General features: G+C 38.5%; 7 protein-coding genes and 7 non-coding genes across 14 annotated transcripts; 3 read left to right on the plus strand and 11 right to left on the minus strand.

Annotated features, from left to right (window-relative positions):
- Window positions 1-15,497: 15,497 nt before the first annotated feature.
- On the minus strand, window positions 15,498-18,457 carry LOC133978190 (fibronectin type III domain-containing protein 11-like). The gene is made up of 2 exons (XM_062416556.1): window positions 18,317-18,457; window positions 15,498-16,256 (listed from the first exon to the last, which is right to left on the minus strand). Exons 1-2 carry the CDS (start codon window positions 18,455-18,457, stop codon window positions 15,498-15,500), a joined length of 900 nt encoding a protein of 299 aa, XP_062272540.1.
- A 14,229-nt stretch (window positions 18,458-32,686) lies between these two features.
- Window positions 32,687-47,467, plus strand: si:ch73-267c23.10 (serine incorporator 1). Its single transcript, XM_062415670.1, has 10 exons — window positions 32,687-32,922; window positions 37,150-37,311; window positions 39,683-39,876; window positions 41,481-41,560; window positions 41,679-41,816; window positions 42,123-42,292; window positions 43,530-43,620; window positions 44,131-44,332; window positions 45,184-45,411; window positions 46,994-47,467. The coding sequence occupies exons 1-10, from the start codon at window positions 32,884-32,886 to the stop codon at window positions 47,127-47,129; spliced, it is 1,440 nt and encodes a 479-aa protein (XP_062271654.1). The 5' UTR covers window positions 32,687-32,883; the 3' UTR covers window positions 47,130-47,467.
- Window positions 47,468-60,578: 13,111 nt separating this feature from the next.
- tp53rk (TP53 regulating kinase) lies at window positions 60,579-63,404 on the minus strand. Its single transcript, XM_062442298.1, has 2 exons — window positions 63,189-63,404; window positions 60,579-61,168 (listed from the first exon to the last, which is right to left on the minus strand). The coding sequence occupies exons 1-2, from the start codon at window positions 63,391-63,393 to the stop codon at window positions 60,681-60,683; spliced, it is 693 nt and encodes a 230-aa protein (XP_062298282.1). The 5' UTR covers window positions 63,394-63,404; the 3' UTR covers window positions 60,579-60,680.
- A 6,557-nt stretch (window positions 63,405-69,961) lies between these two features.
- On the plus strand, window positions 69,962-73,854 carry LOC134003190 (cocaine esterase-like). The gene is made up of 13 exons (XM_062442319.1): window positions 69,962-70,073; window positions 70,757-70,949; window positions 71,038-71,179; window positions 71,478-71,611; window positions 71,769-71,922; window positions 72,020-72,124; window positions 72,246-72,344; window positions 72,447-72,590; window positions 72,697-72,774; window positions 72,864-73,011; window positions 73,106-73,255; window positions 73,360-73,432; window positions 73,514-73,854. The coding sequence occupies exons 1-13, from the start codon at window positions 69,989-69,991 to the stop codon at window positions 73,698-73,700; spliced, it is 1,692 nt and encodes a 563-aa protein (XP_062298303.1). The 5' UTR covers window positions 69,962-69,988; the 3' UTR covers window positions 73,701-73,854.
- Window positions 73,855-76,101: 2,247 nt separating this feature from the next.
- On the plus strand, window positions 76,102-82,752 carry slc2a10 (solute carrier family 2 member 10). Its single transcript, XM_062416184.1, has 6 exons — window positions 76,102-76,170; window positions 78,662-78,737; window positions 79,858-81,138; window positions 81,264-81,386; window positions 82,310-82,445; window positions 82,540-82,752. The coding sequence occupies exons 2-6, from the start codon at window positions 78,734-78,736 to the stop codon at window positions 82,634-82,636; spliced, it is 1,641 nt and encodes a 546-aa protein (XP_062272168.1). The 5' UTR covers window positions 76,102-76,170; window positions 78,662-78,733; the 3' UTR covers window positions 82,637-82,752.
- A 1,863-nt stretch (window positions 82,753-84,615) lies between these two features.
- On the minus strand, window positions 84,616-105,626 carry csnk2a4 (casein kinase 2, alpha 4 polypeptide). Its single transcript, XM_062442279.1, has 13 exons — window positions 105,489-105,626; window positions 100,071-100,384; window positions 99,861-99,972; window positions 99,671-99,772; window positions 97,844-97,894; window positions 97,511-97,570; window positions 96,143-96,226; window positions 95,457-95,567; window positions 94,445-94,546; window positions 94,097-94,197; window positions 91,717-91,865; window positions 87,856-87,945; window positions 84,616-86,371 (listed from the first exon to the last, which is right to left on the minus strand). Exons 2-13 carry the CDS (start codon window positions 100,169-100,171, stop codon window positions 86,253-86,255), a joined length of 1,182 nt encoding a protein of 393 aa, XP_062298263.1. The 5' UTR covers window positions 100,172-100,384; window positions 105,489-105,626; the 3' UTR covers window positions 84,616-86,252.
- On the minus strand, window positions 86,945-87,080 carry LOC133978255 (small nucleolar RNA SNORA57). The gene has a single exon (XR_009925015.1). It is a non-coding gene; the product is annotated as a small nucleolar RNA SNORA57 (small nucleolar RNA).
- LOC133978241 (small nucleolar RNA SNORA57) lies at window positions 90,137-90,273 on the minus strand. The gene has a single exon (XR_009925001.1). It is a non-coding gene; the product is annotated as a small nucleolar RNA SNORA57 (small nucleolar RNA).
- On the minus strand, window positions 92,820-92,956 carry LOC133978242 (small nucleolar RNA SNORA57). The gene has a single exon (XR_009925002.1). It is a non-coding gene; the product is annotated as a small nucleolar RNA SNORA57 (small nucleolar RNA).
- LOC133978239 (small nucleolar RNA SNORA57) lies at window positions 95,904-96,039 on the minus strand. Its single transcript, XR_009924999.1, has one exon. It is a non-coding gene; the product is annotated as a small nucleolar RNA SNORA57 (small nucleolar RNA).
- LOC133978240 (small nucleolar RNA SNORA57) lies at window positions 97,643-97,778 on the minus strand. Its single transcript, XR_009925000.1, has one exon. It is a non-coding gene; the product is annotated as a small nucleolar RNA SNORA57 (small nucleolar RNA).
- On the minus strand, window positions 98,211-98,346 carry LOC133978254 (small nucleolar RNA SNORA57). The gene has a single exon (XR_009925014.1). It is a non-coding gene; the product is annotated as a small nucleolar RNA SNORA57 (small nucleolar RNA).
- On the minus strand, window positions 101,442-101,577 carry LOC133978238 (small nucleolar RNA SNORA57). Its single transcript, XR_009924998.1, has one exon. It is a non-coding gene; the product is annotated as a small nucleolar RNA SNORA57 (small nucleolar RNA).
- Window positions 105,627-115,063: 9,437 nt separating the features above from the next.
- LOC133977936 (transcription factor 15-like) lies at window positions 115,064-116,700 on the minus strand. The gene is made up of 2 exons (XM_062416235.1): window positions 116,172-116,700; window positions 115,064-115,129 (listed from the first exon to the last, which is right to left on the minus strand). Exons 1-2 carry the CDS (start codon window positions 116,649-116,651, stop codon window positions 115,064-115,066), a joined length of 546 nt encoding a protein of 181 aa, XP_062272219.1. The 5' UTR covers window positions 116,652-116,700.
- Window positions 116,701-121,896: the final 5,196 nt, after the last annotated feature.

The following is a 121,896-nucleotide window of genomic DNA, read 5'->3' on the forward strand; positions in this document are numbered from 1 at the left end:
AAGACTGACATGACTTCAGATCTATCATCTCATTTGCTGCACTGATTTATGGCTTCAAGTATTCAGTATTACCAAGATGCTGTTAATGTTTTGCACTGTCTGTGTGTTCACATATGCTTCAAAGCTGATGCTTAAGCAATGCCATGGATTATGATATGTGATATATTGCACTACCTTTGCACTGTTACAGGTGAAGTATTTGACGTATACTTGGCGCCGGTTTGTATTTTCCATGTAGTGTGTAGGCCTAAGTGAGACTTAATCCTCCAAATACTTGGAACAGAAGCACTTATATTACTCATCTGTCAGTGTCATCTTTGTAAACTCTGGGATCTGCAGTCTGAAGCAGTGTTGAAAGAAGAATTCAAAACCACACTGATAAAATACTTCAAGTAAAAGACCTTGATCAAAACTTTGACTTTAAAAAAAGAGAGAAAAAAATGTACTTAAGTATAACAACTCAATGTATTCATTATGCAGAGTACCTCCATTCAGTGTGTACATTGTATTTTCACGACGTCAAACGTTGCATCATAACCCTTACTGTCCTATGCAGGCCTCAGCTACTTGCATTTATGTGACTCAAAGTCTGTTATCAGCTTCAAATGTGTAATTGCACTTTTTTTTTTTTTTAAACAGGGCTTTTTAGAAATGAAGGCCCATTTGATGTGAATAATGCATTCAAGCTTTATGAATATATATATATGTGTGTGTGTGTGTGTGTGTGAGTGTGTGTGCGCGTGTGTGTATTTTTTTTACGTGACTGTCATTGCCAGCAACTGTGGGTTTGCAACAAGCTCATAACCAATAAATAACACACAAAAAATGCAACAACTATCACTTATAGTCACTTTTTTTTTACTGAAGTCAAACCATAACACTTACCTTTATGACTTTGAAGGGGTCAAAAGGTCAAAACCTAGTCTGTTAATAGCTCACAAAGGTGTCATAACACAGACGAGTGTTCAGTAAACTCTTTACAGCCTCTTAAACCTTTAAGGAGAATGACACAGAAGCACACTGTAACAACACATGAGGAAGGGTTACAACCAAGTATGGTAGCTCATTTTTGCTCGTAAGCACCAGAATTATTGGTATGTTGGCAGCAAGTGAGAAACATCAACAAGTTCATGAGAAAAATCTCTCTTAAACACTGAAAATGTTCTGTGTGTTAAGTCTTAATGTGCAAAGTACTTCCAAAAAGGACATTTTCAGATGTATCATCTGTAATTCTCTACTTGACTGGATCTGGTGTGGGTGTAAAAGAAAAAGTGACAAAACATTATATAATTCCCCATGCTGCTGTTTTACACTGTGTGGTTTTCCTGTGGGCTTAGAACAGTGTGGCAGTGTACTGACTGATGTGTCATTAATACTATGTTTATATCTATTATTATGACTCTGTCTGTGTGTCAGTGGAAAATCCCCCATAAGTAAATTATCTGGTAAGTGAAAAACACAGCTGCACCTATTGTCTAGTGGTTTTTTAGTTTTGCTTTCAAAATATGACCAGACACCTGACCAGATAGTTTGACTAAATATACAGATGAGGATGTACAGAGAGGTAATAGTGATGAATGCCGATTGCTCAGCTATGCAGGAGTTATGTATCTGCTCTGTGCTAACTTCACAGATCACTGCAAGAATTTCAGGCAGCTGAAACTCTCTGTGCCCATCTTCATGAACAATCTCTGCACTTCTGGTTTCACTCTAAAACTAAAATTTGTGATTCTATTTTCAAAAATGCTAAGACATTCCACCATTGTTTCAAATTGAGGACTATCTGAAGATTTGGGGAAGTTTACAAAGAAATTCAGACACAGATATGTCATATGCATGGTTTCAGGAAAGGTGTTTACCACTGACATGCTGACGTAGCTCAGGGATTAAACCATGTTAATAGACCAGTACTTTCTGAATGGAATTATAAAACCACAACCAAAAACTTTCAACTTGTTAGGAAATGAATCTGCTATGACTAAATGCACAAAAAAAAACCCAGGCCTTGATATGGAGGCAGTCCTGTATCCCACTGTGAGTTAAAGTTCAAATGATTACTGATGAACTGTTTTGATATACTGTGTCATTACTGGAAATTACACGAGCTGTCATCAGCTGTCGGAGATTCTTTGGAACTGTGAAATTAAAGCAAAATATCCTGTCCTGTTGTAATTAGGCATCACAATCATGGAGGAAGTCAGAGGCATTTCCCTAAAGTCTGATACCCTGGGAGCATTTCACCAAATCATTTATTAGATCCTTGACCTGCTCTGCCCCTGGCAGCAAGTCTGTTCGATCTGTGGACTTACTAGGAATAATACATAATATCATCTGTAGCCCGGCTTCCTCTGGACTGCAAACCAGATAATGATCGAGCTATAAACAGGAAGGTAATACAATAAGGATACACTTTTTGAGTCCAACATTCCCTTGGCTCATTGAAATGTAAAACAAAAGCTCCAAGTGTTTTCTGGTTGGACTGACAGCAGAGGGATGATAAATTATGAGCTGCATCTTGATTTCACATAGAGAAACGGTACATGCGTAGCCCTGTTGTCACAAAGCAAACTGCTGCGTGAACGGTATCAGTCTGTAGTGTGTGTTTGGGTTTGCGTAATGTAATGATGCAAGATATACAGCAACCCATACAGGAACTAGAAGTTCTCCTAATTAGACTGAGTCAGAAAAACTGAGCGTTGCAATCTTGTTGAGCAGGAGCTGGTTGCAGCACGTGTTTGTAAGTTCAATTCTTTGTCTAGTTATAACCTGTCTACTTATTTGCTTCTGTAAAAGCAGAGTAAAGGTTTCTGGCAACAACTTCAGCTACTTCCAAGGTTCACAGAGACAAGGACAAAAAAAACATCAACAAAGGTCAAAGCTCCAGCAGCATTTGTAGTAATATACAGAACAATATTATCATCGCCATTCTGATGAAGGCCGAAAACCGAAACGTGTTGGCGTTTGCAGAAAAAAACCTTCCGCTTGGCCAGTAGAAACTTAGTCAGGCAGGGTTCAAACTCCTTATATACCTGTCGGAGCTCAGTTTTCTCTTGTCCCTCCTTTCTGTCACATTCTTGGGGTTTTTACAGTGATTCCCTGACCCTTGTCTGTCAGTCCTGCTACTTCCCATTAGACTCCTAATTAAGACTCCATTATATCCAAAAACTTCTCTCAAATTACCATTACAGTGTATTGACTAAGCTTTAATAACTGATCAATTTAATTTATCATTATTTCTGGTAATGAGCTAGATTTAAAAATAAAAAAACATGGCTCGAGGCCTTTATTAACTTTGATTCACAGTACAGTTGATATTTTCTTAACATGTATTTCTAACAGGTGTCCTTCTCTCCATTATAGATTCATTCTTTCTTGCATGTCAGTTTGTCAGAATAATTGCCATCGTGGTTACACTCATATAATGCTGTATTATAATATATCATATTTGATCATGTTTTACCAAACTGATATAAGAAATCAAACACAATTACAACACTAGTCTAACAATAAAGTTGTTCTGTATACTACACGTGTTGCTGGAGCTTTGACCTTTTTTATTCACTTGCTTCCCAAAATCATTACACATCACTGTTATGTTATGATTTATGGTGTCACAAGGGTGTGGTTAAAGTTTAGGTCAAGTTTAGGCACGAAATCCACTTAGTTAGGTTTCACTAGATTGAACTGGCTTGTAGTTATTAAGAAATCAGAAAGCACTTACCCACAAACCTACTGATGGATTTACAATGAGCTGGTGTGGTCATGGTCTTGAAGGCTGTAAGACGTAAGAGAGGTCACTCCATCTGTGTCCTGTCTGCCTTTGTGGTGTCTCAGCAGGATCCCAACACAAACCAAAGGTTATTTCTACAGATAAATATTAACATTTAGCCTGAATTTCTCTCCCACTCGTTCTCCGATCCTGTAAACACAGTCTGGTAAGAAAAACAAGAGTGGCTTGAAGAATGAGCACAAGCACTTAGGAAGGAAACACCAGCACTGGACTGTACTTGATATGTGTCAGTTGCGTCCTACACTGGTTGCACCATGTTTACGTTGGGTATTACTTAACTAGTTTGCATTTAAAGCCATAACTAAGGCAAGTGGCCAATCAGCGATCAAAGGTAGGGTTCTGCTCTCATGATTGCCGCTTTCTGGCTTGCATAAGCCACTTGGCATCATAGCACATTGTAGTAAGATTTAAATATTTTATCAATAAATTCCATATCTACTGGATCACTGTGTTGTAAGATGAATGTACCTAATGACGAATGATGCTGTGTGATAGAAAAATGGCTGTTTTATTATTAGGGAGTATCATTCTGTGTCATTTTACGATGAACACTTACCCCAGGGATATGTAATACTTAGAGTTATGTTGTAACTTATCTCTGTGGTGCAACTGCTTTTATTTTAGGAATACATCAATCACAACTTAATAATAATTTATATTATGACCAGGCTTAGTTTGAACTTGCACATCTGGAGCAGCAGGCTACAGGATCAGCAGCAGACATGCAGTAATCCCAGTCTGTCAAGCAAAAGAAAAGATTGGAGAAATGCACTTTGAACGCTGAACATTGCTGCAGCACCTTTTCTATGCTGTCTTTTTGAAGTTGAAATTATCAGAACTTCCTTGCCACAACAACATTTAAGGATTAAGGATGTAGGTGTAGAACGGCAAGGCTAAACTGCCCCTAAATTTGAAGAAAGTCATGTATCCATCCCACCTGAGTCATGGCCGGGCCTGCAGGTATCAGCAAGCTCTGACAAACCTATATAAATAAAATCTAATACGCATGTAAACCAACTTTTAATCTCACCACCAACATTCAGAACACTTTTTTAGAAGTCACTAACTAACTAATCAAACATGTAGAGTTACAGCAGGCAACCACAAACTGATGGTATGAAATATGCTATTTTATTTTACATCTATTTTTGACAAATGCTAATTTTCCATCAAGTTTTTGAATGGATGTATTTCAAACATATATGGTCAAAAGAAAAAATACAAACGTACCCTTTTAAAACAACAAGTTAACACACAGTGGATACCACCAAAGCTGCACAATGCTTAATTAACAATTTTATTAAATGTTTCAAATGTCAGTCTGCATCTGACTTTAACTTCAAACACACAGGAAGACAATCATGAGAACGTTTTTTATTTAGTAACCATGACTAAATAGTGAGAACGCTTAAAAAATACCCCATCACTAAATCATTGGCACATAAAACATAAGACATAAACAAATGAGCCAGTCTGAAACTGAAAATGTGACATCTTGGTAAATATTGGTAAAAATTATTATTTGTAATGATGTCATACTGACAACTCATAGTCATAGCCACTCCTAACTTTTCTGGTTTTTACACTACAATCTTGTGTTAATTCAGCAAGACTGTGCAGGTTACAGGCTGAATGCCTCATGTTTGGTTATCTGCTGTCAGGATCTGCTGTCTTGTACAGTCTTTAGTGAGGTGGAGAAGTCCTCCCTCTGAGACTCCATCAGGGCTGATTCATATGCTGGAGATCAAAATATTTAGATCTCATTTAGTGGTATATTATTTAAAACATGCACTGACTCAAGTGTCTAAACTGACTGAAATTGCTAACTGTATGATGGGTTCTACTTGATGGTGCAGACTACTTGGGAACCATCATGTCTATATATTAACTTATCATATGATACGTATGATCATTTTTTTGACCTCAGTATTACCACACTTCACATTAGCAGCTAAGAGGCTATTCATGTCACATTGGTTAAGCAAGTAGTGTCCTCCATTCCTCACTGTGTACGTCCTGAGTGGAGACTGTAGAAGAATTAAAGGTAAATAACTCTGTTCACAACCATAATGACATAACCACCATAAAGTGTAGCACACACTCTACAATCCCAACCCCACCCCTCTTGCATTATTATACTACTATATTATCATTATATCAGTGGTATAAAATGATCTTCAAATGACAATAATTTTGTTTATCACGATTATTTCTGAGACAATATATCGTCCAACAAAAGTAGTTATTGTTACAGAAGTATCTCTAACCGACCTAATTTTTCTTTTTGACATGCTTTGGTTGGTAGTTTGTCTTCATACATGTAGACTATCCCTTGAAAGAGCCATCTCCTAGTAATTGGGATATAAGCTTACACCAGAGTCACACTAGGTCCAAATTATATTCAGTCTAATCAAGTAGGGCTGGGTCCCATTTTATTGCTGCTGCTTTTCAGTCTCTGATTAAACACATCTGATATCTGAGTGAACTCTGTCAGCTCTGATTGGGTGCTTTATCACACGCCTAACCTCACCTTTACTGGTGCTGGTTACCTCTCTGCTGGGTTATCCCACTGCTTTTCTTGGCAAGATCAACCCAACTCTGCCTCTGATTGTCTAATGCGGTGTTCACACCAAAAGCGTCTAACGCGAAAAAATCGCTTGTGTCACGTAGCTTGATCATAAATATTAATTATTGGATCATCGCTTCATTCGCGCTTGTGACGTCGGGAGAAACTCGCCGCTGATTGGATGTCGCGGCACAATGTCGCCTGAAAAGTTCAATTTTTCCAAATTTATTCACGCCGCTTCAATTGCGCCGCCTGATATGAAATCGTGTGTTATCGCGCCATTTACATTGATTTTCTATGTAGACTTGCTGCTCAATTCGCATCAGACGCTTTTGGTCTGAAAGCCCCTTGACTTTGTTGCTTGGTTCAGTTAGGTTTAGTACGGTGGCCGACCGGGGACAACCGCTTCATTTGGGGGAGAACAGCTGCAAGTACAGAAACGATGCAAACTCAAAAACACAAACAAAAGTCAAAACAAATGCAACTACAAAATCGCGCTGCAAATAAAAAACACGCTGCAAGAAAGAAAAACAAATGCATAAACGTCAAACGTGATGCAAATTAGGAAATGATGCAAAGCCAGAAATGATGCAAATCAAGAAAACACCTGCATTAAGAGAAACGCTGAGAGAAAAAGCGCTGCATAAACTATACACTATAACAGAAGTGCCCCAAACCTACAGGGGGCGCTCTAGGTAGTTACTTTTGACAGAGACTTTTTTTTTCAGAACTTTATTGAACATTGAAAAAAATACAGACTCTCAAGAGGATATTAATAGCAGATCAAAGTTAAATACAATATAAAAATAGAAATAAAAATTGGGGGATTCATGTAAGGAAAAACAAAACTAAAAAACTAAAACAAATAAAGTGCACATAAATGTCCATGTAAATTAGGCAATAGGCATTTAAATCAATATATCGTACCGTGCCCAAGCACGTCTGCCCCCTAAAATCCGGATTATTTGGCTAGTGTGAGTGCAAGTGTACCGTGCTTGAGTACGGTACACTTCCCTGGCACGGTACGCTTGGAAGAGGTGTGCTTAGGCACGGTACACTTGGTAACGCATGCACACTAGGGATTAATATTTTTCCCGAAAATAAGACATTTTAAATGCCGGGAAAAGAAGCCAATTTTCCAGGGAATCCTGGGAAATTGACGTTTTTTAAAAGGCAACATTAGCTGAGCCCTGTTCATTTCACAAGCAACACTAAATGCAACGAGGAGACATTATGTATGTATGGGTTCCCAATCCGACCATTTTTTGTTTATTATTGTATCATTATTAAGGCAAAAGAACTCAATTTATGTCCATCGACATTATAATGAAAAGGCTATAGGCTTAATATTAGTTTGCATCCAGCGTGCTGCGTGGACTTCATTACATCTGCTGCACCGCTGCTACCACAATTATGAAAGTTTATTGTCTGTGACTGTGACCTTCATAAAAGTCATATTTTACAAATCTGCATTATATAAACTAACAAAATTCGTTAAAGTCATTTGGCGACTTCTAAGTCATTAAACTAAGTCTTACTTTTACTGGAGTAAAAAGTTGAATCAGGACGTCTGCTTTTACTAGAGTCTTTTTTACACAAGTATCTGTAGTACTGCATACTACACAGGTATGACTCAGAAGAACAAGCTTGCACTTTTTAATCATAGTGTGTTGTGTTAATTGATCGGCTGTGTTGTGTTTTACCGGCACACAGCACGCCAACACACACCTGTGCATGTTTTATGAGAGTAAACTGTCTATATGTTTTTGCGCAACATGTCGGAGGTAACTGTGCTTGAGTACAATTGGGTTTGAATAATGTGAGTGCAGGCCAACGGGGGATGGGGGACATCCGTGCTTCAGCACGGTACGGAACAACTGGCCCTAGTGTGAGTGCGCCCTAAGTGACAGACAAGATTTTAACCAGTTCACTCTAAAGGTGCTGACTTTAGATTCAAATTGTGGAGCTTTAATACCACCTGTGTCATACTCCTTAACAAGCTGAGACCTTTTAATGTAATGAGTTTTGTTCCTCCACAACTTTTGACAGAGACGCTTTCATTCAAAGCAGCATGGGCATGGTACTGACCCTCAGTCGTTTCACTCTCTTCCTTATACCTGCCTCCCGTTGAGTCGAGACAACCTAGAGCGCCCCCTGTAGGTTTGGGGCACTTCCGTTGTAGTGAGTGGTTATGCAGCGTTTCTCTTAATGCAGGTGTTTTCTTGATTTGCGTTGTTTATGGCTTTGCATCATTTCCATATTTGCAGCGTTGTTTTTGTTTCTTGCAGCGTGTTTTGTAGTTGTATTTGTTTTAACTTGTGTTTGTGTTTTTGGAGTTTGCATCGTTTCTGTACTTGCAGCTGTTCTCCCCCAAATGAAGCGGTTGGCCCCGGTCGGCCAACACTGTAGGGTTTGTGTGAAAGTAAAACGCCTTCATTTGCCATAACATGTTGTAACCCACACAGGTCCTCATCATAGTCAGTGTAAGAACTAGTTCAAACATTAGTCACACACTTACGTTGCGTGACACTATGATGTGAGTGGGAGTATTGCTCCCTATAGGTCAGAAACAGGGAAGTGGGGCATTTCCAGTAGTAAAGAGAGACAAGTGGGGAATTGAAACCTCAAGAATATAACCGGCAACTTTAGATTCTTATCTCTTTATTATTATGTCCCAGGTGTCATTATTACCCACCTACTATACATCCTGAAACAGCAGAAAACAAAACCAAAACTACATAGGTTAAGATTGAAAGCCCACATTTTTACGTACTCATTGATGGGAGTGCCTCCCCCCACATGATTTAAAATTGACTTTTTTAATCACTATTCTTTTCCATTTTTGAATAATAATATATTTCTTTTTCCAGTAGCAGTAGTATTGTGGGATATGTGAGTGTACGCTTCTTGAAGACCATTAATGAAAAAAATAATGATCCAGCCCCATGTAAACCTCACTATATCCTGTAGTACACATTATGAAATACACATTTTTGTCTAGTTTTGGTTCCCCTGTCTTGTCTTGATTTGCCTTGTTGTAAGGATTGTGGGGTTCTGGTTGGTTGATGAGATAGGTGTAGATTGCATATATTTGGGAAATTTAAATCAAATCTTTAAAAAAGAACCTAAAAACTGAATGCACTTCAGAGCATACTCATCAGTAAGTGCATGCAACACCTTTCATTCTCCTGTGATGTTTATCTCTGATTCTGTATTCAGCTCAGTACATTCAGTATGCTACAGTACATGTTCCCATTTAGTTGAATCAGACACTTTGATACAAGCTATTTTTACTAGATTAAATAAACTTTTCCAACATTTATGTTAAGCTTCACACCAACGCTGAGGAGACAAGACTAAGCAGTTCCCACCTCACACAGAAGGCAGACAAGTGCCATGTCATCAGTATAATATCCTCATTTCTACATGAATAATAGCTCACTGAGCTAATCTGCATCATTAGATCTATGTGAGACATGGTTTTTGTAAGATTTGATTGACAGTGACATCATACGCAATCAACCCACATTTTATCAAACAAATATATTAAATTACATATAAATCTCTCATTTGAAACAACCAATATTATGCTAATGTTGGTTATGATAACAATAAATTACTGGAATAATGTTAAATATAAATAAAGATTCTTACCCTGAAATGCCATTTAGTAGCTGTTCTGGAGTTTACCATCATGTCACATGATCTTCATCAGTGTCATGGACCTGTAGATGTTCCAATTTCCTGAGAATTTTAAGGACTAAAAAAATATCTTTCAAGGTTTAATCTTTACCTTAGAACGAGCAGAATATAAGTAGAAGAATAGTGTATTTTCAAAGCTCATCAGTTAGTAAGAAGCTGAGTATTGAGAGTACAGTAGGTACCCACTTTTTTGTTTTTGTTACAAACTGGGCTTCTCTGGAAATGTATCCAGAGGTGAACATAAAGTTACAAAGACAACGTTTTTGACTTTTTCTATTGTCATGCATTTCAATGTCGCTGAACCAATATGTGTTTATTATGTCAGACAAGCTTTGTGCTGTAGATCAAATCATTATTTGTTCGTAGATATGTTAGCAATATAAAGTTAAGAAGGTAAATGATATGTACTGTATGCTTGAGTGTAGTACTGCTAAATGTACTTTTTTTTTTGGCTTTTTGGTTACATATTCATTTTACTTGTAAAGGAACCGCAGAGTCCATTACAAAGTATAATATATTATGAAGTTTAGTCAAAGTTCAGTGAGAAAGACTTTCTTTTTGCATGCTCATTCTCATCATTTACTTGCTGTCATTTCCTGGGGCATGACAAGACCGGGTCACATCTAACCAAAAGTACAGTGACACACCTTCATTGTCAGCATATCATATATTGCATCTGTGATTCTGGTTTCTCCCTCTTCTTCTTTAGTGCGTACTTGATGTTGTTTTGCACATGTGCTGCATTTCTATTGGTCACATGCTTGCTTGCTGCTGCTGCTGCTCATTGAAATTGAAGTAGCATTTCAAAGCATATCAGGGTAGTTTGCGATCGGCTTCAAATTATTGGCTTTTGAATATGTCAGGTATGATGTTTTGTCACTGAGCTAAGCTTGCTGTTGTGCTCATGTGAATGTTCCAGAAATCAGTCAAGCACTGGTTCTCAGTGGAAATGTGGAAACGTGCGTGCAAATATTAAGTAATGTGTGCTCTGGTGCTTGAATTTAATATCCGGATATTTTAGGCTGTGTTGCTGTCTGTCATCAACTTTTACTTCCTCCCTCTTCGAGCAGCAATTGTTTGAGCTGGCACAAACTACATGTACATACAACTAAACTCACACAAAAAGAAAAGGGTAAAGTCACCACAGCAGATTACATCAGCAGTTGCTAATTAACATTAATTCCATGAGTGAGATGCAGACAGTGAAATTAGTGTGCCTGCTTCAAGTTGTGCTGGGTGAGCTGCAGTCTGTGTCCGGCCAAAGATCATCTGTGAGAGAAGATGCTTCTTCATTCCGTAAATTAATAAGTCAATGTATCATTATTATATCAAAGGCCTTACAGTACACACATGTAGTAGCCATCTCTTCACGGTTTGATGTATTTCCCTCCATATGCTGCGCTCCAGACATTTGATTTTGTGGTGTGGTGTTTGGCATCCAATAGCCCACTTCTTTTTTTTTTGGTTTAATCATTTAAGTTTTGGGTCAGCCTTTACTAGTCAGGAAGTAGGAAGAAGCTCACATACGCCTCAAGAATGCACAAGTTCATCAGCTGCATCCTGTTGTGTGCTTAGGAAACAGTGCTCATAAATCAGAAACTGTAGTAGTCCTTACTAGCCCAGCTCTAGTGTTTATTTGGATTTCTATCCATCCATCCATCCATCTTCTACCACTTATCCGGGGTCGGGTCGCGGGATCAGCAGCCTAAGCAGGGAAGCCCACACTTCCCTCTCCCCAGCCACTTTGTCCAGCTCTTCCAGCCGAGAGACATAGTCTCTCCAGCGTGTCCTGGGTCTTCCCCTGGGTCTCCTACCGGTGGGACGTGCCCTGAACACCTCACCCGGGAGGCGTCCGGGAGGCATCCTAACTAGATGCCCGAGCCACCTCAACTGGCTCTTCTCAACGCGGAGGAGCTGCGGGTCTACTCCGAGCTCCTCCCGGATGACCGAGCTTCTCACCCTATCTCTAAGGGAGAGCCCAGCCACCCTACGGAGGAAGCTCATTTCGGCCGCTTGCACCCGCGATCTCGTTCTTTCGGTCACTACCCAAAGCTCATGACCATGGTCATGGTTATTTGGATTTGAGCCTTTAATTATATTTTAAAAGTTTTGGTAGAGAGCTGACCATGCTTGCACTGTTGATACTTCTGTATAGCAAACATAACAGTTCATTTTTCTGTACTTTGTCCTTGAGTTGACTCTGTTTCTTAATATTCAGAGCATGTCAGCAACATCCTGACTCATGTCTTGAAAATGGATTGGCAAGCTTTGTAATTGTGGTCCTTTCATCTCTAGGAGGATAGAAACACATGAAAATTGAATATATGTCATAACTTTCATCAGTAAATGATTGTGTCACTCACCATCAAAAATGGCGTTCATTGACAGGAAATGCATCGACATCCATACGCTCATTCTGTCTTCAGTGGCGTGTTTGTTAAGTGCATGCCTCAATGAGCTTTTCCATGCAGTCATTATCAAAGCATTAAAAAAAAGACACGCTCATAAGGCAATTTCTTATCAGATTTTCAGTTTTCATATCAATATTGGGTATGTTTACTATTGTACGTTCACAATCTTTAACCTTGTTTTAACAATGAAACAACGTACTGCTGACAAAGTCACTCAGTCCCTAGTGAGGGGAGCTCCTGCTACAAGCTACTGATATATTAACTGTCTATGGTGTTGGTTTAGTCTTTCAGTCTTTCATTTTGCAGACTTGTCCTATTGATTTATAATTATGTTGAGACAGCATGTATTTCTGATGTCAATTACACTGATCATGTGTTGGAATGTCCTGTGTTCACTGCAAATTATTTCAATCTTACCAAGATAAAAAAAAAAACTTAGATTTAGAAGTGTTAGATAATTTATCTTGTTTTAAGAGTGAATTTCTTATTTTAAGTGTTCAACTTTACACTATAATCTTAAATCAAGCACAACCTTATCTTTTTTGTCTCAAATAGGCATGAAATCTTAAAATGAGGTAAATAACTGTTAAAATAAGATCTTTTACATCTCTCCCCCAAATTCTCATCAAAATAAAGCTTGTTTTAAGATTCAGTAACAAACTGAAGTTGCTTGATTCAAGAGTCACACAAAAAGCATCTGAAAGAAACAGTTTATTATTGCTCTGACTTCAAGTATGTTCAGACAATGTCAGGATAAATAATACAGCCTTCAGCACAACTCACCATACAGTCCATGGAATTGTTTAATGACCAATGTTTGTTAACAAAACAGGCACAGGAAACACAAAACAGGAAACAGGCAGACTTGATCACCCAATACATCAATGCATCCCTTATCATTCCTCCATTTTAATGTCTACTTGCTGATGTTAAATAAATGTTGTCTTATAAGCCATTCTGGTGGTTGTTGTTTCTGCACCATTATTCTAAAAATAAGGACAGGCTTTCGATTTTAAGGTTTAAAGATGCAGTAAGCCTTGTTGAAAGGTTAACCAGCTTGCATAAAGACAGCGCTTAGTCATTCTTCACTAATACCGAGTATTTTTTTCTAAATTTAATATATTTATTTTACTAATCTTAAGCTTAATTTGCTAAAAGTAAGAAAACAAAATATGTATTTGCTTATATTTAGTATATTTCACTTATTCTGAGGCTGTAAAAAGTTTGATTTTAAGTAATCTAGACTTAAAACCAGCATTCTATGCTTATATTTAGTATAATTCACTTATTTTGAGGCTGTAAAAAGTTTAAATTTAGGTAATCTCATCTTACAACCAGCATTTTCAGCTTATGTTAAGCCTTCCAAATACCTCTTTAGACATGCTTATTTCTAGATTTAATTATCTTAATTCAAGAAATCTTATCAAGTGAAATTATCTTGCTGCATGGACAGATAATTTCACTTGTTTTGAGTACATTTTACCTCAAATTTAGTGTTTTTATCTTGTTTTCAGACACCCCTTTTTTGCAGTGTTGAAGCTTTTATTTATTTGTTGTTGCTGTTAATATGATGATAATGGCAATATGATGTTTGCTGGGGTGATGTGATCTATGGTTTGCCCTTTAATTAAGGACAGGTGAACAGGTGTTCAACAGGGGCAGAATGGCAAATCATTTTCAACCACACAATGCAAATTGTTAAGAAGCCCTTTTTTCTTTTATGAAGATGACTTTATTCATTTATATTCTGTTGAACGGTCTAATGATGATATAAAGAGGAGAGTGCATGTGATCTTCTGACTGCTCTTTTAACTGACTGCACTGTTTAAGATTCTTTCAGGTTATTTGTTAGAATACATACATGATGCAACCTCAGCAGCCATGCAAGGTCTCTCAAGCCTAACAGATGTGGTAAGCAATTGCATATATTTGTTGGTCGGTGGTTTCATGTTATGTGTCACCATTTTATATTGAGTCTCTAATCACTCATTTCTGGTCACTGCTAAGCTCCTTTGCTCCAATCATTGCTGAATTCTATTCATCAATGTCTGTTACTACCTAGTGTAATAACTACAAGTCACTCCTGTTCACTAGCATTGCCAGCTAAGACCCATTCTTTAAAAGCAGGTCATGCTGGCTAAGTTCAGATTGTTAGCTGATCAAGTCATTGTGTCCATTAGCATTGCTGGTAGTAATGGAAATGTATTTTTATGATATTCTGCTCTCTGTTTACATACTGTTCTACTGGTTAACAGGTAGTATTTTTGGGCCACGATCAAATCACTATTTTAACTTTGTATCCCTGTTACTTGTTCAGAGAAAATAAAAGATATGGATATGCATAACTAAAAAATGAGTCTGGATGTACAGTATGGGTGGTCAGAGAGAGCAGGAGCAGACAGATCATGTTCTGTTGTTTGCTGATCAAAATAAGACAAAGCAGTTACCATGCTCTGTTTGGAGGTAACAGTGTGGGCTGAGGTCAGAGGACCTTTTCATTATTAACAAATAGTTAGCCATGACTTCCTTCGGTAGCTTTGTTCGACTTGACTTATGGAAGCCTGAATGCATTAGGTCACATGTCATATTTTTTATTCAATCTAATCTAATTAATGGTGTCTCTGATTAGAATTGATTAAGTGGTGATTTGGAAGAAGGAATTTTAACTTCTCCCTAGTAACAAAACAATGAGACACAAGGTGATGATCAGGAACAAAATCATCCGAAGAATCAAAATGTCATTCCAAAAAGTTTCTCTGTTGGCCGCCTAGATTGAAATCACAGTATCTGATAGATATTGGACCTTAACACTATTCCCACATGTATTTTTGTGGATGAGTTCTGCCTTTAAGTTTCATAAAAGGTGACTGTGCAGTGTGCAAACAATTCCTCATTTCTCAACTTCATTGTCCACTATGCTTTTTTCCCAAAAGTTCCTTTATTAGCAATAAAGCAGAATAAATATATTTATCTTAGTAAATATGGGAGGCTGGGAATTCTCTTCATTCTTGTCATATTCAAAAAATTCTCATTTGGGAACATTGGTTGTCTTCAGGATGATAGTGTCGGTCCACAGTTCATAGACCAAGTTTAAAACATCAACTCTTTTGACAGAGAACTGATAGTAGCTGTCAGGGGTCAGGTTGCTGAATTGTATACAGTATGACTGACATGTGGTTTTAATGAACTCGCCCTGGTCAGCAGTTGGATGAAGGCTCTTTATGAGGATCTCAAATTCTTGGCCGAGCTCCTCCGACTGCTGAGTGGCGACTTCCCAAAACAAGTGCGCAGTGTAGGACGTCACATGTGACTTACACCGGTCAAATACCACTGGCATTTTGATGGCCAGAGACGCGCTGAGCTTCGCCATCGGGTGTTGACCTGTGTTCATGATGAGCTGGTTCGGCAGGTCCAGTGGGCCAAGATTCCGAGTCATACGGTTCTCAAAGTCGTCCAGGTACTGGTGGGTTTGCCGGAGCTTCTCCTGCATGGAAACTGCCATGTCACTGTCCAGTAAACCCTGGTTGCACTTAATGATGAAAACTTCAAGCTCCCGACAGCTGCGGATTATCTCCTCGTAGAGCATTCCCAGCAGAGAGAGTAGGAGCTTCACCTGGGTGTTAGCCAGGGTCAAGGCACCCTCCAGCCTCCAATGGTCAATGAGAGACAACACTGTGCTGTCAGACAAATTTAAAGTCTGCTGCTGTTCTTCAGTTGGAGGCAAATCATGCTGGACTTCCAAGTAGTAAGAGCTTCTTTGCATGAGTCGCAGCTTTTCCTGTAGCACCTTGGAAAGACATCAAATGAACTTATGAATCTATAGGCGCTGCCCTCATAACACATCCATAAAACACAGTGGAAGAATGTAACTAAGTACATTTACTCAATGACTGTATCGAGCATTTCCATTTTATGCTACATGATGCTTCCACTCCACTACATTTCAGATTGCCTTCATCCACTCCACCAAGTCAAGTTCTGTCTGATATCAGGCAACACCTCAGAAGGAAATATTTTCCTACTGCACTACATTTATTTGACAGGTTTAGTAACTAGTTCCTTTTCAGATTAGGATCTTACATAAAAACACATATGGCAAGCGTTTAAAAAATATTGTGTTGTAAAAATGTAAACTAATGGTTCCCAACCTATTTTGTGTATCAAAGTGTTGCTTTTTTCTTTCATAAAAGGTGACTGTGCAGTGTGCAAACAATTCCTCATTTCTCTACTTCATTGTCCACTATGCTTTTTTCCCAAAAGCTCCTTTATTAGCAATAAAGCAGAATAAATATATTTATCTTAGTAAATATGGGATGATTCTACCCAAATCATCTCACGACCCTTTCGAGGGGTTCAACCACTAGGTCAGGAACCCCTGGACTAAAATAGCTATAAAGTAGTTCAAGTTTGATCCACCTCCCTGAGGATAAAGACTAACATGACAAACAACAACAACTTAAATTTAGAAAAACAGATCTCATTATGTGAAACATTGTTTAGCCTTAACCATATTCTTAATTTTTTTTTCTCTTGACCCTTTCCTTCTCCTTATCTATCCCACATAAGTATTACAACAGTCAAGTGGTTTAGGGTTAGGGTAAAATAGCTGATAACACTTTGATTTAATTTCTTCCTTTCTTTAGCAACACTAATGTCAGTGCCTTCAGACTGATATTAACACTGCATGAAAAAAGGAATACCCCTCATCTATTTCAATGAGACACTGAGGCAGTGGGGTTGATGATTGAGGACTCCAGCAGAAATGCAGAACCTGACTCAACTTCTGCTAACACACTGCATTGGCCAATAAGCTTCACATGCAAGCAGTGGTAGAAAGTAACTACATTTACTCAAGTACTTTACCAAGTAGGTGCTTGTACTTTATGCTACTTTATACTTCCACTCCACTACATTTGCACAGAGGGAAATATTGTACTTTCTACTTCTACATTTATTTGACAGCTGAAACAATGGATAATATAACAAGCTTTTAAAATACAACACATTGTTAAAGATGAAACCAGTGGTTTTCAACCTGTTTGTCTTTTGACATCTTACAAAAAGCAGTGTGTAGTTGGCTCGTTGGCTTGAGTATGTGGTTTAATTGACTATATGAAAAGTGCCTTGAGATAACTTTTGTTGGGATTTGGCGCTATATAAGTAAAATCAAATTGAATTGCATTGAATTGCATTGCACTGAATTGCATTGAATAGTTAAGCAACTGTTTTGATAATCAATTAATGTTTTGAGGAAAATGCCAGACATTAGCTAGGTCCAGTTTCTTAAATGTGGGAATTTGCCTCTTTTTTTTTGGACAAAATAAGCAATTTGAAGATATTGAAGGCTCTGATCATCTGATCAAATTCGTCATGAAAGTAATCATTAGTCACAGCCTTTTACCTCAAATTTTATTTATTTTTTTGCAGTGTTTTGGTGTGTAATAACCTTATCTCAGTTTATTGATCATACTGGACTTTCTAGATCTTATGTGGCAGTGGTTCCAACCTATAGCTCATTGCATTTTTGAAAACGGTGCCATTTTCAATCTGAACGCCCCAGTTGGTGTACAGCACCACCTCTGTCCACTTCGCCAACATTTTAGTTGTGGCCTTGAATGTACACATTCTGTATTCTAATAACATGGACAATTGAGCATAAACGGCACTGTAGAACAATGACAGACTGCTTCATGTTTTTCAAAAAGTAGCTTCCATGCCCCTGTTCATTCCTCTTTGCTCACTCAAATGTAATTATAATATTAAACAGGCCTACTGACATATGATAACGTATAAATTGTATTGCAGTAGCACATAGCATTATATAGCTCTTCATTATGGTATACTGACCGTGATGGAGTTCGCATTAAGTCTGGTGCAGAACAGATGTGTAATCTGGTTGCGGAGGTCCAGCAGGGCGTCATTTTGGCTGCTGACCTCCTGGGTACCACACTCATGTAAGCTCGCACAGGTCAGCTTGACATCATCCATGGTAACTGTAACATACATTCACAGCTGTAAGCATGGACATTTTATAAGCCACATACAGACTATTTTGCTTCTCTTTTGACTGTGCATTTCATCTACAAATGTAGTCTGTGGACATTTTTGAAGCAAACTGTGAATGACAACTAATTGATTAGGGGCATGTAATCAGGCCTCTATACCAATACTATAATGAGAATAAATAACTTTTGTAAAATCGGTACAGAACCAAGGTTGTTTGCTCATAGAAACATAACATTTACTCATATTTTGGTCTCTTTACAAGTCAGGAAACACAATTCTGCAGGTGCTTAAGTCTGAAAAGATTTAGGCGAGTCGTGCTGGAACTGTGTAGTGGAAAAGCGCCATTAGTAAATCAGGCCCTTAATGTTTTCAACTATGTGCAAGCAACCAACATGTTTCACTGGCTTTCAAATCTCAACTATCTAACGTATTTCAGAAATGTCTGCAGTCCCCGCAGGCCCTGTGCTTCATGAAGTGAAACTGAAACCAAGGAAAAGGGGCACACTAAAGGCCTGATTTACTAAATGTTTGCGTGTGTAGAAACGTGTGCAAACTTGACATCACCCGCAAAAACAGTGTTGCCAACTTGGCGACTTTCTCGCTAAATCTAGGGACTTTCCAAACCCTCTTAGCGACTTTTTTCCTCAAAAGCGACTAGCGACAAATCAGCGACTTTTTCTGGTGTTATTGGAGACTTTTCTGGTGTTTTTGAGACTGAAGTGAAAGGACGTATCGCTCTGCAGTTACTGTCCTCAACGAGCTGCGGGTGCTGCCGTGAGCTCCTCCCCCGTCCCAAAGCACTCACAGGCAGTCAGGTTCACAGTAGCCTCGCGCAGCAGACCCAGCTGCAGTCAGAACAGAGAGGAGACCCACACCACTCCGCGTCCAGACTGCAAATTCCACTCCGCATAACAGTCTTTTGATTAAATGTAATATTCTGACATTTAACAATACAGAACAAAATTGATTTAAATTTAAAAAAAACAAACCAATAATCAACATAAGAATATTAATTTGTAGATCTAAACATATTTAGTTTTTTTTTTATGTTATTCCTCTCTCCTACAGCGTCCATTATAATTACACGCAAATCGAAAATTATGCAAATTATGTGATGACGTCATTTAGCGACTTCTAGCGACTTTTAGGACAGCCAATAGCTACTTTCCTTACTGAGGAGTTGGCAACACTGCGCAAAAAATGTGCAAGCTGATCTACTAACGCAGCGCACTGAGGTTTGCGTCTTTCAACTGTGCAAGATAGTACGCGCTGTCCATTTAGTAGTTTACCATAATGAATATGTAATATGAGGCGTTTCAACCCCAGTGTGCAAAATACAGGGAGGAGAACATGCAAATATGTTATTTAGCACACGCATTGTGATTTACCAAACCTGAAGGTATTATTTCTGACGCTAACTGCGTCTATAAATAATACCTTTGAAGGACAGGTATTAACCAGCTGTTATTGTGGAGAGGAGGAGACGGAGGCACAATGACAGAATACACACAGGATGGAGTTTTTCCACCTGTGTTAATATTTTTGGTTTTACTAACAGCATTGACTTTGTCACTAATACTCTCTCATATGTGGGTTTTTCTGGTAATATTAGTTTTTGTTATAACTCAATATATTAGTTAACTTCTTCCACTAGAACCTGATCACATTTCATTTTGCGCTTGCAGCTTTCTGCTCGTCCAAACTCTCCATAAAGACACAAAACCCTCATTTAAATACTGCTGTCTCCACCCTGTTGCACCTGTTTTCATTTACACAGTTATTCTTAGTAGATCACCCGCAAAACGCACGCAAACGGCACGCGCAATCTATTGCACTGTGCACGCAATTTAGTACACACTATTTGGGATCTTAGTAAATCAGGCCCTATCTCTGCACTTTTTATGCTTTTATGCTTATATGTGTATACATATGTGTCTGCCTTTGTGAAGCACTTAGGTGCAAAGTCTGCTTCCTTATTAAAGTGCTGTATAAATAAAATAAACTTGAAACATTGCACTATTGTCACAGTATGACGTAGTATTATAAATGTTATAATTGTATTTCACATTATACAAATAAATGAACAAAGAAGACAATGTATGATTGATTTTCTTGAATTGCACAATAGATATCAAAACCTTGCTTCTTCCCCATTCATTCATTTGAATGGTATAAGATGAATGTTGACCAGCAGTGACAAATAAAAATTCCAACCAATAAAATCATCATTGTGTGTCTAGAGTCAAGCTGCTATCCTGACCATAACCACTCCAAAGTCCAAAGTCATTCCTGAACCTAGTCATCTGTGACCACGCCTGCCCTCATCTTTGAATTACAGTATGATCTCTCCAGCTCTGAACAGCTCCTCACAGGAAATACATCAAGCTCAACCTGACTGAACTGTCTGCAATTTTAGGTTGCTGACAGTGATATTTAAATCCCGCTCTGTTGTCAGGATTTGATGAACATCATACACATCTTAAGTTTTGCTCCTCTGTAAGAGCTCAAAGGTATTTGCGGGCAACTATACACATTTAAAGCTCTTTTGCTCTGTACGAGCTTTTATGAATTACATTATTATTATGTTTTGGTTGTTTCAGACCATTTAATTCATTTCATGTAACCACACTTAACTTACACTGTTCCCTTTTATTTACATGTTTGAAGATGGGGAGGAAATGATTTGACCAGTTGTTGGATTCTATAATTTATTATTACTATTTCAGTTTTTTTTGGTGTGACTTTATGGTATATTTGAAACTTGGTTGGTCATGGTTAGCACATAAAAATCACAGCAGAAAAAAAAGGTCTACTAAAATAATATTAGCTTTTAACTTTGCAAGCTAGCTCGCTCGCTAACATTTAAATGGGCCTTCAATGAGTACATGGAAGTAATAGAATTATGACTAATAAAATACTTAATTGACCTAACATACATTGTTCTGTATGTTATGAGTCAAAGGTTATTTATTACATGAATTCCTGAAGTGAAGACCAAAGGGTAGGTTTGTTATAGCTAATGTTAGCGAGCTAGCACTGGATGTTAGCCATAAAACTCCTATTAAATAAACACAAACCAGAAATCATAGCAGGAACAAGCAGAATACTCAGCATTGAACTTAGACACTTATCAAACCTACCTATCTTCCTTTTGTTACTAGTTCTTCCTGTTGTGTAGGTTTATGTTGACTGCTGTTTATAGCTCAATGTGTTCATCTGTATGGTTACAGTTTAACTTCCATGGTTACAGAATGACAGTGATGACAGTGAGAATGTCTAAGCAATGCTCCAACTGTTCAACTGTGGAGCTCTGCGGTGGATCTCCTTAAGATAAGCAACTCCTAAATGTCTTACTTCACAGTCCAAACAGGCATTCATCTGATAAAAATGCGATCATATTTCATAAGAGAGGTCAAAATATGTGGTCTCTCAGTCTCAGAGATAGTGAGATATTGCATGTGCATCTGCGTCTGCTTGCCCTTTTCCTAGAAACCAGGGCAGGAAATCACACAGTGACAAAATAACAGTCACATAACATCAGCCTGTACACAGGATTGATACGATCTCTCTGCAGAAGGCACCCGAATCCATGACTAATTAACATTTAGACCAGATGCATCTCATGGCGGAAATGACAGGCCAATCAGCCAGCATCCGTTTAGTTCTGCATAATATTGCTCTGTCTGTGTGTGTGTGTGTGTGTGTGTGTGTGTGTGTGTGTGTGTGTGTGTGTGTATGTGTGGGTTGGTTGACTTCCTGCAGGTACAGACTAGTGAGATGAGGAAATGTCATTTATTTAGAAGTGCTGGAGAATATTGTGGATCAACCTATACACTCACCCTTTGCCCATTCACCTTAGCAACGCAGTATCTATGGAGCTTTTGTTATTGTGCAATAACAGAGAAGTATTGTGATGAATTTGACTACCCATCACTGTAATTGCAGCTCTGTGTTATTCTTGGCATTTCAAAAGCTGCATTGGGTGTTTTTTTTTTTTAGATTTCCTGTTGCTAGAAACTGTACATGACTGGTGCAACATTGTGGGAGTTTTTATTATGGTTCAAAAGCAGTTTGAAAATAATAAAAGTACCTGGTGCACCTGGTGTAGAACAAAGTGTGTAATCTTGGTCACAGCTGCTCTATAGCAGTTGTAATGGATCATAAAATAATAAATGGCATCATTAAAGGGTAATATGCACATATTAACCTTGCTGTCCTTTAACCATCCACCTGTGTCCTCTGTTTATTTGTGATTCATCATTATGTTATTGTATTTGGTCTATTTTTGTTGTTGTGATGTTGTTATGTTTGATGGTGCTGTCAGTGTACCTTATGTTTGGTGGGTACCCCTGTGGATGATAGCATCTTTCAGACACATTCTGAACTGTGCCTCTTATTGAGGGCTCAACTTATATGATAAAAAGCCATAACACAACTACCTCGATTTATTCCATATGCATCACATTGCATGGTTTGAAGTAAGCACAGACTAACACTAGACAACAATTAAATCCATGGTCATGACATTTGTTACTGTAAAATGTTCATTGACAGCATTCAACAGCTGCAAAAGCTTGGGAAATAACTTTGATGGTGATTTGTCTCCACCTAGAGGTTCAATCAGATTTACTAGACAGTGGAGTGACTTACTGCTCCACTTTCACTTGTTTTACAGTACTCAGACTACACAAGTGCTTTCACAATTGATTCACATAGAACTAATCCAGTCTGATTTAAATATGTACAACTGTGTCTGGATTAACAGCAAACAATAACAAACAACACTGAGATGTGGGACTTGAGACATGGCTTTAACTGAATAACTTTAGATGACAAACTTTAGATTTGAAAGCAAAAGTTGTGTGTACTTCTTGGCACACATGATAACAAACAAAACATAGACCCAAACACAAAAACATTGCTACAAAGCTACTAGTGGTCAAAAACATCACAACATAACTTTAAATTGCATTAAAATGGATTGAAGGAAATAACGCCTTTAAGTCTATCAAACTACCTACAGTGAAGTTTTGGACTTGCACTTTCACTTTCACTTTCCATGTGCCTTCCTTGTCTGTACATGTCATGATGGTATTTTTTCTTTCATTCTATTTTCTTTACACTAGCAGTAAAAGTTCATCCCTGCTTCAGATTAATTGTCTTTTTGTTTCTAGTTCAGTCCATTTTATACTTCATGTCTGTCTATTGATCCTTATTTATGTATTATAAATATATTAGGTTGTTGTCAGTTTCATGGGTTAATTGATATTATAGATACAGATTTATTTTTAAATTAATCACATATGTTTTCAATTCTTAATTTTTCTTCATTATGTGATCAATAACTTTCCTACATTTTACTGTAGTCACTTGATAAATGTGTCTTATTCTTCTCTTTCGGCACGATTCATTAAGCATTATAAATGTAATTATTGTTAATTAATGAGACCAGGCTCTGATCTCACCTATATATAACACTGGAAGGAAAATCTTCTGTAATAGTTCAATGCAAATAACAATATTGTAAGTTCTGGCCATTGCAACATCCATGCTGCATTTTCTCAATGAAAATAGCTTTTATGACAAGATTGTTCTTTCAATGACAAAATCTGTTCAATTTGATTATGATTGGTACAGTTTTTGGTGCCTTGGCTGCTTAACAACTGGAATACACTCAAATCTGCCAAGTGAAGAAAATCTGCAAAGATGACATCATAATAACCTCTAGTGAATTAGATTTTACTTTAAGTTAGATCAAATTGTACCTCAGGTCCTGTGTTCATACATTGACAACCAGATAAATCATTCTGTCATTTTTCAGTTTAACATCACAAGTAAATTTCCATTTCCCCTCGAAGTTGACCTCAACACATCTGTCCACCAAAGACAGACCACCAGTGTTTTCACTGGGTTCTGAAAATAACTGCTGCAGTGATTTAGCAAGAAGTGTGTAAACTAAAATACACTCAAACATCTGCTGATACAATAACAACCGCTCACTGGGCGAGACGGTAACCATGAGCTCCCTCTTTCTCACCACAGGTCACTTCAGATGAGATATCTCTCATGCTGGACCAAACCTGTGAAACCTGCCTGAATGTTTATGCAGGTCTATATTTTCATATAGAATCTTGATCTTAGCTTACCACAACATGTTAATATGATTTATGGATCAAGCAATGACAATTTAAAATGTCATGGGAAAGGACATGGGGTACGGTACTGTAACCACTGTCTGCCTTCAGAAGTGACCTATATTTGTAATTTCAGGCTCCTTCTCACAAAAAACACACAACTTCACATTTATTACGATAAAGATGGATTTTTTTGCCGTTAAAACTCGATTTCAAAGTATTACTATAGTTGAAAATATGTATATTAAAAAAGAATGTTCAAATTTATTTTATTTGGATAAACCCCTTGAGATGCACTATATCGTTTTCAAGGGGGTTCCAACATATAACACTACATAATAACAGGAGGAGGAGTGACAAGATAGAATTAGTACAACAACAAACAAAACATACAACCAAAAAGTACAATCATTGACAATATATGAATGACCACAGTGTCCAATAACAGACGAACAGTGGATTGTTTCACCGACTAGTACCATAGATGTAAGCAGTAGATCTGAACAATGCCAGCTCCATTGATAACAAGTATAATTCATATGAAAATAAGAAGTCAGTGTCTGCTTAAATGTACAAAATGATGATGTGGATCTGATATAAAGAGATAAATCATTACAATCTGATGGTGCTTTGAACTCGAATGATCTTTTGCCAATTGATTTCTTAGTGTGAGGAACAGAGAAGTAAAGCTAACCTGTTGGTATGAAGTGAATGGTACAAGATATTGTTGTACGTAGGTAGACCAGTTGAAGTAGATGCATTTAAATATAAATTGAAGCCAGTCAGTACGTCTTCTTGCAGATAGTGATGACCACTGAAGTGTATTATACATTGTATATACAAAAGAGCATCCAAGAACAAATCGGCAAAGTCTGTTATATGCTGTGTTAAGTTTAGAAAGATCTGATTTGACTGATAATATTGCATGTATACAATTCTATTTCTTTATTAGGCTTCCATCTTTTGTTTTCAGTGAACAAATCTGAAGACTTTACCATCAGGCAGAGGCAGGCCTGGACTGGCCATTGGGGCCACCGGGAGTTTTCCCGGTGGGCCGTTCAATAATGGGCCGGCAGTGGCTGCCTTTTTTTTTTTTTCTGCGTCTGGCAATGGTAATTCTCACACATCAAATGCATACTGATGCCCAGTGGCTTGTGACTTGTCTGTCTACCTGGCTGGCCCAATGATGGGCTACACAGGCCCAGGAGTCCCACCCATGCACGTTCTAGACCCCCCCCCCCCCCCCCCCCCCCCCCCCCCCCCCCTCATCCAATCAGCTTTAATGATGACCAATTGTTATGACAGGTAGAGAAAAAGACAGAGAGAAATAGCGCAGCACAACACGCACGCAAAATGGAGAAAAAACGAAAAGGTGGTGCCGAAAAATTGCGAGAAAAAAAGAAAAAAGCACTAGCTCAAGATGCCGCGAAGAGTGGTCATATTTTAAATATGTTCGTTGCGCGGGCCGGTGTCGCCTCAGGGTCTTCAGCTGCAGCTGCGGGTCCCTCTCATCAGGAAGAGGAGGAGGGAGAAAGTGAGGCTCCTGCAGCCATGGTGCTAGAGGAGCTTAGTGGGGGTGATGTCAGGTGTGTGCTAGGCTAACACGTTGTGGATAAACAATTAACACCGTTAATTGTAAAAAAAAAAAAAAAAAAAAAAAAACATTACTTGACACAATCGCAAACTCTGCATAGCGTGGAGTGTTAGTGTACAACTACATCTAGTTATCTAAAGTATGGGAACATGATAACCATATTCATATGATTAATTGACGCGTTTATTAACCACTATCTTATACTAGATGTGGTTTGAGCATGTATAAATGCTATTTTCACAATATGTAACCTATAATTACATTCCCCAAATCAGAATTAAAGTGTTTTATGTATCATCATGCACCTTTCTTCTGTACACAGTCCAATTTGGTCAGGATATGTGATACAATAAAAAGTATATACAGTATTATTGAGATATTAAATATATTGCAATATACTGTGATTCCTTGGGATTTTAACTGTAAATTATGTATCAAAATTAAAACTTTAACAATAAGATAAGCTCAAATGTCTGATAATCTATTTTAATTTTTATTGATGGACAATTGTAAAGCAAACATATGCTCATGAAAAGTCATTACAAACTGAGCTATGTGTTAAATACAGTACCAAAAAGTTACAAAAGTAATATGTATAGTCATGTAAAATATTAACAATACTATTACAAAATTACAAGTATTTCCTCTTCTGTCATACTTGTCAGTATGTTGAGCTATAAAAAGTGTTGATTGTTCAGAATCAGAATCATTATACTATTATTTTCCATACTTTAGTCAACTAGCTAAAGTTCTCTTTGCATTCAGACTCATTATTTGCATGTAATCTTGTAAACTTATTCCACACTATTTCTCTACTCTTCATGTCCAGGTTTGACAGCAGCAGTCTCGGTAGATCATCTCCTGTGGAGATGAGCTTACCAGAGACCCCAAGCCCACCTGTAGATTATTTCAGCCGTCCCAACACAGACACCCTTCAGCTGTTTTTAAATCATCACCCTCAACAATCAACAAGGGACCCCAAATTGCAGAGTTTTCCGCTGCGAGGACGGCACCTTTAGAAAGTGGTTGTCATACAGTGAAGAACGCCATGCGTTGTTTTGCTTTGTTTGCATGGCATTTGCAAAGTCCACTGACAAAAGTCAGTTCATTACTGGAATGGCAGATTGGAAGCATTATGGCCAGCGCATAGATGAGCATAATGGCAGTAAGGCACACAAGGATTGTGCTGAAGCCTACATGCTACAGGCTTGCAAAAACTACTACTAAGTATAGTAGTGTTAATAAGGGCTTGTGTGTTTAAATGTACATCAATTGGGCGAGTCGGCATGGTATCTGCGCACGGATTGTAGTGGGCCACTCTGGTCCAGGGTCCAGGGCCGAATTTTTGTCCCAGTCCAGGCCTGGGCAGAGGGGAGAGCTGCCTCAAATCTCAGTGAGTTGATGCTCTGTGGCTCATTCCTTATGAAACTCCTCCATCTGCTGGCGGAAAGCAAGAATGACTGCAGAGAAACTATAAGATTTTTTGTGTGAGTGTTTGCTTTTTTACTTTTAACTACCACCAAAATGACATTATGCAGTTTACACAAATATACACGTTCTTATTTACACTGCTTATATCACTACTTAAAACAACATAATAACGACATTTAAATATTGGATCAATTGTGTTAGGCTACACAAACGTACACATTTACACATTTGTATTTATTTACAAAGTTGAAATTATAAATGATTTTATATAATGTATAGGTTATACATTATCACAGTTCATGTATGAAGTTAAGATCAGATGTTTCCAGACTGTATCCAGAGGCTGTTCCAAATTCCAATGAGTCACTATGAATTAAGAGGAATCTGCATGTTTACAAAGCAAAGATCGTTCATCAGTTAAATGAGTCACTAATAAAAATATACTAAAAAAAAGAATCAACAGTGTGTAATAATATATACAAATATATATATATATATATATTTATATTTAGAAATCAAAATGATTAATAAAAATATAAAACTGAGGCATAAATATTATTGTATGTATGAACTTTGTAATGGATTATGTTATGTATAAGAACATTGGTACTTTTGGGGATATAACCATGCATATATATGGAAATATGTGTATATGTATGTGTATATTTTCACTGTATTATGATATGCACATTATATATATAGCCAAATATTATAAATGTTTTATATTTGTTATGTACCTTGGGATCTATTGAATGACTAATGCAAAAAGGGTCTGTGTTATAAACAATGTTGCTACTGTGTCACTAATATGGATCCCAGGAGACTTCTTCCTAGTGTTACATCTGATAGAGATCCAAATATGAAATAATGATTGCTTCACCCTGATCACTTTATTAAAGTTGAAGTTTCCCTTCATTTAAAAATATATTTTTCTTCATGGTCCTTTAGTTGGATGTTGTTCTCTCTGTATGTGCAAAATTTGTTTTCACATTTATCTGCAGAAAGTGGAAAGTTTCTCTGAAACCTATGAACATGAGTTGTGACATCACAACTAGTTTGGAAGCCAATCATGGTCCAATATTCAACTTATACAAGTGCGATGTGGACACACTTCACAGGAGGGGGCATCTAGTCTCTGTGTGTGTGTGTGTGTGTGTGTGTGTGTGTGTGTGTGTGTGTGTGTGTGTGTGTGTGTGTGTGTGTGTGTGTGTGTGTGTGTGTGTTTGTCTGTGTGTGTGTGTGTGTGTTTGTGTCTTAGATTGCTCCAGTTTAAACAGGCACACAGCAGAGCTGGGGACTCGGACTCGCGACTCTGACTCGAGTTGCACTTAAGTCTCACTAAACTGTGACTTCAGACTCGACTTGGACTCGACCTCAAAAGACTTCAGACTTGACTTCGACTCGAGGCTTGAGACTCGCGAACAACTTTTATTTCATGTTATTATTATTATTCTCATTATTTATCTGTCATTCATCTTTTTGTATGATCTCTGGCTCTGAGCTAGATGTACACACCAACGTCATGCCACGCGCATGCGCCATGTGTGAAGCGCGCATCTTCAGTATCAGACATTGACAATGGCGAATGCGACAAGTTCAGCAGGAGTGCCTCAGATCATTACGTTTGGATACAATGCCTTCACACTCCCGTTTTTCCCTGGTTCTCCCATATTTCGAACCCATCTCCCGCCGCCCTCCCGTCATTTCTCCTGTAATTGACAAGCCCCAAATTTGTTTGTTAATAATAATAAGAAGCGCACAATAGCAAAGGTTTTATTTTGAAAGCTCAGACAGGAAACCACCGCAACTCCGTTATTTAGTGCCACTAACTTAGTGGCTCCGCTACTAATTATTAAAAAACACAACGTTGCGTTAACTATGGTCATTTTATATATATATATTTTATAATATCCCCACACATTCCCTGCTGTGTGTTGTGTTAAGCAGCAGATAAAAGGCAGCTTGGAGAAAAAAATAATGAACATCTGTTTGTACCACAGTGCTAAACTGCAGTGTTTCTGTGATGTTCATGTTTTGTTCATTTTGTTGTATTTTACAACATTGTTAAAATAATTATTTTATGGTTGAAGAAAATACAGTTATGGAATTGAAATAATTCTTAGTGTATGTTTCTTCACATCACATTGCAGTAGATTCTCTATAGTGAACCTACAATTGATACATTTTCATACTGTCCTATATCAAGGTCTAGGTCAAGGTAATAGCCGAAGGTAGATTTGGTTACAGTTTCAGGAGAGGGCATCTCAACATACAAACAGATACATACATACAAACTTCAGTGACAGCAGACAGTTAAAACACCACAAAAACAGACATGGGCAGGTGCTCGCAAGGCTAACTGATCAGGATGAAGGATTGTACAGCTCTAAGGTCAGAATTTGAATTTGATTTAGTGTTGGCGAGAGACTTGAGACTTGACTCGGACTCTTGACCAGAGACTTGGGACTTGACTTGGACTTGACCCTCAAAGACTTGAGACTTGACTTGGACTCTAGCTCAAAGACTTGAGACTTGACTTGGACTTGTAAAAAATGACTTGTGAACAGCTCTGGCACACAGTCATTAGCTTTGGTAAACTGGATTTTACTACAGCTTCCACACATCTGAACACTAGCTTGTGTTGAGCCTGATCTCTCAGAAATACGTGACGGGGGCACGACTTCTTAACACTGAATTTCGTGATGGGGACACGTAATGTGTCAAATTTACGTGTCCCCATCACGGAATCCTATTTCTTGGTGGACACACGGATTCCCCGGTTCAACAACGTCACGTAGTGGGCGGTAATTAATACTGTTTTATCTATAAATCTTTTATTTAATCGTTATTTTTAATAGTCATTTAACTGAATTTATTATAGTGCATTAAATACGATTTTGTTGTCTAAAAAACAGGTTGTGCATGATACAACTGTCATTTTGGTGTAGTGAGGTAGTTATTATATTTATTACCGCTGGACTTTACCTTTACGTTATTACAAAGGGAAATACTGTCCTCTTTTAGCATTTTACCACATTAATAATAATATAATCAATAGTTTTATAGGCTATTAGAATGAACCGGGGAATCCGTGTGTCCACCACGAAAGAGGATTCCCATTGATTTTACATTGGTATTGTTTCCGTGATGGGGACACGTACATTTGACACATTGCGTGTACCCACCATGGAATTCAGTGTTAACAGGGGTCGTGCCCCTGTCACATATTTCTGTGAGATCAGGTTGCTTGTGTTTGAGAGTTTCACTAACACCAAGAGTCCACATGATGGTGCTGTTCTCCATGTAATGTGATGATTATGCGCCAGACAGTTTCAGGAGCATTTTGCTGTCTTTGGTTGCACTAAGCTATTTCTTTGATTTCGCAACTGTGTGCATGTTTGGTCTCTTCCTTGCGTGACTGATGTAGCCTGGGAAGTGAGCTATTTCCTGTCTGATAAAGCCAATTAAAAAAAATAAAAGCATGAACATAAGGAAAGTATTTCTTTCTTTTTTTAATCAGTTCTGATATACAAACCAAAAACAGTCTTTCTCTGTTTTATACAATTGTGAATTACATATATTTAGATTTTAGACTGCCGGTTGGTCAAAACAAGCAATGTGAAGCTACGTTAAGCTATGTGAATTTTTGAAATGGGATTTTTACTATTTCATGATATTTTAAAAACTAAAATAATTAAAAGAAATAAAAAATAATTGGCAAAAATGTATAATGCTGGCCTAATCTATTTAGCTAATCTAATCTAGTCTACATACAAGTGGTGAAAAGTACATTTACTCAAATAATGTACTTAAGTAGAGTTTTGAGGTAGTTGTATAATGGGGAAGTTCCAATGAAAAGCAAAGAAATAATGCCTTTGTATTATTTATTGGAAAATAATCAAAGTATCAATATACAAAAACGGAGTCAGAATATCTGCAAAGAGAGGTGAATGCTCCTAACACAAAGGTTCAAGGACTGATGGAGACATATACACAATGAGCCATTTTTATCCCTTAGGTTTCACTTCAGTTAGCAGACAGTTTGCAGCATCGGGTGCAGCTTGTTCCAGACTTAGCCTAGATAAGAGTTTTGCTTTGTATTTCTACTTCCACTGCCAGTTTGGAAAATGAACACATCATGAAACTTATCACGTTAGGCTTCTGTGTTTGCTCACCCTATAAGGAGTCACAAGACCACAACCTGTGCAGTCCTTAACGTGTTAAGTTTCACGTTATAACGTGATACTGAAACTTAACGCGATATGCTTCCGTGAATCCATCCTCTGATGACTCATTCAAAGTCATATATTGATATTACCCTGTAAATTCTATTATTTCCTCATTTATTCCCAATGTAAATGAGAAATGCTCTTTTTGTAATAATAATGTAGAATCCTTAGAACATGTTTTTGTTCAATGTATATATGCAACTATTTTTTGGACTGACTTTCAAGTGGATCTTAAAACATATCTCAAGAAGGACATATTCTCAAAGAACATGATTTCTTACTCATATTCAACAATCCTCGTTTTTCCAGCAATGAACAATTCGTCATGAATTTGCTCATTATTTTAGTCAAATTCTATTCGACCTTTAAACAAACTGACCTAAACATTCCTTTTCAAACCCTACTAAATCTGTAATAAAAAAATAACCAAAACTATTCATTTATGCAAACATTTCAACTTTTTAAGTGAATAATTAAACCTCTTGTGTGTCTTTATTTGTGTTTTTTAATTTCACTGTTTGTCATTGGGTTATGTTATTCAATGTTCACACAAAAATGACTTTCATTGTTTTGTTTTTGCTTTATTTTGTAATTGTTGTTTTTTAGCTCCTTTGTTTTGCTTGTATTGTTTGTTTATTATTCTTTTTTATGTTGTTTTGTTATGCTATCATATAACATAAATACAATGTTATTGATCAAAAATTTAAATAAAAGTTTGAGAAAAAAAAAAAAAAGAATGATCAGTGCACAGGTCACAACTGTCAACGCCGTAATGACGTAATCCATCCTGGCGCGCGCACAGTCGCACTGAGCGGAAAAAACACAACTGTCGCGCGCCAGCCAAGCACAGAGCTCTTGTGGCAGCCTATTAAAATTCATACTGCTGCCGTCAAGCTGCCTGACTGTTAAACACGACAGTTTGCTAGTTTAGTGTTTAAAATTCAGCCTGGAGGGTCAGAGGAGAGGAGCGAGAGGAACAACACGGATTTACCGACACTCCTGGACTGAAACTTGACAGTCATGGGAGCTGTTGTGGGGGCCTTTTCCTTCGCCGGCTGCGTAAGTTTTAATATTGGGAATATGAACTGTGTCATTTACCTTGTTTCAAACTGATGTAAGATAAAGGTGACGTCATGACGAGTAATAAGCAACAGGTAGTATCTCTACAGCTCAGCATACCGCTCTCCTGTAACGTTAGCAAACTCCATCCATATATCTGCTGCTTCCATCGCTTTTGAGCCAGTATTGAACACAGAGTAACTTAGTGGCTTTATTAGTATAAGCAGCTTTCATTTTTGAATGTTCTCATCCGCCTGACAGCTTGTGTTTTTCAACCAAAGTCAATTTAAATATGTGTCACTTTAAGCGCTCTTTTCTCTTTACCAAGCTTTATCACTGAAACGTTCAGACGTCGAATAACAATAACATAGTCTATAGCTAGTGGAAGAAAGTCGTATTAGCCTAACCTTTTGTTTTGGTTGAAATAGCGTATTGTTGAATAAAATGCGCAGGAGATATTCCGAAATGTGTGTTGACATTTTAAAAAGGCTTTTCACATAGCTTCCTCTAGTCTATATTGTCGGTACTGTACATATGGGCTAATTAAAATCCGAGTCTCAGTAATGTGTTACAGTATAACGTGTTAACCTGCTGAATGTTAGTCGTTAATATTAATATTAACATTAACATGAGGGACTGAAAGCAGAAGTTGAAGCCCACAGTAAAGTAAAAGGTTAACCATAACAGTTGGTCATCTGCTTGCACGTGATTAATTGGATTAACTGTGCTTTGTTGCCTTGTTGTAAGACCGCAACAAGCTTAATACTCACAAACACAACAACAGAATGGACGCAGATAGATGGACGGCAATAGTAGCCTGTGTATTTATGTTTAAAAAGAGAGAGAGAGATATGAACAGCTGATAAATGATTAGAATTAGAACAAATACTAAAAAGACCTCTAGAATAAGGATGAAAGTCTAAAGATGCCAGGTAACGCAATTGTTAAATTAATATTAGAGCTATTTATCTATTCATGTTACCCCTTCACTAATATAAAATGTCAAAAAATGAGTAAATATTCATCACAAGTTATCCAATAATCAAATAACTCAGGTGGTGATTTACAGTGATTTTTGAAAAAGAGAAAAGCACCAAATTCCTTCATTCCTCTGCAAACATTTGGGATGCATATTTGATTATTAGATTAAATGATAAGTAAATTATCAAAATGATCAACAGTTTGACAAATACTGCCGTGCTTTCAAAGCGACTCTGAGGCGCAAGCAAAATGAAGACTGTGCTTCTGTCAATTTTGTTGCTACCACACATTTCCGGGCTGTATTTTGGTTCAGGTCAGGACAGAGCGAGACCCGGTTGGTTGGTGGGTTGGTTGGTTGGTGGGTTGGTTGGTTGGTCATGTGCTGGTTGTGTGTCATTTGACACACATTACCATGGCCTAGTCTGTGGCTGTGCTAAGCCGACCTTGTCTGGCCTGGGTATTAACTCGTTGACAATCTTCCGGGTCTCCGTATCTCTTGACTCCTCTCAGTGGTTAGAGCACTTAAAGCACTAACAGTGGTTGTGTATGTAGGTCATAGAGCTCTGCCTGTTTTTAATGAAGTGAAAGTTACTTAATGTAAGCCACTAATAGCCTCCCTCGTATATATACCCTTCGCTTTTACTTTTAATTCACGTTTTCTGTAGTTTAAATGCCTGCCTCTCAATCTGAATCAGTAGTTGTTGCAAAAACGGAATTTCTTTTCACCTGTGTCGTTGTTTTACACAATTCCAATAAAGAGTCAGAGAACACAGTCACACTGGTGCAAGCAGCTTTATTACAGGAGCCAATGAGAGCAAAGGATATACAAGCCTCAGACAGCCTTTAAAGGACATGTAATGTAATATTGTTCTTATTATCCACAAATCCCCTTTATAAGACCAAAAGTTCCTTTATTATCATGAACATACACTGTAGTTTATTTTGACTCAATGCTACACACACACACACACACACACACACACACACACACACACACACACACACACACACACTTGAACACACATCATCCTGCTGCTGGAAATACTAACCAGAGCACTTGTTATTAATTCACAGCTAGAAATAGTCCCTAAAAAATGCACTATTTTCTGCTGTTGGCTAAAAGCAGAGTTGACCAGAGTGTTTACATGCTGTGGGTGAGAGCCACATACAGCATCAGAAACCACAAAGTGACACACTAACACATTGTTGGATTTGTTTATAATTATAAAAATATAAAATCATAAATCTAGAAAGCTGTAAACTTTTAAGATTCATATTTATGTTCCAAAATGACTGTCTGAATAAATCTGCTGAGAAGTGAAGCTTACAGTTAAATAATTATGTTACACCATGATTACACATCTTGTTCTATAGCAGTAATGAAATGACCATATCTGTCCATTACTGAGTCACTCATTCACTGACTGACTGGTGACATACAAGTACTATACAATTAAATAAACTTACATAAAACCACACATCTTAAAAATACTGCTATGACTGTTTAATGGTAACCAGATGGTGTACAAATTAAAAGCCCTCCAGTGTTTCACAGTTATTCAGCCATACAGGTTATGAGCTAGTCTTGTTTTTCACTAAACTGAGCTCATGTTTACTTGTTTCGCTAGTTTTCTGTAAATGCATGTTGCTGCTTGTACATATGCGTTTGCAGGGTGTGCCATGACACCTCAGTATATGACTGATTTTAGACATCCTACTTCCTGTAAACTCTGGAGGTCTGTACTGGTTGCCAACTGAAACGGCGGTTTCATTTCAGCAGCAGAAATAATTCAAAATGATTTATGATACATAATGAATGTAAATGTTCCACACACATGCATGCCAGTGTAATTAGATGATACAGTTGTTACACTGACACTACAAATAACCATGACTCTAAACAGTATCTCCATATCTATTGGGGTTTTTTTAAATCATTATTATTATTATTATTATTATTATTACTATCATTATTGACAGATAATGAACATATTACCACACATAAATCAACACCCAAAACCTAGATTAAACATACACACACACATACAAATACACACACAAATTCAATGTCTGTCTCTGATTTATTCAACACAGTCTCCTCCATAGCTTCATAATCGGAGGATTTTTAGAGGATTTAGTGCCACTGTTGGGAACTATAGCAAATGATTTATCTTTGCTTTGGTTGAGACAGATTATTATTTGTCCTTATCTGTTCATCAGTCAGCTATTCTTTGTTATAAAATAGCTGATTTTCCACATTTGAGCAGCTGAAATCAGTGAATTTTGGCATTTTTTGCTTATAAAATGATATAAACATATTGCTTTCACATTAAGTCTATATTGCCAGAATATAAATGCTGTTTCTATTTCATTATTGTTGTTTTTAAGTGTTTCTATCATTTATTTACTGTAACCCAGCTGACTGAAATAAAATATGGGAGATAAGTTCTTTATATTAGGGTACTAATATGAGTACTTTTAAAATTAAAATAAATATTATTTAAAAATAGTTTCATACACTTTTCATAGTGTATTTCTGTCAGTTTACACTGCTGTAAAGACTGGCTGAGGATTTATTGCAAGTGAAAGAGAAAACTGGCAGAACATGCAGTCCTCAGTGAGTACACATCCTCCTACCATCCACAGTCCTCTGAACGCTTCATTCTCTAATCATGACTCCTACAGCTGACATGCAAGGTCAGTCTTAACTGAGAGATTCTTTTTTCTGTGAGAATCTCACAGCTCCCAAAAAAATGATCTGTGTACTCCATAGTCAAGGTCTGCAAACTAACAATGGACTGCTGCTAGATACGTTCAGGAGTTTAAGAGGGGCTAAATAGATTAATTCAAGCCTTTAGTTCAGCCCAAGGCCAGTGATCAGGTTAGTGATTGTCAGATGACTTTCAAATGATGCTTTGACAGTGTCATTTCTCTTGTGTCTAATCACATGTACGAGAAGCCAGCCTCCTGCTATCAAAAAATACATGTTTTGTATGCTCTGATTATATCTCTCTCACTGTTCTTCACAGCTTTAATACAGTATGACATTGGTTCATTGTAGAATTCCTCATATTGCCAAAAAAGAACAGCACCAAAACAGGCGTTTACATCTCTGAGGCTCTAAATCGTGATGACTCAAAACACCTCAAAGCATAGTAGAAATACGATGCTATTCCTCTTTCTGCCCCTGTCCTTTCAGATGCTGAATGTCTGGCTTTGTGTGTGTGTGTGTGTGTGTGTGTGTAGGTGCCATGCCTGTGCAGCAGTGCTACATGTCTGGCGTGCAGCTGCTGTCCAATCAGCCGGAACTCCACAGTGACAAGAATCATCTACGCCTTCATCTTGCTGCTGGGGACCATTGTTGCCTGCATCATGCTGTCTCCCGGTGTGGACCAGCAGCTCAAAAGGGTATGACAGCAAATGTAACAGTTTTATTCACCCTGGACCAAGCACTCAGAATAAAGAAGTCACATAGTGTCATGAATGACACTGACGCACAGATGTTAAAGTAGCTAATGTTTTCATTTATTGTTCTCACTTAAAAACCAGTGGAAATAAATGACCCAGGGAGAGATGTTGTGGAGATTTCCTTAATCAATGGTGAGAGAGAAAATCATTAGTCCAGTTAATGAATTTAAATCACAAACACAAGGTATTGTACAGAGAACTAACTGTCTAACTAACAGAACCAAAGTTATAATATCTGTCCGGCTCATCCCACCCTGCTCTGAGAATCAGCCCATTACTTCTAAGACATAACAAGACATCACAGGTGGTGTCTTATCAGTGCCTGAGTGGGAACCCAGTCAGCAGCACTTTAACACACTATGGGCCTGATTTACTAAATGTTTGCGTGTGTAGAAACGTGTGCAAACTTGACATCACCCGCAAAAAATGTGCAAGCTGATCTACTAACGCAGCGCACTGAGGTTTGCTTCTTTCAACTGTGCAGGATAGTACACACTGTCCATTTAGTACGTTTACCATAATGAATATGTAATATAATTGGTGTAAACAATGTATCTCTCATAGGGCCTGACTTACTAAGATCCCAAATAGTGTGTACTAAATTGCGTGCACGGTGCAATAGATTGTGCGTTTCGTTTGTCTGCGCTTTGCGGGTGATCTACTAAGAATAACTGTGTAAATGAAAACAGGTGCAACAGGGTGGAGACAGCAGTATTTAAATGAGGGTTTTGTGTCTTTATGGAGAGTTTGGACGAGCAGAAAGCTGCAAGCACAAAATGAAATGTGATAATGTTAACTAATATATTGAGTTATAACAAAAACTAATATTACCAGAAAAACCCACATATGGAGAGTATTAGTGACTAAGTCAATGCTGTTAGTAAAACCAAAAATATTCCACTCCAAAAATATTAACACAGGTGGAAAAACTCCGTCCTGTGTGTATTCTGTCATTGTGCCTCCGTCTCCTCGTCTCCTCGTCTCCTCGTCTCCTCCTCTCTACAGTGACAGAAGTCATCTGAGCGCAGTGCAGCTGGTTAATACCTGCCCTTCAAAGGTATTATTTATAGACGCAGTTAGCATCAGAAATAATACCTTCAGGTTTGGTAAATCACAATGCGTGTGCTAAATAACATATTTACATTTTCTCCTCCCTGTATTTTGCACAGTTGTAAGACGCAAACCTCAGTGCGCTGCGTTAGTAGATCAGCTTGCACATTTTTTGCAGGTGATGTCAAGTTTGAACACGTTTCAGGCCCTATATGTGATGGAGGGTCAGAAACAGGTCAGGGAGTAAAACTTCTGCTTGTCTACTGATTAAGGGAACTGAGGAACCGTTATGATGCTATCTATGGAATATGTCTGCCAGTTATGGGAGGGGGCTGAGACAGTCCAAGTAAAGAACAGTATAAAACCAATCTGATAACGCTCCACGAGGAGCCTTTTCTTAACTTTGATATTTTGAATCCAGTCTCCTTTATTAAAGGTAAATCATTAATTTCATATAACACAATCTTTCAGATATTGATTCTTTAAGTCAATGTTTCAACCTCAAAATATAGCATTATGTTTTGTTTTTCTCTTACTGCAATTTTTTTAAGAATATTGTAAAATGATGTAGATTTGGTTATATGTTTCACACACATTTCTTATGTTTACATTTCACATCTATGGGTTACAATACAGCAAACTCAATCAGTTAGTGTACTTTAAATCAGCAGGTGTGGAGTAAACATACTTCATCCTTAACCCTTCATCTTAATCTCTAGTATAGCCATTATTAAATGTACTTATCATCATGAGTTTAATTTATACGCCACAGTTCACTTATGTATTATTTACTTGATTTGGTGACTGGATTTACCATTTGTAAAACAGAAAACTGTGAAAAATACACATTACAAGTTCACAACAGCCTTGTTTTACCCAACAAACTGTCCAAAAGTGAAAGATATTCATTGTGGTGTCATAGAGGACTAAGACAAACTGAAAATAGTGGTTTGAGAAGCTACTGTTTCTATCAATATGTTTTATGCTTTCATGTTGTGTGATGGAAGAAATTGCTTGTTTCCTCGTAAAGTCACAGCTGTTTTCTGACACGATTTACTTTGGCTTCATTCAGTTCTGTATCATTGCTACTGAAACCTAAGTGTGCCCACATGACCAATTCTGCTTCATTACCAGTTACTTTTGATTGGATGTGACTTGTTTTGACACACCTGACTTAAATTGGGTCAGTTAGCGATTCATAATGTTGGCCTGATAGATGCTTTATAAAGCGTAAATGTGACTTCCTGTGGTGTTTCTGTAGATCCCAGGCTTCTGTGAAAATGGAGCAGGCCCTTCTATTCCCGAAATTCAGGCTGATGTCAACTGTGAAATGTTTGTGGGCTACAAGGCAGTGTACCGCGTCTGCTTCGGCATGAGTATGTGGTTCCTGGGCTTTGCCATTCTTATGCTTAACATCAAGAACAGCAAAGACCCCCGTGCTGCTATCCACAACGGGTAGGTACCACCAGCAACACACACTGAATATTACCAACATAGATAGATGTGCCACCACTGAGTCCTGTTTACTGTGTCTTTCTAACCTTCAGTCATCTGGGGCAGCTTTAGTCTGCTCTTACTTTTGAAAACTACCAGACTGGAGTTTCAAGTACAGAGACAAAAAGCATGCATACATCAAGTGCATTTAAAGCAGCTTTTTGATGTCAATAAGCTGAAACAGAGTCCTGACCTCACACAGTCAGTCCTCAGTGAAACAAGAAGAACTCCACCTTCACTCTGTAACACTAGGTCAGAGTTGTTATGATAAGTTATACAATATGTTGTTCAGCAGGTGGCCTTTGTCCTGCATTTACCTTTGAAGTCTTCAGATTCATAACTACAGTTGCAACATTCATTTTCATTATCAATGTACAGTACATTACTAGTATATTGAGTCTGTTTTTCATTATTTATGTAGTTTCATCTACTTTATAAAGTTAAACAATATAACAATACATGCATCACATTACCAGAGCTCAAAATGATGTTCTTTCATTTCTCACTTGTTGACCTGCAGCCACAAAGGTATTTACATTGTGATAGTGGAAAACTGACATACAAGTAAACAGATAAGATACACATATAAAGCAGATAATAGAAATGAAACATGTGACAGTGGAGGTCAAGAAGCCACAGGTTTATATAATGGACTCCTCCTCCCCCGAAACAAGGAAAAAAAGTAATAAACGGAACATGATTTAGCAAAATACAAAGAAAATAAATGACATTAAGAAACACATAAAATGAACAGAAGAGTTCAGCAATCAGCAGACAATAAATATATCAAAGGAAAATAAACACTTACTGTATATTATATAATAAAAATTAAAAAAATAAAGAATTAAAAGTCATCAAGAATGCATTCTTTTGTGCATCCTGGCAAACCCAGTGAACTTAAAGGTCTATATGAAGAAACACTCTCAACTATCCTTCTTTGTAAGTTCAGTGCGATGCACAGGTGCTACAACCTCCAAGCTGATACATGATATTATTATACATTATATACAATATTGACATTATATTTTTAGCATACTTCACTGTTGTTTACCTCCTGACTAAATGTCCCATTTAATTCCAAAGAACACGCGTCTTCTTAGCCATCCGTCACATCTTGCAAAGCTGCACCAGAATGCAAATATCAGACTGTGAAGCATCATTTCAGTGCATGTGATCTGTAGAGCAGCGAGAGACAAGCCCGGACACAAACAGTGTTTTATATCAACTTTGAACAGGAAAACCTACAACTGCAGCTTCTATGTATAGTTTACATCCTTCCTCTGCTATTAAAGGAGCAGCTGTCATAGTTTGTCCTACTTTAAATCTTGCAGTGAGATTCTGTTGTTTTTTGCCTTATGACAGTCAAATGATCATCTAAATGTTACACTTAAAAGAAATGTTTTGGACATTGTTTGACTTTTAGGGTCTCTGATTAAATGTGTTCTTTTTACAACACAATCAAAAATAGAAAATATGTTAGAATTGTGTGATTGAAGCAGTTTTTATGATATGTTTGTTTATGGGTTTGCTTTCTGTATAATCATTCAGTGACTATTTGTTTCCAGATTTTGGTTCTTCAAGTTTGCTGCTTTGGTGGCAGTTATGGTCGGTGCCTTTTACATTCCAGATGGGCATTTCACCTACAGTAAGAACTCACATCATCATATCCAGTATATATATATGTGTATCCAGAGTTTTGATATAATATATAGTATGAAAGTGAGATGAGACATTGAATGACTTGTGTGCCTCTGTTGTCACAGCGTGGTTTATTGTGGGCTGCGCTGGAGCATTCTGTTTCATTCTGATCCAGCTGGTGCTGCTGGTGGACTTTGCTCACTCCTGGAACGAGTCGTGGGTGGAAAAGATGGAGAACAGGAACTCAAAAGGCTGGTATGCAGGTCAGTGAGTCAAGCTGTGCCCCTGTTACATGCTGTATACAACTTCTTACTGTGTACTGTGCTCACACTTTCAAATGACAACATGCTGACAAATGACTAAAATAGCTCAATTTTTGAATGTAGTTTGGATGGATGGAGCTACAGTACTGTTTCATGATTGAAAAAAGAAGAAGAGCTGAAATAAGAGAACATATAGATCATATAAACACGTAGACGTTTATGTAAATATAGATTTCTTGTTTGCCTATCAATAATATTTATGTGTAATTTTCTCCCATGTTTACCTTCTCCACATTCTGCTTTCAGCTTTGCTGGCAGTCACAATCCTCAACTACATCTTGTCATTTATTGCCATTGTGCTGTTCTTCGTCTTCTACACCAAGCCTGACCAATGCTTCATTAACAAGTTCTTCATCAGCTTCAACATGCTGGTATGCGCGGTGGCCTCGGTGGTCTCTGTGCTGCCTAAAGTACAGGTACAGTGCTGCAGTGTCAAACATTCAGTCAGGGATAAGCAGTCATTTCATGATGATGAATCAAATGACTGCATGGATGCATTATAGGAAACACATGTAAACTACTTTTATTTATTTATCTATCAACACTGTGCAGTATAACAAAAATGAGTTCAATTTACACCTCTCTTATTTTGATTTGTATTACTAACATTACTGTTTTATGTGTGCTTCACCTGTGTGTTTGACTTACAGGCATCTTAGTTTTGTTTTTATGTAATCATTTGAAATCTCAAAATATACTGGAGTCCTCTTCTCAGTGCTACATTGTTGTAATATTATCTTTTCAAAAGACATTTCTTCACTTCTAACCTTCACTTATGAGCTCACACTCACTCTCATTTAATATAGAGTATTTAATATTTAATAGAATGTTTGAAAAGGAAAATAAACTATATATGGACATTGTTGGTTATGGCTCAAGTCATCATACGGTCGCCCATAAAGTTGGAATAATTTTGTTTTCAGACACATTCCTCTTTTTATTTTCTATGTATACACATCAGTAATCACCTTTGACCAGGTGCAATGAGATTGATCAATACAATTTTGAGAATATATACACTTTATCTATCAAGAATAAATCACATTGTCACAATCATTTCATGAGAAGAGGTAAAATATATTTCATTCCAACTTTATGGGCGACCGTGTAGTAAAGTTGTTATATTTGAGAGGATTCGATCAAAAAGTAAACAATAAATGAAACATAATAATGATCTATATGTATGTAGGCCAGAATTGAGATAACATCCCAAAAGAAAATATTGTTGCTGTGCTTACAACAGTCTTTGTCTTTGTATTGCAGATATAAAGTAGCTGTCATTTAGGGATAATAGAATTCTGATATAAATAAGGAGAGAATAGCAAAAGTGTGTTGTGAGATATTCAGTTGAATTGAAATTGGACTTGCACTGACACAAGAGGAGGGCTGTTTCTTAGGAGTAGAAATTATAATATGTAATAACCTTTACTCCAGGTCCACTCACTGGCTTTTTCACTACCTTCAGCCACATCTCACAATCTTCATCTGTGGAGTTTGTGCAGTGGTCATAGAGTATTTCTATTTCCAAAATCATTAAATATAGTTCCTCATGCTTCTTTTTGAGATAATACATAAACATGATACTAGTTATACATACATGCACACGTGTAGAAAGTTATTATGATTTTATAGATGTATGTCTGTGTGTCTCAGGAGTCTCAGCCACGTTCAGGTCTTCTACAGTCCTCCTTCCTTACCCTTTACACCATGTTTCTGACCTGGTCTGCCATGACTAACGAGCCTGGTGAGAATGTTTACTGCTTGCTTGAAATATTCCAGTAATAATTACGATAGTTCTGCAGTGATGGGCTGCTGAAATAACAGGCAGATTTTAGCCTCAGACAAGACACAGAAAGATGTCTGTAGTATGTGTTCTGTGTAATTTCTCAGTTTAAAGAAACTGCAGCTTTTTTATGTTTTTATGTTATTTGATAGTGATTTATAGCTTTAGCTAGTTATGCTTTTGGTCATTCTCTTCAATATGCATGGTGCATGTTATACTTCCGGCAGCATGACATACTGTAGTTAATTGATTTCTCTACATACAAAGCATTACTACTGATTTGTAATGGTTTATGTGTAAATTTCATGTTAGTTTCATGGATTTCATGTCCTGTGCTTGCAATCATTTTTCCCAAGCACAACTATGAAAGCATGTGAAAGTCAGAAACATGCACGCATATGAGATCTTGTATTTTCTATGAGGGTGAATCTCTGTGGATTGAAAATATTTGCTTCTTTATTTTTCCTCCAGACCGAGCATGTAACCCCAGCCTGCTGAGTATCTTCCAGCAGATCGCTGCCCCCACTCTGGTCCCTATGGAGATGGAGAACCAGACAGCTGTGGTGATTTTAGGAACAGAAGAACCCATCCTGACGGCACCGTACCTGCAGTGGTGGGACGCTCAGAGCATCGTGGGGCTTGCTTTATTTGTCCTGTGTATCATTTACTCCAGGTAGGATTATTATCACTGGGTAAGATATGAAACATTAGTATTCATATTCAGAACTTCCTGTCAGCATAAAGTAATTTCCAGGAAGTGGTCCTGGTTCAGTTGTGGTTTTGCAGTGTGCAGGCATTGATAGGTGGAATGAGAGGATTGTTAACTGATTATTGATGGGCCTCACAACGCTAACAGCCTGTGTGTTTGGTTCAGATTCTCACTGAGCAAAGAAATAGAAAAATATGAGCACAGTCCTTTCAGTTCAGCTCATGTAATGGTTATAGGACCTTCACTTCACAGCTCCACTCAGCATTATCCCTGGAGGCTCCATTACAATCACATGCAAGGCAAAAATAGGAAAATATTCACAAGCTGAAGCTAAACACATGATCTTCATCTGTCAACTGTTGTTTCCAAGTTCAAGAATGAACTGTGAAAATCAGCTTTTAAGCCAACAACATGGACATTTAAAACAAAAAGTTTAATTTGGACATCTACGAATCGATTGAACTGGATCATCCACTGACAAAGATCAAAAGTTCCAGAACAACAGCTAAACAGACTTGAGGGTGGATTTTTTTTTGTCAGCTACACCAATACAGTTCAGTTTATTAGAAGTAAAACAACTGTACTTCAGCATACTTGCTACCTCCTGTAGGTATGTGAAAGTGAAAACATAAGCGTCCAATCACAGCAAAGAATGTGATTAGTATATTTCAGTAGAAGTGTAGATGCTTTTTCTGTTTGGTCAGTCTGTTTGTTTCCTCACATGTTCTTATTTCTTGTATTAAAAAAAACAGTAAGTTGTCTTTTTTTTTTTAAATTGGACACACAGCATCCATCTATCTCTGCTTTGCCCTCAGTATCCGTTCATCCAGCACCAGCCAGGTGAACAAGCTCACCATGGCCTCCAAAGACTCAGCCATCCTGGATGAGAGCAGCAGCAGCCCCGACCTATCAGAGGAGGTGTCTGGACCCAGGCGGGTGCTGGACAATGAGCAGGACATTGTCCAGTACAGCTACTCCTTCTTCCACTTCATGCTCTTCCTGGCATCACTCTACATCATGATGACCCTCACTAACTGGTACAGGTCAGTACTATCCCCCACCTCAATACTCAGTTCAAACTAACAAAGTAAACAGCACAGCACTGCAACAGAAAATGTACTATTGTTTCAGTATTGCACTACATAGCATCCATATTACATGCTGCTGCCACTAACAACACAAACAGCACTGCTCTGTTGTTTTTCATGCTTTCAATTCATTTACAACTATTGCCACAGCAAATGTTTTAAGAAGAATAAAATATAAGATTACACTTTTGACACAAGCTCAAGGTGAACATTAAAGCTGCTGTTCTATGTTTTGCTTACTCTCAAAAAGTCCCATGAAAAGACCAAAACCAGTAATGTGTTAGACCATCTCTCAATATTTTCTGAACTCTCAAAATGTAAATGACATCTACTGCAGCTTTTGGCAAACATCACTCAAACAGAAGGAAATTATGTATTTGTTAGGGACTATTTTTAGCAGCGGATTAATCCACATTTGGTGCTTTAGTGACACAGGACTGTGTGTGTGTGTGTGTGTGTGTGTGTGTGTGTGTGTGTGTGTGTGTGTGTGTGTGTGTGTGTGTGTGTGTGTGTGTGTGTGTGTGTGTGTGTGTGTGTGTGTGTGTGTGTGTGAGATGAAGGAACATGTCACCCAGTGCAGAGGTGTGGCTCATTGATGTGTGTTAATAGTTTCTGAACAACAACATGTTGGATACACACACAATACTTGTTAGTAGGACACATTAATTATTGGTTTTGGACGTGTCATGGGTTGACAGCCTTTTTCTTAAAATATTGGGCAACAACACATAAAGGAAAATTCTGGTATTATTCATACATAAATCAAAACAACATATCAAGACAAGCAATTAATTTTTTCATTTGTCTATAATTCACGGGAAGTGAGTAAGATCATTATAGTCATAGATATATAACAGAGCAAAGTATCCCTACTGTCCCTTCCATCAACCATCAACAATCAACAATTTTACATAAATGATTCAAACACTTGTCTCTGAGTACAGCTGAAAGTAAACTTAGAAAAGTAGCCGACTAGATTAGCTATTGCTGCTAACTGCTAAGGGATCTATTAACAGAGCAATCATCCAGCTGAATGGCCACAATTATGAGAACGACCCACACAGGCTGAAACATACCTGTATTTCCCTTTAATGATTTGTCTTGTTGAACATACACAGTCAAGTGTACCAAGAGAAAAGAAGGGCAAATGATGACTCTGTTTTAAACATTCATTAGAATTCACAGACCAACTTCATGGTTCAGCTTTGACCTACCTGCTGTGGTTGTGTGAGCTAGTTTTTCAGTGCAGTGATGGATCACAGTGTTACCAACATTATCAATGTGTTTACATCATTTTAGCTAAAAAGAGGGTTGTTTACAACAAGCATGACATACTGGACATTTGCCCTTTAGGACTGTTTTAACAATGTTACAATGCACCCTCACATCTAACCTCTAGACCCAGGTAAAGTTTAAGCCCTCTAGGGAGATCCACCTCTGGTACCACATTCCATTCTGTTTTCTCCATCTTTTAAATATGATGAGTAAGTGAAGAATGATGACTGAAAGACCTGTTGTTGTGTTTTCCTCTTGGCAGTCCTGATGCAGACTACACCATAACCAGCAAGTGGCCTACAGTGTGGGTGAAGATCACCTCCAGCTGGGTGTGTTTGGCCCTGTACATCTGGACCCTGCTGGCCCCCATGATCCTCACCAACCGAGACTTCAGCTGATCAGCATCCACTCTGTCTCTGACTCTACTTTGTCCTCCACAAATCCTCTCTTTTTTCTTTTCTTTTCTTTTTTGTACCTACACTCCAGCCATACTGCTACATCTTACTGTCATATTTAAAGTTTTTTTTATACATTTAGCTCAGATTTCATTTCATTATTTTTGTTTTTTAATGATTCAGAGGTGCCATAACAGCTGCTTCATATGAAGGTATTTACTGTCGTGATTGTATATGTAGAATCACAGGTCAGGTCTCTAAATGCTTCACTCATAGAGACTGAGGACAATCTCCCAAATGTCATTATTAAAACAATTAAAGTTAAAGCAAAACCTGTATTGCAGAACCAATCCAAAGTCTTTAGGGCGGTCCTTTATTCTTGGGGTGGTGACATGAATTTCACTAAAGAGGAGAATGTGTCCTTTATTAAATGTCTCGGCACTATTAAGCAGCTACTGTGCATTTAAACATCCCCAGACTTCAGTAAGTGGAGATCTCTGACTATCTGGCATCACAAAACTGTTTTATAGCAGTCACAGCAGCTGCTTGTCCACCCAAACACAATCACACATTTTCTATTGAAGCACAAAAACACACCAAGACCAAAAGTATTCCATTTTGAGTGAATAAAGCACAAGGTTCAAAATAAAACAGTCTTACATTTTCAGATGATGTGCTTGTTGTTGTTCAGATTAAATCAAGCAATTCCTTCTTTATTCTTTGTATTATATAAATAAATATATAAATGTTTTAGAAATGTCAGTATTACAATCACCCCCATTACAGCACTGAGGGCTGGTTTGTGACCTGCATACAGTAGTGAGCTGATATAGTACACTGCTATTTATGCCTTTTAATGCCTTATATGTCTGTAAAAATATATATGAATATATTGAGAGAAATATGACATACACAACTGCTCATAAATATGATACATTACTGCAATATGACTTAAAGACTATTTAACTTTCTGCCAAATATTCACAGACCAAGATATTCAATGTAAAGGTGTCTTTAAGATGTTATGGTTTCAGGTTGTAAAATTGAATTCACAGAAGTGACATGAATACACAGATACAATCCAAATATTTGTTTAAAGCTGAAATGTTTAAAGGTGATTATTTTATTTTCTGTGCGTCAGCGTGACTCCAAATAGTAGCTTAAATATTTATCATGATTTTACTTGTAAAGAATGTCTTTTTTAATCCTGAATACAGTTGTGTTTTGTAAAAAAAAATGTCAGTGTTATTTGAATGACCAAATGTGTTTAAGTGTATGAATCAAACCAAACCAACACTGACCAAATGCCTTTACTGTAGTTATTATGTGGCATATTGTGAGTGTGTGACTGTAAGCAGACTGTAGTGCTTCTACAGCTTCTGATTTATAGTCGTTTATGTTTGCTTTTGTCACAGCAGAGAAGAATGTGCAGAACAAACTGGATGCATTTTGGACTCAGAAGTTCATTTAGCTTGCAATATAAAACGTGATACATTATTTTTTACCAGCAACATCACATGGTATATTCTCATTTAAATGTATTGTTTGTTTTTTCTTTCCTTATTGTTTCCTCATATTGAGAAATTGTTCTGAAAAAAATGTTTAATGTACACCGGTAATTATTTCTATGATGTGGTGATCTGTACTGATAAGCACTTCCGCTGTGTGCTGATATGAAGGAACTATATTTTGAAAACTGCACAGGAGCTTTAGGGATTTCACACTTTTTTATGTGTTCCCTAATATGTTAAAAAATTAGTATATTAGAAGTCTGGCTCTTTACAGCAAGTTCTGAAACTCTGTTGTGACTTAAAGCAACAGTGAAATTTTGTGAGCGAATAAAGGCGATATTAAAAACTTTTTTTTAAATCATGATTCTTTTATACTGTTGTGCCTGTAGTGATGCTTCATATTAGTGTCACATAAACCTTTAATGTATGTTTGCACAGGAGGTTTGTGGAGAGACATAAGACATACTTGAAAGACCTGTCCTTTAAGTAAGTTATAATTATATCAACCCCTGAAAAGTCAGTAATTATTGCAGTAGCACATTACACATGATTTGGCCCACAGTGCCTGTATGCAGACCAGCAGCACATCTGTTAGCATCTGTCCAGTAAAACTTGTGCTGTTTAAAGTTGCCCATATACTTATTCTTAAAGTCAATAAATACCAACTCCTGCTATTTAAGTTGTACCAATATCAGATAAACTAGCAGTATACCTGGTTTGGTTCAGAGAGGACTTGTGAACACCCAGTAAGCAGAGATGGACAGCTTTTGAAAATGGTCAATATCTACACAAATAGGAGATTCATTACCAACACCAAAATGAGACTTTCATAATTCACTTGGAAAACTGGAAAACTCACTGACTCTTTTTAGAATGACAACCCTGTGAAAGAGGTGTGAAATAGGCCCTCCATGACAAATGCTAAACAATATGGAAATAAAAGAACAGCTTGGTTTTTGTATCAAGTTGTTGTCCTTAGCTTACTTAGTTTATAGCTTAACAATAATAACAGCACACCATTAATAAAAAGAGTGCATAAAAGCAATGTCCACAATAGAGTCTGACAGTTATACACAGAGAAGCAGGAGATTTAGTTATTAGTACAGCTCTGGTGTTCTTTAAACCAGTGTTTTTGCAATATATACACTGGTGAGTCAGGACGGGAATCTTGTAATCAATCCTGGCGGAGATGGGAAGCCAATGGAGTGAATGTAGAATAGGTGTGATGTGTTCATCAGGACCCTTGCAGCACTATATTGTTCATATTTTCAGAATATGAAATGAATATCTAAATGTTACAAAAAGGTTTTTAATGTGTGTGACAAATACAGTGTATGTCTGTAAAGAGTTCAGCTGAGTTTCTGGAGAGTAAACAACCTCAAATCTGATCAATTCAGACGGAGCTGCTAACATTAGCATACAGCTTGATACAGTGGCCTTTGGGACTTTTGAACAGTGGATGAGTCATTATTTACAGTTTTACACAGCTGTATTCTCCTTTGCCTTGGCAGTAATACTCAGTTACTGCTGTCAACTAGTTAGCTGGGCATGCTTTGTGTCTAAATAACACTAGACCACACAGACACAGTTTTTACACTTTTGTCAAAGTAAAAAGACACTGTCCTCCAAAGTCCTCAGATCTCTCTCACTATAGTACAATGGTCAGATGGTACAATTTCCATTGCTAGCAAAACCAATCAGTGTACAGCATGTCACCTTAATCTGGCAGATTAGGTTTTCGTCTTTCTTCCAGCCCAGTAAATTGTCACCAGGCTATATCCACTGATTCATCTGTGACCTAATTACTGGGCGGTGCCATTCAGTGCTGTATGTAGGCAGGTGATCACTCATCAGATGGATGTATCTGCCTCTTCTTGGAGCCAGGTTTCCATTCTGGCTGGCGTGTGCGCAGTTTGGCATGCTGGCGTGTCTGCCATGTTTCCTCACAATCTGCTCTCCCAGCAGTGTGCATTTGTACAGCTTTTGTGTTGCACGTGTCATTGGGTTTATATCTGCTTCTGCTCCTTTATTTTGTTTTGCTTGCAGACCCAGAGTAATATTTCCTCACTTCGAAATCTAGTTTAACGCAGCATCAGTTGTGTGTCAAGTTAGGCTTGCTTCATTTTATTTCACTAATTCTAGGCCTAGGCTTTTATCTGGCCTCCAGCTAAACAGAACTCTTTCTTTTAGGGTCTCTGATCTGCTGTGATAGAGACTGAGTTGCAGCGGTTCCCCTTCTTCCACTGCTGGGAAACTGCACCTTTGTTCTCTTTGTATACCTGAGATTACATTACTTTTAATTCAACTGCAGTTCACAGTTGGTAAATGGCTGCATTTATATTGCACTTTTATCCAACTGAGTTCAGTATCTTGCCCAAGGACACTTCGATGTGCGAACTGGAGGAGCTGGGGATCAAACCACCGACTTTCTGATTAACGGACAACCCGCTCTACCTCCTGAACCACAGCCACCCCACAATTTTGGTGTTTTGCACACTTTGCAGGTATTTTTAAGGCAGGCTGTGCACTATGGGAGACACCATGGCCTCTTTCCAAGCCCCCCAGGGTATTCCTGCTCCCTGAACAACAGCTGCTATGTCTCTACATCACTACATCAGCTGTTTCTACATTGCTGCCTCAGTAATATTGTATATGATCTAAAAGAAACTAAACTGAGAATGCAACTTTTTTTTCCCATTTTTGATACTCGTTGCTATGGAAGCAGTTACTCGTTGCTATGGAAGCAGTTACTTGTTGCTGTGGAAGCAGTTCCTTTAGAAGTATTGTGGATCCATAGAGAGATAGAGCCACTCATCATGCCCATCATATCAGAGCTTGATGGCAATGACTGGACCAGATATGATTTTACTAAGAGGGCTCATCATCATGAGTTTAACAACATTTATCAGTCACTGCTGTAGATGTACATCAGCTGTCTGTCAGGGACAGGTTTGGCACTGTGAAGTCTCTATCCTCAGGCTCCTTCTGAGCGCTGTGCTCCACCCGGCAGCTGAACTTGGAGCCTTGGTTGTCCCTGTTGGGAATGAATTTGAGAAAAGTGACCATGGAGTAGAGGCCGTTGGCGCTGAGGCTAGGGGGAGTGTTGAAGAAACCAGTGTGAACTGTCTCTTTATCTTTAGTCCATGTCACTGTCACATCTTTAGGACAGAAGTCTTTGATGCACAGGTGCAGCGTACACTCTTCCTTCAACAGAGGGCGCCGCGGTTCACAGTCGATGAACGTCACTTTAGGAGGAACCCCTGTTTCAACAAATATTAAAATACATATTAACAATGGAAGATAGACAAATTCTCTTTCAACAAGTTTAACATTTTCACAGAGTGGAATGGGATGAAGCTTATGGGAAATGTGGTTTTCATTCTAAACAGTTCCATAAAATTGCATATGAGATCTGAAAATGCTGTTGAAAATGTTTATTTCTTAGAACACCCCTGAAATGTTCTTAGTAGTTAGTTTGTAACGTGTTGAGGAAGAAGACATGAGTACGTTTTTTTTTGTCTCTCGCTATGCAAAAGTAGTGTTTAAGTCATAGAAGAATGTCATGTTGGTGAATGCGTTATAAATGTTTTAAAATGTAAGCATTAAAGTTCATTCTTGACTTTGGAAACAGCAGCTCGACAAAAACAAATCAGCTTTCGACCTCATTTCAACATCCTCCTCGGAACTTGAAGTTGCCATAGAAATAGTGCGGTTATAATGTGAGCAAAGTTTCATACTTGGTGACAAGACAATAAGCAAATGACAAATTGAGCAATCTTCATCTGCCAAGGATTACTGTGAGATGTTATTATTATTATTGTTCATTCACTTTATCCACTCTTTTTTTTTTTTTTATCCAGCTTATAGGACGGCTCTTTTGGGTGAAATAAGGTTGTAGCTCACTGTCTAGTTTACGTCAGTAGGAGAGAGACGTTGTTTGTGTTTTAACTACGTTTCACTTATGAAATACTGCTCCAGGAATGTCCAATTTGTTATATATTTCCAACTTTATTGAAGTGAGTAGCATAGCCTACAAACTATAGTTTTTCTGTCAGCGTTGCATTTGTTGTTTGGACCACTCAGGGGAAACGCAAAATGTTGCAACACTAGTGACTTCAGGGAAGCAGGAAGATTTTCCAGTTCTGTTTTTCTTTTGTTCCTGTGGACGTGTGCCAAACACACTGAAGTGGTTGGGGGTGGAGTGAAAGAAAATAAAGGGAGAACCACTGATCCTACTTTTGATTGGGAAGATTAAAATCGAATGCTCATTTCAACTGATTTTAAAATCTAAATCATGACACTCTTAGCTGATATTGAAGTTGTTTTTAGAGCCAAAGGTTGCTAGCTTTGGAGAAACACTGCTACAATACCAGTGATGTCTGTTTTAAGGCTACATGGTACAAGGCCACAGTAGGCTCATGACATTTTGGAGACATCTATCTAGTTACTTGCAGGAATCATTTCAGACTGGTACCTTGAGAGTTGATGTGGTACAAGGAGTCTTTGTAGCCCGTATCAGGGAAGCTGGAGTGATAAACCCGGCAGGTGTAGACTATCCTTTCGTCCTCTCTGGCCATGACCAGCTGGAGCTTACTCCACATGCTGTTAAGGCGGTTGTGGTGGGAGAAAGGTCCAAAGCGTGTGATAGCGCGGACTGGCTCCCTGTCGTTCCTGAACCATTCTAGGCGGATGTCCTGTGGGTAAAAGTTCTCCACCCGACAGCAGAGAACCAGCAGCCTCTCCACCTCGGGGATCTGAGGGATGCTGGAGATCTGGAGTAAGGATGGTTCCACTGGAGGTGTGTGAGTGTGTGTGTGGTGAGAGGAGAGAACACTGTTATTAAATAATGTGGGAGGAATTCACAGGAGATAACAATGTTCCTCTATGGGTACCTACTATAACTGGTGTAATGTTGATCAATTGTACAGTAAATATGTAGTCGTAGAAAATGCAACTGATTCTGATATTCATAGTTTTGTCAGATCTAAAACTATAATGTTTGTTCTGTGGGTTGTGTCAACATGAGGATTCATCCTCAGAGTCATGGCTATAAGACATATTTCTCCCACCAAATTAGGTCCTATGTTCCCTCAGGCCTGCATTCCCACAGTACAGGTATGGCCATTACCAAATGCACATAACGTGTTGTTGCCCCCCCCCCCCTTTAACCAGGGTTTATTTTCCAAGCTCTTTTTTTCATCTATGAAAGCGCTTGAAAGACAGGTGAAATTCTTTATTGTATTATTAAACTGAGGGAACATAGGGCTGTGGGAACATAGACACACTCGCAAAATCTGGACCAAAGTCTTGAGAGACTTGTAGGGTCATCATAGCTGTGTTTATGAAGTGTTTCGAATCTAATTAATAACTCACTTACAACCATTTATAAATCCTTTTATAGGTGTAGTCTTATTGTAAAGTGGTACCGATACCAGTTTGAGGTCAGGTTTTTATTTAGAGCACTCACCTTTGACATCGACTGTAGTCTCTTTGCTGAAACTCTTGTTGTTACACTGCACCACACACTGGTATCTGGTCTGGTCTTCAGTAACACTCAAACACACAGATAGGACAGATGTATGGTCTCTGCCATATGATGAGAGACTAGCCTGCTCGCTCAGATCCTTGCCAAGCAACGGAGAATCAGACCCTGGCATAATCACAGAGTCCACACCGCCTCCCACTTTAAACCATTTCACTTTGAGGTCCTTCTCTCCGGCTCCTCCGATGGTACATTTAAGATCAGCTGGCACGTCAGCATATATGATTTTAGGTTTGATGATTTCAGAAACAATGGGTGGAACTGTAGAGAGAGATAAGAATGCACGTTGTTTCACAATTAAGATTATAACAAGCATTTTCTTTTCATTCTGATTATGAGTCAAAAATAAATGATACATTACAAAGATGAAGAATCATTTTACCCCAAACTATGATCCTTATCTAACCCTGAGCAAGTTGATTTTGTGCCTAAACTGAATCCAACCTTAACCACAGCACTATCAGATCATAAAGCATCGTTATTTTTTAACATTGATTTGTAATGGTTTCTCAATCCTGACTGGCAGTAAACACGTACAGGTACAGGCACAACAGATATTTGCAATTGAAATGCATTAGTCTTAAAGTTGTGCTGAGTCTCGTTAAAAAAAATGGAAAATTTGCATCCTTACACATGTATCTATAAATTAAACTTTGTGACTATTTCATGAACTGCTGTGAAACTCTGTTGGAAACATAGTGAAGTAGGAAATGAACTGTCACACATTTAAAAAAAGTCAAGTATCACTACTTTAAAATGGTTCTTAAGTGCAGCACCTTAAGGGGAGGATTAGGATTAGGGTTAGGGTTAGGAGAAGTGGTTTTATTGGTATTTTGTGTCATTTGCAAAAGGATGCACATGGGCTTGTAGACAGTTTAGTATACATTCCTGCTCTTGCTGATGGCCTGATACTACTGATTGGGAGCTGGTTGCCATGATGCACCAAGAAATGTAGTAATGCATCTGCAAAGCCAACATGAACATAAACAATGCAGGTTGTTTTATGAGAAAAACAAGTATTTAATATGTTTATTAGCCCTAAACACAAAGTGTTTTGGAAGAGCTAAAGACTCCAGGAGATATAATTAAAGTATTAGATAGTGACAGTATGGATATGACAGGAAACAAGTGGAGAGAGAGAGATGGGAAACAGCATGTAACAAAAGTGCACTGGTAGAATAAAGCCACAGTGGTTGCAGCTGTGTGGCATGTGTCTTAACCAGTAAGCTACTGGGGCACTACTGGGACACTACTGGGGCACTACTGGGACACTACTGGGGCACTACTGGGACACACTGACATGGTACCTTTTAAACTTTACACCAGGCTGAAAAGCAGGGTTTCATTATCTTTTCTGGCTGAAAGTTTCACGACTGTTTCGGCTGTGACCCGACAGAGCATCACCGCTGGGTTTGTTTGACTGGGTGTGGTCAGACGCATGCTTGTAGAACCTGTAACTACACCCAAAAGTGATGTCACAGAGCGCTGAGTTACACCTGTACATCACTGCAGCACAGTGAGGTTAAACCACATGAGCAAACACAACACGGTGGAAATGTATTGAACTACAGTACACCTCTGCTACTGCTAGCTTTATCATTACTAATACTAAAACTATCAATAATACACATAATAATAATAATTCAATAAAATATTAAAGTAGAAATAAATCTGATCAAGTTGTTGCATTGCAATGAATTCAGCTTAAAATCGCTTCAGAGTGAACTTTTGAAGTATTGTTCTATTCTACATGCATTATGTCATCACATTTACACTTTTTAAAGGACCAATCAGAATATTAGTCAAACTGTAATATCACTTACTATGATCTCAGCCTGTTTTGAATTTAATACATACTCCACAGACTTAGAATTGCATTCCTATAACATTGTTTGACTTACTTTTTCTACTCCACGCATTCTTCTTTCCTTGTCTAAACCTGGCACCTACATTACCCACAATGCAACTCAACTTGATTCATTTGACCATACAGATTGGGTTGTGTTATGGTAATAAGGACTACGGTAGCATAGAGCTGCTAAGCCTCCAGCAGAGATGAGGAGTGGGCTACTTCTTCTTCTTCTTCTTCTTTCTAACTCCACATTTGTTTCCTTTTCAAACTTTCAGTCCTCAGCCCCAGCTGACGCTAACTTGAGTGACATCACTTGGGCAGTTGATAAGATTTCACATATCTCTCTCTGGAGACACAAAAGGCCTTATACTACTATTTTCACATATGCAGCAATACCTTCCAATACCTGCAAACACACTTTGATGTGGAAAATAAATCGCTCAAAAATGTGTCTTCTTGTTCTTACAGTTGGATATTTTAGCTTCACTGTGCAGAATGATGTATGTACGAGTTTGACACTAGAAGGTTGTTTTTTTATATTCATCTGCTGAAAGTGGAAATGTTCTCTGTGCCCATTGAACTTCCAGTTTTAAGTTGTGGGCCTTGTTGACATCACAACTAGTTTGAAAGCTAATCCTGGTCCAATATTCAACTGAACCAGTGTGATGTGGAAAAACCTCCAGTGCCTAAAGATAATGAACTTTACAGTAAAGTAGGAGACAGTTAAACTTCTGAAATTATATACATTTCTAATAGGGCACAGGGATTTTAACAAGATAACTGAACCTCAAATCAGACACAAACATGATTCAAAGTAGAGTATTTTACACACATCTTAAGTGATGTCTGGAAGGAATCTTTAAATGAAACACGCACTTTGATCAAGTTGAGACATACCTTTGTGGAAACGTTTGTAGAGAAATACAGCAACTCCAATAACGGAGGCGACCACCACCAAACTCATGACACAGGTGACCAGGATCACAGTGGCGGGACTGTCAAAGGGTTGTGATGGAGCTAACGGCAAATTGAGAGATGCAAATTAAACTTAATGTTTTATTAATCATGGGTAATGATGTAAATGTATTTAAGAGTGAAATAGAGAAATGGCACCTTGTACAGTGAGTGTAACAGATGTGCTGTAAGGGCTGCTGTAGGTCTGGTGCTCCACCTGGCAGATGATGTGTATATTTCTATGTGTCACTGCAGAGGAGTGCAGCGTGATGCTACTGCGGATACTGTAGGTGCCGTCTGGATTGTGAACGGCCATTTCGGTGCACACGCGGAACAGCCGGCTTACACCTGCATGGACCGTGTGGGAGCCGTTTTGGATGAGCCATGTGACGGACAGTTTCTTTGGGTAGTAACTTGTGATGTCACACTGTATGGTCTTCTCCTCCCCTTCAGTCACTGCTGCATTTTCTGGTAGTGACACTGAAGGCCGAGCTGGGGGGAGAGGTCAAACACAACATATGTTTTATTAGTAGGGTGATCACTCTGATGAATTCTGCAGCATGGCTAAACACACAAATGTCACAGTGTTGAAAGCTAGCTGAGATGTGACAAACTCAAAATGTCAACCTGTAGAAAACTGAGATGTAGCTGTTATCTGTTTTAGTGGTGATGATAAAAGAATATAAAAAATATAGTCTGCAGTTGAACTCTCTGACTTTCTATCTGTCAGTCAAAGAACATTTTCCCATTTTTGGTATTCAGTTGACTTTCAGTGGTTTAAGATTAGAATAAAGAGTCAAAACACTGTGTCCATCACTAGAATATGGAGTCTAAAATGTGCCAATGTAATATTATTATACGCAAGACTTTATGTGTTTTGTTTCATTTGTATAAATGAATTGATTAAAAAACAAAGCAATTATAAACTGACTGGATTTATTAAATTGGCATTTTAATTATCCATTAAAATCTGAAATCAATTTTATAATTGACTCTCAAAATAACATTGAAATATTTTTTATATTCTAAGTTTATGTTTTAATAACTAATGTATCTGCTCATCATTCCTCATCCTGCTTTATCATTTAGCATTTTGTGACAAAACCTCATACCCTTGACTGAATTTGATCAAATGTTTTATAGAAGTATGTTTTATTTGGCTTATTATTTGTTGTCTGTTTTTTTCCCCTAATCTTTTAATACTGTAACTGTGAAACTGTCTTGGCCAGGTCTCTCTTGTAAAGGAGATCTGTGGGTCTTAATCTTAATGGGACTAACTTGCCTAAATAAAGGCTAAATACAATCAATTAAAAAAGTGATCATTTTAATAGAGAGACAGCGCTCTTTAAAACTGCACTCAATATTTTATGTTAACAATACATCAAAATGACAATGTGTAAAGTGAGAGGAGTCACTCTTACAGTGACTAACACAAAGAGTTAAGTCTAGTGTTTTAGAGTTTTTAAGCTCATTGTTTTGGTTTTCTGGCTCACACCTCTGTGTCGCTTCACACTCATCACCTTCATTTCCAGCAGCAGCATGCAGCTGTTCTCAATGAAGAAGCCATAATAACTTTATGAGGTGATGACAATATTGTGTTTAGAGCTTGTTCTGCCACCCACTTAATTTAATTTAATATTTTGATTTCATTTCATTTAACTAACTTAACTTAATTGACTTTACTTGAATTGAGTTTGCCAGTGGCGCATTCTGGCCCCCATACCAGAAATCTGACATGCTATTAAAATGAGTGAGTGCAAAGAGGAGAAAAAAGCTATCTAAGGAGGAGAATAGAGTTTTGTGTTTGTGAATCAGAATATCTCGAGATCATTCATAAATCCAGACTGGTGTGAAACATATTCCATTAGAAAAACAAACAGGTCAATACCCAGTACTTCCAGTGAGGTGGTCTCTGTGTAGAATTCAGGTGTTATAATTCTGCACTTGTAGAGCCCTTCATCTCCCACTGTCACATTATGAAGCAGCAGAGACGCATCACTTTTTAGCAGCCTCATTTTATCCACTGTGGAGCCCACTCTGCTCACATTAGCACGCCCATCCACAAACGTGTACACGGTGCTCCTCTCTGAACGTTTATCCTCCCTGTTCCACTCCACAGTGAGAGTGCTCCACTCCACCAGCTTGGACAGTTTATCAAACAGGCAGCTGACAGTCACATCTGATCCAACCAAAACACTGAGCTTTCTTGTATCAGCAGAGGAACCTGAGAACAGCAGACCAAATCATGTGACAATAAACCATGGTCTGTCCTTTAAAACTCAATGAAAATCAATGTTTGATATTTACCTCTACAGTGCAAAATGATGATCACGACATTAATCACAATTTTCACATTCCATCGGCGCTCCATTTGGGTTCAGATGCCTCGTTGTAGGTACATGCTTGAAGTGGTTATGAAGGAAAACTAATGACGCACTAGTTTCATGACGCATAGTTCAAACAGATGCACTGAAAGTCACATGGTTGTTTAATGAACCGCTCAAAGCAGGGATTGGCTGGTAAACGTTCTCCTGCCTGTTAATCATATCATATTATATAATTCTTGGACTTTGACACATGCCTGCAGTCTCTTGCTTGCTGTCCTGCAGAGTCTTAAGGTGTAAAGGTGATTGGTGGTTTTAAAACATGCACTCCACCTTTTTTTTTTTACTGCATGTTACACATATACTTCGCTCCTGTAAGCACTTGTTGAACACTGAATCCAAAACTGACAGTATAGTTCTGTGGTCACCAGCCCTGCTCCTGGAGAGCTACTGCCCTGTATATTTAAGGTATCTCCCCACTATAATTACTTAATAAATACTTAATTATTAACTGATTATCAAGCAGCCGCAGCTTTTCAAGAGCTTGATAACGAGTTAATAATTAGAATCAGGTGTGTTAGAGTGGGGAGATACCTAAAACATGCAGGGCAGTAGCTCTCCAGGAGCACAGTTGGAAAATGATATAGGTCAGAGGTGTTCAATCTATTCCATTAAGGGTTAATGTGGCTGCAGGTGTTCATTCCAACCAATCAGGAGCACACCAGGATCCACTCATTTAATCAACTGACCTCAGTCTTCAGACAGCTGATTGGTCAAGTCATGCGTGCTCGATTGGTTGGGCACACAGCCCTTTATGGAGTAGTTTAGACATGCCTGGTATAGATCATAAATACAGCCACCAAAAACAGCCTATAGTTACTTTTGAGTGACAGACATCAGCTGCTTTTATATATTAATTTACAAAATATTCATCAAAACAGTTTACCCATGTAGATGACCCACTTGTCTTAAAGAGTACATCAGTCTGTGAAAACTATTGCATAAAGTGTTCAGTAGTTATGAAGGGAAAAATCTAAATGTATTTTTTGGCTTGCAATTAGTTACAATTACAAAGCATTACATTGTGTCTTACCAATGAGCAAGTAGTCTCACTTTGAATGTGACATTTATGTTAATGTGAGAAATCAAGATCACAAACTGCTCCCAGGTGTAGCCACATCATTACAATGCCTTTTCTAATAATATTGGTCCATTAAAGAGAAAAAAAGACATCTATGTTTATTACAAAATGTTTTATTATGTGTTACTTTGCATTTAATAGTCTTTTCTGTTCAATAACAGCTTTATCATTTTAACGTGTTTCCAGAAGCATTACTTCCACACAGGCTTGTTCCAGTCCAGAGCAGTGTCTCATCCCACCATGGACCTCTTCCTCCCTCTCAACCGAACCTCGTCCAGCTTTTTAATGACTGCTGACGACTTCTTGGAGGACGCTGCGTAGCTCTTCAGCAGCTTCTCAAACAGCGCCTCAGTGTTGGGGTGTGTGCTGAGGAAAGCCTTCTCCAGCACATACAAGTCCACCCCCTTATCCTCCGGCAGAGCCGAGATGTAACTCAGGCCGAAGTCGATGAGGACGAGGTCAGACTCTCCGTCCTCCGGGCTAAGCCTCAGCAGCATGTTGGAGGTGGTCAGGTCTCCGTGGATCACGTCCTCGTCGTGCATTTTGGCCAAGATCTGACCCACCCTCTGAGCCAGGCGCTCCAGCTGGGGATCAGGACAGGAATCAGGCTGCTGGGCGGAGGTGATGTGGTCACGCACAGTCGCGGAACCTGTGATTTCCTCCAGGAAAATACAATGGGAGGTGTAGTCCACAAAGTAGACTACCGGGGCTGATATGCCTGAGAGGAAAGAGATGTGGAAGGAGAATGTGTTTTAACAGGTCTCTGATTAAAGGATAAGGCTAGAATTATTCTGTTTTCCATGGTGTTAACATATTCCATGAAAAGACATCAATACTTTGACTTTCCGGCTATGTCTGTGGTTCATTCCAACTGAACACATAAAACTTTATAACAGCTCACAAATAGTTTGTTTGGTTTAAAAATGAGCTCAATATTATCCTAAAACAGCAGGTCGTCATAGTTTTTAGCAAACATTACTGACAGGAGGAAACTGTGCATTTGTTGAGGACTATTTGAAGTGGCAGATGATGGGATGGTGTGTTTTTGACACAAACTACAGTGTGTGTTCATGGTGATGAATGCGCACACACACACACACACACACACACACACACACACACACACACACACACACACACACACACACACACACACACACACACACACACACACACACACACACACACACACACACACACACCTTGTTGGTTTGGGTCTGTTCATGCAATGTGTTGACAATAAGACAGTGATAGATTGACTATCATCAGACTTAATCTCTTAAGATAGAGAGATACAGAAGGTGGGGGGTGTGCACTTTTCTGGACATGTCAGTAGGGCTGCATCTGTATGAGTAACAAAATACTAGCATGCAGTATTAGTGTACTCTGCCCTCTAGTGGCCTTGCAGGTGCACAACACTTATTCAGGACAAGGAAAACATTAATTTACAGGTGCTGAAATCTTCTTAAAAAAAACATTCAAATATCATTCACTGTACTATGTGACCTGATTTAGAATTTCATTTTGCCATTTATTAATAAGGTTTTACCACGGTGACTACTAAGAGTAGTAAGCCACATTCTGATAGGTGTGATAGCACAAGCAGACCAAAACAATCTACATAAATAGTTTACCTTATTTGCTAGTTAATTACTAACTATGATTACTTGATGTATGAAAATTCATCAATTAATTGATTGGTCGGGAGCTTGCTGCTTCTGTCTCCTATCATTGTTAACTGAATATGTTTGTTTTTCTGCTGATCTCACAAAAAACAAGTACTTAAAAGACGTCAAACTGAGATTTGGGATGTTTTGTTGGGCGTTTTTTTTCACTTTTTATTCACATTTTATAATCTAAACGATGAATATTGTAGTGGAGAAATAATATTCATTATATCTATATGCATTTCAGTATTCTGTTAAACTGTGTTAGGCTTTGTTAGCTTGTGTATCTTTCTCATAGTGTGGGAAAGTGCTGTGTACCGGACTCCCACTAAGGCACTGATAAGATACCACCGAGAAGGCCTCGTTATGTATCAGAAGAAGGCCTTGTTATGTATCAGGAGAATGGGCTGATTCTCAGAGAGGTGTGGGATGAGCCCGAAAGGTATTATAACTTTGGTTCTGTTTCTTTACAGTTCAGTTCAGTTCTGTTCTCTGTACCTTACGTGTGCTGTGTGCTGAACTCATCTTGTACAAGATATAAATATATTAAAATACTAGTTTGTGATCTAAATTCGTTTACTGGACTTTACTGGATTTTCTCTCTCACCCTTAATTAAGGAAATCTCCACAGCAATATCGATAAAACTATCCACAGAATAATCAATACTGAAAATAACTAAAAAGCAACCTTGATGACTATAGCTGAGCTCAAGTGAACACATGTAACCTAATGTATGGGAGAAACAAACAGTTAAAACATAATAGTAATTAACTAGAGCCTTACAGCCATGAGGTTGTTATTTTATACATTCTACAGTTGAGCAACACCAGCTGTTCAACCAATCAGAATCTAGTGTCACAAAATGTCACGGGTCACAGATTAGTTTGTAACACTAGTCTAGTTCACAGTATGACACTGGGAGGTTCAAGCTAGCAGGATAGCTAAGCCACGTAGCTACCTTCATTTAACCCTATGACTTTATTATTTCCAGCAGCGTGTTTCTGCTCTACAGCGGGTTATAAGGAGCTCCAGCTCGGGTTATAAGGAGCTCCAGCCCGGGTTAAACTTGCCTGCTCTCCGGCAGCGCAGGATGGAGCGGACCTCCTGCACCGTCCTGCGGTGTGTCAGCTTCTCGTCTAGCACCGGGTGTCTGTACTGTTTCTTGAACCTTTCTTTCACAATAGTCGGCTTGCCCAGAAACTGTGCCCGGTACACCCGAGCTTCTGCTCCTTGTTTTAATAACTCTGCTTTACCGAGGAATTCCGGCAGCGCCATGCTGCTGTCTTTGGCCGTGTTTACTTCCGGCTCTGTACGGTTTGCTTCCTCTGCTGTCTTCACACACTGCCCCCGAGCGGCCAACTGCATAACTACACAGATACATCTCACTGACATGGCCACATGAATTCATGTTTTATTAGTTATAAAATAAATCTTTAGCTTTTCACTTTCAGTCCATTATGGGTGACCAAGGAGATAAAATATTTAAACTATCCCTAAATCTACAAATACACACCTTTATGTGAACTAAAGCTCCCATAAATTGTATGAAGACATAAAAATACTCTGCTGGGGGCATAGTGTGTGCCTGATGTGTTTTTTTTTCTCACAAAAAACAATTAATTAGAGATGATTAAAATTACAACTAAGTACTCCTCCTTCAATTAAAGTAAATCCAGAATCAATGAATATGTAAATAATTCATTTCAGAAGCTGAACAGCTGGACACAAGATGTCTCCTACCTCACAATAAAGTCCATTCTCAGTGTTTGTGGACTGGAGGCTTCAAGTTTACACATCACATTTGTATATGTTGAACATTGGACCAGGGTAGTCCAGGTAGGAGGTTCAACAAACTGAGTCTAACCCTGAACTCTGAGTTGACTTACTCTGAGATGGGAAACTCTGAGTATCCGGTTCTAGAACAGCTGATCTGAATTAGGTAAATCAGGTGAAATTAGGTGAAAAAGTGGTCTAACGTATTTGGAAGCAGCTAAAAATGAAATAAGAAAAACATAATTCAGAAAAGTAAGGCACATTTTGCTGGGCTATGATTGTACCTCGCTTTGATTTTATTCCTAATTGATGTAGGCTATTAAATAAAGTAAATATTAATTCAGTGGCTATTTTAACATGTAATTTAAACCCCCAACAGAAAGCTGTTTAACACATGTCCTCTCATCTAATATCCTGCTTAGTAGATTTACATTATACACTATTTTAACACAATTTTACATATTATACATATTGGAGTCATTGATTTTAAGACTAACATGTGACGATGTGTACATGATTATATAAAATACTTCCTAAAAATTAGATGAACAAGAAGGCAGATATGGCCGGACAATGTTAAGAAATGATTGGGTGTAATGAACAGTGATACCGTTCTAACAGATATTCATCTCGGAATGCGCCTGAGTACATCTCCCGACATAAGGCATTGCAAATTAATTCTGCCTCGATATGTATCAGATTGTGAAGAAACGGACAACCCATGTGTGGCAGCTTGCTTCAGGTGGGAGGAGACCGGTAGAAACTCAGGGTTTCTTAAAGAAAACCTGAGTCAGTTACCATGGTTACTGACTCAGAGTTTCAGTTACCTCTCTTTCTGGAACGGTTAACACAGAGTTTCCCTCATCTTAGGGAAAATTTAATCTGAGTTTTCACATAACCTGCTTTCTGGAATACCCCCCAGGATTGGCCCATTGTAGTTTCAGCAGTAATAAGACAACACTCAGGGCATTCATTTGGCTCACTGAAGTTCACATTTTGAGGATGTTTTTCCCATACAGTTGCCTGCCTGTGTGACTTCCACTAATATTAGGCTACTGCTATTATTACTACTACTTTGAAATAAATATTGGCCCAATCTTTGAATTTGTTACATGATGATAAATGTTCATACAAAGTACTGTGGGATCTACTTGAGTGTTTACTTCATAAGGTAATGAAACAGCATTCAGTTTTTCCCATAATCAGCATCATAATGAGGGTATTTGCTGATGTTGCACTCTGATTATATACCTACTGCTATTACATTGCTACTGATGCTGGCACAACTAATATGACAAATATTGAATCTAGCCTATGTATCCAACAGTAAACATGAAACATCAGCTTTATTTTCTTTAATGTCATAAAAACAAAGTTAAAACTTACAAACTTTAAAATAAACTATGAGGAATTGTCTTTGGCTTCACCACAAACACATGAAATCAGCAAAACATGACAAGTGACTGAGGATTCCAAATGGTTTTTAATGCGTTTATGAAATACTCTACATTGAATAATAATGTGTCATAAGATGTTTCACAAAAAACATTCAGTTATCCCTTTAACCCTCCTGTTGTCCTCGAGTCAAGGAAGGAAGGGAGGAAGAAGGAAGGGAGGGAGGAAGGAAGGATGAAGGGAGGAAGAAGGAAGGAAAGGAGGAAGGAAGGAAGGAAGGAAAGGAGGGAGGGAGGAAGGAAGGCAGGAAAGGAAGAAAGTGAGGGAGGAAGGAAGGATGCAAGGGAGGAAGAAGGAAGGAAAGGAGGGAGGAAGGAAGGGAGGAAGAAGGAAGGAAAGGAGGGAGGGAGGAAGGAAGGGAGGAAAGAAGGGAGAAAGGAAAAGAAGGGAGGAAAGAAGGACCAAGGAAAGAAGGAAGGTAATGGCGAGGAAAGAAAGACAGGAGGGAGGGAGGAAAGAAGGAAGGGAGGAAGGAAGGAAGGAAGGAAGGAGGGACGTAAAGAAGGAGGGAGGGAGGAAGGAAGGACAGAAGGAGAGAAGGAGGGAGGGAGGACAGACGGAAGGAAAGAAGGAACAGTCAAAACAGACGGGGTCAATTTGACCCGGGAGGACGACACAAAGGTTAAAATCCATAAAATGAAATCTTAGTCCTAATTTTTTTTAAATAGCAGAATCAGTGAACATATGTCATTTCAAAACATTGAACAGCTGGACACAAAATGTCTCCTACTTCTCTGTAAAGTCCATTCTCAGTGTTTGTGCACTGGAAGATTCAAGTTTCTACATCACACTTGTATAAGTTGATTATTGGACCATGATTGGCTTAAAACTAGATGTGATGTCACAGAGCATGATCAGTAGGCACCTTTAAAACTTTCCACTACAGCAAATACAGGTAAAACCAGCCTTTGAATGTCAAACTATACATCATTCTTACATCAGATAATGAGGCTCAAACAACTCATGTGATAAAAGATTTGAGTGTGGGGGGGCATTAACCATTACATACTTTTCATATTCTGACTTAGTCTCTACACCAATTCACAGTCATACATTCCCCATCAGTCATTACATGTTTAATCAATCATTCTGTTGTATTAATCTATTGAGGAAAAGACATTCACAATCACTATTTTATGATCCAGGAGAACATCTTATAGAATGATTTTTTTTTTTTTTTTTTTTTAAATAGCCCAACAGGTCAAATCTGACACTCGCATAATTTGGCTACTTGATCTATCTTCTAGATGTTGTTGAAATGCATATAGGACTAAATCTGTTGGCAACTATTGTAGCTTACCCTTCCTCTTATCTGTATTTTAATTGAGGTAACTTAGGTTACCCTTCACCTACATTGCCGTGAAGTAAATAATAGTCAGGATTGTATTGGTGCGGCAGTAAGTGAAAGGGGAGAAAGACACATGGGTTCAAAGTCTGAAAGATAAAGACACAAGATTAAATTAACACAAATTAAATTATCCCCGTCTTAAAAAGGCAAATAACCAAATGTACATAGAATAAAATGTAAACTAAAGACGATACGAAACCTCTTACCAGGTCCACCACCCTGTATGAAGGTCAAAGAGAACAAGTGAGAAGGAGTGCTGTCTTTAAATAAGGCCTGAGTGTACCAGGTGAACTCAATCAGGACAATCAGCGATGACAGAGGGTGAACCAAAGTGAGGACAGAAGAAAAAGTTAGTGGAATTAATCAAAAAAATAGTTAACTTTTACTACAATTATGTTGGTAAACCTATTTCCTTTTCAATAATAATTTAGGGCACAGGAGCACCAGCTGAGACAGGTAAACAGTAGACCAATAGCCAGGAAATGAAATGTGAAACATCCAGAGCTCAGTTCCACACCACAAAGGGCTAGATAGGAAATAGACTAGCTTACACTGCACACTCTTATCAAGAAGTACACCACAGCACGCTTCAATTGATGTTTCCCATACTGCAACTCAGTGAGCTATGTATGTTTCATTCCCTTCCCCAGACTATCATCCCCCCCTGCTACCAAGCATGCCGGCTCCCCACGCAATTTTAAATAAGTTAACACAGATAAGACTAACATAATGGAACAAGACTACAATCATAAACGGACATTAAACATGAGATTTTATATACTCAACTCGCCCACTGGAGAAAAGGCTGTGGAGAAACAGCGGCTAGCAGCCCTGCTAAAGCCCTGGCCCTGGCTACCTAAAGGAGGCAAGCCTCCCCATCTCACCCAGGTTCAGCTCCCCTGCCTTACTACCTTCACGCCTGCAGCCCTAACCGACTGCGAGCGCCCCTCCTCAGCCCAAAGGGTACCAGCCGCCAAACTGATAAAAGACGTCCACACAGCTCTCCGACATCACAGACTGATCCCTTTTTCAAGTCTCTGCTCTCTACCTGGCGTCTCACAGGTGTCTCCAATAGTCTATAATAAGTCTTTTCGCAGCGAGACAGCATAAATGTGTTTTGTTTTTGCTGCATTATGATTGTCCTCATACTCTAACAGCACCTGTCAGGGCACCTGAAGTCCATACAAAGCTTGGGAGCCTGAGAGGTGAGTATGTGAATGTAAAGGGGAAAGACAATGGAGTGCATGCCTTCCTGGGTGTCATTAAAAACATGCTTTTAATGAAAGTTATGGGGGACCAACAGCACTTTACTTCTTCTGTGCTAAAATGTATTTAGAAGTGTAATAGAAGTGTAATAGAAGCTTCAAATTAGTCAAATCAAGTGGATATCATCCAAAATTACAGGTCATTATTTAGCACAAATTTCACAAAGTTTTTGATGCAATCCTTCCACTGTAACTCAGCAAGGAAATGCAGTCCAGGGAAATAAAAAAGAGGATATCAAAAAAGACTGTGGAAATATCCACATGATTTTTATAATCTGTATAGGAATGAAGACTGTGAATTTTGGCTTCCATCACTTACATTGACAGCGTATTAGGATGCTATCCTCAAATGATCCATATGAGCAGGAGGAATGACTACAGCAAGTCAAAACTCTTCTTCATCTGACTATTGTTTTAAGATGGACTAAAACATTGTGAACCTGTCCTTTAATGGCAAACTCCAAGAGAGACCATTTTGCACTCTCTCCAATGGAATAACCTCAACAATAAACCAAGGTGTATCAGTAGAGAACACAGATACCCAGTGCAAAGGAATGGAATGCATTTGTTGGTATAAATCATAGACAGCACAATGAAATGATATGGCCACATGAGCAGAATGTCTTTATGGATGATAGTCACCCATGTCCTTGTTTGTAAGTAGAGAACACCTGCAGACATACATACTGAGGTGCATTTGAACAGTGATGCAACTGCTTAGCTCAGGAAAAAGTGAATGAACTACATAGTAACTACAAATAGTTTTTTAATGGAACTCAGAAAAGTGATTTGTAACTTCCACTCTTTATAACAAATTAGAAATTTGTGTCATCCTTGTGTTGAAATAGTTTCCAAAATGATTTAATTTGAATACAAAATATCAATGTGTCGTACATTATTGTTGTCATCAAAGCCTGAGACCTCAGGTTCATTTTTTATGTTTAATTTGTTGGGTCTCTTTCAAATTAAAACCTGAAGAGTACGGTGTAGAACCTGCTCTATGTGTAAAGTGCCTTGAGATGACTTTGTTGTGATGTGGTGCTATACAAATAAAGATTGATTGATTGAGATTGATTGATTGATTTGTTCCATGACTTGACAAAAGCAACAATTCTGAAAATCTGAATTGAAAATGTAATATCAAATCCTGTTTCCTGTTAAAGAGCTGTGAGAATATGTGATGAAATGTATTTGTGTTTGTGTTAACACAGAATTGAAAGTGTGTGTGTGTGTGTGTGTGTGTGTGTGTGTGTGTGTGTGTGTGTGTGTGTGTGTGTGTGTGTGTGTGTGTGTGTGTGTGTGTGTGTGTGTGTGTGTGTGTGTGTGTGTGTGTGTGTGTGTGTGTGTGTGTGTGTGGTAGCGGTGGGCTGAATACAAAATTAAAGGGGTTAGCACACCCCATTGTAAGATCACAGTTATTAAAAGGTTAAAGGTAAACCAGAATTGCCTGCAGCTGAGAACCAACACTTAACACAATACAATGAGCAATGGAGGCAGGAGGACAGAAGATCAGGAGTCAGGAGAAGCCAGCCACCCCCTGTTCACTGAGTTTCAGACTTTGCCCTCCAGCTCCAGGATGAGGTTTATAGTTTCTACTGTGGCCTCAGATTAGTTTTGGGTTTTTTTTTTTACTTACCTTTTAAGCATGTGGAGTTCTTCTGAGCACTTTATATATTTATTGTATTTATTGTTATTTATTGTGGTTGCGTCTCCCTGTGTGGTTGACCACTGTATTATACTGTACTCAGGTGTGTGTTGTTGTGTATGTGTCTATTCTGTTTTGCTGCAAAACAAATTGCCCCTTGGGGACATAAATCAATTAAAGTTGAAAGTTGAAAGAAGGAAAGTCTGCTCAGAGGTCAGCTGTTGCCGTGGTATAACTGTATATGGCATGCAGTCACGTGATATCCTGCAGATAATATTAACCTGAGCGCTATCTCTGTCAGAGTCAGGAAGGAAGAGCTTAATAGCAGGCAGCATTTTGTGATTTTGTTTTGTCAAAGCTAACAGAGTGTTTCAATCTGCAGAGATGACAGCCATGAAGTTCCAGGCACACCAAACTCTCTTCTTTCTATTCTCTGTTTTATTTATACATGTTGCTGCAGAACTCACTGGTAAGTAAGAGCAACCTAATTTCTCAATAACACGAACAGCTAAAATGTATTGTGCCTTCAGTGCTAGTTAAAATGACAAATTCAAGATATCTTGCTTGAATGTATCTGTTAGAGGATTGAGATTGGGTCCATTATTAACCTTTTGTGCTACCTCAACATTTTTTATCATATTTAGTTCAAGGTGACCTTTTACTTAAATAGTGTCTGATTGTGAAAGCCTATCCCTAAGAAGCAAGCAAGGTGGAGGCAATTGTTTCTTTGCTAGCTTCATGGTGATGGAGGATATAAAACTTACACTGTGTCAGTTTGTATTGAATTGGATCATTTCTGTTCTATTTGATGCTCTAAATGTGAGCTCAGCAGGACCAAGGTGTCAAGAAAGGATTGCTACCCTACTGGTACAGTAGTTATGGTCATGTGAGTTATCATACCAACAGCATGGCAAACGGAGTAGACTGGAGTAGAAAATATGTGTTTCTCATCAGCACCGCAAGAATCAAAATGTTATTTTATTATTCTATTCCCAACAGGCCATCACTTATATCTGTGTAGACATTAGTGACACAAGGAAGAAAAAACGATTTTTGAAATTAGTTTCGCAATCATTGTTTTGATTAATTGTAAGATGTTGTTTTTACTTTATTTTGCATTATGATTCTGACTCAGTACTAATACCCTGACAGCACCTGATGTCCATACAAAGCTTGGGAGCCTGAGAGGTGAGTATGTGAGTGTAAAGGGGAAAGACATTGGAGTCCATGCCTACCTGGGTGTCCCATTTGCTAAGCCGCCTGTAGGCCCTGCTCTGAGACTGGCTGCACCTCAGCCTGTAGAGGGATGGGAAGGAGTGAGAGACGCCACCCAGCAGCCGCCCATGTAAGGCATCCATCTGCTCTACTTTTTGGATACTGTACCTGGAGGAATTATATCTGTTTTTTACACATAAGTGTTTCTTTTTTTCCAGGTGTATTCAAAATACACAGTTTCTCACGGATCTGATTGATAAACTCGGTGGCATGTCGGCAGTTCTCCCAGATATTTCAGAAGATTGTCTTTACCTCAACATTTACACTCCTGCAACCAGAGCTCATGATGCCAAACTCCCAGTAAGAACTCTTTGCTGCAGATTTGAAGTGATACTGTTCAGCTACTGAGATTCAGTTTTGGATACGTTTGTATAGTGTTTCTTGAGAAGGTGGTTTGATGGATTGGTTTCCATACTTTTAAAGGGTCCATAATGTCAATATAAATGATAATTTCTATGTTTACTATCAGACTGCAACTGAAGTTGTCAATCATTGTCAAAGTCAATATATCATTTTTCATCAGTTTAATGTAGTTTGATTGAAATCAGCACAGTTATAATAAAGTAAAAAACACCAAAGTTTTTCTTCATCTGACCAGGTCATGGTTTGGATCCATGGTGGTGCATTTAGTATTGGGTCAGCTTCATTGTATGATGGCTCAGCCTTGGCTGCTTACCAGGACGTGGTTGTAGTTCTAATCCAGTACCGCTTGGGACTTCTGGGCTTTCTCAGGTAAAAAGGCTGAAGTTTCTAAACACAGTTAGAATAGACATACTATAATTATGCTCTGTATCTGATCGGCACATGTCAACCGAAACTCAAAATTGACTCACGTTTAGCAGATAGTGTAAATAAAGTCTTATAGAATATGCCTGTATTGTCTATCCAGCACAGGAGATGAGCACATATCAGGGAACTTTGGCCTGCTGGACCAGGTACAAGCATTGAGGTGGATCCAGCAGCACATTCACAACTTTGGAGGAGACCCAACTTCAGTCACTGTATTTGGGGAGTCTGCAGGTGGAGTGAGCGTGTCCCTCCTGGTGAGGATCAATCTGTTGATAAAGTATTGCGATTATTTCACTGCAAAGTTACCACTGTCCACAGAACCGTTCATATGTCTCTTGCTTGAATTAACAGCTTCTCTCACCAATGTCTGATGGCCTGCTCCACCAAGCCATTGCAGAGAGTGGCACTGCTGCAATGGATGCGATCATAACAAATGATCCTCTACCAATAACGCAGGTTATTTTTAGTTTTTTGTGTATGTGCAAACGTACTTCAGAGCACAATGTTGAGAATATCACAACACATCTTTGTTTATTTCTTTAAACTGTTGAGAGGAATCCCTGATATCTGTCCTCAGGTCGTGGCAAATGCATCTGGATGTATCATCGAAAGCACAGAGAAGATGGCTGATTGTATGAGAAACCTCGATATTGATACTATTATGACCATTGGGCAGGTGAGTTTCTATATGTAAAACTGTATGTATATGAAACCCATAATGCTTTCTGCAAGGTTTCTGTGAAATGTTCACGTTCATGTGACTGTTTTGTGTCTCAAGGATGAAAATCTACAATTTAGTGTAACTGTTGATGGACACTTTCTGACAAGACCCGTGGATGAGCTGTTCCAAAAACACGAACTTCTTACTGTACCGTTCATGACTGGTGTTAACAATGATGAAGGGGGCTGGTTATTACTTGATGTAAGTGTGAATGCTGAATTGTTAAAGTTTTGTGATTTAATACCATATCCATTTCCAGATGAGCCCGTTAATTTGAAATTTGAATTACCTCTGCTTCTTCACTTAGTTCTTTGCTCCTCCAAATTGGACAGAGGGAATGGATCGGGAGCAGGGTGTGAACATACTGTCCTTATTCTTCCCTGATGTAAGACAAGCACTGCCACTATGACATTACAATAATACTCTGCATCACCATGCTCAAGTTTCTCTGACAGTGTTGCTTATTTTTTCCAGCCCAAAGATGCAATCGTCAGAGATCTGATGGTAGATGAATATATTGGAACTGGTGAAGATCGTGTGAAAAATAGAGATGGCTTTACTGAGATGATTGGAGACTTCTTGTTCACCATTCCAGCCATTAAGACTGCAAATGCTCACAGAGGTAAACTTTTTATACAAGAATATGGAAATCTATTGAAGACCTATTACTGTCGCACACTTTTATAAACAAGACATCACACCTGTTTGTCTTTTAGATGCAGGCGCTCCTGTGTACCTGTATGAGTACCAGCATTCTCCCAAATTCTTGCAGGCAAAAAGGCCAAGCTTTGTTGGGAGTGACCATGGAGATGAAATCTTTACAGTATTAGGATACTGCTTCACTACCACTCATGCCAAATTAGCAGGCAAGTGTAATGTAAAAACCACAATTTCAAATAACCGTCCAAGATCTGTTTTTTCTCTGTGTTTCCAGGAGTGCAAAACGTTTGATTAGACTGTCTTATTTTAGATGCATGCCCAGAAGAGGAGGAACAGTTGAGCAGAGCCATGATGAGCTACTGGGGAAACTTTGCTCACACGGGGTAGGAATTAACCCTCATTATAATTAATAATAGCCATGGAGATAAGACAAACGTGTGTGTATAATGTGTGTGTGTTTGTAGGTCTCCTAATGGTCACGGCCTGGTCCACTGGCCAAAGTATGGAGTAGATGAAGAATACCTGGCAATTGATATAAAGGAGCAGGTAATTGGTCAGAACCTGAAGAGGGATCGCTTCATCTTCATGACTCAGACCCTCCCAGAGAAGATCCAACAGCATGAAGAGAAGATGGATCGCAACGAGCTGTAGAGCATTCACCTCTCATCTTTCTCTGTTCCATCAACACTTTTTTCATTCCTTTTCATTAGTAAGCTGGATAGCGTAAGCCTTATATAAGCTTCAGGTGGACCTTTGAGTAAATTTTTCCAGGAAAGAGGACTGTGGATTTTGACTGTCATCACTCACATTGAAAGCACATTAGGAAGGGATCCTCTATTGATCCGTATGAGCAGGAGGAATAGTTATAGCAAGTCAAATCTCTTCTTCATCTGACTATTGTTTTAAGATTGACTAAAACATTGTGAACCTGTCCTTTAATGGCAAACTCCAAGAGAGACCATTTTGCACTCTCCCCAATATACAAACTGCAAATTATACAGAGACATATCTTGACAAGTGCTCAGGTTTAAAAAAAAAACTGGTAGATTTGCATACCAGTCACAGCTTTTCACATTCACAACAATGCAGTAGGTTTACTTTAAGACATGGAATAACCTCAACAATAAACCAAGGTGTATCAGTAGAGAACACAGATACCCAGTGCAAAGTACAATGAAATATGTCCACATGAGCACTATGTCTTCATGATCGCCACCCTTGTCCTGTATTTGACTGCCATTCTAATACAGGTACCATATGCTGCCACAAGATGGCAGTCATGTTTAGCTAATAACTCACACTTTTTCAAGTTCAATTGTTAACCATATGATTTGGAAAGAAAATGCATCTTAATATCATTTGTAACCTGTTTAACAGTTTTCAAAAAATTGGGTCATCTGCCACCTGAATTACAACTATTTGGTTCTCAAAGACACTCAATTGCTGAGTATGTGAATTTTTGGTAACAATTGAGAGTATTTCTGCTGCAACTAAGAAGAGTGATGGTGAAATTGGGCAGCCTTGTGTTATACCTCTATCAATTGTAAAACAAGGGGAAGGACCACCTTACAACGATATTGAGATACTGGTGAAAACATTTGATTACATTCCTTTTTTTATTGGCTATTCTCGTTGGGTCAGAATATTCATTGTCACTGATGATCAGTGTTCCCATATTATTATTTTCTTGGTGACTTCTCTAATCTGCAAAAAATAAGATTTTCTCTCTCCTTCATTGATCCATTTTGCGGAAACCACCATTTGCTTTCCTTGTTTAAATTTAATCCAATTTGGTTTGCAGTGTGAGGCCTTTCCTTTCGTCAGCATCAGGAACTGTGGGTTTATTGCAGCAAACACTTATCTCTCCAGTCAGTAAGGTGTTAGCTGGGTAGATAAAGGATATGGACAAGTTTCCTCTTTTAAATTTCAAAAATAACCTATATAGATATAAGAAAAAAGGCTGGAATCTTCAGAAACATAAACTTCAGTGATAATATCTTTAACTCCAGACAGTAGATCTCAGGATGTGAAGATAAGGGCTGTGAAATATGTTTTGTGCACTTGTGACAACCAACCCCATGGTGGGGATGGTTGTCACACACGATGGGGTTGGTTGTCCCTGTGTTATTTTAATGGGGGGGAAATAAAAATGTTATACAGTCTTTAAAAAATATTTAAAATGTTTAGTTTCATTTAAATACAACAACCTAACACATCTCCTGCACCAAGAGAACATAAACAAGAAAAATCATTCTATTAAGTGCCTTTTTTGTCCTTATATGACTCTGACTGCTCTGATCATCACATCTGGAGGAGTCTGGCTCTTGTTTGTCTTCCAGACCAAGTTCCTGCTCATTTTGCTATCTTAAAAGAAAGAAAGAACTAGATGTATGAAATCATATATGTATATACCAACATGTGACAACCAAACCAAAAGAGAATGTGACAAACATCCCCAACTAGGATTTTTTGCGACCAGCAAAGCTACCAACCACATGTTTTAGTATAGCTAAGAAAAAAAAACCTACCTAACTATTGCTCTCTCTTCATACTTTATGGTAATTATTGTTTCATTATAAACTCATTGTTTAAAAGCCAAGAAGACAAACACTGAAGAGTTGGATATTTACATTTTCACATGAAAAACACTAAACGTCCTCTCATCTCAATGTCAAGCAGTTTACTCCAGAAATGACCTCTGAAGTAACATCTCACCTAAATTCTGAAACGTTCAGTACCAAAACTTTTTAACAGCGCCCTCTAGAGACAGATCTGATGAATGTGACAACCAACCCGTGTGACAACCAACCCCGTTCTCCCCTATGTAAGGGTTAAACAAGCCTATATTCTGAAACACACACACTGTTACCTTCTCTGTGACTGACTGAAACTATTCAGTCAACATGTGATTATAATCATGTGGTCAAAAAAACCGAACTAAACTAAAGCTAACTGATCCTTTAAAGGAGCTCATGGGTGATTGTCGGCCTCTGGCGTCAAAACTCCGCCAACAAAGTTTCTCCTGATGAAACTTGACACTGCTGCCACGTAGCTCCAACTTCCTGCAGGGCCAGCGGGTTGTTCCCGGAGCATCTCTGTCTCATCTCCTCTGCTCTTTAAGGTGAGTGTTTTTCTATCCTGGAAGTGTCGCATGTAAAGAGATAGAGAGAGGTTTTAAAGTGTTTTCAGAGTTCATCATAAACATCTGTATGCGTCCCGGTTAATAACACGCTCCAACATTCCAGCACGGACTGACAGATAACGGGTCTGAACGTGTAGACTACATAACAGGAACTGAGCTGTAAACACTGCAGCTCTTCAACTCAAGAGTTTGTGCTTCTGTTAAATAAAAAAAGAAAACTGAGATAAAAGTAGACCATCTACTAGATTTAAGTAGACCACCTACTGTACTTCAGTTCAGTTCAGTTTCAGTGAGGTTTGTGTACTTTATGTGGCACTGTTTCCATTTTCTTCCTCTTCTTAATGTATCTGACTTTATTTGTAGATTCAGATTTTACATGATCTTATGAATTATGATGCATGTCTATAGATTAAACAACCCAATAGTATATAAAGTAGTGAAATAGCTTGTCTTTGACCTACCATAATGCACCAGTAATAATAATCCTAAAATATAATGCATCAAAATAGAGATATATCAGGCTTTGGTTACATACAATACTTGGTTTGGCTCCAAATGTGAGATTTGTTGGCAATAAGAAATACATAGAAAATCGATGTGTTATATAACAATATAACTGCACACAAGGCCCATTAGAGCTTTAAAGTGATCAGTTCAATTGTTAATGCAATCTGGCCCCAATGTTGGGATGCAGGGATTGGTCAAATCTAGTTATGTTTCTGTGTTCAAGGTAGGTCTGTCACAATAATTACATTATCGACTTATTGTACAATAATGTAATTATCAGCATCATCATGTCTATATATGGATTTATCATATGATACATGACCTTGATCATTTATTTTACCTCAGTATTACCACACTTCACATTAAAAGCTAAGAGACTATTCATGTCGTAATAATAATTCGTGCATTATGATGCTATTATATTATCATTATATCAGTGGTATAAAATGATCTTCAAGTGACAATAATATCGTTTATCGCGATTATTTCTGAGACACTATATCGTCCAATAAAAGTTATAGTAATAGTTATCATGACAGGTCTAGTGCAAGGTGAAATTCTAGCAGCTGAATTTTGAACTATGAAGCTTAAATGTTCTAAATTTGTTAGGAATGTCCTTTAAGGTCATTTAAAACCACCACAGGCATCAGGTAAAGGTGGAAGGAGACACTTGTAACTCTCTTTAAATCTTTATCTACTCATAAACCAGTGACTAGAGCAGAGTGTGGTTATGTTTAATTCACACACTCTGCAAAAAATCAGTAACACAACTGGACCAAGGAACCACGCCTACTCACTGAACTTGAACTGCACTAAACACAATTCTAATGTGATGAATTCTGACTGGTTAACAGAAAACACAAGAGCCAATTACATGAAATTATGCTTAAACTGCTGATTCAACATCCTGTCCAGACACATATTAAGACATGGGAGTATTCCTCTTGGAACAATCATGTGTGTCTGAAGTTTCTTTCCCACACAAAAAAGTATTATTACTTCTTTTTTTTTCAATTAAACTTGAAATTAAATCTACTTGTTTTTTGTCATTAAAAATGATAGAATCTATGAATATGCAAATATTTTTAATTTCAGAAGTCTAATAGCTGGACACAAGATAACTCCCTCTTCACTGTAAATTCTTCCACATCACATCAGTGTAAGTTGAATATTGGACCAGGAGTGGCCTCCAAACTTTTTTTGATGTCACAAATCCTGCTCATAGACCCTTATCTAAATCTTAAAATCTTAAAATGTTCAATGAGCTCAGAGAAACTGTCTACTTTCAGTGAATGTTGAATATGAAAACAAACATCTTTCTGCACAGAGAAGCTGAAACATCCAACTGTAGAAACAAGAAGAAAAACACATATTTAAGTGACTTAGACTTCTTAAAGGGGCATGCACATAATTTCTCTAGGGTTTTTTTTTAACATACAGCTCAAAAGAATTGTTAACATTGGCAAATAATGGGAGACAGATATAGGCTATTGTTTTGAGTTTTAATACCAAAATAGAGTTGTGATCTCTGAGCAGAAACACTGTCCTCTGGAATAACCCAGTCTTCACAGTTACCATCTGTGTCACAACAATTCTTTTGAAATCAGAGGTGAAGGTCAAGGTCATTTTTATCACAGTGGTGTAGATTCACCTTGTTGATATTTCAGAAGCACACACCAAATTCCCCAGCGCTCCATCACTGGCAGCTGGAGACATCTTCTGTTTAACTATAAGACTAAACAAGCTGAAACTGATTTCTACACAGCCGTGCATTTCTGTTGAGCCCACCTCAAGTGGACTGCCTAATGAAATCATGGCAATCAACAAGAGGGTTGTCATGGCGACGGGGCTGCAACAGGCTCTTGTCTTTGTCCCTGTGGGTGCCAGACCAAGAGAGCACCGTAGGAACTGGAAATTGTCCTGTGGTGTGTTTTTTTTTCAATGTTTTGCTCATGTTTCACAGAGGATGTCTTCTAAGAGACGAATCTGGACCTGCACGACATGACTGAACTGAACGTATAACAGCACAAAAACAATGGGTAAGTTATTAGTAAGTGAGAGTTTTCCCATTTTAAAGCTGTTTAGTAAGAAATGTTACTTTGCAACGTTTTTTTTCTCTTTTTTTATAAAATACATTTGTGTTCACCTTTTAAAAATCAATGCATATCACAGTACTTATTTTAAAGCTGCGAGCATTGTGTGTTTAAAGGACATTGAATTAATATTGAAGTCTGTTCATTTGTATGTTTAATTTTGCTACAGAAAAAGGAAGCAGGGGTTATTATTAATAAGCACTGAGTTTCATTAGACTTCATTTCAGCCTTTTCAATTTGCATTGCTCTGAATAGGTCGCGCACATCAAAGAGTCAAAGGTTGATGTGAGGAGCAGCTGCAGAGCGGTCGCACTGACGAATGCATGTCTTTCATTTGTAAACCTGCTAAAATATTATAAAAAAACATACCTAAACTGGGAAAAACATTTGAAGATGGAAAATACTGCACAAAAATGATTTATCATGTCAGTGTTGACTCTGACAAGACATTCAAACACACAAGAAAGATATAGAATGCAATTTGCAAAGGCCCATGTACAATATCAAACACAAATGCCATGTTCTGTGCTACTTTACATTACATTACATACTTTACATCAGGACTGAATCGATTAACTTTGTGTTGAATATATGAATAAAATGTTATTGGCTCAGACAGATGCTTTTTTTAAAACATTATTTTATTAGATTAAAATCTTTAATGTTTTGCTGGCTACTTTCAAGGAATGTCCTACCTGAGTGTAATCAGCTATGTGTGAGAGGTTAATACTTTCTTAAACCAAGCAAACAAGTTCTGAATTGAGCTGCTCTTTTAGCCATAATTAAACTTTTTAATTTTTGTAAAATCTGCTATTGACACCATGATGTCTTGAAGAATACAAATGACTGACCTTGTATCTTAATAGCAGTTGGCATTTTTCGGAATACAATTAAATAAAGATGCAGATTATTTTATGTCAGCATCTTGTGGTCATGAGTGGTACTGCATCTCAAGACAGTTCTGCCCTGACATAAAAAATCATAAATTCACCACCTAAATGATTACAGTGTGTAAACTTAACTTTTGATCTAAAGGTAAACCATCTGAATGTCTCCTTCCTTCTAGGTTGCTCCATCCTCCTATTGGCCAGCGTGGTGTCCACTCTGGGCGGTCTGGTCTTTGGTTATGAGCTGGGCATCATCTCAGGTGCCTTGCTGCAGCTCAAGGTCGAGTTCAGGCTCTCTTGTATGCAGCAGGAGGCTCTGGTCAGCTCTTTGTTGATTGGAGCCCTGCTGGCCTCTGTTGTAGGCGGCTACCTCATCGACCGGCACGGCCGCCGAAACTCCATCCTCCTCAGTAACATCCTGATCATGATCGGCAGTCTGGTCCTGCTCATCAGCTCCTACCCGGCACTGATGGTTGGCAGGATGACAGTGGGCTTCGCCATGTGTATATCCTCCATGTCCTGCTGTATCTTTGTGTCTGAGATGGTCACCCCCGACCGCAGAGGCTTCCTGGTAACACTGTATGAAGCTGGGATCACTGTGGGCATCCTGGCAGCCTACGCCATGAACTACATCCTGTCCGACTCCAAGAGAGGGTGGAGGCAGATGTTTGGATTTGCCATAGTACCAACACTGATTCAGCTTTTCTCTATATGGTTTCTTCCATCCAGCACTGAGGAATCTTCAAACCATGACTGCTCTCATGCCCAAAGAGACCTCATGAGCGCCGTCGAAAACCAAGAAGCAAATAACTCCAAAGTCAGCTCCAGCAAGGAAAGCAAGAAGGTGGAGTACAACAGCATGTACCTTCTCCAGCGTAAAGACAACATGAGGACTCGGACTATCATTGGATTGGGACTGGTGCTCTTTCAGCAGTTCACAGGCCAGCCAAGTGTTCTCTTCTACGCCTCCACCATCTTTCACTCGGTGGGGTTTCAGAGCGATGCCTCTGCAGTGCTGGCCTCTCTGGGCTTAGGGTTGGTCAAAGTGATCGCTACTCTGACCGCCATGGTGTTTTCAGACAGAGTGGGCAGGAGGCCTTTGCTAATCAGCGGATGTTCTGTCATGGCACTGTGTCTGATAACCATTGGACTCCTCAGTGGACATTCATTGACCAATGATAAGAAGCCTTGTAATTCTGAAGACTTTGTCACTAACACAACGGCTCTACCTCATTTAAATGTTGCTAATCTGTCAGTTTTTGACGCATCTCTTAATAAGAACCACAGATTCCTCAATAACAGCACACAAGAGGAAGGTGGAGTTCTTGATATAGTGAGACAGAAACCACTGGAACCTGCTCTGGGATCATCTCCAAATGACCATGCGACAGTTGTAAACTGGATCATACTCATGTGTATGATGGCTGTTGTGAGCGCATACGCCGTTGGATTTGGACCAAGTTTGTATATTCAATCAAAATGTATCATTTTAGAGTTTAGAAACCTAGAACTGGTATCTCATAACCTCACCTTTTCTTGTAGGTGACTACATCTCAGAATGAAGCTCTTTTTTCTGTCTTACCAGTGACATGGCTTCTCCTCAGTGAGATATTTCCAGCTGCTGTCAGGGGAAGAGCATTCGCCTTCACCAGCTGTTTCAACTGGGCTGCCAATCTTTTGGTCACATTCACTTTCTTGAATGTTATCGGTAAGCATCTGAGCAACCTTTTCATGGTTATTCTGACTGGTCACACAAAGAAAAGCACAGGTGTAACTAATAACGTTAGTGATGGTTCTTTTTCATTTACAATTCCCAGTAAGCAATGCCAGTGAGTCAGCAATAATAACTACTAGGGGCTTGGTATCATGAAGCCATCGTAATGAATTACACCTGTGCTTTTTTATTGTACCAACTCAAAATGTCTGCTGTTTAAAAGGCCTATTGAACCTGTCTGATTACCAACTTTAACAATTATGTTAGTCTTTTCTTTCAGATCAAAATAATAATGTATTAGACCTTTTTTACTGGAGATTAAGGGTTTGTCTAACACAGTTGTATCCGCTACATAATGGCTAATAATGGTTTTAGAGGCCAGGTACTGTGCATGTAGACTCAATGGCGTGGCTTACATCATTAAAGTTATTAGTTACACACCTCAGATCTTCCTGGTATAAAAGTTCAGATGTCCTCTGAGAAGAAGATCTGCTTTTAAAAAATGTAATGCTGCTAGAAAGTAAATCAGGAGCAATTTAAAAGCCACAATAAATTATTCTTAACTGAACAGACAAAACTTAAAAAGTGATATCATTCTTTCGTTCTTCTTCACTTTCTTTTACTGTATTTAATTTTAAGATTTTCTCTAGTAAGGTGGAAACCTCGAAAAAATGACAGATTTTTAAATATGAAATAATAATCAAAGTTGATTTTTTTTTCTTTGTGTGCAATTTCTATTAATATAAATTAATTTAAAAAATGTAAAAATAATTATTTAAATTGATTGCTATATTAATTAATTATGTTGACAAATAAAATGTTGTCATCACTATGTAGCCAATATTACATGTGCAAGATGCATAAAATGAAATGATGACAACAAATAAAGTATTAAAAATGATTTTTTTCACCAACAGATGCAGTCGGTCTGTCTGGGACGTTTCTTTTGTACGGGACGGCCTCTGTGGCAGCCGCTGTTTTCTTCTATTTCATGCTGCCAGAGACCAAAGGCAAGACTCTGGAGGAGATAGACAAGGAGCTGCGTTTAAACAGGTAGGAAATATTCTTCCTCTGATGATATAAACATCATGGTGTCAGATGCCACGCTGGGATGCTAATGTGTGTGTCCTCTGGTCTTGTTTTATAGGTTTTACCACAGTGGGGAGTGTTGTGGCGTCATCAGCCGGAGAAACTCTTCCCCACAGTACCAGAGGGTGCGCTGTCAAGTTAGCACCTCAGGGTGAAACTGTGATTCTACCACAATGTGACTGAATTAAAAATAATCACAGTCTGACTGAAGGTAGATTTTACTGTGACGCACTTGATATTTAAATATGTGGTATCTGTATGAAATATGTTAATAAACTGTGTTTTTTTTTTTTACATTTTGTGATTTGTTGTTGTGTTGTGATCATAGCAGAGAAGGGACACTCTTTTTTACACCATGGGTTTTTAATCTCATAGTCTTGGCTGGGACATTTATGCGGTAACATTCATGGACTCAGCTTTATACTGGAAGTCCAAGAATATCCAAACGAGCCTACATGCTCTGATTTCTTGATATAAAATTACAAAACTAGTTGTAAAAAGCATGACTAAAATGAGGTCAATGTGCATATATGTGATTCTGCATATCTCTCTGTAACAATTTTAATTTTGATATGATCTTGAGGTCTTAAATAGCATTATATAAGGCCTTAAAGTATTACATATTTCCTCTTTCTTGTGAAATCAGCTATAAAATGTTTTGTATGTGATTGCAGGCTTTCAGTAGACATTATACACTTATAAAATAAAAGTAAGAGTGTTGCAACAGTTGACTATTTTCCCTATGAGGCTGTTAAATTATTTTATTTATAGTAGTGATTCAGTCAGCACCATCAAACTTGCAGCTACAGTAGCTCTTAAGATTATCTACTCATAATGATTAACTGGATGTTTTAGTGAAAATATAAATTAATTCATATTTTGTAAAGCTGGGTCCACAGTGCATTGGTTAATTATATCATTAGGAATAACTCCTGTACAGTGCTGGGAAGAGGCCATATCATCCTTACTGGTCTCCACCATACATACATATCATACTATACTTGGCAGTATAGTATGATCTGTATTAAATTGCCTTCTATGTGGTATAAAGCTTTTAAATAGTCCTGAATTAAAACTTGGTGAGCCTGTAAAAGTCCAGTGGTTACTGTAGTTTAACAGTCTTCCAAATGATTCAATTATATAATGGTTTGGGCGTGTATTTGTTTAGTCTGTGCGATCATTTGAACACTCATGATGCTCTCATGGTCTGTGTTGCTGCTGAATGAAGTTATTGAGAGTCATAATTGATGGGAATGATGAGTAAATGATCTGAGGGAATCATATTAAAGGTCATGAGGAGTGCTGCTGTGAAAACCGGTGGTATGAAATAAAGCTGATGGTATCTCAGCTTGAGCTTGGAGGCACAACATTTGTGAGTGTGTGCATTCAGCAAGTAGGGAGGTATAATGGAAAGATGCTCAGAGGACTAAATGTAGGATTCAGAGTTACTGGAATATACCAGATAAGATATATCAGCCTCTGATGCAACTATTGTTAATAACTCCTCTGAATCTTAAGTTTTTCAAAGAGTTAATAAATTGCTTGGAGTGCTAAATTATCCAGTGTTGACTCTTCATAAGACTGAGATGTGGCTGGAACTATATTCAAGTTTTGGAAATCTAGCTATAAAAAGTGTTCACTCTAATAAAACCATATACTTTTTGTCAAAGCAAAAAGTATAAGAGCATCTGCACATTTTTAAAACCTTAAGGAAAATTTGTTATTATTGCTGAGAAATATTAATGCAAAGCAGGATTTTACTGTTGTAGCGGGTTGATAATATGAAGCAAATTTTTAAGTCATTTATATAGGACAGGAACTAATGTTTTTTTTTTTTTTATACATTCAGAAGTTGATTGGTTGGATATGTAAAATAATCAGAAAATAATGATAAACTGAAAAAATATATAGTTACGCTGAAATCAAATGTATTACCTTAACTCCTACAATTCCAGACATTGAATATCAAAACCTAAATGTAAGACATTTTAAGGATCCACGGGAACCCTGGTATAAGTTCAGTCTAGTAAAGCCATAATTAGCACACTGCAAACTGTTGATGTGAGATAAATGAGTGTGAGAAGAAGTGTTCAGTATGAAGATAACAGACATAAAGCAGTCAGATGTTCCTGATAAATAAAACACGTGTTTATTTACACAAATATTTTCAAATACTAGTCTTCTACATAAGAACATAAAAATATATACAGTGATGTAGGGACTCAAACTGCTCCGTTCTCAGGCCAATGTATACATGTTCTGATTTATTTGCATTTTCCAGGTTTTGAAATGAAAAAAAAAAAAAAAAAAAAAAAAGATGCGTATGTACAGCAGGATCTAAAACTTACACTTTTCAAACTCTGGCACTAAAATACTGGGGGGGGGGGGGGGGGGGGGGGGTACTCTACCCTTCAAGTGCTAGTCATTATTAGAACTTCAAAACTTCCCCTCATAATGTTGGTAAATAGCCAATAATGTGTAATACTCATCACAAAGCTTACCCATGTCACTACACTTCACTGAACTGAACTCTCTTCATCTAAAAACAGCACTTCAGTCACCTGCAGAGAATTATTACATCATGTGACCGTGTTTAACTAGAACCAACATTGTCAACCTGCGTTACAGCATCTCTCCACGAGTAACTTCCATTCGAACAAAGCTCGGTTGTGGTCAGTCTCTTCTTTCCAACCGACTGAGTAAACTTTGGTTATGTCTTGAAGGAATTCAAGAAAAGCCACTTGAAGTAATTCAAGGAAGTGGAAAAAAGCAGCACGTTTGAGAAACCATGTCTTGGAGAACCTGAATGAACCTTACCTGGCTTCTTTGAAAGAGGATTTATAGTACAACACTACTGCTGATCAAACCACTTGATGGTGAATGAACCTTATTATTTATCCAGCAGTCCAGAACATTTCAGTACAAAAAACAAATGAATGGAGGGCGTGACGTGATGGTAAGGAGGAGGAGGGGGGGGTCCGCATATATCAAAAAGAAGACTGGTGATCTGGTTTTGGTAAGAAAGGCAAGACAAAAAACTACTCAGGCAGAGAAAGTGTTGAAGTGTCATTGTGTTCACATACACCTGGAGCACAGAACAGCACCAAACATTTCCAAAAATGCTGTGATCTGGAGGGGGTTTCGACTCAATCTGAGGAGGAGGAGGGGGGGATGATTTGTTTTTTTGACGATGCTGCGGTAGTAAACTATTCAGGATCTGCTCCTTTTTTTTGGTCCTGATGGCCAACAGCTCTTTCCTTTCACCTTCTGCTGATGTACTTATTAACCAGTGCCTTCACAATCCAAACTTTAATTTAAAAAAAAAAAAAAAAAAAAAAAAACATGAATCAGCCGTGCACGATCGCTCCTGGACTCACCGCACAACAACACACACGCACGCACACACGCGCCCCTTTTTAGTTATTCACTACGGCTTTTGTCGGAGAATGATTGGAGTTACCTGTATATTTCAATTACACAGAACATTCATTTCGGATGTCAGGTTAACACGTTCGTTCGAGGAAGGGGGGGAGGGAGGGGGAAAAAAAGAGGAAAGGATGGATAGAACAGAAAAAAAACATCTTTCTTTTCTTAAACGACAGGCTCCCTCCAGCCAGGAGGGTGGTGAGAGGCGCGGTCACGCTGAGTTAGGTTGGATGTGGAGAGTGGCACCTGTCTAGTTTTTTCCCCCTTGCACCCCCCTGGCTTGGGTGGTTGTGGGAGAGATTGGGGGAAGGAGAGGTGTGGGGGTGGGGTTGGGTGGATAGGGTGTCACTGCGGGGCGCCGGCTGCAGCGGGCACCGGGGTGCTCAGGACGTTGGTGGCAGCAGACAGGACCGGCGAGCCAGTGAGCGGGCCAAGGGCAGTGGAGGCTGGCAAGGCAGAGATACCTGAGAGGAGAGGACGGACACAAACACACACACACACACACACACAGTTAGAGTCGGACGACAAACCAAGATATATTATGAGGGTGCGCTGAGTTTGTTGTCTCCTCCAGGAATTTGGAGTTTTAACCATAATTCATATTAGCCACTGTGTCCTCTAGGATTCAGTAGCAGGAGAAAAGGGTTGTTTATATATATATATATATATATATATATATATATATACACACACATATATACACCTGGGTGGTGCAGTGTGCCAGCATTGGAGTAAACAACAATATGTAATTAATAAGAAATAAAGTGCACTTTACCACTAAACAAACTTTAGAACATATTTACATGTATTTATATATAATCTATATCCACAATTTATAGTGGTACATTTTTATATTTTAGTTTAAAATGTTTTTAAAAATGAACTAAAAAGACTCTTTAATTGTATAATTCTTAACATTAATAATCAGTTCTAATCAAACATTGTAACATTTTTTTAATTTATCAAATACATCAAACTCAAAGTAATTTATATATCTATGGCACATATTAATGGAGCAGTCATACATCAGTCAGAAGGGATGTTCCAGTGATTGAGGATAGAACCAGAAGATGGTGACATTCTGGCACCGAAGACATAACACTGGACTTTCATATTCCTCCATCACATACACACACGTGTACGGGAAAACAACGTGCATGCCAAGAAAGGAGGTTTCTATCATCTGACTACATTTTATTTATATTAGCTAGTTAAATCTACTCTTTTCTATCTTCTATCCCTTTTTTCCGCTTCTCTGTCAGCACATACGCTGTGCACTGAAGGTCACGCGGAAGATGTAACCACTCAAATAAAAAATAGGTGATTACTTATTACTTCTTTGTACTATTTAAAGGTTTCTTTACTGGTTATGACAATATAACCAACAGCAGCTTAACCATTAACTTCCTGCTACCTACCTGTTCTCCCTCCAGCCAGCTGCTTCCTCATATATGTTTTTGGAATGAAATGAGGAGATTTTAACTAAACGAATCAGCTGTTTCTCCTCCAATGAATGAATGTAAAGCTGCAGACATTACGCTGAGCTCTGGGAATGAGGCTCAACTGTTTAAACATGACCACACAAGTTTTAAACCAAAATGATCAAAACACCAAACTGTTCTAATTTGTCCACTGTATTGTGTGGGGGCAAAGCTGAATTAGGAAGCAGCACCGATACTCATTTACAGACACTGTGGATCTTAATGCTGGCCTTTGTTCTCACTTCCAAACCAATGGATTACATAATGTGCTTCGACTGTAGAGATATCTAAAACTTGTCTGATCACTGTGTTCTGTCTTATAGCACTCTGACAAAATGTTGTCATAAGCAATAATGATAATAATGATAAAATACATTTGAAGCAACAGAAGCATACTGGATTTATACTGGGTTTTATCAGTAGAATAAGTTGATGGTGTGAGTGTGGGTGAATGTGTGTGTTCTCACCAGTGATCATGCTGGCTGTGCTAACAGCTGTGTTCCCACTGGGCAGGTTAGCTGAACCGACCACACGAGACTGATCCTTCACGATGGGAACTATAGGAACAACAATAAATACATTTTCATATAAAAGCTGATATTCACATAATGGCAGTCTCTAATAACAGCTGGGGGAGGGACCAGCAAGAGCAAAGACATTCTGGGTTAAAAGAAAAAAGAAAAGAAAAGAAAAAGAATCACACTTTAGGGGGTGGAATCATCTTCTGCAACCCCCCGCCCTCTTTTAAAGACATACACTTGTTTCATTCACCTATTCATTACAGCTTTCCAATTGATGTTTCGTCAATAAAACCAAACACTTCCTGTAGACATTGAAACACTTTAACAACCTACCAGTAACAGGCAGGCTGGGAGACATTTGAAAAATGTAACAAATCTGCTGGAAGTGTTGAGTTGTCTTCACAGCAGCTTTAAAATCGGTCAGAGAAGAAGAGAAAAGGAACCGAATTAACAGGTGAATGAAAACCATAATAGAGAAGAGACACGGACAACAGCACAGTAACTGTTGTACTAAGAGAATTAGAGCTGAAGAACACCAGGTCAACACAGAGGATTTGAGTCCATTAAATGGTGAACAGGAGAAACTGGTAATAAAGGCCCGTCTCTAGCATAAACCTGCTCAGAATAAAGGCCCATCTCTAGCATAAACCTGCTCAGAATAAAGGCCCGCCTCTAGCATAAACCTGCTCCGAATAAAGGCCCATTTCTAGCATAAGCCTGCTTCGAATAAAGGCCAGTCTCTAGCATAAGCCTGCTCCAAATAAAGGCATGTCTCTAGCATAAGCCTGCTCCAAATAAAGGCGTGTCTCTAGCATAAGCCTGCTCCAAATAAAGGCGTGTCTCTAGCATAAGCCTGCTCCAAATAAAGGCGTGTCTCTAGCATAAGCCTGCTCTAAATAAAGGCGCGTCTCTAGCATAAGCCAGCTCCAAATAAAAGGCATGTCTCTAGCATAAGCCAGCTCCAAATAAAGGCGTGTCTCTAGCATAAGCCTGCTCCAAATAAAGGCCCATCTCTAGCATAAGCCAGCTCCAAATAAAGGCGTGTCTCTAGCATAAGACTGCTCCAAATAAAGGCCCATCTCTAGCATAAGCCTGCTCCAAATAAAGGCCCATCTCTAGCATAAGCCTGCTCCAAATAAAGGCCCATCTCTACTATAAGCCTGCTCAGAATAAAGGCTCATCTCTAGCATAAGCCTGCTCAGAATAAAGGCCCATGTCTAGCATAAGCCTTCTCAGAATAAAGGCCCATCTCTAGCATAAACCTGCTCAGAATAAAGGCCCATCTCTAGCATAAACCTGCTCAGAATAAAGGCCCATCTCTAGCATAAGCCTGCTCAGAATAAAGGCCCATCTCTAGCATAAACCTGCTCAGAATAAAGGCCCATCTCTAGCATAAACCTGCTCAGAATAAAGGCCCATCTCTAGCATAAACCTGCTCAGAATAAAGGCTCATCTCTAGCATAAGCCTGCTCAGAATAAAGGCCCATCTCTAGCATAAACCTGCTCAGAATAAGGGCCTGGCCAGCTGGTTCACCAAAAATAATAACACATCTTTGTTTCTCGTCAGCCTGGAAGCTCGCTAATTTATATATAACCTCTTTACTTTTTGCTTTACGCATGTTATGAATAGGAAACATTTTCACACCGAAGTGCCCGAAGGATCTCTGGAGGAGTTTGCATCACTCAACAGTCTTGATATAAGAACATTTCTTTTCTTATATCAAGTAAAATAAGAGTTGCATTTCAAAATAACAGGGAACCTTTGATAAAAATATGCATATTAAAATAAAGTGCATCAATCATATCGGTCTCTTGGGTGGTTTATTTTTTGTCCCCCTCAGTTTGGATTTGAGTATGTTTGCTTAAAATATTAGTGCTTTATCTCATAGTAACTATTCACAATCACTGCAGTCACAGAGCAGATGACATACTGGGTTTGAACTGCCTGTGGGAAGAATGAACGTGTAAGAAGTTGTTTTTAGAACATATTTACATGTATTTATACATAATCTATACCCACAATGTGTAGGGGCAAATTGTAATATTTTAGTTTAAAATGTTTAAAAATGTACTAAAATGACTTTATATAAATTGTATAATTCCTAACATTGATAATTGTAATAAAACATTGTTATAATAAAAATGTATTTATTAAACTCAAAGTCATTTATATGTTTATAGAGATGTCCAGCACATATAAATGGAGCAGTTATACATCAGTCAGAAGGGATGTTCCAGTGATTGAGGATAGAACCAGAAGATGGGTGACATTCTGGCACCGAAGACATAACACTGGACTTTCATATTCCTCCATCACATACACACACGTGTACGGGAAAACAACGAGCATGCCAAGAAAGGAGGTTTCTATCATCTGACAACATTTTATTTATATTAGCTAGTTAGATCTACTCTTTTCTCTTCTTTCCTTTTATTCTTTTTCTCTCCCTGTGTCACATGTGCCACTCAAATAAAAGATGGTTGATTACTTATTTTGTTTATACTATTTCATCAGTTTGGTTAAAGAATATTTTAGTCTATATTTTTAATAATGCTCCCTTTAATTACGTAACTTTAGCATCCATTTTTTTTGTCTTAACAGAATTAAGTACCGTTTTTTGTCTTCCATGTTTCCTACGATCTGGGATTTGATGTCTGGTGATAAATCCAAGAAGTAAATATACTCGCATGTAGTTTGACACAAAATCTCAACTCAAAGTCCACAATCATTCACTCCACCTGTCTTTTTCCCTATTTATCTTCTTTTCACAAACGCACACTAATGGCGCTTTTCCACTACACAGTTCCAGCACGACTCGCCTCGCCTCGGCACGGTTCCTTTTCCATTACAAAAAAAGTACCTACTCAACGTGGGCGGGGTCGTCATAGCACGGCTCCGAGAAACTGCCGTGACTTCGTTTTATACGCGACACAAAACACAAACAATGGAGGACATGGAGGCAGTGGTGTACTTGCTGCTGTATGAGGCTTTCTGTTACACACAAAGCAAGAAAATTGAGCCGTATGGCTGTAACTATGGTTGTAACTATGGTTGTAACGCTGCTGCCGGTATTTAAAAATGCCAGGTTTGATTCTTGTGTGGGACGGCTCATGACGCTTCCAGCGACAACTACCAATCAACGGCCAGCAGTGTGTCGACGTCACATTTTAGTACCGGCTTGGCTTGCTCGGAACCTCACCAGAGCAGGTACTAAAAAAGTATCAGGTACCAGGTACTATCCCTAGTGGAAATGCAAAAAGAACCGAGGCGAGTCAAGGCGAGGCGAGGCGAGGCGAGGCGAGGCGTGCTGGAACGGTGTAGTGGAAAAGCGCCATAACACAGTCTGTCTGTGAATACTCATCGTTAAAGTCTTACAATTGTTTTTTTTTTGTTTAGTTGCCAGTACATCTATTTCGTATGCCTTTTATTAACTTTGTAAGATTTCTAAGTATGTTTAAAAATAACCATTGGTGTCATTTCCCTGCAAATGGATGTGCACAGCCTAGGAAATAAATGTTTATTAACCTGTTGGTGTATCGGCCTATCACGAACGCAATTAGCGGAGGGATATCATAACAGATAAATTGTCATAAGCTACAGGTTTTAAAAATCAAAAATACGTAATTACATTTCATCCACTGCCTATTAAAACGTCAACATAGGTTTTTTTGAAATGTCAGAGCAAACATACACAACATAAACCCGAATGTCCATCAGAGAGAGTCTACTGTCAAATTAGAAAAGACTGTCACTTAAGTCTTTCAGTAAAAGAGATATTTTACTTCACTCTGCCTGTGAGGGCTTACAGAAGTAAGGGTGATCCATGGCCTCGCGGGCAGTCAGCCGGGCCTGGTGATCATAGCGCAGCAGCTTGTCCAGGAAGTCCAGAGCCTCTGGGCTGACCAGGTGTTGGTTCTCACTGTGGACGAAGCGCTCCCACCGCTTACGGGAATGCCTGCAGGAAAAATAACAGGACGCTCAGTTGTGGCATTGACTGACACTGGAGGAAGTGGATCAGAAAACCAGCTGTGATGATCACAAAGAGAGCTGTATTGATTGGTCAAGCTGCTGCTTTTCTTGGTCTGATCGTAGTAAATTGAACATCTTTGAATGTTGGGTCAGAGAAGATGACATTTCAACACTGTGCTTAAGTAATGTGTGATGTTTCGGTTTTCTGATGTTTTATAGACCAAACAATTAAGAAAATAATCATTAGTCAAAGTATTAATCATGAGCACAGAGCAGCATGTGAGTGAGGATGAACTAAAGCACCAGTGATTGTTTAGTCTATGGTATTGCTGCTTCAGCGCATAAAAAAACAAATACAGAAGAAACTAACATTGTATTATATACCGATGATATGAATAATGATTTATAGTAAATTAATGTTCTTTTCTTATATCAAGTAAAATAAGTGTTGCATTTCAAAATAACAGGGAACCTTTGATAAAAATATGCATATTAAAATAAAGTGCATCAATCATATCGGTCTCTTGGGTGGTTTATTTTTTGTTCCCCTCAGTTTGGATTTGAGTATGTTTGCTTAAAATATTAGTGCTTTATCTCATAGTAACTATTCACAATCACTGCAGTCACAGAGCAGATGACATACTGGGTTTGAACTGCCTGTGGGAAGAATGAACGTGTAAGAAGCTGTTTTTAGAACATATTTACATGTATTTATACATAATCTATACCCACAATGTGTAGGGGCAAATTGTAATATTTTAGTTTAAAATGTTTAAAAATGTACTAAAATGACTTATATATAAATTGTATAATTCCTAACATTGATAATTGTAATAAAACATTGTTATAATAAAAATGTATTTATTAAACTCAAAGTCATTTATATGTTTATAGAGATGTCCAGCACATATTAATGGAGCAGTCATACATCAGTCAGAAGGGATGTTCCAGTGATTGAGGATAGAACCAGAAGATGGGTGACATTCTGGCACCGAAGACATAACACTGGACTTTCATGTTCCTCCATCACATACACACACGTGTACGGGAAAACAACGAGCATGCCAAGAAAGGAGGTTTCTATTATCTGACAACATTTTATTTATATTAGCTAGTTAGATCTACTCTTTTCTCTTCTTTCCTTTTATTCTTTTTCTCTCCCTGTGTCACATGTACCTATTAGCTGTGCCCTGGTGGTCAGACTGGAGATGTTACCACTCAAATAAAAGATGGATGATTACTTTTTTTGTTTGTACTAGTTAAAACAGAAAACACACGTTTTACATTGTGATATTTAAATGTTTCTTCCCGCAACCTACCTGATCTCTCTCTAGCCAGCTCCTGCCTCATTTATGTTTTTGGAATTAAATGAGATATCATAGAGGTAACTCTTCATTTTATCTAAATGAATCAGCTGTTTCTCCTCCAATGAATGAATGTAGTAGAAAAGCTGCAGACATTACGCTGAGCTCTGGGAATGAGGCTCAACTGTTTAAACATGACCACACAAGTTTTAAACCAGAATGATCAAAACACCAAACTGTTTTAATTTGTCCACTGTATTGTGTGGGGGCAAAGCTGAATTAGGAAGCAGCACCGATACTCATTTACAGACACTGTGGATTACATCTTAATGCTGGCCTTTGTTCTCACTTCCAAACCAATGGATTACATGTGAAATTACTTTTCTCTGACTGTAGTTTTCATGAGCTTGCACTAAACACTATACTTCCTTGAGTCCTCAGCAACACTGTCATCAAGTGTGAAGTCAGTTGGATGAAGAGTTGAGAAAAATCAAATACTGGCTGCTGAAGTAGATAGGTATATCATACAGAGACAGAGCAGAGCCTGGAAGTAAGTATTTTAAAATGTAAAATATTATGATGTTACCGTTTCTGTTTCGATACAGAAACAACATCTACTTGGCTGCTGTATGTTGCTGCTATGTGTCTGCACAGCCACCATATTTAAGAGGTCAAGAACCACTAGTAAACAAATGCAGCACTGGTATATATGCTGCTATTTGTGGCCGCTATTGTTACTACTGTTCCACTAAAAGATATCCTTAACATTTCTCATCGTTCCCAGCAATACACTCCCCAAGTGTAAAGTAGATCAGATGAACAGTTCCCAAGATACGTAAAGGACATACATACAGATTCAGCCCGCATAAAAAACACAGCATCATCAGCAGGTGATTGCAGCAGCCACTCTCACCTTCCCAGGATGTCGTTGAAACGAGGTTCTAGCTCAATGTTGTATTTGTCGATGTAGTCGTAGAGGTCTTCTGTCCCCAAAACCTTGGCTATTCTCACCAACTGCAGGAGAACAAAGGAAGAACAGTTTGTTAGCTGTGTAGGAGAGACGCCACATCCCTTACAGAAAAACACAGCTGATACAATATGGACGAGTCATAGCTTTCTGTTAATGAAGCTGATGTTACAGTCACAACAACGAAGAAAGAGCTGAGAGCTGATAGATGGACATTCTTCAGCAACTTAACAGTCACAGCTGCACTCTATCAGCTGTTAGAACAGTGGAGCACTAAGACAACGCTTTGTTTACCTGGTCATAATTATCATGTCCGTGGAAGAAGGGCTCCTTCCTGAAGATCATGCTGGCCAGCATACAGCCCAGGCTCCACATGTCCAGACTGTAGTCATACATCTGAAACATAGAGTCACAGTCTTAAAAAGGTAGCACACTTTAATGATGCACATTATTAAGAAATGGGTGACCGAGTTTTAACCTCCAACTGCAGCAGAAGACATTTAATACATGATAATGCCAGAGGTCAGTGGACAAGAAGCATCATAGAATAGAATTGTAATAATCTCATTATGAAATCTTAAAATAAAAAAAGCTTAGTCATGTGGAGAACAATGACTGTCACAAAATAAAATAGTACTATGTTGTTCTCAGATGGTATCTAAGATTTAAGATGTACTGACATGAGTGACTGAGACTTATGGCGCTTTTCCACTATACAGTTCCAGCACGACTCTACACGTTTTTTTTTGCGTTTCCACTAGGGATAGTACCTGGTACCTGGTACTTTTTTAGTACCTGCTCTGGTGAGGTTCCAAGCAAGCCGAGCCGATACTAAATGTGACGTCACCAAACTGCCGGCCACTGATTGGTCAGAAGACTTGTCGCTGGAAGAGTCATGAGCCGTCCCACACAAGAATCAAACCCGGCATTTTAAAATACCGGCAACAGCGTTACAGTCATACGGCTCAATTTTCTTGCTTTGTGTGAGACAAAAAGCCTCATACAGCAGCAAGTACACCATCGCCTCAATGACCTCCATTGTTTATGTGTTTTGTGTCACGTATAATACGGAGTCACAGTAGTTTCGCGAGCCGTGCTATGACGACCCCGCCCACGTTGAGTAGGTACTCTTTTGTAATGGAAAAAGGTCTGTCCTGGAACCGTGTCGAGTCGAGGCAAATCGTGCTGGAACTGTGTAGTGGAAAAGCGCCATTTGTGTATGACAGATAACGAAGGACAAAGGGGCTTCCAGAGAGACCCCTCCTTACACCCTAATAGCACTTGAAACATGCCAAATCCACAGTACCTGATAGTCCACCAGGAGCTCCGGTCCTTTAAAGTAGCGGGAGGCCACTCTGACGTTGTACTCCTGTCCTGGGTGGTAGAACTCTGCCAGACCCCAGTCAATAAGGCGTAACTACAGACATATCAAGTCGTTAGCAGACCATACATGCATCATTTCTAATTCTATAATGAAGTATATGTTTGTCATATTACTGTATGAATACATGTACAAACATACAAGAGGGAACAACGGCATAATAATCAAACTTCAACTTTCAAATGAAAAATTTGTGAATTTCAACTAGCGACATTTCATAATTCTAACATCTGATTTTTGCTGTGTCTCAAATCACACACTTCTGTTAGTGCGCCACTTTCAACAGGTTAGTGTTTTCTCAAATCAAACACGGCCGTTGTGCAATTACCAGAAATGACAATTAGTTAGGAGCATTCATACATCAGTCAGAGGGGATATTCCAGTGATTGAGGATAGAACCAGAAGATGGTGACATTCTGGCACCGAAGACATAACACTGGACTTTCATATTCCTCCATTACATACACACACGTGTACGGGAAAACAACGTGTATGCCAAGAAAGGAGGTTTCTATCATCTGACACTAGTGTGAACACACTTACGTACTCAAAATTTGAAGTGTAAGAACAGAAGCATGTGATCTGAGACACAACATGTGTTTATTACTGACCTTGCGGTGTTCATGGTCGATCATCACGTTATGAGGCTTTACGTCTCTATGCATGATGCCCATGCTGTGGCAGTAGTCTAGAGCCTAGAAAAGGAAGAAAAAGAGAGGGAGAGAGAGTGACCTTGACATCCAACCTTCAAACTTTAGCCCATAATAATCCAAAACAGCAGTAGATTACTATAAGATTCTCTATATCAGATCAGACAGTGCACACAAACATGTTGACGACCATAACAGAGGCCTGGACCCAAACATCACCATAAACCAAGGAAAAAGAAAAGAAGAAGAAATGAGAGGAAAACAAGGACAGTGGTGTTTAAAGCGATGGTTCGGCGTAATTTCGACCTAGTGTCATATGCACCATGAGGTCTATCTAAACACCCCCTCAGTCCTTTTTTTTTCATTTGGTCGCAAACTGGTGGAGTTAGAGCCATCAGCTGAATGGCTTAGTACAGGCGCTAACGGAACCAACAGTGTATCTTGTAAATTACCCCACTAATAATGCCTGGATTGTTATCAAACTTATACAGTTGTACAAATAGGGTCTTTACTCATAAATCGATGCATTGGAAAGTTTGTACTTTCAGGAGTTTATTAAAATAACACTTAGCTGATGGCTTTTACTCTGCTGCTACTGCTAAAGCTGTAAACATTGTGGAAATCTTGCGCGATCACTGAAATGCCGTGTGGTCGCGCGAGATTCCGCACAGAGCACATCTATTGCCGGAAGAGACTAGTAGTAGTAGTATTGAAGAAGGAGCGAGAAGCGAGAGTACAGCAGAAGACAACAACGACATGGCAGAGTTTGAGGTTACTATCGAACGTGTATTCAGGCTCAAATAGGTACAGGCGACCTTCGAAATTGAGGCACTCATCTTCACGTTGGATGTGCTCTGTGCGGAATCTCGCGCGACCACACGGCATTTCAGTGATCGCGCGAGATTTCGACGATGTTTAAAGCTTTAGCAGTAGCAGCAGAGTAAAAGCCATCAGCTAAGTGTTATTTTAATAAACTCCTGGTGTACTTACAAAGTTTCCAATGCATCGATTTATGAGTAAAGACCCTAATTTGTACTACTGTAGAAGTTTGATAACAACCCAGGCATTATTAGTGGGGTAATTTACATGACACAGGTCTTGTTAGCGCCTGTACTAAGCCATTCAGCTGATGGCTCTAACTCCACCAATTTGCGACCAAATGAAAAAAAAAGGGCTGAGGGGGTGTTTAGATAGACGTAATGGTGCATATGACGCTAAGTCGAAATTATGCCGAACCATCGCTTTAAGGACTAAATGCTTCAGCACCTTCAGGACGAGTAGAGGTTATAGATAATGAGCTGAGGGGCACGTGTGAGGCTGATTACTCACCTTGAGGATCTCGTACATGTAGAATCGGATGTCATAGTCTGTCAGGGTCTGGTACAGTTGCTGGAGAACAAAACAAAATCATTCATATGTTTATGGCACACATTCATGGAGCAGTCATACATCAGTCAGAGGGGATGTTCCAGTGATTGAGGATAGAACCAGAAGATGGTGACATTCTGGCACCGAAGACATAACACTGGACTTTCATATTCCTCCATCACATACACACACGTGTACGGGAAAACAACGAGCATGCCAAGAAAGGAGGTTTCTATCATCTGACACAAGAATTACTATTTTATTTATTGAGTAAAGATAAAGTGAAGTTCTTACCTTGAAGTCTGTGTTGTTGACGTGTTCAAAGACCAAAGCAGGTGTCCGAGACTGAAAAAGACAAAAGTTTTGTATTTATTTTGCTGCAGTGTCAACTTACAATACTGAGATCAAGTGAAACTGCAACACTGGCATTAACTATGTCACTAATGCAATGTCCATACTAACTAACCAGGCAGCCACACTGTGAGTAACACTAAGACTTAGTCCCTACATCTCCTGGATCTGAGGACAGTCCACAGCTGTCAGCAGCCACTCAAATACCAAATATTCCACTTTCTCTACTCTTCTGCCTGCTCTACCACTGATGAGGTAACATTCAGAGCTTCTATACTTGCTACAGGGCTACAACTATTTTTTTCAGAGGGGATGTTCCAGTGATTGAGGATAGAACCAGAAGATGGTGACATTCTGGCACCGAAGACATAACACTGGACTTTCATATTCCTCCATCACATACACACACGTGTACGGGAAAACAACGTGTATGCCAAGAAAGGAGGTTTCTATCATCTGACACTAGTGTGAACACACTTATGTACTAAAAATTTGAAATTATCAATTAATCTGCTGTTAATGGTTTGGTTTATAAAATGTCAGAAAACAGTGACAAACTACAATCACAGTTTCCTAAAGCTCATGGTGATGGGATTCAAATTGGTTTGAATATTTTTTGATACTGAACAATTTATAGTCATAGCAAATCTTTAAAAGCACAGACTGAAACTGAGGAATGTCTGGCACTTTCCTTTTCAGTAAAAAATAAGCTTTATTTTATTTTATATTGACTAATTGATTAACCCTTACATACTGTTCAGGGCCAAATTTGATACATTTTTACTTCTGAGAACTGTAAAAATACAAACAGTCACATTCTGGATTCAGATGCTGTTTTTTTTATTTTATAGATTATCCAATTCATTTCTCAATAATAGTAAGCAATTCATTCATATTAACCTGACTGACTGATTGTTTTATCACTAGTTTGTTGCTGATAAGGGGTGCTGACTAACACTACAGGGCTCTCCCTGGTATTTCTGATTATGATTACAGATGCACCAAACCATTATTACCAGCCTCCTGATGATGCATGATGGGTATATCAGCCTGACAAATGCTAGTTGTATTTCATTTTGTTTTAAGGTTATGTTTAAAACACTAGTCTCTTTACAGCAAAGAAACCAACAAGACTTTCCTTCAGTTTCTAGGTCTGTTTTATCCATCCATCTCATGAAACAGATCATTAAATGTCATAATCCTCATCAGCTCCAAGAAACGTGTGTCATCATTACATGAAGTGAAGCCACTATCTATATCTTGTTAGCTCTTTCACTACATCTAGAATGACTGAAAATGTATTTTAGTCTGATAGCTTCAGAGGACAGTGATGCTGCTAATGAGTTTGGAGTCAGTGTGGACACATCAGGATCAAGAAAAACTCCACACAGAATGTGTGAATGGATCTCTGCATTGTTTTTGTTGTCCAGTGACTGATGGCACTGCTATGTCATTACAATGACACAGCACTGTTCTTTAGAGAGAGCCCCAACACAAAATACGAACACAAGACTGTAAAGCTTTCTAGCTGCTTCTACTTCACTTAAAGCCACAGCTGGATGAGTACTTACAGACACAAATTTTCCAAGCCCAAGAGAAAGCGTTAAGCTTATACAGGCGGTGGGCTCACCCAGCTAATGATGCAGTGATGACATTTCAGAATGTTTTTATGAAATGTAAATCATGTCAGCATAAAAACTAATTAAACAGTGTCTGTTGTACTCATGATCAAAGTCTCACACATCTTACAAATCAATACTCTATACTTACTACAGGGTCTTTAACAATATCAATGAGGGAGATGATGTTCGGACCTCCACGTAGATTCTCCAAAATCTTGATCTCACGCTTGATTTTCTTTTTCTTGACGGGCTGATGGTAAAAGAGATGAGATGAGTTAGTCAGATGGAAGTGAAGATGGACCGACATAAGGTAGGTCTGTGTCACTGTAAAGATTTACCTTCAGTATCTTCACCACCACCTTCTCATTGTTGGTGATGTTGATGGCCTCGAAGACTTCACTGTACTTGCCTCGGCCCAACTTCCGCACCAGCTGGAAGTCATCCTGGTTTCTGTGGAGGCAAAATGACAACCAAACATCAGCTAGGTCACAGAGCAAAAAAAAAACCTCATGCTCCAAATGTTATACAAGGGGTCAATATATATTTACCCCCATTCCACTACGTGGGACTCGTAGTCCCAGTACTCCCTCGGCCGGTGAGTGTTGACCTCGGTGTACACTCGGGCCCGGCTCGGCACGGGTCCTGACATGTCCGACAGCTTGGCAGAGATGGTGGGAAGGCCTTACTGCAGCGGAGGACGGTTGGAGTATTGGGAGGTGGGGGACGGGTGGGAAGGAGGGAGGAAGAGGAGGGAAGGTAAAAGGGGGCGAGGGGGGGTTGATGCAAACAGGGAAAGGGGGTTTGGGGGGAGGGGTTTTACCTGAGGACGGGGGGAGGGGCCACCAGGGGCACGGTGGGATAGCTAAAAAGAAAAAGGAGAGAAAGAAAAAAAGTGGTGTGAGCGGTGCAAGATTACAAATATCTGAATGATGCTGCCACGGCTACTTCACAGGTGGAGGGCTGTACTGCATCTTACAAGATTTACATTGTGTGACATCTTAAGACTTCAATGTACTATATGACATAAAGGAAAAGCCACAATTTGTCACACAACTGAGCAGGCAAGATGGCCCTTAAAAAAAAAAAGACTAAATAACCATCATTTTCTGTTGACTAACTGTTTAACCCTCACATACTGTTCATATTCAGACTCATCACAGTATCCCCTCATAATTAGTCTACCAAATTTCTGCACAACAATTAATTCATGAATACGTCAGTCACAAATAAGTGAGATTAATCCTTAATGAAGCTTTCAGAGAGCTGACAGTTTATTCAGTTTTTACACTTCTTATTTACTGTATGGAGAAAAAACATGAACTATATAAAATATGAAGACTGCAACATTAGATTTTTGAATTTTGAAAACGAAAAGAAGCATGAACACCTGTGTATGGACATTGGGTGACGTCATGTACTATATTCAACTATAAAAGCTTCTACTATAAAGCAGTCAATTTAGAAATGCTGTTGCCTGGCAACCTTTTCTGAAATTACTTTGAAAATGTGAATGCAGACAAAATTAACTTTTAGTATGTAATATGTCAATATGTATGCATGTGTATCTACATATTATTTTCTTAAATTTCTTTCCTTCTCTCCTTTTTCTGGCTATTGTGTACAGAATTTGGTGATGTGGGATGGGGAAGAAAAAAAGGGGGAAAGTTTGTATAATGAATATGTATATGTTCATCTTTTTTTCAATACATTAATAAAAAGAAATTGATCCAAAAAAAACAACTTGAATTTCAGACTTTTGCTGTGTCTCAAATCACACACTTCTGTTAACACTGTGTACTATCCGTACTTGTGTAGTGCGCCTATTTCAACAGGTTAGTGTTTTCTCAAATCAAAACATGGCCGTTGTGCAATTACCAGAAATGCCAATTAGTTAGGAGCAGTCATACATCAGTCAGAGGGGATGTTCCAGTGATTGAGGATAGAACCAGAAGATGGTGACATTCTGGCACCGAAGACATAACACTGGACTTTCATATTCCTCCATCACATACACACACGTGTACGGGAAAACAACGTGCATGCCAAGAAAGGAGGTTTCTATCATCTGACACTAGTGTGAACACACTTATGTACTCAATTTGTTGTGTCTGTTTTGAATTTCTGAATAAATATGGGTCAAAAACTAAAAATAATATGCATCAGCCGCACTCAAATCTTTTAAGGAGAAGTCATCAAATTTCAGGCTAAAAGTAAGAAGTATTTAGAGTGCATTTACTGCTATGTAAAAAAAAAAAAAAAAAAAAAAAAAAAAAAAAAAAGAAAGGGTTACATTTGACCTTAAACAGTATGTGAGGGTTAATAGGCTTGTGGTTACTGCTGTTTAGTAATATTTTATGTAGATTTTTTTTAATGACAACATATTAGTCCTGTTTACCTGTGATTGCTGCAATGAAATATTAAAAAAACAGCAGCTGATACCTTTACAGAACATCACATTCTTGTCTAAAGAGGATTAAAAACTCATGTGTATGTTTTGGTTTTTGATAAGCCTTCAAACTCATGGGTCCATAACTCAGAGTGAACTCTGTGGATAATATTTCATCGTCTCACTAGAACTTGAAGAAACAACCTACCAACGACGCAGCCCCTTTCTAATTTTAGTCAAAATGTGCACTGTGGTTATGAGCGTTTTGTAGTGGCCATATAGAAGTAGTCAAAATTCATTTCCATGTGTGCTCAAAATATTGAGACCTGCTGCTCCATGTTGACAAAGAACCAGTTATGGTGGATTGGAAGCTTCCCAGAGGTATTCCAGGTATGTCATGATGGAACAAGACCTAACACATGCTGGAAGAATTACATAACACATCTATTCTACCTGAGCTGCTCTGCTTGGCCTGATGCTTCTGCCAACATGGACACAAGTGCAGTATAATAAATTAATTAAAATGAATTAATTAGGGGTTTTACAAGATCTCGTCGTGCGAGATCTCGCGATATTCAAGAATGACGATATTTCTCGTCGAGGTGAATGTTGCAATATCAAGGGCGCGCACCCACAAAAAGTTTTCTATCGCTCATTTGCACATCATGTCTTCTTCTTATAACGTCATGTGTGGATCATTAACTTTGTTACAGCTTCTACCTGCTGAGAAGATTGACTTCAGGAGCAGGGAATCTAGTGCAGCTATGGAAGCCTAATGATGCAAAAAGTAAAATGAGTCACACTACCTAATTATGACACAATTTATATGTTGTTCTACTTGTGTATGTGTGAGATACAGGATTTAAGCAATTTACTTTTATTTCTGTGTTTATTAGCAATATGTTATAATTTGTGATAGTTTGATTCATTATTTCATTTATATACTAGAATTGGTTTCTATTCTAAATACTCGTGAGCTGAGTGTATGGTCACAGCCCTAGAATTAATACATGACAATGAGATCTAACACTAAGTCGGGTACCAGCACAGAGCCCGTGTCCAACTATAGTAACAGCTCAGTGTAGAACAGGAATCACATTTACCATTTGGCTTGTATTGAGCATAAAGCTTCAACTGATGATCGCTTTTACTAATTAAGATGTGCTTGTTTTGTAAATTATCAAAAATGTAATAGATTCATGTTTTATGATTGACTATATCGAGTTACAGTTTTAAACATCACTGCTGACTCCTGAGAACGACAGCCTGTTGAATTAGTAGGGCATGGAGGGATTATTGGCCCATCGGAGCAACTTAACACTTTAAACTCTTCCCAACCAGGTCAAGTATCACGCAGTATGAAGTCTGCTTTAACAGGCTGATGACATATATAAACTATACTATATATACCCCGCATTTTCAGTAGCCAGTAAAAACTATTTAACTAACTGGCTGCAATCTGTAACCTCACCACTAGATGCCACTGAATCATACATACTGGTACACAGGGAAACAAATTATTTTATTTTGTAACTGATTCAATTCATAATTATTCAAACTTACAATTATGAAAAAGTGTTAGACATCATAGCAAAAGCATCCACATGGTTTAAAACCACTTTCATAATTGTGAAAACCTTTATTTTGCTTATGAAAAATGGGGCGATTTCAGTGCCTTTTTCCCCCAATCCAGACCACATCAAACCAGCTCTAGATCGAAACCACTGTACAGATCTGGACTCGGTTACCAAGGAGACCCTAGAGACTCATTAAAACACATTTTCAGATTTGTGAAACCTTTATTCTATTTGTGAAAACTGAAAAAAAGGGATTTTACTTTCATCTAGACCAGGTCTAATATGGTCTATACTTTGCAGTGAAATCGCCCTTTTTCAGTTTTAACAGACACAGTAAAGGTTTCATAAATCTGAAAGTTTGTTTTAATGAGTCTCTAGAGACTGCTTGGTAATCTAGTCCGAATGTGACAAGTCTGAGTGTAGTGGTTTTTGATCAAGACCTGAAACCTGAACCACCTGAGATCTGAAAGTGGGTTTAAACAGTGTTAAGCCTTTCGCTACGATGTAACACTTCTTCATAAGTGCAAGTGGTTAAAAAAAAAAGAAGAATCAACTGTTAAATATCATCATTTTTCATCACTATGTCAAATTAGCTTCAAAGCTCAGCCTCTTCCTGAGGGACCTGGGTGTGACAGTCTTTTCTATTCTTTCTAATATACATTTTTGATCTGTTATGGTTTTATATTTGTATAACCCCCCCCCAAAAAACTTTTTTGGGTATATGTGCCAGCTGAGCAATTCTTAATAGACTGAGTTGGCGCCATTTCCAGGACAGTATCATCTCTTCTAACACATCCATGGGTGGAAGACCAGTGGTAGGGATAGGCAGACGATCCTGAACCACTAGTTTTTTGGGGGTTTTCTCAAAACTTTATTTACACAATGGAGTGTACAAATTAAATGATCAATCAACAATAACAAGGAATGCTCGAGGTAGTGCAACAGTAAACAACAAAGGGGGGGCGGGGGGGATGCCAAATGCAAAAATCATACATCTCACTTTTGGAGTCATCCAAGCAGTAAGATGTGCCAGCTAAATGACATGTCCATGTGCTTGTGACTGTGTGATAATGACTAATTGGTTAGACTTTCATGTTATCCAGGCGGGAAAGCAACTTCATATCCATGTTGTATAACTTACCGTGAAGCTCCACGCTACATGCGCATTGTTTGCAGTTGATTGGGTCGCTTGCGCAGTCGCTGTTAACAGCTGACTCACACTGGAGCTCATTTCATTGATTCCATATAATTGGCTATAAGAAGTCCACCACACGAGCGTGTTATAACAGAACACTTTGCTTCCGGACATTATAAAGTAAAATCCTTACAACACACTTAATAGCCTAAATAAATAACCGCCAATCACCAGAACATACAGCCTGCTCATTTGTCTTTCTCTTCCGGTTAGAAACATCAGAGAAGTTTATAGTCGCAAGTCTTCGTTACCATTGATAATTTAAAGTTATATTGCTTTGAATCCTCACAGACACCGTCATACTAAAAGAATAACGTTACCTTTTCCGGATCCATCCAGGTTAGCTCACAGCTAGCGAGACCAACCAGTACTAAATTACACCTAATTATCATTGCTACAAAACGCTCCAATAGTAGTGTGTTACTGAGAAGATTAGTGATGTTACTGGTAGGTGTAAATAATGAGGAGCAGTGTGAGGGTAATAGTAACGTAACTCTAACTCTAGTTCATTGTGATATTTGAAGCTATTTCCGTTGTCGGACGTTACGCCGACAATTCGCTTAGTAACTCTAGATTTACAGGAATATAACACATTGTTTTCAGACAGTAGTTAAACTATCTTGACTGTAATTTAATAAGACTAAGCACCAGCCTCAATTGGCCGCAGCACCTGGCCAGAAGGCTCTCGTTGAGCAGGTGTTGCTAACTTCTCGGCCTGCTAAGCTAAGCTAACGTGGCTAACGGAAACCACACACATACGATGAGTCGGTTTGATAAACAGCAGAAACATATTGGGTTATATATTTACCCCCTTTGATCAATTCGACGACCGAATTGCTTTCCAACAAGCTCAGTTTGGTCACCCCAGCAGTCCTCGCCACCCTTCGTCGCCGGTGTGTGATTTCTGCTGTATCAGAGACAATATGGCTGACCGCCGCCACCTCCTCCGTCCCCGGGTACTGCAACGGGGGCCGCGGAGGGACACGGTTCTGCAAGGTCGCGGACCAACCACGAGGGTGGGAAGACGCTTATCACTGTCACGTTAGTTGAAGCTCTGTACTGAGTTACTTGACTACACCCAATGTGTTTTTATAACCAAACATATTATTGACTGACAAGCATTAAACCGGAAGACCAGTCTGAGGAGAGAGGGACCCCAAAACTTAAAACAAGTGAAGTTTACATAATAAGACACTAATTTGTACTGCACTTTTCATTCATAGTGAAACTCAATTGCTACAGCATTAATAACTTAGAACACACAACATAAAGAAAAATAATTTAAAAAAAAGGGTTATAATGAAAAAGCCCTCCTGAATAGAGACGTTTTAGGCTCTTTTTTTTGTAAAGAGAGACTAGGGTCTTTGTTATCCTCAGATTAGGAAGGCTGTCCCTCAAGCATGGACTGTACATAAATTCAGTGAATGCCTACAGACTTGACAGTGACTACAAAGGAAATGTGTGTGTTTACTTTATTTAGTTCTAAAATCGGGGTACTATTAAAAGGTCTATAATTCCTTCAGTGATCAGCTGAGAATCAGCACTTTCATCTCATCTTACGAACACTGTTTGAATTCAGATCCCACATGCTGGAGTACAGACATCAACAAAAGGAATGTGTCACTGTCCTAAAATTTTATGACTGCACTGTACCATAAAACAAGCAACATCCACCACTACTGAACACTGAAGTCAGTGTTGGAGGGGAATTGAAGTGAACAGGATCATTTGCAACCTAGAAATACATTATGTATATTTGTTAGGATAAGATAAGATATTCTTTTACCACTGTGGAGAAATTCCTGATATGTCCACAAGGGGGAGACTCCAACATTCAAAAGCCATGCACACTGCACTACTCATGTCTGTTCATCTTTGAAGGACCCACCTAAAGTGTAGTGGAAGCACAGTCTAGTACAGTCATTCACAATACTTACATCTAACAACACTGCAACATGAACAGATAATATATGTAAGAAGTAATCAGGCTTTGTCATCAGACTTTCTTAGACTTGTTAAATCTGCTTTAGTGTTCATGATCTTACTTAACTTACTGTACTTTAACATAAAGATGTTGCTCTTTTTCACCAGTTTTTTTTAAGTGTAAGAGGTTCATTGTAAGTGTATTTTTAAAATTGTAAACAAGTACTATTGCTTCTCAACTACAACTGTTTTTAGATGATTTTGCAGTTTTCGTCATTGCTATTATTAAAAATGCACATACATATATAATTCTACATTTACAGTATGTGTCCATGTGAGGCTAAAATAAGACTTCTTCTTTGAATAAGACAGTATTTCCTTTTTCAGTATAAAACTCCAGGGTGTATTTAAGGCTAGATTACCAACTTTTGGGTCACACCCCCAAATGCACTAGGTTACATTCTTTGTTTATTGGTTAATATAAATTAATTAACTGCAAATTAATTTTTAATTTTAAAAAAAGCACAGTACAGTATAAACTAAAATACGGCATTTTATATATAATCCTTTTTGTAGAAAGGCTCTGTGATAAAATCTATTTATTCAAATTTGAATTGTTGAAATTTATATTGTCTTCACATGGCCCTTATTCCTAAATAAAGTTACTTTTAATTACATGAGGCAACAGGGTATTCCCACAATGCACAGGAGGATTAAGGGGGTCAAAAGGGGCCTGTCAACAAAGTTTTGCCCCTTGGCTCTCCTAACAAGTTAATCCGGCCATTGGTGTATGTTCATGAAAACAGTAACTGCTCTCCCTTTCATGTCAGTAACCACAAAGTCATTATGAGATGAGTGACATGTTGTAAATGGCGCGAGCCTCATTTTGGCATCCCTTAACGAGAAACAAAGTTCAGATGTCACTGCGGTGTTGTGTTTGGAGCGTAAGCCATCACACTCATTCTTCTCCACCACGCAGCAGGCAGGTCGAGGAGGTTGTTGAGGGCAGCAGGTTTCTGTCAGCGACACTATTCATTGTGCTCTTTGGGGCTCTTGATTGAGGATATCCTCTAAACAATTGCTCTGGGTGTTGAAACTGGTTCAAAGTTTTCAGGCGTATATTCTTCCTCCCATCCATCTCCCAGTTACAGAAGGCTCTGAGCACCAAACAATTGCATTTATTGGCCTCGAGACCATTCTTCATGTCTTGTTAAAAATTCAGATCCACAGACTTCCTTACCCAAGAGAGTTTTTCCCATGCGATGTCACTAAATTAATATATGTTGCTTTGTGTGGTGTTGTTTTTTTTTGATGGAGGGGACAAAAAATCTCTGCCAAACACAAACTATCTGATTACTCTGCAGTAAAATCTAGGGTTGAAGGGAAGTGCACAGAGATGTTTAATTATAAATTGGGAAAAACACTGGATGTTCCCTTGTCAGAATTTGCTTTATTGTTTGGAAAAGGGATTCACCTCATACAGCACATGTGGAATAACATTAAAAGAGTGTAAAATTAGGGAGCAGGTTTCTTTTAAAAGTAAAATATCTCACTGGCAAAGAAGAAAAAAGAAGCTTCACACCCAAGAAACCTTCTGGGGCCGCGATGGACATCGGGCTGCTGCGGAAGTCTGCTTCTTTCCTCCCTCGGAGCAAGTCTATGCAGACATATTGTTGTATTATTTTGACAGGGGGAGAAATCAGGCCTCAGATTAGTCACCTTTCACCTCTGCATTAAGGACCACCGCCCTAAAGACTGAGGCCGAGCGCAGGAGCAGGAGCCAAAGCAGAGAGCAATCAGAGCCCTGCCCTGGTGGACTGATATTGTCTGTACTAATGTCTCAGGTCATTCCACCACTTCCTCCCAGTGCATGTTGGGAGGGAAACAATAGTCCCAAGAGTGTCCGCTGCCGAGAGGAGAGTGTGTCAACACTATCGCCCGTACAAAACACACGCCCACACACGCACTCATCTGCGCTGTTAGACCGATATGTCTGCATAGCGATACTGGCCTCTGATTTGAACATATCAGCTGGCAGGATCCTTCACTTATGATATATAATAATGGACATTCCTCACTGACTACGACTTCAACTGCATCTGGACAGCTGTACATGATCTAAATGTATTTTAAATTTCACTTCCCATCTGTATCATCTGAACTTGAACGCATTGTTCAGCTATGACTATAACATCACCTGCAGTTTCACCTGGAATTTTGCATCATGCACTTTGGGACCATTTTGGAATCAGCTCAGTGCTGAAGGTTCAAGTATGTCTTAAAACAAGTCTGGTGACCATATAAACATAGATATTATTTAGATACTATAGGGCATATACATTATAACGTTTTTTCCATTGGATAGTCAGAGATGTGTTTCTATGTGATGTTCGTGTGGCTGTCTTGGACTGTGGACAACGTATTCTCATTCTCTATTCGTATGATATCATACGGAAAGTAGTGCACAACTTTTCGTATGATATCATATGAATAGAGAATGAGAACGGCCTGCTGTGGATGTAGCTGCTGGAAACCAGCCAATGGCTATACTCTGGTGCAATGCATCTTAATGTCAATTGTACATGGTCCCTGACAAATAAATGATAAAAAAGTATCTATCTATCTATCTATCTATCTATCTATCTATCTATCTATCTATCTATCTATCTATCTATCTATCTATCTATCTATCTATCTATCTATCTATCTATCTATCTATCTATCTATCTATCTATCTATCTATCTATCTACTTATCTATCTATCTATCTATCTATCTATCTAAACTTATTTTTTTGCTTACTTTACTCATTCTAGTTGTTCATACTGCCTGTGAAGAAGTTCATTCATAATGCACTTCCAATGTAAGAGATGAGGGACAAAATCTGCTATCTTTGTTTGGTGGAAAAATACATCAAAGTTTGTCCGAAGTTAATATGAAGCTTCATTAGAATTAGACCCATAAGGTATGTATCTTGTTATGTAAGTATCATATGCAGCTCAACAAAGAAACATTGTCAGGGGAACAATAAAGAGAGGATTTTGAACTGAAAAGATACTCACTTGATTTGATTACCTCAGACTGCTGACGCTTCATATTAACTTCAGATTGTTTCTGCACAGAACTAGGCGAGGCAAATTCATTTGTAGCCTTTAGAACATTTCAAAGTGCTTTACATAAGACATGAAAGACATCAACACAGAATGTAAAAGCAACACAAGGCAATATGAAAAGACATTAAATGCAATTGAAAGGTGTTAAATTGGAAATGAAAAATAATCTAAGATAGAATAAAACAAAATATTCTAACATATCCTACTGCTGCAGTTCTGCTAATGACCACTAGTTTCTTTATATTAAGGTGTGTACAAATTCTCATGAAACTGCCATTACAGAGTGTCCACATTTACTGTATGTCGTGGATGTTGGGTGGATTTAAATTTTAAGTTGTCCTCTTACAGACTTTTGTTTCATGGTGCATCCGTTTTATACAAATAAACTTCTTGAAAGAAATTCCTATATGCCATAGCCTAAACAGCTATGTGTTAGTATCAGCCTTCCGATAGTAATATCAGTCCAACCCAAACACTCATTGACAAGTACACACAAACACACACATTCACACTACTGTGTCTGGCCCAGTTAGTGCCTGTTTGGCTGCTGCAGAGGATTAGGTTGCTCCCTGCTCTCCCACTCCACCCATCAATGGAAAACAATCATAAAAATCGGAAGCAGCCTATCCAAGGCCGCTGTCCCATGAAAGGGCCCGCAGTGCGTGACCGATGGCGATTATCTCCTCTGACAGGCCGGTAGGCCCTAGGAACTGTAGGGTTGAAGAAGAGGCAGAGAGTGGGCGGAAGGTGTTTGCCCTGTCAAAGCAGTTGAGCTATAGCACCATAAGGGTCTGTTTAGGGCTAAGTGTGGTGGAGGGGAACTGTATCGCAATCTTAGCCCTTCCTATTTGCCCCATGGTATCCTCTACTAATGCATACCAGATGGAAAGAGCCGCTGAGGACTTTGACAGAATAATTTACGTTCAGATGGAACTTTATTCTGTCCTGTGTGAGGATATCACTAACTTTAATGAGAGACTACAGCACTCATACATGGTTGCTCCAAACATTACTATATACCTCTTGTGTATATAAAGAATTCCAGTAATATATAAATATGAACTTTTCTCTCTCTGTTTCACCACTGTCATTTAACTAATTTGATTTGTACAGTTTTGTCAAAAGCACTTTTCTGCAGGTTGCATCCACAACTATTAACATAAAGTCACTTATGTTAGTACTTATGCCTATTTATTTATGCAGTGATTTAGCCATTTCAGTTCATGTTTATTCTTTGCTCCATTGTTTGACAGCCCAATGCAATACAATATGAGTATGTTTCATGATTTATGACATGACAATTGCTCATTTTAATTTTTATGTTATGTTTAATGTGACCCACAGGAAAAACTCATTGAGTGAATATTTTGTAAAATTGCTCATTGAGTTTGACTCAGAGTTTTGTTCAGCCATGTTTTCCCATCCAGGAATTAAAATAAGCGTCAGCTGAGCAGGGTGGGCCATCTGGGCCCCGATTGATGTCAAAGCTGGCACTGACCCAGGGCCCCGGGCCCCACAGGGAGGGCCTCAACAGGGTCGAGCACTCAGGCCTTTTCCTTCCTGTTCCTCTATGACATCTTCCTGCCTGGGGGGGCCTCTGGGAGCCATTGAGCGAGGCTCCGCCGGGCCCTCGGAGCTGCAGGATAAGCTCACACAGCAGCTTCTAATTAGGCTTTAGCACTGACAGGTGGAGAGAAACTGGAGGGTTGGGATGCTTTATGCAAGCGTGCAGTTATTTGTACCGCCCCGGAGGACTGCGAGTGCAATAACTTTCTTCCAGAGGGGTGTACCTCCAAACATCACTTCAGGGCTGATTTAAAAGATTCAGTTCAGTCTTAACTGTGTTGTCAAATATTTAAAATGTGCTATAAATCTTATGGTTGGCTGTGATTAGGGTGTTGCACCACATAGTAATGAGTAAACTTGCTTGAGTGCTTATGACAGACATGCATAGGCCTGAGTTACAGTAAAGTGTTGTAGTGTATACAGATATGCCATTCTCAATATTAACACATACACATACACACACACACACACACACACACACACACACACACACACACACACACACACACACACACACACACACACAGACATCTTACATGCACCATTGACTTTCTTCTACTTTGAACAAAACCCTTGTATGATTCAATCCCTGTGATAACATACTAAATAAATTAAGTGTTAATGTTCACACAGATTTTGCACTTTTTGTCCATTTAAAACAAATAGCGTGTCATTTTTGGAAATGCACTTATGTGCTTTTTTGATGAGAGTTAGATGAGAAGAATAATAATGACTCACATAGCATATCTGTACCCAAATATTAAGCTAGCAACACTAAATATGAAGCCTTAGCTAGCAGCTTGCTAATTTAGCCTACCACAAATACTGGAAATGGGGAAACTGTTAGCCTCAAGAAAAAGTCCAGGACATAAACTAAAAGTTTATGTTTTGGCTTGTGATATATTATATTATAACATTATTATAATATGTTAGTGACCTTAGAGGAGCTAGTAGGTGGATTTTGTTACCTTTGGACAGAGCCAGGCTAGCTGTCTCTATGCTAAGCTAACCAGCTGCTAGTTCTAGCTCCATGTTTACCTTACTTTAAAATGGGTTTGAACTATTGATCTAACAAGAGAGCATATTTCCATAAATGTCAAGCTATTCCTTTAACATTGCTTTTCTTTTTTCTTTAGAAATGTACTATTCTACACTTGTCAATTCATTTCTCTAAGGTATTCTATCATAGTGGATATCATGTCTACTTTTATTTGAAACACATGATTTGATTGTTGCAAGGTAATTTAGTGCATATTTTTCAAATCAATTTACTGGCATTCAAGCTTTAAGTACTTTTATAAAGTCCTTTGAGTACTTTTTGTTGATTTTGGCACATGTAATTAAAAAGCTGAATTTCTATATGTCTCTGCATGTACAAGGATTCTCACACATCCCACAGTGCTGCTCTCCTGGTGTGATCTATAACATTAATTCATCAGCAGCTGTGTTTGTCTGGACACAGGGTGTTAGGTGATATTAGCTGTGACTGATCAACACCACATGTGGATCTCAACTGGGGAGATTTACTACCAGAGCACAGTCATGCCAAAGATCAACCTTCAGATTTCTGTATTTTCCTGAATACTGCCTCTAAAAATCCAAAATGAATGCAAAATTAGCTAGACCACTTTCAGTTGGATTCAGGAGAACCGGGAAGTGCTTCTTTCTGTTATGCATGAACTTACAAATACATTTTTGAATACCAAGCTTTACACTCTGCTTCTTCCTTTCTTTGGTTGATCTTGTTGGCATGTATCCAGCAATGTGCTACAGTCCCTGATGGTCCCCATGAGTAATCATCAGTCACCACAATAGATCCAACAACAGTAATTTGTGTCTTTCCTGTTTTGCCTTAACCTTTTCCCATAGTTGACTCTGATTCATGCCTTCCTAGCTGGCACTCTGCACTTACTACCAACCTGACAAAGCTCCGCACAGTCAGGTACTGCCGGGATACAACGATTTCAGAGGGAGCCTGCTGAGGAAAAGATTGATTACTTCCTCTGTTGAGATTCCTTGGCATTACTCAGACAGAGAAGGTAAACCTGCATTGGAATTCCCCGTAGGTTTCCTCTTCTGAGCAGCTACAGGCAGAAGATGCCAGTAACAGCAATAAATTGAGGGGAGTGTGGTTGCACAGATGATTTTTCTTCATCTTCACTTATCTACAAACTCCAATCTACAATTAGTTCACCGGAATTACAACAAAAAAAAACATATTTTACTAGATTGTGTCTAGCAATGCAGTTAGATTTAGTTTGATTTGTTCAGGGTTTGAGATTTCTGCCTCCATCCAAATACAATCAATCACAAGACAATGTCAAGAGTTTTCATAGGGACAATTTCTTTGGTAGACAGTAAATCCACTGAAATGACACCTCCTCTGGAAAATCATACATATACTTTTTCACAAAAAGTAATTTTTCAGTGCTGGGAACAGCACAGACAAACCTTTTTCTCACCTCTATTGTATTGGAATGAAGGCAAACATCATTTTAGAGATGGATCTAAAACCCCAGACAAATAAAACTCTCTGCATGGTTTGAGGTCAGTGAGCAGCTTATTGGCTCCAATGATGCTTTTAAACAGTCACTCACAAAGCTTTATCTGTTCAAACTACAAACAAAAGCACATAAACCCTTAACAGCTCTGACACAAGTTACTTTAAAAAAATATATTGATAACCAAATATTTGAAAAACATATGTATGTAAAAATAAATTTAATTTTGAAGTAGATTACAACATGTAATGAAAAGTCAAACAAAGTCATGTCCTTTAGGTGGATGGAGCAGTCTTTTCCTCTCACATACTGTTCCTGAAACTGCTCAGCTGTAGCAGTCTGTTTGTGAGTCAGGCTTCTCCAAAACATCTGTGGGAGTTTGTCTCATCAGTACCTCACCCAATTACAGTATGCAATGAAGGGACAGGCACCAAAAGCATCTCTGCTTCTCTGGTAGGTTTGTCTATCCAGCAGTCACACTAATGTCTTAACATGCGGTAATTAAAGGTCCATTTTGGACAATATATATTAGTCTACTTGTAATTTGTCATCACCTGATTGTTCCATATTTAAAAATAACCAACAACTTTCAGTCAATCTGAAAGTGATTACTGGGTCAACTCCTGTGTATTGAATTTAAATGGCGAGGATATCCTTTTATTTACATTGGATGACAGATTGTGTGTAATCATTGGTGATTAGCCTGATCCAAAGTGCTGTATGATTATAAACCTATTAGCAGTCCTGACTTCATATTGTTTTATGTTCAATGACATCACATTTTTTAGCATTCATCATTAATTAAGTGCATATAAACAATGCAAAGACGTGTCTGACCTTACTTACTATCTTCCTGTGTAAACAAGGACATTAGGCTAGGAAAGTAGGGGGTGGGGGTGGGAGGGGTGGGGGTCAGCTGCTGAAAGTTCAGTCTTTGTGTAGAATGGGACTGTATATCTATTGGCAGGTTTGTCATTTGAATGAAAAGAACATTCAACCATGTAGCTGCTTCAACCACTGCCTTCTGACTTGTACAATACATCCTAATGACATTATATAATAACGCATTAGAATACACTGTATCTGTATCTGCTGGTGCCATCATGTCTCATCTTGGGTGAAGTGACCGATGAGGCAAACTACCGAAGAATCAGACTAGTCCCTTAAGACTGTTGCTGTGCAGAGATGCCTCTAGAGTCCATGGCTGCTGGAGGTTCCCCCCCCCACCCCCCAAACTCTGCTCTGAAGAGAAGATCAAATCCTGCTCCGAGTCAGACAGTTTCATCGGCGACTTATTTGTCTCCCGCCGCCTCCGTGCATTTTCACACAGTCTCGTCTGTCCCTCACCTGAGAACGAAGAAGAAAACACCGTCAGTCAATTCAAACACTTACCTATAGGAAGTATCTTAAACACACTGTACTTTGTTAAGAGCATATAAATAGGTTGTATGCAATTACATAGCTGCCTAGAAATAATAACCACAATAACCGTAATAATCATAACCATTTTTTCCTTTAAAGGATATCTCCAAGCACTGAATGATATGGCACCTATAAATAAACTAAATCCCAGTAGAGAGATGTGAACACCAAGATGGACCACGTCCATTTCCCTGCAGGTCATTCTAACGCCATGATGTCACATGACCTCACTCTTAACTGCAATTCAGGCAAACATTTGAGTCAAGCCATAACTGGGTTACATTTTTTGTTTAATTCAGTATATCCATAAAGTATAAGGCTTCAATTTTTAGGCCTATATGGAATTCATAGCTGTCATGTTTGAATTCTGAAATACAATAGCATACAAATATGTCAGCAGATGTCAGACCAGATGTAATTAGCACGTAAGTATTATTAGCACTGTCTCCTGCTACCTTACCGTTCATGTAGCCTGCACTTCTTAAACTAATGTTAATATCTAGATTATTTCCTGGATATTCTTTTTTTTTAATCTAACTGGTGGTTTGAACACAGAGCAGACTTCATCCTTGCATTATGTCTTACATTTGGCACTTCCTTGGCAATCAAGGCAGTAACACTGTAATACATGCATGCATATTTCTGGGAACTGCTGCAGATCAATTGAATATGTTTTGTTAAAATAACGCCACTGTAAATTTTAGAAATGGCAGCACACCCATTTGCAGCAGGGTGGTGCAGAAATAGCCTAACATGCAGCCCAAATCTAGCCTTAAAAGTTAAAGCTGGGTTTTAGAACACAGGCTGTCTATAACACTTTGAGAATTTAGAAAAAGCTCTAAATTACTATATGTTTAATGTGAAAGCTTGATGATAAGAAATCAAGTTTTACAATGTGGAATTTTGAATGGGGGTGTCAGTGTAGTGCTGTGGGCGCATTGTAATTGCAGTGTATTTCATATTTTACCCCTTTCCGTTGGTTGCTGAGGCAGAATGTGCAGATAGTCCTGGGCTTTTTGCCTTCTCCGCTGCCCTTCACCTCCTTGTACACGGTGCTCAGGCACGGCTGTCCGTCCTTCCTCCCGTCCCCGACCACCAGCACGTTGGCCAAGTGAGCAATATAGCTGGAAGCCAGGCGCAGCGTCTCGATCTTGGAGAGTTTTCTGTCCACCGGTTCCGTTGGGATCAGCGTCCGCAGGGCCGTGAAAGCAGTGTTGACGTTCTGGGTCCGATGTCTCTCCCTGGCGTTGGCTGCGTTCCGTTGTCGGACAACCACACCGCCGGTCTCCCCCGGGTAACCCTCCATAGGAATACCGCAGCAGCCGTAGTCGGTGCTGCCATCGCTCTCACTGCGGTTTCCCTCGTCGTCGTCCGACACCAAGGTCAGGTCAGCGGGGTAAGAGAAGGGATGAGTGGACACCGGCCTCAGCATAGTGAAAGCCATCATTGGTAAGCGAGTGTTGCACAGGGGGAAAACCAATCCCTTATTTTCAAGTAGAAAACAGCTGCATGTAGGATGGATACGAGCCGTGCGTAAAAGTAACTCCAAGGCTTAGCCAGCACTGCACAAGTCCCCAGTTTGCTCTGACACTTCCCCCATAGGATGGTCCAGTGTGATAGTCTTCATGACAGGGAGGGTTCTTATAGCAGCATCAGTCCCCCCCCTCAGCTGTATGGGGAGGGGTAGAGCACATGTAGGGGCTCCCATCCTCCCAAATGTTTTGGTCCTAAAAATCACAGACATCATTTGGGTATGAGGAGGTGTAGACACTCAACCATACCTTGGGGGGGGGACATTCATAATCACTATTTTATGGTCCAGGAGAACATTTTATAGAATATGATGAATACAACAACTTGTTTGAATGGTGACACAGGTCAAATTGTACATTTACATATGTAAAAAATGTGTAAAAATAGAGGCATTTTATTACCATTTTTGTAAACTGTGGGTCACATAACAAAAAGTCCACCTTTAAAAAATGTGTATAGGGTGTTTTTACAGCTCTCAAATATAAAAAAAAAAGATCAGATTTTACCCTGAATAGTATGTAAGGGTTAAAAGAAGGACACATTTACTTTACGCTGCTTCTTTAGTGAAAAGAAAGTCTAATAAAGAAATATAGAGACATGAACATATGTATTGGTACCCTCAGGGAAGTTTCTAAATAAATTGGATCATGGTGATATGATGACTTATTACTAGATAGATTGTTTTTTATCTAGTAATCAGTCATCCCATCATTTTTTCCTGTTCTTCTGTTTTTTTCGTGGAAAGATACCAACAAATTTGTCCAGACCACAAAGGTTCACGACATGGTCTGATGAGTATGAAAATGCTGTGGTGGGACAGTGGTGGAATGTAACCAAACTACTCAGGTAGTCATTTTGAAGTAGGCTATGTTATTCTTATTTACACTTATTACACTGTCCTTCATAATACACTACTACTGTAATTTTCAGATAAAGATTTTTACATAGAAATAAGAAATAAGATTTTACAAGAGGACTCAGTTTCCAGTTTGTGATGCACTGGCTGAGACTAACACAGTCCAATACAAAGGTGCAATGAGGCTAACTAAATATTAGAAGTATTTCCTTGTATAAAGTCGTACAACTAAAGTGTGGCACATATTCAAATTCAGCCTCCAAAATGACCATAAAGTTGAATCAACATCTGTCTAGAACAAAAGCTATAACCTTTATGAAGGCAGGACGTCTTGCAGGGCTGCTGTATGGGAATCATTACAGGGGGGTCGGGGCTGAACCTTTAGTTGCACTTTGTAAAAAAAAAAAAAAAAGACCCTTCCTAGCAATATTAATATTTTCTTTGTATTCTTCCCTTGACTGAGAGGATGCCATTGCCATTGAGTTCTGTTTTTTGTGTGCAGTCCATTTAGTTTTATGTACAAGCTCTGAATGTCTTGGTTTGGCTGACTGAGGAGGAACAGCTTATGAAGTGTGTGTTCAGATGACTTTTGAACTGAAGGACTCTCGCTGTGTGTTTATTAATGTAAATTCAGCCATTTGTAGCAGAAGTTGTGATTCTAACCCATCATTACAGGTTCGTTTTATATGACATTTAACTTTACTGTACCTCTACTGCTGTTATAGTGAAGATGGGAGCTGTCATGTGCAAAATAAAAAATGATAAACTTTCTGGAGAGCTACTGTCCAGTCAGTAGTAACTACAAATAAATATTCATGTCTAATCTTTTTATCAAAATTGAACCTAAAAAGAAATCAAAGGTCCTTAGTGGCAAAGCTAAGAACAGGAATCATTCCCTTTTAATCTTGAAGTCTGCATATTTAAAAACATTCTTGAAGATGAAAGGTTATGTGAATTATGTGAACTCAATGAAGTTGAAAATTACTCACATTTCCTTTTATACTGTCCCTTGTATGATGAACTGAGAACTCCAATATTTACTGAAATGTCTGTTTAAAAACCCAGAAATGTTCTGGTGCTCTGATGATGATAAAATGCTTTGGTTGTTTAGCTCTAATGTCTTTAAGTTTGTTAAATATGTATCTGAAGCCGGGAAAAAGCGTCAGGATGGTTTATATGTTTAATTGCTCTAATGTCTGTTATCTGGTTTTCATTTGCTATTATTTGTTCCTTTTTTTTTGGTGTCTTGTAAGCCCACTTGGGCTGGGCACTTCCGGTGCATGACACATTAAGAAAAAAATGTAAAAAAGAAAGAAAAAAATATATATATATATATATATTTCTTTTTTTATATATATATATATATATAGCTTATAGTCACCCATGTTAAGGAGAAAAGATTATTATCTTTCACATTATGGCAAAATGCACCTTTATTACTCTTTGCCCACACAAAAGCTATCTCTGTGATGTAACAGCTTGAGTTTTAAACTTATAATTTCTACAATAAATCTCACAAGAGAAGAATGATATCAATTATAAATCTGGAATGAGAAAAAGTTAGTCTGCTATCCTTTTTCTAGAACTATCCCTGCTAATACCCTGCTTTAGTTTAAGTTAAAGCAGATCTAATGAACTGGCAACTCAATGTATGATCAACATATAAATATATGACACATTTTCTACATTAAGCTTCCTCACAGTGTATAAAATAGTTGGAAAATAGTATTAATGAATCAGTAATAATAATCTACTATCATAACTGACAGGTCATTCTACCTGCATGAATGTGAACTATAGCTGACAATATTTTGTATATGTCTACTTGAGTGAAAGTTTGAATGCAGGACTTTTACTTGTATCAGAATATTTTTACATGAGGCCAATTTTGGATGAATCCTGGCTGTGAATCAAACACTATGTTGTGTCCAGCACACTCTTTACTGGTAGATTTGGAGCAACATGTTAGGCAACACTCTCTACCATTGCCAAAACACCAAGTGGGGGAATATATCTTAAAACAATAATGTTCATCCCTCCACTGTTTGGAGGGTTCCTGAAATTGTCTTTAATAAACAAGTACAGCATCAGATGTAATCAGTCTTTAGTGACTTGTGGTCATGTACCTTGCAAAGATCTCACGCAGGTCAGCACTTTGGAATTTCCTCTCAAATTTTGAACTTCCTTTCAAAAAATCTGTGTAAGTTTCATTTTGTGTCAAGTTTCTCCACCATGTCTGATCATTGTTTGGCTCCCAAAATAGAAGACTTAGCAATGAGACAGCTGACAAGTTGTTAATGTGAATTTGTTTATTGTAGTTTGTTCTCAAAATCATAGATGGAACTCCAAATGACAACATATTTCATGTACTAATTAAATGTACATCAGCCCCAATCTTCATATTAACCCTTACATACTGTTCAAGTCAAATTGGACCTATTTTGACATTTGAAAGCAATTAAAAAACATATAAACTACATTCTTTCAGCCTGAAATGACTTTTCCTACAGTGGCCTAAAATTATTATTATTTAATTTTGTGCAGCTGGTATACATTTGTGCACAAAGAGTGTGATAAAAGTTATCATAAAGCCTACCATTAAAATGTGGTTGCATCCTTCACTTTAAATAAATTAACAAAAATAATTATGTTCTCATTTAAGATTACATTAGATCATAATATAGTGTGATTGTGAATGTATTTTCACTTTAATAGTGTCAAATCGAAAGAAAACATGAACACAAAATACATTTATGGTTCATAATTTTGTATAGGCACTAATTATAAAGGAATCATTAAGCCAGGTCAGAATATGAACAGTAAGATTTAAGTGATGTAGATTTTGAACCACAAGTATAATGTTGTCTTGGAAATCAAAGATGAAAGCACACATTGAAAATAATAACCCTTGAGTATCTTTTTTATGCAATGTAAGATTCACCATTTGTATGTGTAGAAACACACCCAGTCCCTGCTCCTGTCCTCAGAAGGCCAATGTGATCAGTGGCTCCGCAGTTGCCCTGTGTCAGTTTGTCTAATGGGTTAAGTGCTGTGGGTAAATAAACACTCAGCAGATGCTGGAGGTGATCAAGCCTGAACTTTCTCTGTGGAAAGCAAGCAAATGGCTTCCAGATTGACTGGTGCTGTTGGAGGGAGGGTGGGACCGACTGCTGGAGAGCAGAGAGAGTGTCATCAAAGGGCCTGTTTTTACAAACACAACCCCTCGACACATCAAACCGGGGCACCGGTGGCCCCTGGCCTCTGGCTCAGCTGCACCAACAACAGCGACCTGTGTGGAACCTGGTTCCACTCATAAAGCAGGACACCATGGTGTTTTACCACGCTCTGCCAGCCAGCAACACGACCCCACTGCACTCTCTCTTTTCCCCAGCACCACCACTGCTTCACAGTTTGGAACCGTAAATACTTAACCCCCCCCCCCCCACACACACACACACACACACCTCCAACCCCTCACCCTAATGCATCAACTTAGAGGAATGCCATTAAATGCCTGTTGAGGTGATTAAAGTACTAATGAAGTGTGTGGTGGGTGGGATCTGTGTGACAGGGATAATGTGAGAATGGCAACCAATAAAAATGTCTTATTGTACGGTTTGACTACATTTAGGTTTTTGTAGCTGACACCAAAATCATGACGATAATGCTGCAAACAAATCTCATCATCTGTTGTTAATTGTTCAGACAGTGTTGGATGACTCTTTTCTAATGCATTCGATTAAAGCAATCAGTTATAACACTGGGATGTAGTAGGTCTAGGTCTATTTTTATTTGATTTAACCCAATATCACAAACCACAATTTGTAAAATCTATAAATAATAACTGGCGGTCCTATGAAGTTTGAAGCTGCACTAATCAATACTGTTCATACTAAAGGTCCCCTGGCTTCAGACATGTTTTAAGACATACAGTGTAAAAATACTTCACTTTGATTAATAATTTGTGAAAGTTCAGTTGTCTTATTTAAAATAAACACATCTGATACACCCATGTACAATATTAGCCATTTAAATATTTCGAGAGGTCACAGTAAGAAAAGCAAAGGTAGATATAAAATCAAATTAATAATGATAGCTGAAATCCATTTAGGCGTGCCAGTTCCAGAGTCCAGATATTGTATGTGCTGGCTCACTGGATTTCCTTACTGGATGCCCAAATGGAGAAGAGCCACCGTTAATGTGATTAGTTACACCTGTGCCTTTCCTGCTTTTGCAGATTATATTGGCTGCTGTGCAAAAGGATTTTATTTGGTCTGACAGTAAGCACATTCAACCAATTTTG

Source organism: Scomber scombrus, chromosome 3, assembly GCF_963691925.1.
Source record: "Scomber scombrus chromosome 3, fScoSco1.1, whole genome shotgun sequence".
Taxonomy (NCBI): domain Eukaryota; kingdom Metazoa; phylum Chordata; class Actinopteri; order Scombriformes; family Scombridae; genus Scomber; species Scomber scombrus.

Coding starts and splice junctions, on each gene's coding strand:
- csnk2a4 (XM_062442279.1), bottom strand. CDS start 100,171: ATGTCAGGACCCGTGCCGAGCCGGGCCCGAGTGTACACCGAGGTCAAC. Junction 96,227..97,510: donor ACATGTACGAGATCCTCAAG/GTGAGTAATCAG, acceptor TTCCTTTTCTAG/GCTCTAGACTACTGCCACAG. Junction 86,372..87,855: donor CACAGCCAGCATGATCACTG/GTGAGAACACAC, acceptor CTCTCCTCTCAG/GTATCTCTGCCTTGCCAGCC.
- LOC133977936 (XM_062416235.1), bottom strand. CDS start 116,651: ATGATGGCTTTCACTATGCTGAGGCCGGTGTCCACTCATCCCTTCTCT. Junction 115,130..116,171: donor TCAGCAACCAACGGAAAGGG/GTAAAATATGAA, acceptor CTTCGTTCTCAG/GTGAGGGACAGACGAGACTG.
- LOC134003190 (XM_062442319.1), top strand. CDS start 69,989: ATGACAGCCATGAAGTTCCAGGCACACCAAACTCTCTTCTTTCTATTC. Junction 72,775..72,863: donor TGTCCTTATTCTTCCCTGAT/GTAAGACAAGCA, acceptor TATTTTTTCCAG/CCCAAAGATGCAATCGTCAG. Junction 73,433..73,513: donor GGAAACTTTGCTCACACGGG/GTAGGAATTAAC, acceptor GTGTGTTTGTAG/GTCTCCTAATGGTCACGGCC.
- si:ch73-267c23.10 (XM_062415670.1), top strand. CDS start 32,884: ATGGGAGCTGTTGTGGGGGCCTTTTCCTTCGCCGGCTGC. Junction 41,817..42,122: donor CTCAAAAGGCTGGTATGCAG/GTCAGTGAGTCA, acceptor TTCTGCTTTCAG/CTTTGCTGGCAGTCACAATC. Junction 45,412..46,993: donor ACCCTCACTAACTGGTACAG/GTCAGTACTATC, acceptor TCCTCTTGGCAG/TCCTGATGCAGACTACACCA.
- LOC133978190 (XM_062416556.1), bottom strand. CDS start 18,457: ATGGATGATGTCAAGCTGACCTGTGCGAGCTTACATGAGTGTGGTACC. Junction 16,257..18,316: donor TTAATGCGAACTCCATCACG/GTCAGTATACCA, acceptor TGTCTTTCCAAG/GTGCTACAGGAAAAGCTGCG.
- slc2a10 (XM_062416184.1), top strand. Junction 81,387..82,309: donor CACTTTCTTGAATGTTATCG/GTAAGCATCTGA, acceptor TTTCACCAACAG/ATGCAGTCGGTCTGTCTGGG. Junction 82,446..82,539: donor AAGGAGCTGCGTTTAAACAG/GTAGGAAATATT, acceptor CTTGTTTTATAG/GTTTTACCACAGTGGGGAGT.
- tp53rk (XM_062442298.1), bottom strand. CDS start 63,393: ATGGCGCTGCCGGAATTCCTCGGTAAAGCAGAGTTATTAAAACAAGGA. Junction 61,169..63,188: donor CCTGCGCTGCCGGAGAGCAG/GCAAGTTTAACC, acceptor CTTTCCTCTCAG/GCATATCAGCCCCGGTAGTC.